This window comes from Tursiops truncatus, chromosome 6 (assembly GCF_011762595.2).
Source record: "Tursiops truncatus isolate mTurTru1 chromosome 6, mTurTru1.mat.Y, whole genome shotgun sequence".
In the NCBI taxonomy this organism is placed as follows: Eukaryota; Metazoa; Chordata; class Mammalia; order Artiodactyla; family Delphinidae; genus Tursiops; species Tursiops truncatus.
In genome coordinates, this window is record NC_047039.1 from 66950046 (window position 1) to 67094224 (window position 144179).

At 41.5% G+C, this 144179-nt stretch overlaps 1 protein-coding gene across 1 annotated transcript; it reads right to left on the minus strand.

The window, feature by feature from the left end:
* Nucleotides 1-7110: 7110 nt before the first annotated feature.
* TRPM3 (transient receptor potential cation channel subfamily M member 3) lies at nucleotides 7111-98778 on the minus strand. Its single transcript, XM_073806934.1, has 15 exons — nucleotides 98716-98778; nucleotides 96614-96754; nucleotides 95216-95245; nucleotides 94131-94420; nucleotides 93249-93477; nucleotides 92723-92745; nucleotides 90910-91039; nucleotides 86050-86190; nucleotides 79280-79408; nucleotides 74552-74803; nucleotides 68319-68493; nucleotides 28150-28300; nucleotides 27830-28029; nucleotides 25740-25872; nucleotides 7111-15700 (listed from the first exon to the last, which is right to left on the minus strand). Exons 1-15 carry the CDS (start codon nucleotides 98776-98778, stop codon nucleotides 14248-14250), a joined length of 3540 nt encoding a protein of 1179 aa, XP_073663035.1. The 3' UTR covers nucleotides 7111-14247.
* Between the last annotated feature and the right edge of the window lie 45401 nt (nucleotides 98779-144179).

Genomic DNA, 144179 nt, shown 5'->3' on the forward strand with positions numbered 1-144179 from the left:
CAATGAGATGTTGTGGTCATTCTTTCGTGATGTGGAAGTGGGAAACATTTAAGCATTTCACCTTAGCTTCACAGCAAGCTCAGGAAATAGATATTCATGACTCCAGGCCTCTCTCCCATTTTACTTATTGACTTTAACACAAAAAGTGCCTTATTCAGGTGTTTTAAAAGAACGACTTGCTTGGCACAAAAGTATTTGGAGAAGATAAACACTGACTAAAACTAAACATCATTTTACAGTACTTTATTTAAATAAATATGGTAGGCAGCGATCTGAGAAGTGGTCTGATCTGGGCCAGACATTTGAGGCTGTGCAGGGCCAGTGTTCAACAGTGACACCCTGTGACAACAAGAAGTCATGGCAGCGGCAGACTGATCAGACCTAATTCTCACCTCACTTGAATGTGAAAGTAGGACTGATCCTTTGGATTGAGTAATTCTGGAGGGAGGGAGGGTGCATTTTGCAATCCGCTATGTAATAATTGATTCAGTCAAGGGCTGTATCAATGGTTACTAAAACCATTAGGTGAAAGGTCGGTGGGGGAACAGCACATTCACGTGTTAGCTAAGTATCACCCCACAGGTTGCTCACGAATTGTGGAGGTAAAATATATCTTTACATTGGAGAGATCTGGTGGTCAAACTTAGCACTACTATTCCTAGCAGAAACACCTGGCATTATGCGTTTCCTGGTGTGGTGTGAAAGTATGTAAGATACTTGTGAAGTATTCCTGCCATAAATGTTTAACCTGAATCTGATAAAGTCTTTAGACCAAGTTTTCAGTTTCCAGGAAATAAAGGGGACAGAGGAGCGTGAACAGGACAAAAGGAAATAATCATACAAATTTAGAGTGTGGGGCGTTCTGTAAGACAATTGGCCGGGACTCTTTGAAAAGTCATTGTTGTGAAAAAGTAGTGTTTGCTGGGGCCTTGCTCTAGGCTAAAAGGCTAAAGAGATATGTCAACCAAATGTTATGATTTGGGGAATAAAAATTAGCCACAGAAGTAATTTGGAAACAATTGGGGAAATTTGAATATGGACCAGATATTAGATGGCATTAAGGATTATTGCTTATTTTCTTAGGCATGATAATGGCATTGTGGTTATGGAGGAGAATATCAGTATTCTTAGGACATAAATTTTGAAGTGTGTGTAAGTAAAGTGTTTCAATTATTGCAACTTACTTTCATACAGTTTTGGAAAATAATATATACAGAGAGAAAGCACATAGAGCAAAAGGTCAATAATCATTGAACATAGGTAGAGGGTATGAAAGTCTTCACTGTCCTGTACTTTCAACGTTTCTGTATGTTTGAAAATTTTCATAGTTAAGAGTTAGAGGGAAAAAAGAGGGAGTGGGAGACTCAAGAGTTGTAACTTGTCTCAGCTAACAAGATCTGAGGGTTCAAAGAGATATGACAATAGTTGTACTGCATGTTTGTGGGACAGCACCTCATACCGCTTTAAAAAAAATAGCAGACGAAGCCTGTTCACTTAGAATACCCGACAGAGAGGAAATCTAGTTACGTGTCAACTCCATAAAGTCACGATGAGAAAGGCTGGGTGCTTAGATAGGGGTGGCTTTCTCATCAGCAGACAGTTCTTCATGAGGTGGAGGCAGGAAGCCTGATCTCAAGACATACTGAGGTAATTGAGGAGACCATTGGTGAACCCTCATTTGCAGGCAGAGCTTCCAGTTGGAGGGCTGGGGAATCTGTGGTTTGCCGGAGACTTGAAAGTGCACAGATGGCTCGCACTGCCTTCATCGGGAATAGATTGACTGACTTAATTCGGGATCTTTCTGTATCGACTTCAGTGCATTTGTTCAGCAGCTGTGGGGGAGGACGGGTGAGCGCCTGACGCTTGCATGATGGCTCACCCAGCTGTCAGCCTGATTTCTTCTGCAGACAGATGTTTCAAAATGACCCTGTGCTCTCTGCTTTGCCAGGCTCCATGGAGTCTCAGAACTCTAGAGCTGGAGAGACATTTGGTTCTTAACCTGGGTTTCAGAGAGTCTTCCCTTGGTGACTCTGGGTGGCTTTCAGGGCTTCCAGGAGCCCCTTTAAACAGTATCCCAAATCTAAGCTTTTTTCCCTAAGAAGGGTTCCTAGCTTTCAATAGATCCCATAAGTGGTTATAATTCAAGAAATTTAAGAGCCACTGATCTGGTCCAACTTCTAAGCTCCACATAACAGACAGAGAAACCGAGAGAACAAATTAGGAAAAGAAGCAGTTATTAAAATTTTTGGAATGTCTGTATACTTTAGGACTGACCTGGTTTTCTCCCACTGCAGACTGAGCTAATGGCCCGGTAAAATTGGTTGAATGAAACAGAGCCACTAGGGAGCTTTTGCTGTCAGCATAGAAACCCCAAATAGCAGAGACAAGTCTGGTCGAAAACCTTAAGAAGGCAACATAATTTAGGAGCAGCTCCTGCAGTCTCTGGAAGTCAGAGTCATGGGGGGAGACCAGTTAGGTTCTTTTGTGTGGATTACATTTGATCTCTGAGAGAAACTATCATTAAGAAAGATCTCTGTCAACAAATTCCATCCCTCCACCCACCTCCTTTCCCACATGACCCCTCCACCCACTGTCTTAAAAAAATGTGGGTCCCTTGGCAGGATTGACACAAAAGAGGCAAAAGAAGGCTTGATTTTCCTTTTCTTTTTTTGGCTGCACTGCCACGTGGCATGTGGGATCTTAGTTCCCTGACCAGGGATTGAACCTGTGCCCCTTGCAGTGGAAGGGCAGAGCCCTAACCACTGGACCGCCAGGGAAGTCCCTCAGTTTTCTTTCTGAAACAGAGACAGCACTCTATTTGATGAAGCACTGCTGTGCTTACCAAATAAGACAGAAAGTTTCTTAATTGAACACTGAGAAGGATAGGGGTGTGTGTGTTGGGGGGGAATTATTGGAGAATAATTATAACTAAGAGCAATGTCATTTAAGTAATTTTTGAAAGGCTTCAAGCATCTGGGTCCTGGATAGAAGGGCCTGGTGGGTCCTGAGGCTGCCTCATCTCCCCATCTCAAGATCCTTAACTTAATCACATCTGCAAAGCCTCTTTTGCCATATTAGGTAATATGCATAGGTTCTGGGGATTAGGACGTGAGCATCTTGGAGAGACCACTATTTAGCCTACCACACGAGGAATTTAAAGACACTGATGTTTCTAGACCCCAAAGGTGAACTACAGTCATGTCCCAGGAAGAGTCTAGAATTTTTCTGTTTTCCATAATTGCTTCTGTCTCTGTATTCCTTGTTTCTGTCTTTCTCCTCAGACTGACTTCCTCTGCAGCTCAGCCATATGTTGGAACATGATGGTAGACAATTCCTGAGTCTGTAAGTTATGGTTTCACTAGCCAGAGACTGTCCCCACCCCTACCTCTATTCCAAGTTCCCAAGGAAAAAGCTCTGATTGGCACTCTTGGGTCAATGTCACCTTTCGCCAAAGATGTAGCCAAAACTGTGGCTGAGGGAAAGGGTACAGCTCTTCCACATTGTATAAAACAACTGCCAGCAGGGAGGCATCTCAAAGGATGCTCAGCTGGGCACACAGTGAAAAAGAATCCTCTGGAAAGGATGACTGGTTACTCACCGGGGAATTAAGTTAGAGGTTGACATTTCAAACAGAATGTGCCAGCACTTGGTCAAGTGTTTTTCAAACAGTGAGTATCCATGAAATGTTTCTGGAATTAGGAAGAGTTGTGAAATTTCTTCAAAGTGTCTTTTTATCCAGGGGGTTTTATCTCCTTTTGCCTGGAATCCTGCAGTTCTTCTGACTGTACCTCTCCTTCCTCGGCCATGCCATATCTTTACATGTCACATTTTCGCCCAGAATTCTTCAGTCACTTTCTTTTTTATCTCAGAATAAAGTCCAAACTCTAACCTGGCATTTATGTATAAAGTGCCGAGTCACCTTTTCCCCATTCGGGACAGGAGAATAATAATGCCAGATTCACTGATGTACTGAGAAGATTAAGTGAATATTAGGGATTGTTATCCTTTCCCACAAGTCTCCAGCGTGAACCCTCTGCCCTTTCAGGTTGGCTGCCCAGGGCTCTCCCAGTGAGTCTTATGTGTTCTCATGGCTATGCATTTGTTTTGCCTGGGACTCCAGCCCTGGAAATATCTGACCCTCACCTCCTATCTTTTCAGTCCTGCATATTACTTTGGGCCCTGCTAGGCTACAAATACTCATTCTTACCTCTTACTTCTAAGGGCATCTCTCCTCTATTCTGTGCAGAGTGTCAGAGTACATTACGTAGCCCAATAGCCCAATTTCCTGCCCTAATGTGAAAAACATCCACACGTTGCCTTCCTGGTGGCCACGGTGCTTCTACATGAACACTTTTAGTGTTGATGAGCTAAACTTGGGCTGCTCATCCCGTTTTTTCAGCAGCTCTAATTAAATAACTGCAATGTGTAATTATCTTTTTAGTCACGACAGTCTTGCCTTTTTAATAAAATTTTCAGTTCTTCCAGAGGAACAAAGTACCAGCTGGAAAGGCATTGATTGTACTTGTGCCTACAATTTCATGACATTAGTAGTTAAACCATTGCTACCACTTTTTCTTTTCTTTCACCTTCACCATTTCTTGGGGGGAGAGGACTTGCCATTACAGGGCTTGTGATTATTGTGACCATGCCTAGAGCAGAAATAAGGCAAAGAAAACCCTCTTGATTGATGTCTTTTTTTTTTGGCCACAGTGCACGGCATGTGGAATCTTACTTCCCTGACCAGGGATCGATCCCACTCCCCCTGCATTGGAAGCGTGGAGTCTTAACCACTGGACCACCAGGGAAGTCCCTGGTTGATGTCTATTGATACTTAAACCAACTTCACTTAGGCCACTTTAGATTAAACAGTATTTGAATTTTTGAAAAGAAAAATTCTACTGCAAAACTTTTACTCCTTTCTCTCCCTTTTGGTGTATTCTTCCAGTCTTTTTACTATTTATATACAAATATATCCATACCTATACACTTGGTTTAGTTTTTATAAAAATTGGGATTACACTCTATATGCTGCTTTGTATTTCCTTTTAAAAAGACTTAACAATATACCAATGACACTTTTTCATGTCAATGTACGAAGATTTAATTATTTTTAATGGCTCCATGCGGTGGCACAATTGATCTATATTTTTCTCCTATTGATCAACATATTTCCAATTGATTCTTGAATTCTGATCTCTTTACCTTAAAAGATATTTAAAAAGATAGGTGTGTGTGATAGTATGACCATCACACTCCTATTCACAAATTCGGGTTAAATTTTGCCACCCCCAAATTTATACGTTGAAATCTTAGCCTCTAGCACCTCAGAATTTGACCTTATTAGGGAATAGGGTCATTGTGGACACAATTAGTTGAGATAAGGCCATACTGGGGCGGGATGGGCCCCATACTGGTGTCCTTCTAGAAAGGGAATATTTGAATACAGACCACAGGGAGAACATTCTGTGAGGATGAAGGTAAAGGTCAGGGTGATGCTTCTATCAGCCGAGGAATATGCCAAAGATTGCCAGAAACTCACCAGAAGCAGGAGAGAGGCCTGGAACAGATTCTCCCTCACAGCCCTCAGAAGGAACCTATTCTGCCAATACCAGATCTTGGACTTCCAGCCTCCAGGTCTAGAGTCAATACATTTCGGTTGTTTAAGCCACCCAGTTTGTGCTGTTCTGTTAGGGCAGTCCTAGCAGATTAATACAGTCTGTAAAAAAAAAAATTGTTTAGTGCCTGAGGTAAAGAATATTGGGGCAACAGTTCATGAATTTGAGTGAAGGCCTTTCTAGGGTGTCTGCATTGTGTCATCATGTCTATCCGATGATATATTGTAAGATAATGACTGTGACACAGCCCAAGGCTTCTGGGAAACGGCATACTATAAAAAAGTAATGTGCTGTACGTTAGGGCAGAGGCCAAGTTAACGACCAGGGATCAGCCATGGTGAAAAGGAAATAATTACTGAGAACTTTCCACAGACAAGGGTGTGGTAATCCAGGCCTTTCTATGGTAAGCTGTCTTCCGGCTTTTAATCAAATTGGGTAATGTAAAAAAGGAAATGATGATATATTATCTCTAGAGAATTTAGTCTTTCTCTACCTCCATTAACACATCCTTCAAGGAAGCCCCATGTTGGTCTAAATTTGAGATTTTGGCAGCAAATGATGGTTGACCTGATTTTACAGGAAATCTGAGGGCACATGATTGAATATTGTATGTGTTACATAAATGTGCAGAAAGCTATGCCAGCCATTCCATTTTCAAAAAATTGACCAGACAGAGCCAGTGGGAAATGTAAAGATAAAGGTGCTCACTGGAACAAAGCCTCATTCTCAACATCAGGGTCCACGCTGGAGATGCAGCCCGTGAAGCTGGGGCTGCTTAGAGGTTCTAACCAGGGTGAAGCACTGTAACATTTGGGTGCTTATCAAATTAACGTTCCCCTCACCTTTAAAAATTGTGAATCACTATATTGTACACCTGTACAATATTGTACAGTAACTATGCTTCAATTAAAAAAAAATAATGTCCCCCTTACGTGGAATGTCCTCCTCCTATCGACTAGTTAAACTCCCCTTGTTTTTCAGGGCACATTCTGGTGTAGCCTACCCCATAGGGCCTTCCTTGCCCTGAGCCACAGAGCACTGTCACTACTCTGAACCTATAGATTCTTACTTTTCATGCTCTATTTCTTAGGCGGCGAAATGGTAATTACAAAACAATATATGATTACACTTTATTACAGTTAGATGTAAAACTCCACAGGGGCAGGGCCTTTGCCTGCTTTATTCACCTTGGCACACTACTGGGCACAGAGTAGGTGCTCAGCAAATATTTTTTAAAATAAAAGACGGTACATATATGTGTTCTGCAATTTCTTTTCCCACTATTATTTGAAGTGAAAATATTTGTGCTGGACAACAACACCCCTTCTCTGCTGGCTAGATATGACCCACAGACCACCAGTTGCAGCCTCTGCTCTACAAGTAAAAAGTAAAAAGCCCAAGGCAATTGTCTCTCTGTACCCCAACAATTCTTGGCATGAGAACGGTAGAGATCACATGGTGGCAAATAAATGCACAAGGAAGTCCAAGTCATGTTTTGAACTACTGAGTTTTTTTTTTTTATTGCAAAACATTTGTTACAGAAATTTCAGAAAGTTTCTCCCATAGTATCTGCCAACCTTTGCTTTGAATTATATATCTAAATGAACAAGCTCAAAGTGCACTGTGAATCCAATAAGAGACCTTTAAAAAAGAACAATTCCTCTAAGGATTTATATATATTTATAATGTCGATAGATATGCAAACCACTGTCTATCTATACACAAAGAACGAAAAGATGTATATGTCTTTAAGAAACCCAACTGCAAAATTGTTTATAGGAGTTCATTTAAAAATGATATTTGAATAATTTTCCCCATTATAAACTATGGTTAGAACGTTTACAAATGAGAGTCTAACCTCTGTGTTATGAAACGGCTGTGAGTACAGTACACTGCATGGACTGTTCTGCACAGGAGGAGCAGCAATAAAAACTCAGGTCAGACACTGTAGTGACAGGAAGCGGACAGGCCTCGATACAATGCTACGGTACTCTTCTTCTGAATCTCCCTCACAAAGATCCTGAGTTTAGGTACAGAATGATGCAGCTAGGAAATATACATGCACATATCATTTGGGAGAACAGAAAGAACCCTGAGTAGGGTGAGTTTCTTTCCCTCCCGCCTCCATTCTCAGTGTATTTTGTGTATATACTCACTAAGTTGGAATCAAGAATATGATCCTGGTTGGCTCTGATTCAGAGGTCCCAAACTATTGCCTCTGGGACTGAAAGCTGCTGGCAGACACGTTTGTTTGGCTACCACAGTGTTTGCACATCTGAAAGTGAATGTCTTTGCAGCAGGACACATGTTCTCTCGTGCCCTACAAACCCAACTCCTTCCTGTTGTCTTTCGCCAGCCCAGTTGACACATTTGTGTTCTGGATCCAGTCCCTCCACATATTTGAGTTTGCAACCCCACAATCTAGATGCAGATGGCCGGTGCTGATGACATGTGAGAAGCTGGGGTGAAGATGTGAGGGTTGGGATTCAGACAGGCAAAGAACTGATGAGGCTGATGCAAACACCAGCCAAGTTAGGAGCATGTGGGGTAGAGTTGCGCGGTGGATGAAAAGTCAGTGGGACGGTGAGGGCTGGACAAAGTCTGAATGTTTGTAACCACTGTTTCAGTTTACTGTGCCGGTGTCCAGAGGGTATTGAGGTAATAGAAGCAAGAGTCAACTGGTCTGGCAAAAAACACCTTGTGCTGGGCCAAGAGAAAGGAAGAAAGTTAAGGGGGTGAAGAAGGCTATGCATCCAGGCACAAGGCTGAACACCCCTCTGTGTCCCACAGCTCTCAGCAGCCTGCCTGCTCCAGAGGAAGGCCTGGGTCAAGGTTGGCATTGATGCTCATCAGAAAGCCTATGGCCTTCTGGCCACACATGTCCTTTTCACTTCCCAGCACACAACACTGTGTAAATAGGCAATGGCCTGAAGGTTTAATGGGGCCAGCAGACTAGGTAAGTTAGGGGAGGGAAAATTCACCTCACTCTTACCGCCGTCGGGATTACTTGGCCACCGAATTCCTCTCTTAGATGACATGTAGAAACGGTCATGTGTTGATTTCATTATCAGCGATCAGTGCAAGGAATTCATCAGAGAAAAGGTAACACAACTACATTCTCAAACGAATTACAAAAGAAAAGGAAAAAAAATCTTGTTTTCCTTAAATCAGAACCAACCCCTCCTTTGGTTGACTCTAATCTGAGAAAGAGACTGTTTGACAGGTAAAAAGAAGCGAAAGCTTAGGCCAGTGCAGGCTGAGAGAAAAGTTCTCTCTACTCGTTGAGAAGCCATCATTTATAAGATGTGTAAATTGTGCAAATTGGTCCCTCTCTTGTCCAGATGTTGAATGGCTTCTAACAATGAAATGGTGATTTCCTTACAAGGCAAACTCTTCAGAGTCACCCAGTGCTCAACCACACACCCAGTCACCCATCTCTCACCCTCCCCTGGGCCAGGCTCACATAGAAGGTGAAAAAAGCCCCAAGGTAGGAGCGTGGTCATATGTTGTCCACTGGATTCATTCATACTGATATGTGGATTTCTACACTGTCGCGAATGGACTTCTCCCTCTCATCTCTGTTTTAGCAATTTGCACCTAATGGCCCTAAAGAATCAGAAACATGCCTTTCATATATCACAGATGCACCAACACCTAGACCTTGGTAAACCCAAGTGGTATTGGCTAGCTATATCCAGGTCTCGCATAGCTATAGGCCCTGTGGTTAATACTTAAGTCCATATTATTTGTTCAGAGCTTAAAAAAATAATAAAAAATCCTTGGTTGCTTTTTTGTTTTTAATTAAAAAAACTGGACATAATCCCCAAACAGTGTAAGAAGCCCGACATTTTGAGTGAGTTCCTAAGTGGTTTAAGTGTCACAGCAGGCAACAGTAAAATGTTAAGTGCCTTTAAAAAGTCAAAAGAAATGCATAAAGCAGTGCATGCATTTTGTTGCCACAAAATTAAGACTGGATTTGGAGCGGGATTATTTCATTTAAGTCACATTACTATTATTAAAGAATAGTGAGCTATAATGCAATATCTAGAACAAGGATATAACCACCTACACACTAGCATCACTTTATCTAGAAACAAACATATCAGTGTGACTACATGAACATATTTATAAAATACTGTACACTGCTTCCACGTTGGGTTAGCAGATGTAAACAAACACCTAATTCAACTGGAGCTTAAAATACTATTTTCAGTTCATTTGTCATATAGTCTTTTGTATAACATGCCAGTTTGTCTTTCACAGAATCACAACTTGCCTACCACAGCTCACAGGGCTGGTTAGAAGATGCACATCAGCTTATACAAATATTTTACAGTGGTCTACGGGAATGTGGAAAACATAAAGCAGATCAGGAACAAAAGTGCCCATTTCACGAGGATGCTAAATAACATGGAATTGGGAACATCATTAATCCTTGCAACATGTGCTTCTTTATTGAATGTTACAGATTTGTAAATGATTATAAAGCTGTCCTGTAACGTTCATTAATACAACCACATGCTACAACTATGCTGAGTTAAACACGGGTTACATATATGTTTACATGTGTTTTATAATACAGCATTGCCCCACACACACTGAATGGTATAGCCTATAGATATAGCATGATCGATGACTGGATAATATTTATTATCATTACAGAAGTTAAACAGCCTAAACATTCAGAAAGATTAGACTGTACAGCCTCAGAAACTAGAATAAATGTGCTATCCAGTTATCTACCATAATATTATCTATAGAAACCATCTTTTAGAATACATTTGAAACATTCAGAAGAAACACATTTTGTGTTCTTGCAAGTACATTTTTCTCATTCGATTATTCTGATATATATTTTTTAAAGGGGGAACTTTCAAAGTGCTATATAATATCCTAGACCTGGAAGCTTAGACTTAAAAAAAAAATCCAGTTCTGTAAAGTGCTGCATTCTGACCCCTAATACACCTTCTGGCTGGAGAAATACTCAAACTAGTCACGGCAATTACACTCAAGCTTTCCAGCTTCACTGAAATCCATTAAGCAGGAGGTTTCTAAGTATAAGTATAAAGTATGTTGGTTAATCAGGAATTTCCACGGTCATTTTCATTAAACATCCTTACTTCTTTTCTTTTTCAAAAGGACTGAGTAATTTAGAACAAATCATGACATATAGTAGTATACAAAAATTGGCACCTTAGAAGCACATGATTAAACCAAAGCTATTTACTTCCTTGAGCGCTCTATGACTTTATTTACATTCCTCAAAACTTGCTGCTCACGGGCTGCTTAATTCACAGAGACAGGTAATTAACGTCCCCTCGATCAGGGACATGGTGAAATAAATGAGCTGGACACAAGCTGACTGTACAAGGCCACAGAATCAATGCCACATCGGTGTGCAGAACACCCAGAAATGGAAAGAAATGGATGGAAACATAATACACATGTAAGTGCACAGGAAAGAAATGGCTCATGAAAGTTACACAGGTTGTGTTTAAAGTCACTTAAATTTGGCTTATATATTTCACACACTTCACAAAAGATGTAAGAACTTCATTTTCATGCACAACAAAAGGACCAGGTAGTCACAAGGTCAGGGCTGTTAAATACTTTGTTTCCCAGGTTCTGCTCGGTTCTCTCCAGAAATCACGATGAATGGAAACACTCATGCTCATAATTTCTTTCCCCTACTTTCAATCTGGTCCAGAATGAGGCCCTGGAGGTGCTGTGATATCCTGCTCTGTGGTCAAAGAATAACGATTTCACCTCCTTCTTAGATTCCTCTACAGATTTAGAGAGGCTTCTGGCTTTGTAAATGTGCTCCATACGTAAAACCATCAAAGTGTTAGGATGTAAGTACATCAAACTAGCAAAAGCTAATCTAAGGAACAAAAATAACAAAATCTTGGTTCAAACTCTGGTGCTGAGACTTGGCCTTCCCGAGAGTCACCGAGGAATGGTCTTGAAAGGTCAAGTGCCTATTACAACTGCGTTGATTATGAACAAACATGGTTCCTCCTCCTCATTATCAATCAATATGGAACCAGGGGTGCATGAACCCTTTAAGGTATATTGCAACTTTGCATGTATGTACATTTTTTTCTGGGAAGCGGGCCCAGAGGTTTCATTAGATCCTCATAGAGATTCGTGACTCAAGGAAGTTTAAGGGCAACTGATCTATTCTCAAATGTGTGTTCGCTGAGGGGGAAATAGCCAATATGGAGTTCAATAAAAATTTAAGTGTTTCTAGAGCAATTATATATGAGGGACTCTGGTGACTTATTTCTTATTCACTTAAATCCAAGGAGTGAAGAAGGAATTCTTTAATTCTTTATATGTGGCCACATCATTATCTCTACAACTGAAAAGCTTGTTCAGAAGGTTTTGGGTTTTGTTTAAATATTTAAAGGCTAGAGATTTTGTCCATGTACTTACTTGATTTCACATAATGAGACAATTTGGAGTTCATAACTACAGAGAAACAAAAGAGCCAGGTAGTATTTGGGGTCAGAGACATTAAGTCCTTTTCCTTAAAGATCTTTTTTTTTTTTTTTGCGGTACGTGGGCCTCCCACTGCTGCGGCCTCTCCCGTTGCGGAGCACAGGCTCCAGACGCGCAGGCTCAGCGGCCATGGCTCACGGGCCCAGCCGCTCCGCGGCATGCGGGATCCTCCCGGACCGGGGCACGAGCCCGCGTCCCCTGCATCGGCAGGCAGACTCCCAACCACTGCGCCACCAGGGGAGCCCCTCCTTAAAGATCTTTGTTCGCTTTGAAATCAGTGATCCAAATAGGAATCCGAAGATTTCTTTATCCCACTTTAAATCCAGATTCGGATCTAGAAACGTATGCCTATATTCTCGAGTCCATAATACTATCTGGCTTAGACTGGCTTGTCTATTCTGATTGTACTTGGCATAATCGCTTTGTGTAGGAGAAACCAGACTAAATGAGACGTCATGACAGCAAGTGCTTCCGCACAAAAAGGGGCAGAGGGAAGGTAGTGAGTCATGTTCTAGTTTGGTACAAGGAAAAGCTGAGGTCATAGGGATTTAAAAAATTCATAATTTCAACATCTGTCAAAATTTAACATAATGAACTCTTTCAATGGAACTCCTTGGATATTAAAAAATCCTGGTTATATCTCAAGGTGATAGAAAAGTCCAAGCCTTTTAAGAAAGCTCTATATGTCTGTTTATATACTATATATTAACATGTCTCCCTGGGTAAATGCATATATATGTATATAAGCAGCATATACTACAGAACTCTTTACATGTTTATTTGTTTTCTATTTTAGTCTACTGTATCTTTTTTATAACTCTGTGTATAAGAAAAATATTCATGGTATGCGTGCAACTGATGGCTTGGGTTGATACCAAACTCCCAGTCAATTCTAAGGTTATTTATGGTTTTGAAACTTCCTTAAAAAGTGCTTTGGAACATCCCATAAAAAAGATACCAGCCCTTGAAAAACTCCAATTAAATTTACGCTGAGCTCAGATTAAATGGCAAAACTCTAGGTATGAAAATATCTACATGTAACCAGATATTCATATACAAAATGCTCGCGTGATGAGTGGTGCGGAAAATTGGCAGTTACATCCTGGAGACGTTCAGAAGACATGGTAGACTCATACAAATGATGAAGGTCACACAGCAGCATCACACATGACATGGATGGTGAGAAGATAACAGTATCCCATATGGCAGTTTTAGGTGAGTTCTGCCTACTATTTTTTTAAGTTCACTATTACATATTCAGTGAGTGGCTTCACTGATGACAGGTGAGATACAAAATAAATTAAAAAATATAAAATTATTTAATTACATTCATCCTGAGCTTGCTTGACTATACTTGAATGCCCACTGTTTATAATAAACCACTTGACATCTGTTTTTAACATCAATTCTTCTTTCATTTTGATTGCAATACAAAAAGGCATTTCTTTTCCCTTTATTTTCTTCAAAAAAGATAAAAGTTGTGGCACCAGAAACGAATATATAAGAGACAGGTGAACTATGACTGTTACCTTGTTTTTTCTTTATAATGATCAATTACAGAAGTGTTGGCATGAGAAGGATGTGGGACGTTAGGTAGAACTGCTTGCTGCCGGCTTATACTGAATAAAAAGGATGCTCTTCATCAGTCACCAGTGATGGAGCCAATGTGAAAAGAAAACAGAATTGAAAGTTTAGAATATCTCATTTGTATGCTGGCTGTTCTATTTTATTTTTGCAATTTAGCCCTGCATCCTAAAACTCTCGATAACGGTCAGAAATGGCAAGATGACTCCTGGCACGGACAGTGCTTGAAGCCCCATTCATTCCCAGAACTCATGGCTTTCTGAAGTGACTAGTGATACACATTCATCTCAACCCTTCTTCTCCCTCTTTCCCCTCCCTGCCCATCAAGTGTGAACATGACTTAAATCCCATGTTTGGCACTGGGCCAGAACAAATGCTTTCTTGATCTCTGCCCAGAAGTCACCTTTGAATTAACACCTCCCAAAGCAACATTTGTTTTGCTCAGCTAAGAATAAAGCAGATAAGTTTCAAGAAACGGGAACAGGTGAATTTGGGGGAGACTTTTAGGGCTGGATTCTTGAGCCTCCTGCAAAGCTTACTGGGAGGTTTAGTTGTGTTTGCTTTCAAAGCTGTGGAAAGCGGAGGTTCTGGAGAGTCTCCTCATGGACAGACTGTCCCCTCGGCCCTCTGGCTTGGAGGACTTACTCCTCTGGAAGGGATTTCTCAGGCTTGCTGCGTTCCGCTGCCTGTCGAGCTTGTCACTGATGGAGAAGCTCTTCCTGGTGTGTGCATATGGCACACTTGGCTCCTCTGCTGAGTAGCTGCTGGCACGCTCTAGCTTGGGAACTGTGATGTTGTTGGACAGGGTTCTGTCTGAATTATCACCCTCCTGGGGGCGTATTGCAATGGCGGCTCTCCGGCCCTTGGCCTCATTCTCCTCACTGTCAGAGCTGGGGTGACTCAGTTCTGCTTCTCGTTCGGGATGGCAGCATGATGAGTCCTCCACTTTTCCTCCGAGATCTCCTGGGAAGGTGGCTCTGTCAGCAATCACTTGAGGGGCATTGACACACCTTGTGTCAATACAGTCTGTAATACTTGTGTATTCTGCTGTTTTCACAGGCACCCCAATGTTGGCATAATAGCTCCTCAAAGGAGAAAACATAAAGCTGTGAGATTTCACGATGGGGGCCTCTTCTAGAAAGAAGGGGGTGGTGGCTAGGTAGCGGCTACTTTTGGAACGCTCGATGGTGTGGTACATTGGAGGGTCAGTGTCCCACAGGTTTTGGCATTCCGGGTGGTGGGTATAGTCTGAAGAAAAAGATTTAGTGTCCATGGAGGTGATGTCCTCGAAATCAGTGTTCCGGCTTGGAGGTCCGTCTGTGGGTGCAAGAGTTGCATAGGCACTACTTGAAGGAGCTGTGGAAGATACTGGAGCTGAAAAGCTTGGCTCTCCCAGCCCAAGGATGTTCATGGAATTGTCCAGAGGGTCTATATCACAGTGGAGCTCATCCATGGCAGAGACATAGATGTCTATACATGAAGACGGTCTCCTGGAATCAGGAACAATGGCCAAGGTGTTTGCAGGGGCTGCAGGAACTTTGGATTCTTTTGCTACAGAGTGGGAACTAGTGGCCCGGTGTAGGCTCAGGGACCTTTCTTTAAAAAGACTCTCCAACTTTTCTATCCCACCTTTGTCTTTCATACTGACTGAATAGAAAGAATGGCTTCGCACACGGGGCATTAGGGTTGGAGAAGTTGGGGACAAGGTCTCCTCACCTGCAGGATCTATACTCTCTTGGAGCTTGAAGGTGTTCCCCTCCTGGCTGTTGAAGCTGCTCTGGCGGACAATGTAGGCTGCGTCTGTGCAGTCTGAGGAGGTCCGCGAGCGGATTTTGTTGGACTCGGCCCGCTCCAGACCCGTCAGGCGCTCCAGGGCTGTAGCCATGCGCCCGATGAGGTCCTCGAGCTGCGCCAGCCGGATGTCCACGGTCTGGAGCGAGGCCCTCATGCAGTGTTCCCTCTCGTTGACTTCCTCCAGCCGCATGGACATGTTCTCCACCCTGGGAGGGAAAAGAGAGCCAGAGTCAGTTGGGGCTGGTTTCTCTGCAGGAGGCTGGAGAGCACAGAGGGGATCAGAGTTACACCCAGACTCGGTGCCCTCGCTGTCTCACTGGAGGGAAACTAAGGGGGTGGGGACGAGAGGATGGCAGTGACCCTGTCACTGAGAATCACAGAATCTCCACCTTCTAGAGCTGGAAGAGGCTTTAGAGATTATTGAATCCAGCTGTTTTTAGCTACTAAACCCCTTTTCCCTCAGTGAAAATTAATGCTCAATCCTGATAAATAAACACCAAAGTTGAGTAGTTCTTCTTCAAGTAAAGTGGGCCGAAGCCCCACCTTTTCCCACCCTCCTGGCTTCGCTGTGGCTTGGGGCAGGGTTCAATGACCTAAATAAGTATTAGGGTGTTGGCTTATCAGTCACCAACAAAATGAGAATGTTACATTTGGATAACTTTACCCAGACTTTTGTAGTAGAATTGCAGAATGTAGCTATTCTTACTGCAGTGTACATTTAAATTTGTATTCTATGGACTGGGATTATGTTTATTTTGCGTTTATATAATAATCTTTTGTTGTTGTTGTTATTCAAAACAATCCTTTTAGAATGTAGTGCCTCCAAAGGAACTGATATAGTACTGTCACTGGGTCACCTGGAGCTGATCTAATTTAACCGAATCCTTTCATTAATAAAGGAAAATCAAATATCAAGAAATTCAGCCAAGATTACATAGAGTAATTTATGGTAAATTACTCTGGAGTGGCTATCAATAAATAAATAGTCCTACTCCTCTGTCTCTGTATCTCTGGGTAGCTGATCACAGATGCTTTATATTACAGTTATTTCTCCAGGTCTTGACCCTCCCCACTGGAAATTCTTAGGTGTGTGACCTGTCTCATATTCCTGTTCCCATTTCTGTGTTGCCAGCCCAATACATGCCAGGTGTCAATAAAGGTTCACTGAGTCAATCACCGTGATGAACTTGATTTCAACTGTCCAATAGGTTGCCTGGCCATTTATTTATAAAGACAGAGACCACACATTTAAAATAAAATTGTACCATATTTTCACCTGCTCAGATTAACTTGGAAGGGACAAACCAAAGCCAAGTTTTGGTTTGAGCTCAAACTTTCACTTTTAGATGCCCAAAGGCAAATCTTTTAGAGAATCTAAATAAGATCCATTCACAACTTTTTTGGGGAGCATAAAGATACTTTTCCAATACTTCCAATATGCACAGCTAATCACTGACTGCTGACCCTTAAAAGGAACATGGCTGCATGCTTTACGAAGAGCGGTGGGCATCAGAGCTGGGTCCCTCCAGCTGGTGTAGTGGTGGTAGTGATGGCGATGGTGGGTTGACAGTAGCAGTGCCTCTATCAGAGAAGACTGTACATTTCAGTGCCAGAATGAAATGTGAGGCATGTGGTCCCCCTCGCTGAGGAACCTGAGGCCTTTTAAAAGCCTCCTCCTCTGCTGCTGCAGCCTTGGGGCCCATTTCTGCCTCTCTTAGCAACAACCTCCCAACTCACTCTACCTACTCTGCTCTTTTACCTCTCAGCTTCCCTTCACTGGTCCAAGGTTCTGGACTGCTCTCGAGAGCCCTGCTTTGGGAACATTTTTTTCTTTTGCTCCTTCCTGCTGCTCCACAGCCAATCCAGAGCCTCCCGGGGTCCAGGCACACTCTGCCATCATGTCCAGGTGTATTTCCAGCAGACTTATAAATCGAGCAATTCTGTGTCTGGCAAACACAATGCTATTCATCCAGCTGACACAGATGATTCAGAAGGAAAATTCAACTTTCCTCTGTTTCACTTTGTTTTGTGGTATAAACATAGCCTGAGAAACAAATTACTTACAATAATAAGTTTGTGTGTCTTACAGACTTACAATTCACTTCTTCACCATCTAGCCTATGGAGTTTTCAAGTATTACAATTTCATTTTTTTTGGTAATTCAATAAGCTTTGCGTAAGTGGACAAAAATACTTCTTCATTAAAGTCAGGAGAAGGACAGATGGTACATTTCTATAGAATGAGGAGTTTTGTTTGGCATACCCTAGGTACTGGGTCCACCTAGCTTTTTAGTGTTGGCAGAGTAACAAAAGGCAGTATAGTTTTCTTCCTCCCTCTCCTGCCCTTTCCTGGAGCCTGGTGTATACAAGATCGGTATGGAAAGAGATAAAGATGCTCTCTGAGCATAAATGCATGCGATCACTAGTCTGAGCATGGTGAGCTATCTCCCTGCACTGTGGGGACCCTCCCCTCCCTGCATCCCACCTCGCTTTAGCCCCAAAATCCAATACTGCAGAGAAAACTAGCAGGTGAGAGGCCAAGCTAAGGCACCAAGAGGCAATTGAAGACTAAGGCCTTGGTTGTGGGGAATAAACGGAACCCAGAAACTAAGGAGCCCAAGAGGATGGGAGGAAGAGAGGGGAGGTACAAGGAGGAAGAGGGTCGTCCAGGAAAGCAAGGAGGTGCCCAGTGGAGCCTCAAGAGCAAAGATAAAGAAGCATGGCTCCAGGGGATGGAAGTAGGGGAGGAAAGCCTGCTAGAACAGGGCCAAGGAGCTATTCTTCACCAAATCTTAATTCTCCTGTGGGCTCTGAGGTGCTTTGGAATGTAAGATTTGAATTTAAAAAAAGAAAAAAAAAAAAGGACTGTTTGATCCATTTCCTTTCAGAATTCTAGATGTGTTTAACCACCTAATTATATCATCAATTAGAGCACGGATATAACTGATAGGGGTTTAATGTAGGAGTTATAAAAGAATAAACGTTCCCAGAGTCAAGTTTACATATGCTTGTTCCATAAATAGAGTACTTCTCTTAATCTTTAAAAAAGAATTCTTGAAAAGTTATTTGCAAATGGGCACGCATCACAGATAAAAATAGGTCTGAGGAACAAACCAAGAGTTTCGAGTCATGATTGCAGTTTCTAGGAGCTGACTCTGGTCAAATAAATCAGGAGATAAAATGGAGATAAGAATTATAAGAACTTAAGGATCAATAAGAATTCTTAAGGAGATAGATATGGGAAGTGACTAAGTAAGAAAAGAAAAAGGAACTGTGGAAAGGAAAATGTTGTATGAAGGAACACTTTATTTTTCTTTCTTTCTTTCAAATCTCCAGACCTTGCATGGCTTATTTCAGAATAACTCACAAGGCAATCACAATAGGGACCCAGCAGAACCCTGGAAAGATGTGAGGTGGCTCCTGTTCCCGGGAGGCCAAGAAAGTGACAGCCAGAAGCCCATTAGAGAGGACACAATAGGCTGGTGAAACAAACAAACAAACAAAAACCAGGTAGTAAAACAACCAGCCTCTAACAGCCAATGTGATAAGGAAAAGGGCATTCAAAAGAAGATTCTGGTGGCACAGAAAATATCAACTTCAATATGTAATTTCTTAAGGATTATTGTATTACCTTCCAGAAATTCATCTTCTTTTCTGATAACCTCAAAATGTAGTTAAAGGAAATATGGTAAAAGGAAAAAGAGAACTGGCAGACCATGCCTGCTCTAAATTTCAAATATTCCCTGGAGTGCCAGCAGTAGAATGGGTGTAGGATGAAGAGCAAAAACAATCCCAGAACGCATGAGCCCAATTGTGGGGACTCTTGCGGGGGGGGGGGGGGGGTGGGGGGGTGGGGGGGGTGGGCAGGGAGGGTATACTGACACAGGTTTTCAGATCAAAGGCAACGATGCAGAGCAGCTAAAGCGAACTCTTGCTTATCCACAGGCTTATCCACCTAATTTGTGAATTATTTAAGTGCTTTAGGCTTATCCACCTAATTTGTGAATTATTTAAGTCCTTTAGGGTCACCTACCCTTCCCTTTGGGCCAGTTATCCTTCTCACTAACTCTGGAACCAAAAAAAGGGAGAAAAGTTTAAACTTGGTTCTATCAATGGAGATATCAAAGATGAGTTTTAGAAAAGGTCATGGTGGCAAGTAGGTGAAGTTCATTTTTTTTGGTTTACATTATTTTTTGGATTATTTATAAATTTCATATATCCTAAGTTATTCCTCTCTCTTTGTTATGAAAAATTATAAGTTGTATATGCTATTAATAGTCATTGTCTAATACGTTTTAGATCCAGGTGAAGTGAAAAAAGGGCATAGAGCCCATTGGTTTGGGAAAGATAATGTTAGATTAAAAGATGACAGCAAGGAATAATGTATATCCCAGTTGCTCCAATTGTTACTGTCAAGGAGAAAATTCAAACTGAAACTTCTGACAGGTGCGGCCCTGCGGGTGGGTGATGGTGAGGATAAACTGGAAGCTCTAAGTTAGGGGTCTGAGAATCAAATGCCTATAGAAGGGTAGATCAACTGAGTAGGTGAAGCAGGCAAGGCGTAAGAGAACAGAGGCAAGGAGTCTGTGTCAGCAGAGAGCACACACAGTCCAAAGGCATTTGGAGTGAATTTTAACAATCATTGCAAGCTCAACACAACAGCCCTCTGTGGGCAGATGCTGCCCATGAGCAACCAGTTTGCAAATTCTGCTTTAAATGAGTTAAAGGAACCAGAAAAGAACTTCCATCTCTGATCAACAGAAAATGTACGTGACCCTTAAAAACCAAAGGGAAGTAAAAAGAAATGCCAGGGACTTCCCTGGTGGTGCAGTGGTTAAGAATCCACCTGCCAATTCAGGGGACATGGGTTCGAGCCCTGGTCTGGGAAGATCCCACATGCCGTGGAGCAACTAAGCCCGTGGGCCACAACTACTGAGCCTGCACTCTAGAGCCCACAAGCCACAACTACTGAGACCGTGTGCTACAACTACTGAAGCCTGTGCGCCTAGAGCCCATGCTCCATAACAAGAGAAGCCACTGCAATGAGAAACCTGCAAACTGCAACGAAGAGTAGACCCCTGCTCATAGCAACTAGAGAAAGCCCGCGTGCAGCAACGAAGACCCAACGTAGCCAAAATAAACAAATTAATTAAAAAAAAGAAAAGAAATTCCAGGAGACTGCAGATAGGAAATGTTTTTTCCTGACATTCAACATTCCTGGATTCTAGGAATTATGGGAGTTTGACATCAATTGTAGGCAGCATTACTGAATGGCTTAGTCGTAGGTAATTAAGCAGATGGTATCTTTTGAGTACTTTAAAGAGACAGGATTAGTTAACACGCAACTACATGGGCTCAATGTTAATCTTGTCTCTCTTTTGATAGTCTAGACTAATAGAGAGACACAGATGTATAATACTTTTGACGAAGTACATTGTGATTTTGGCAGGGAGGTTGACACACTGGAGTGACTAGAGAAATATGGACACCTGGCTGGCTGATTAACCGATGGGCCGATGTCATGAAGAGAGGTAGTTTTTGGAGTCATGCAATATCTTAGTTCTGTCTTGGTTCACCTGATCTGTGCTGGTGACATTTTGGTGGATTATGTTGAAGGCATAGTAGGTATGCTTATCAAGCAAACAATGATATAAAAAGAATAGGATGAAAAATTAATAGACTGATGATAAAATCAGGATCCAAAATTGTCCTTAAAATGCGAGAATAATCAGCCAAAGGGGGAACAACTTAAAGAAAAATTTCACAGCGATGAATGTTAAGTCTTGATTTTAGGTTAAAAACAAACATTTCACAAGAAGAGGTTTGAGGATATTTGAATTAGCTCACGTGAAAAAGCCCTGGTTTTAATTAACTGTAGTCTCACTCTGAACCAAAGACGTGACTTGGCTGCTATGATTGTAATGCAATCTCACAGCAAATAAAATGTATGGATCAAACAATAACTACCAGTTACTGAAAGCATAATATCTCATATATGTTATCTCAATAACTTTTAAGATTCTACAGTTAGGTATTAATACTTCATTTTACAGATGGGGACATAGGTTCAGAGGAGTTAAGTAACTTGTTCAAGGTCACACAGCTAGTTACTGCAGAATTAGTATTAAAATCTTTCCATTATACTGTGTTCTTTCTCTTGTAACATGAAAAGAACTGCTTGTTCTATTGTACTCTATGATTATTAGCCTAGCATATAGTAGATGACAAAAACAGTAAATGAATGAATAAAGGAATTGAATCTAGGCTCTAACTAAAACACAGAATTAAGTTCCATTTAGAGACCACATTTAAAGGGTGACGTTGACAATTTAAAGTGCATACTGAGAAAGTGAGCAGGGTAGTGGGAGACCTGCTGTATGCATGGTAAGTGGTTAAAAGATCTTGGGATATTTAGTTTAGAAAAGACAAAGCAAAGTGGGGAGATGATAGTGATCTTCACCTATGTAAAATACTTTCTCAGAGAGAAATGAATTTAATTTTTTTCTGTATTTATTCATAAGGCTGGTATCTAAGGCAATTTCTCCTCTTTCTAGGAGGTGCTCAAATAGAGGCTGAGTGTAACGACTATGCATTCTTTCAAAGCAAAGTCCTTATATCCCCACCCCAACCCAGGCTCTGCTCAGTACCTGCTTGTCAAAGTGCTGTTGGTCAGGTGTGGGGGAGAAACACTGCTTTGGGTACAAGTAATCTGTATTCACTGACCTCCCGAACTTATTCTGAATGTAAGGTGCCGAATTTTGTATGTTCCACAGTGAATAATTTTGCACCGTCCTCTCCTACTTTAACCTTTATCTTGTCCATCGTATTCTATTCGTGGTCCCCAAAGTGTGGTCCAGAACCAGCATCAGCATCACCTGGGAACTTGTTAGAAATGCAAATTCTCAGGCCCCACCTTAGACATAGTGAATCAGAAACCCGGAGTGGGGACGGATGCCCAGCAACCTATGTAGTAACAAGCCTTCCAGATGATTTTCAGGCCTTCTAAAGTTTGACAACACTGAGTTAGATGTTTCTGGTTGTTCCTGCCTTGGGTGTACACTGGAACTCAATGAGACTGTGGTTTTTGAGGACAGGGCCCTGCCTTATTGTCTGGTATACAGTAAAGATCCAGTATGCATGTACTGAAACAGAACTGAACTAGTTAAAGGATGATGAGCACAGAATTTGATGGAACAAACTCCAAGGATTGGTTATCTTCAGCCAATAGTCAAAAAATCCTCAGAAAAGAAGCCAGTCACCAATGTTGCTTAATAGTTTAGAAATTTGGTTATTTTAATATAATTATCACCAGATAGATATTGTCCCAAATAAGTGAGGGCACTGGTTACAATCAATTAGCTCATTACATTCTGGAACTGTATTGCTTTAGATACATCATGGTCATTGCTATATAAAAATGGGAAAGTCGGGCTTCCTTGGTGGCACAGTGGTTGAGAGTCCACCTGCCGATGCAGGGGACACAGGTTTGTGTCCCAGTCCTGGAAGATCCCACACGCTGTGGAGCAGCTGGGCCCGTGAGCCATGGCCGCTGAGCCTGCGTGTCCAGAGCCTGTGCTCCGCAACAGGAGAGGCCATAACAGTGAGAGGCCCGCGTACCACCAAAAAAAAAAAAAAAAAAAAAAGGGAAAGTCAAGGATTTTTCAGGATCAAGTTCCTCCAAGGTGTTAATGATCTCCTAAATATTGTATTGAGCCCTATACATACCATTTGGTGACAAAAATATGATTTAATAATGATCCATTTAAATAGACAATTATGGAAGTATATTTGTATTTCTAAAAAGATTCATGCAAATAGAACATGTATAAATAAATTGTATTTTAAAGGTAGTAGCAGGGGGAGAAGCATGGGGCTCACTATGTGAAAAAACCCTTTTCCCAAGTTTTTAGTAGAGCAAAGAACCAGCTCTTAATTTTTCTGATTTCAAATCTCTGTATTGAGGTTATCTAATATGAAGAGAAAATTATAAAATATTTTATATACCATATAGAATGTGCACAGTTAACTTATGTAAATTTAACATATGTATTCAAATGTGTGTTTATACATACTTATCTATTTATCACTCTCTATGCATCTATCTATCCATCTAGCTAGCTAGCTAATGTACAACAGGACAGGTGATTTCACATGCCACTCCACTTAAGGACATGGCCTAGAGAATGTGTGAGATTGGTAACATGGACCCACTCTTCCCTTGGTTGATTCCCTTATGCACCTCGTGGTGCTTCTATTGTGCTGAGTATAATCCTAGTGTTTAAAGATGTTATTTTCGGGTACAATTACAAATGCAAAACAAACCAAAACTACCACCACCAACAACAAAAGCAAAACCTCAAATAAACACAGACAGAAGCAACAGAAGCAGAATGAGGCCCGGGTTTAAGTTCACTTCTCTGGCACCTGGGCTTGGCCGAGAACTCGTCCTGGTCCTCTAGGCCAGTGTTACTCCAGGAGGTCAGCTAACGCCTGGGACACAGGGAGGGTGCGCCTGCACGCTGTCCTGATTTCTGGGAATTGTTCCTCTTGGTCATGCTCTGAAGGGTGGGGCTCTGTAACCACCCACAGAAGAATAGGGCCTTGGGGAAGAAGTCTCCTGGAAGCGTTTGTAGGTGTGGGGTGAGAGCCTCAGTTGGAGGTGCTATAGTTCCTTTATGTTTCCATCCAAAAGGAATTGGTGACAAGGTCACAGTTTACATGCCCTGGTGTCTGTAACTCTCATTCTAGTTCCCCAGAAAGAAAGACAAAGACTTCCTTGCATCTTAACACTCCTTCCCCTACTTTTCTTTCCTCCCAGGTCTGTGGTTTTCTGAATCCAAAAAGCATTTCAAACATATGCTTTGGAAATATGTCTGAGCAATGGACAATGTGTCCACAGGGCACAATTTTCTGGGAACCACATGGCTATATGTCCATTAATAAATAGCTTTTTCAAGGCCTCAGCATGAGAGAGATCTTTAGATTTGCAGCTCCTTCCTCTGTTTGCTGGAAAATTGCTTCACACCATATCATCATAAAATGCTCTATTTTGCAATGACAGATGTGTATAAAATCTGTGCATGGCTTTAAACTTTATTAATATTGGCTGAGTACCTATGGATACAATCACTCAATAGCATATGTGTATATACTCACTTATCTAGACTGCATTCTTTCAAGAAATAAAGGGCCAGGGACAGAAAAATGCCATTTGTGTAATTTCTACAGAGCCACTAGAGAAAATGTATGACATGGGTAAGCAGACAAAATGTCATTTCATGAAAACTAGAGGCAACTGACTCAAATCTTAGAAGTCTGAGTCATATATCATCTGAAGTCATCAGTATATCATCCTTTTCCCATTATTTATAATTTGCTTCTGCCACCTTTATATTGAAAGTGCTTAAAATTTAAAGTTACACTGCTTTGTAACACTTGGGGTGTTCTTTAGAAGAGTAGTTCCTAAATGCTGGGTTTTGAGCGCCAGCCTGGAATGAAGTTTGTATTAGTCTACAGCAAAATGGGGAAAATAAGAAAATGTAAGTTCATTTACATAAACTTAGATTTATTAACCTTAAAGGATTCTCTTCTCTTCATTTTGAGATTTTTTTCTTACAGCCCTACTGGTCTACAAAACTATTTGGCCAATGAGATCTAAAATTATATAGTAAGTAAGTAAAAAATCTGCCCTTATTTCTTTGCTTTTATCTTGTTCTATAAGAAGAAAAAACAAAACAATTGAAAAAAAAAACCCTCAACCATTATTCTATCTAATTCACAAGTCTCTTGCTATTGTTTATTCAGAAGGTGTTGGGCACCCACATAAGCCAGGCACTAGGACCATCCTCACCTTTGGAGAAGATGCTCAGTGATCTACATGAAACACAAACTTGATGGAGAGCCTTGAGTTGGGCTGGGTCTCTCTTGGTTTATGTCTGGGTCAGAACTTTCCAATTTCTGGTCTGAGCCAGCAACTCTTGCCCTGTCCTGGACTCAACAATCTCTAGTGTCCAGGAAGGCGGCTGCTACTGCCTGCTGGAGAAGTCTAGGGTGTATAAGTCTGGGACTTTGATCTATAGACATTTCAGACAACATTCTGTTCTCTCATAAGCTCGATGATTTCTTGGACAATAAAAATAAGCACAACGGGGTCTCTGTTTTTTTGTGGCCCTGCAAACAAAATCAATTGATAAGGCATGCCATGGTATAAAACAACCCCAGGAGGCATGTACCCATGGGAACACACCTTTCTGAAGTCACTCGTATCCTCTCATCATTGGACGAGTTGAATCGGTCATCCTTTTCTCTGAAATATTCCTCTATGCACTGCTCTTCAAAATCATGTACTTTCTTGAGCTCATCATCAGTTATGAAGAGCTCTGTGGAAAAGAAATGAGAGATATGAGGCAGAGAAGTAAAAGCGATGGCACCTGACTTGTGGGTCGAATGACATTCCTAATCTAACTCAAGGTTAGGGAATGGGGCCCAGATTCTTCACTGAGTCTCAAACTAAATCCAAATCTGGTCAGGCAACTTGTGTCACTGTCCTCTTTCTCTGTGTTAGATTCATTATGGGTCTCTGAAGCTCACCTGAGTACACCTGGTTTACTGCAGAGACCGGTTAGAACTATATATATCATAAGGACAAAAATGTAGCTAAATAAAGGAAAGGGAAGCTATGCAGAGAACGGAGGTTTCTTAAAAACTCAACTTCTGGGCTGAGGAGTGTGGCAGACAGACATTGTTCATTCACCTTACTAAAAGCCCTTTGCAACCCAAGTTCCCTCTTCCCTCTTCCCACTACTGAGACTGGAAAGCCAAATACACATTTCCAGTGTCCGTTCAAGCTAGCAACAACCATGAGACCCAGTTTGGCTCAAGGAACAAAAAAAATCTGCTGCAGGAAAGGGTTGTGTATTGAGAAGAGATTTTGCTTTCCTGATAAACTGTACGTATGTGGCTGCTTCTTTCTACCTTTTTTCCCCTTCATGCTTCTTTCTGCCCTGAACATGAATGTGATGACTGGAAGTGCAGCAGCTATTTCGCTACCATGAGACAAGACAGTGTGACAAGGAATAGCTGACTTGGGGTCTTTGACTTCAGTGAGTCATTGTTGAGCTCTGGGCTATTTATTTACCTTTTCACTTTTTGTTGTGTGAGAAAAGTAAAACCTTACATATTTGTGTTACTGTTAGTCTGGTTTTCTATTTATAGCTGGTAAACAAATTCATAACTGATTCAGTGGTAGAAAGAGCCCAGTGGAAATCTGAACCTTTTCTCCCCCTGAGCTTTCTACTTGCCTAAATGGGTGTTTCAAATGGAAATAGTGGATTTTGGAATTCTTAACCCCTCTCCAACTTTCCAATTTTAATGTCTCGAAAGAAGTCAGGCATTGCTGTGTCAGAGAAGTTGTTAAAAGCTTCAGACTTAGAGAAGCAGTTGATTATTAAGTGGCTTTGGTTTCAAACTTTAGTTGCACTAGTGATCACCCGGAGGTCATTCTTGGGCCACAATCCTAGAGGCTCTGGTTCAGTAGATTTAGTGTAGGTGGTCTATCTGACACACTTTGAGAAACCACGGTAGGTTGCTTGTATGGGGGCTGGATTCCCAATGGTTCTTAACTGTGGGTGGTACCCAGGGGATATTTAGGAATCTGCAGGAGCTATTAGTATTCAATGTGTGGAGGCCTGATGTGCTAAATCTCCTGCAATATGTGGAACAATCCTATATAATGAAGAATTATTCCACCCCAATGTCAATCTAATTTCCTTCCAGAAACACTGGGCTAGAAGGTGGTTGGTGGAGGGTCTTTTTTTTTTTTGTCCTTGGAATCATGGAAAGCAGGACTGGTTTCCTCATGAAGCCATATAGGCACAACCCTTAAGGCTTGGGAAATGTTTAAGACCTAAAAACATGATAGATCCAAAAATGACCATGGAACATCAAACTTAGTCACCTACAACTCAACTCATGTCAGGATGCTTAAATTATATATACTGCAGCATTGGGAGCATATTAACATGGTTGATATATCTTGTGGTGGGATGTCTGTAAAGTAAGAAGCTTAGAACCTATGAAGGTGTTAAAACAGCCCTGCTGGAGCCTGGTTTTATCTCACTAAGAAAGGTGTGAGGCTAAGAGTGCTCGCTTTAAGCCTCTCCTGTCTCCCTTCCAGCACCATTTCTCATCATGCATACCCTCCCATCCCTCCCAAGTCTTCGGAGCTGTGGGCAGGAAGCAGGAGGACCCAGGTGCCCAGTGGTCCTGCACGACCGCGTATAGACGTGGTGGGGATTTCTGCTCTGTAGTTGCGGGGGGTTGTCACTCAAAGCTTACTCAGGCCATAGTCCCTTTCATCTGGGTCACTCTCGTGTTTTCTCCATCGGCAACACAGGTGCTGGAATATCATGGTCATGTGGCTGAATATGATCAGAGGTGGGGGCAGAACGGGCCTTTCATGGAAAGTCATGATGAGCTGATACCTCTGAAACTTCCACACTTGGTTGGATATTGATTTTACCTCAAAAAATGTATTGCTGAAATAGAGACCAGAGAGAATCAAGTGAGGAAAACCCCTGCTTTCTGGAGCGTCATGCCCCGCTCCTGCCTCAGTCTCCCTACTCCATTTCAAGGGCTCTGAAGAAGGACCCTCTTACTTAAAGACAGCGATGAGGAGGTTGACCAGCAGGATGTTTGCCACTAGGAGGTAGCAGGCCATGATGGCCGGCACGATCCAGGCTCCTGTCTTGCAGGGAGGCAGTTGGATTATTTTACCATCCTCTCGAGTCTCATTCTGTCCACAGGGAGCTGGAGGAAGCAGCACAGGCAAGATGTCAGAAATCGTGTGGCTCTGTGATAGAAACCACAGACTGAGTTGAAGGAGGGGTTTTTACATGAAGGAAAAATACAGCCATCTCAAAACAAACAGAAAAAGGAATTCCAGAAAAGCCAAAACAAACAAACGAAAGCTTCATGAATATCTCTAGGGGCTGTCTCTGCAGAGGGGAGTTGGTTCTGCCAGTCTCCCAAGTTGTCATCTGACACGAAAGAGGTGGGTGGAGCCCCCTGCTGGCTTGCCGAGTCCCTGGGGGCACTTGGTGTCCCCCCCAGGAAGCCTGGTGAAGGCTTTCCCAGGGAGCGCAGAAGGGGCAGAGTCTCACTGCCCCGTCAAGTTACTTTCAAAATGTGCTGTGGAGGCCAGAAGCCGACAGCTGTAAGAGCAGCAGCCTCGAGGGGCTATTGACTCGGAATTAACACCGGGGCAGCTGTTAATTGCTTCAAGAAACAACCCAGGGACTCTGAGTTAACGATTTGCTGTCTCAGTGTGGAAGGAACGAAACAGGGCAGCACCTTGGGAAGTATTTAGGGGGACTGTTGCTCAGTGCTCCTGATGGATGGCATTTCATGGGGAGGGGCAGTGAGGGGAGATGGGCCAGGACCCTGGAGCCTGTAGCCACCTGTTTTTCCTGCAGCATTTCCATTCCAAAAATGTGCTTCCAGTGCACAGGGAACAAAACCCAACTGCATTGAATAAATGGGCAAATAGAGAAAAATAAAACATCTGACTGCACAGGGGACCATGTGGGGATCTTTAAAAACTGCCAATGCCCAGCTCCACCCCAGTCAATTGAACCAGAATCTTTGAGGGTGGCCCCGGCATCAACATTTCTTTCAAAATTTCCCAGGTAATTCTCAGGTGCCACTAACATGAGTCTACTGAACTAGAATTAGTCTAGAAACATTATATGATGTTTGACATGCTCTGAAGTCCAAAATACATCTCAATTTATGAGGGTTTTAGTAATATCAGGACACCAAGACTCTGTTTTTATAGCCAGAAAAAGATGGCCAAAGTGCTTCCTTTGGACCAGCCTGTAAGATGATCAGGTGTTGATGGACTCAGATGTTCTCAAGGAGCCAGCATCTTTTTTGTTGTTGGCAGCTGTGGCACTATGCACCCAAGACAGCCCTGTGAGAGGTTCTGATCATTTCCTCCTTTGGAAGGAAAACCCAATGATAGAGCCCGCATTGGCTCCAGGATGAAGTCCAAGCTCTGAGGGTAGCTAGCCTGGTGCCACCTCTTGCTACTTCCCACCTCTCCCTCTGAGCACAAACTGGACCAAGTTTCTTGCAGTTCCTAGAACTGTCACGCCCTCTCTTACTTCCTGATTTTTTTTTTTTTTTTTTTTTTTTTTTTTTTTTTTGCGGTACACGGGCCTCTCACTGCTGTGGCCTCTCCCGTTGCGGAGCACGGGCTCCGGACGCGCAGGCTCAGTGGTCATGGCTCACGGGCCCAGCCGCTCCGCGGCATGTGGGATCTTCCCGGACCGGGGCACAACTCGTGTCCCCTGCATCGGCAGGCGGACTCTCAACCACTGCGCCACCAGGGAAGCCCTGAGGGGCTATTTCTTGACCTGGGTTGTCGTTACATGGGTTTTCATTTTACACTGGGCATATATGTTTTATGGACTCTTCTGTATATATGATATATCTCACAATGTAATATAAAAAGGAATAAAACAGACAGGCTGCTATCACATTTTCTAGATTCTAGTTAGAATGGATTCATTCATTCAGTGACATTTACTGAGCCCTATAGGGAAGCCCTATTTCCTGATTTTGAGCCATGCTTCTTCTTTCCCTTCCCAAAGGCCCCCTGACACCTTGCTCCCCCCACTCCCATGCTTCACCTGGATGAATCCTATTCACTTTTCAGTGCTTACTTAGCTTTCAGCTAAATTTCTGCTCCTTTCCAGCTGGGACTGGGATAGGTATTAACAAAGATCCTCTGCTTGACCAAACTCCACTCAGGCAGGCTCTTCTGAGCTCTTTTGTGGCCTCAACTTGTGGACTTCCATGCTTGTCTCTGCATTTGTCCAATTTTAGCAAGAATCCTGCTAAGTACGTTTAGCCAGAATCCCCATCCTCAATTTCTAATCACCATCGATATCTAATCAGTTTCCTCATTCTCCACCATCCTCCATCTGAAGTCTGATCACACTGGTCTGTCTTCAGTAAGAATCCATTACGTCAGGTAAGCCAGAACCCCCCTTACTCCTGATGTTTCCTCTTAGTGAACTTCCATCCACTGACCCACACCCAGCTCATGGCTGTAAGTTTCCTTTTTTTTTTTATTTCTTCACTCAGAGTCGAGCCCAATCTCTCTCTCCTATTACAGAACACCACTGCAGTAGCCCCCCTTGAACAAAGTCTTCCTTACCATTTTTACCAAATGTCATGAATAATTTTTTCTTTAACAAATAATCTTTTCTTTAGTAATTTTGTCTTCCATATAATCCCAGAACTCCGTTTGCTTGCCCCTTTGGGGGGTTTCTCAGCACTGTATCACTGCTGCCAATTTACTGGGCTCTGTGTCCTACGTAAGATTTCCAGTGGTAACATATCTCTTCATGGTTTCCAATTACCTGGCTCAGTGCATACACACAGCACATCCACACATATCCACACATGAAAACTGTTGAGTGAATAAAGGTCACTAAACACAGTTTGGTTGTTGAGCACTAACATTCCCCACAGCTCTGCAAGCCTACTCATGATGGACAGTTCTAGCTCTAAGCAGTTGCTGGCTCCTTCCTTAGGTTCTTCCCAGAAATCCTGCCCTTGGTCTGGCAAGAAGGCTTCTCAACCAGATACCTGGGTCTCTGACACCCACTTGGCTGCAGGCCTCATGGAATGGCTCACTTTGCTTTTCTCTCCTCATGAAGCTTGCCCGGCCACCCTACTCACTTCCTCCTGACTTGACCTCCCTTGGGGTTGTCACTCCTGTGCTGCCCTTTTCTTTGGTTCCTGCTCAGATCTCTATGGGGAAGCCGACAAAGAGCAGGAGAAAGAACTGCTTGGGGTAGGGTACAAAGCACACACAGTTCTTACAGGTGTGATCCCTGATTTCCATTTAATGATGTCCTTCTGAGATTTCTCTTTACATTCTGGGAGAACGTAAAATAAACTTGTGTGGCGCACAGCTCATCCAGCTTTTGACCCCGTATTTAGTGAAGATGCAGACACTTCCTCCACTAGAGAAGAAACCTTCTTCTAGCCTAGAGAAAAACCCAGGGAGAATAGTAGGTGCTCGCTAGTTTCAAGTGGCCGGTGCGCATTTCCATGGGTCTTCAGATAGTGTCATTAACATGTCTCTAGATCTCTGCTTTATTCCCCTACTAGTTGGAAAATTGGACCAACTCATTACCTTTATACAAGATTTAATGTCATCATGATTGGCTCTGGGAACTCTCTGCCAATTCTTTGGGTATTAATTTATTCCACCTTCCCCCACCTTTTTTTCATCCTGCCTTTATAGAAGTAGTATTACTTTAGTGGTTAGGAACATGCATTATAATCCAGCAGACCTGGGTTCAAATCCCAATGCCACCATTTTCAAATGATGCGACATTAGCTTACTCCATGAATTTCAGCCTCCTCATCTGTAAAATGGGGTAGTAATAGTATATATGGGGGGGAGAATGTCAAAATCATTAAATGAGAATGCATGGAAAGCACTTGGCTCAGTATCTAGCATACAGCACTTAATTAACATTAGTTGATGTCATGACTGGTATTGTTATTTTGTAATTAATAGACTTGAAGCGTCTCAAGGTTAGGGACTATGTCTTATTCCTCTTTACTTTACAATCACTAAGCAGAGCACTTATTCTACAAACATTCATTGAGTGGTTATAATATGCTGGGTACGGGAGATGCTGGGGATTAAAGAGACAGTCCCTGTTGCTAAGGAACTCACAGTTTAGTAGGGGGCACAGAAAGGGAATAGAACATTGCATTTAACGGGTGACGTGAGCTCTGCTGGGGGCTCTGAAGAAGCACAGCAGAACTGCTGCAGTCCTTCTAGCCTCGGTCACACTGAGCAGGCTGGTACTCAGGATTAGCCTTGAGGACTACCATCTAGACTCTACAGCAACACGTGCAGTATAAGTGAATTAGATGACCCTTGTGATAATGAAAATAAAAATGAACCAGTAAGAAACAGCCTTCATTTGGTAATATCAGCAAAGAGGCAGTGAACATTATATGCAGCAGTTAGTGCAAAACATTGCTTTGTAATGGCTCCTAGTCGTGTCCTTGCTCAGAGCATTTATCTGCACTAGAAAGTGCGATGACTCAAACTTACAGATGTCTACCCCTGATGAAGATGAACTGGGTGCCTTAAAGCCCTGACAAGCAGATTTGGGGATAAGTTATCTGTTATAACTTATATAAGTTATAGTACCAACCAGTATCTGGGGGTTCATATTCCCAGGGAAATACTCCAGGGCACACAAACCCAAGATGGCCCACGGGTGGATGTTTAGGAACGTGTGGGCTGGTGGCTGCCATTGCGCCTCCTCCTTCCCTGCTTTGGAACCTGACACGAGTGGTTTTTCTCCCAACCCTCTTGCAAGAAGTAAATGCACAGTCACTACCACCCTCATACCAAGTGACATGTTGTCACCTCCCTCTTTGTTGATGACAGTCAGTGCAGGGCGCCTCTGGTGGATGTTTGGTGGTTCCACCTGCCTAGTATATACATTTCCCCTTCCTCTGCTAAGAGCATCCTGGTTTCCCTTTGTGGAGCTATTCCTCCCTACTCTCAGTCCATGAAGTGTGGGTGAAATGAGCTGCATGCAGTTCCATATTGAGGAAATTAATCAGTGTATTTTATCTCCTGATTGCAGTGATTAGTTCAGGGATGGACATGTGATCCTAGCCTGACCAATCAGAGCCAATGAGCATAAACCTTGGGACTTTTGCTAGAACTTGTATTAAAGAGAAGCTCTTTTTACAATGCGATATAAGTCTACCAAGCAAAGAGAGCCTGCCCAGGAGTGACTACATCACAGAGAAGAGAAACAGATTCCTGATTCAGCCATGCCTAAAACCAGAATTCTTCAGTTATATGAACCATAAAATTCCTTTTTTCCTTAAGTCAATTTGAATTGGGTTTCTATCACTTGCAGTGAGTCCTGGCTAATACAGTCACCCTTGCCTCCCTGTCCCCTGTCCACGGTCATTAAGGATGTTGATATTTTGTTTATACCACTCCTGGGAGGCAACATCTGGAGCCTTGGAGTAGCATGAAGAGATTGGAAGAGGCAACTGGCAATGTCAAATCTGACCTGACATCAAGGTTGAATCACAGTTTCAGGCTTTCAGGAGCCAGAGGCTCTGTTGCTCTTTTTCTTCCCCAAACATAGAAGAACTTAAGGGGTCTACACTGCTCAAAGCTCAATTGTCCTCTGACTCAGAAACTAATGATACAGATTTCACTTATTATCAAGTCAGTAGGGTAAACACACTTGAGAAACTGGCCAAAGTTTCCAGCTACTCCCAAAGTGAAGAAAACCTTGCTCTAGAAGCTGATCATAGATAGATTAGGCCAAAGAAGCCCCAGTGTGTGGGGGGGGTGCGGGTACAGAGTGTAAAGCCTACATCTATGCAATTATGGCCAAATGAGAAGGGATCAAACATTTGGAAATGCAGATTCTCTACAGTTTATCTACGTGGGTCACAATGACACATCACAAGGCAGAAAGTTGGAAGTGCATTAACGAGTAGAAGTGAAATGGATGACTGGGCTCTAGAACAATGATAGGTTGTGCAGTTATAATCCAGCCAGGTTACGCAGGTCAGAGTAAGAACATCCTCCCCTTTCTGTACATGTTCTGGAGAGCAGCCTTCCAATGGCTAAAATTTTTTTTATCATAAATTTTTATAATAACTAAAATAAGGGTCAACAGAGTCCCTCACTAGAATGTAAGCTTCATGTGGAAAAGCATTTTTGTGTGTTTTGTTCACTAAAGAAACAACAGCTATAACACTGCCTGGCACATAGCAGATGCTCAATAAATATTTGCCAAATGAATGCAGGCAGGAATATCACATACTGTACATTTGACCTGCAATGTCAGGCATTTCTGTAAGGGTTACATTCGATCAATTTCACTGGGTCAGTGGTTGTTTTCCTATTTACTTCAAGATCTTAAGTGCCACCATGACCTGCTAACATGAGATGGTTCCTGTAAGAGCAAAAATCTCAAAGAGGGGAAAAAATAGATTCTTGATTATTTGTTTTTGCAATTAACTTGCAAAGGAACATGCCTGACTTCGGTAAAGGCTATAGAAAATCTCCCTTCTGAATGCTGTGGCATAAATCTCCACGGCACACCAGACATAACACCCCATCTTAAACTCACGGCAGACATTTGGTAATCAATCATTACACTCTTCTGTCAGGTTGTAGCCTTGGAATCCTTTTTACAACAAAACTCCCCAAAGCACGACTAATCAACTGAAGTTGACACAAGAGATGGAAACTTTCTCTTAGTTCTTTCAAAAATGAGAACATGAGGTCTCGGTGAAAGATAATTTCTATACCTCTTTTCAGGATCCTCCTTATGCCCGCATGGCCTGGCCTTTGCCCAACCTATACTACCTTGAAGTTGCCCAGGAACAAAAATGGGTCAAATTAGACATCCTGCTTTTCTTAGACCCTGACACTTTTGATGAAGGGCCACCTACATAAGTCCTGGGCTCCTGGACACTGCCCACTGCCCATTTTAAAAGTTACCTTTTAAAATGGATACTTCTGGGACTTCCCTGGTGGTGCAGTGGTTAAGAATCCTCCTGCCAGGGATTCCCTGGTGGCGCAGTGGTTGGGAGTCTGCCTGCCGATGCGGGGGACGCGGGTTTGTGCCCCACTCCAGGAAGATCCCACATGCCGCGGAGCGGCTGAGCCCGTGAGCCGTGGCCGCTGGGCCTGCGCGTCCAGAGCCTGTGCTCCGTAGCGGGAGGGGCCACAGCGGTGAGAGGCCCGCGTACCGCAAAAAAAAAAAAAAAAAGGCTCGAGAAGAATCCTCCTGCCAATGCAGGGGACATGGATTCAATCCCTGGTCTGGGAAGATCCCACATGCTGTGGGGCAACTAAGCCCATGCACCACAACCACTGAGCCTGCACTCTAGAGCCCACGAGACACAACAATTGAGCCTGTGGGCCACAACTACTGAAGCCCGTGTGCCTAGAGCCAACGCACCGCAATGAAGAGTAGCCCCCGCTTGCTGCAACTAGAGAAAGCCCACGTGCAGCAACAGAGACCCAACACAGCCAAAAAAACAAAAAAACAAAACTAAATTAAAATGGATACTTCTAGTGGAACTGCTAATCCTAGTTTGTTATTTGGGATCCACTAAAGTGAAGGACAATAGAGATTTGAAATAAATAACTGTGGAAAGCATAGCGTGCGGCAGTCTCTGTGCTGTGTACTTCACATCAGCCATTGCACTTAAGCTTCCTTGCAACTCCATAACAAATGTATTATCCTTGCTACATAGTTGTAGAAACATGCACTGAGGGGTGCAATGCCTTATCTAAGATCACACAACTAATAAGGGAATATGCCAGAACCATTCATTCATCCATCCAAAAAATAATGAGTTCCTGCTACATGCCAGTGGGAATTGGCTCTGGAGATGCACTTATGAATGAAGCAGAAATGGGTCCTCCTCCCCTCTGACCCCAAAGCCTGTATGTATGCCTCTCTATCTCATACAGCCTTTCCAATGTAATATTGCTACTGACTACCTATGCAAGCTTCAGTGTAAGGCCCTGTGCTATGAGCCTTACCTATATCACCTTATTTTAATCTTTATAATACTTTGACATGGTGGATTTTATTGCCCCATTTAAAGGTGAAGAAGTGAGGCTCAGAAAATTTTAGTATCTCTGTCGGTTATTTCAGAGACAGTAAGAACAGAATCAGGATGTCCACGCAAACCTGTTCAACTGTAAAGTATCTTTTCTCTCTGTGCCTCTGAAGGAAGAGCCAACATGGGGTTGAGAGGAATCTCAACTATGAACAAATGTAAAGACAGATTGATAGACATCTGCATTTTTCTTGTTTCCATCAACACGAATAAAGCCTGAGCTGTTCAGATCATGTACAAATGTATAGAACACTAAAATTCGAAGTGTGGAGAAAGAAATTTGATTCATATAATAGGTACCAGCTGTAGGCACCCACATCCCAAAGATTAAGACACTTGCCCTTTTGATTTTATCCTATAAGCCATGGGGAAAAGAAACATTTGTTTACTTAATACACATACCACACTGTTTCCAAAAAGCATGAGAGATTAAAAACGAAACACCAATATGTGATATAACGAGCATCATCTTTAAAAATATGAAGAAGAAGGATATTTCCAGAAGATCATCTCTTCCTCACCTGGCTGAAGAAACGTCTCAATAGCTTATTCCAAATCACAGGCAATGGAATAAAGAGCTTAGTTAAACATATGACTACATTTATCCTATTTTTTTTAAACGAAGGATTTTCAACTAAAAATCCATCCTGAAAAGCTAAGGAGACAAAGAGGATTTCCCCACCTCATTTTGAAAATCCATACAGTTTGCCATGGAGGATTTAGAATGCCATTACACAGCTCCTATGGCTTACTCCAAGGAACCAGATAGCTCTGCCTTTTTGGCCTTTTTCCTGACACACTGCTTTCCTTGGCAAGAGAACTGGAGATGCCTCCTCTTGTATGGCTGTATCTATTTAGAAGCTCCTGATCTAAGAGTCCTGGATAACAGTACATCCAGGCAGAAGTCTTCTTTATGTAAGTAAGGGGCTCTTTCTGTTTCTTTTAATAGGCTATAGTCAATGTCCTCTAGAAATGGAGGTCAGGAAGAACAGAGGTAATTGAATACCAGGTAAGCTCCAACTTTGTAGAGTCAAAAGCACCACCCACCAGCTCTTTTACTTCTTTTGTGGTTCATTTCTTTTCCCTTCCCCTGCCCTAAGTGTTGGGCAAGATGCAAGTTGGTAGTGACATGGTACAAAGGCAACCATGAGAAAGGAGTAAGAGGTCTCAGTTCCTCCATCTGTGAATGGAGGGACTTGGACTATTGATATCCCCTACAGTGCACTGCCCACACAACTCAGGAAGTCCAAGATGATTGTGGGATACAGGAACAGCTCACTAAGTAGCACTGAATTGGATAGTGAGAAAGTGATGACCTTTTCAAGCCTCTTTCCATCTTCCTGACTCCATCAGAGAGAATGCGTCAGTTTGAGGATAATATTTCTTTAACACTTCCTTCACATCTGCTAAACTTCCTTTTTAGTAGAGACTGGGCAGGCTGAAGGCTCAAGCATCTGGACAGAATTTCCTAACAATGCGGTGTTTTCATTCTGTTTATTTTATGCTCATTTTCTATTACATCAAATCACACTGATTTTTCAACTTACGGCCATGATGTAAATATTTTTCTTTTCTTTTTTTTTTTTTTGCGGTACACAGGCCTCTCACTGTTGTGGCCTCTCCCATTGCGGGGCAGAGGCTCCGGACGCGCAGTCTCAGTGGCCATGGCTCACGGGCCCAGCTGCTCGGTGGCATGTGGGATCTTCCCGGACCGGAGCACGAACCCATGTCCCCTGCATCAGCAGGTGGACTCTCAACCACTGAGCCACCAGGGAAGCCCAATGATGTAAATTTTTAAAAATAAATTAATTTAGGTTTTAAAATTGAGCCAATTGAACTAAAAACATTAAAGAGTGGACAGATGTTACAAAACAGTGAATGGTTTATGTGACTAACTAAAGGTTGGGAAACGCTAGATGATCTCTAAGCCCCATCTAGTCCAGACATTTTATTACTCTATGAATCTAAGAAGAGGAGCAGAAGACCAGAATAAGCCCCAGGCTGGATTATCTATCCCAGGAATTTACTGTAGGGCACCTATAAAAGCTGTATTCTTTTTATTCCTGTCAGAAAAGCAAACAAATACCTAGCCCCCACTGCACAACAGAGAACCCAGCCACCACCAAGGGGGAAAAAACTCACCAATGACAGAGCCTTTAACTCTTCACAGGGTTAGGGTTACACATGCTCAGCTTTCAGCTATTTAGGAAACACAATTAAATTAATAAGCTTTGTTTTTTAATCTGGTGAATCAGAAAGCAGGATGTGCAACTACGGAAGCCTGCATGCCTAGAGCCCGTGCTCTGCAACGAGAGAAGCCACCACAAGGAGAAGCCTGGCATCGCAACAAAGAGAAGCCCCTGCTCACCACAACTAGAGAAAGCCCGCACGCGGTAACAAAGACCCAATGCAGCCGCTCCCCACCCCCTAAAAAGAAATACATATATATATATATTATATATATATATATTATATATATATGAAGCAGGATGTTATAAGCCTAGGTATGTTGTGTGTGAATTGTGGGCGGGGGAGGGGGGAAGGGGAGAACATCCAATTCCCTCTGTTATCTTGGTTCTGTATTTTAGTTATTCTTAACTTCTAGCTTTACCTAGAGACAAACATGTCATTTACTTGCTGTTATTTGAGAAGGATTCAAAATTCCAACCTTGGTAGTTCATTATTTGGGATCAGGAGTTAGTATCAGTAAGATCCTATACAAATTTTGCCGGCGAAGGATGTGTATCTATACTAGCCTGTTGTACGTGTCAGTGAATTTGTTGCCATGATGCAGCAGATTGATTGCATTAATAGCTCCAATTTCTCTCTCTGTATCCAACCTCCTTTGCCATGTGAGTTGAGAGTTTCATTTCTTTCAATAAACAGATAGGATCTATTTCCTTGCCCCTTGGTTCTGAGTTTAGCCATGTGAGTTTCTTTGGCAATGGGGATGTTAGCAAATGTGACCCATATAGAAGCCTGGAAAAAACCTTGGGTGTTTTTGTTTCCACTCTTCCACTTCAGCCATCACCACGAGGAACATGCTTGAGCTAGTCTTCTGGAGGATGAAACACGGGAACCTCTGCTCCCAGTCATTTCTGCTGTGGGAGCTAAGGTTGTTTTGGATCAGCTGACAGCCAGCTGACTCCCTGGCATATGCCCAAGCCCAGCCAAGACAGCAGAACCATCCAGGCAACCCACAGGCTCCTGAGCTCAATAAATGCTTACAGCGTTAAGCCACTGCCTTCTGGGGGGTGTGTCAAAGATATCTGATATACATGCTCCACTTCCCTTGACCTGCTCACAGCTAGAAGAGGTAGCCCTAGGTCACACAGGTTAACAAACCCGTTCCTAATTTCTTCATCCTCCCCCCTCAATTCAGATCAAATCCCATCATTACCCAAGGAGCGAGGAGCAAATCCATTGAATGACCAACGGCGAATCAGACTTGGTTTTTAGAAATTAAACTGAGATGCAGAGACTTTAGTTAGGTGATGGCAGGTACTTAATTGAAGATCATATAGAATCAGACCAAGTTAGGTCATTTAAAAGTAAAGCCAGGGACTTCCTTGGTGGCGCAGTGCCTAGGAGTCCGCCTGCCAATGCAGGGGACACGGGTTCAATCCCTGGTCTAGGAAGATCCCACATGCCATGGAACAACTAAGCCCATGCGCCACAACTACTGAGCCTGCACTCTAGAGCCTGCAAACCACAACTACTGAGCCCACGTGCCACAACTACTGAAGCTCGCACGTCCTAGAGCCCATGCGCTGAAACTACTGAGCCCACATGCTGCAACTACTAAAGCCCGCTTGCTCTAGGGCCTGCGTGCCGCAACTATTGAGCCCGCATGCTGCAACTACTGAAGCCTGCACGCCTGGAGCCTGTGCTCCACAACAAGAGAAGCCACCGCAAGGAGAAGCCCACGCACCACAACGAAGAGTAGCCCCCACTTGCTGCAACTAGAGAAAGCCTGCAGGCAGCAACGAAGATCCAACACCGCCAAAAAAAAAAAAAAAAAAAAAAAGGAAAGCAAGCCATCTGAGAGAGGAGAGGGGAAGGAACGGAAGGAAAGCAGACAGAGAGCTAGAGAGCAAGAGAGAATGAGAGAGATGATTGATTGATTGAGCCTGGAAAGAAGTGGAAAGAAGTGGAAAGAAGAGCAGACGAGTGGTCATGTCTTCAGATTCTGGCTTCCCAAAACAACTTCCAGCTTCATTTCCAGTCAGTTTATGTCATGCTTTGTTTCCTGTCTTTGAATGTTTTTGAGGTTTCCTCTTAGACACTTACAGTCAATCTTTCTTTATTTAATCTAGTTTGAGTGGGTTTTGTTTTCTTGCAAGCAATGTTTCTCTAGTTGAGGGCACAGCCATTAACACCTTAGAGAGAATCAGCTTCTCAGGCTGGTAGTTTCATCAGAGCAGGCCAAGATCCAGCAGGCTGGGAACTTATGGCAATTAGGGAGGGGGCCGGGGACGGGGCGGGGGGGCGGGAAAGAGGCCCAGGGAAGGGTCGGAAAGGTGGGAATAAAAAGCATTTAACTTACAATTTTACAGAGGGCTCATCTCATTCCTTTTGATATTTGCCTAAGCAAAAATAGGATTAGATAAGCTTTTTTCTGCTTCAAACCAAAAACAAAAACATTCAGAGAAGAAGTCAAATAAATGATTTACTCTCCCAGATTTTGTGCTATGTCCACTTCCACTGTAACTCCTGACTGTGACGCTCTTGTACCAACTCCTCATGTTGGAAGAATACACTCTCCAGAGCTACAAGGGCAGAAACAGGTGTCCCTTCCATCCCAGGTGCAGGGAGCGTGATTCCCTTCTCATTGCCTTAACCGGGAAAGGCTTCCCCTGTGGGTCCATTCTACCTGAGCCACCACGCCTCACGTTAAGGAACACTCTTCTTGTTTTTGTTTAAAAAGGGACTGCATAATTTTTCAGAAACCCATATATCTGTCCTGCTGGCTGTATGAAGAGGGAGGAGCCAGGGCCTTCTTCGAGAGGGAGTGTCTTATGAAAAGAAACTAGCAAGCTGACCTCAGGCTCTTTGTGCTGAGAAGGATCAGTCTAGCGAGCCAGGCTATGCAGATCTCTGTGCGGATGTACATCAGGGAAACTAGGCTGGACCAGCTCCACGGAAATGATCCACAGCTCCTGCCAGCTCCCATCGGATTGCGCCCCCGGGATTACAGGACATAAAGGGAAACAATCAATGTGGCCCCTAATATTCAGGAATGTGCTTGTAAGCAAACACAAGCTCCTGCTGACATTATTTACAAATCCCCTGGTAAGTGACAGATAATGCAGGAAATCCATGTGTACTCAGAACTCACGCTCCTGGCTCAGCCTCCCGGCACACAGCCCTCTTGGGCTCCCTTTACTGCCCTCTCCAGACCCCAGGCTCTGTTCTCCCCGCCCTCTCTTTTTACTTTAAGGCCCCTCTGCCCACTTGTCTCTGTTTACTGCTAAAATGTGAGCTTTTCACACTTCAACTCCTGCTCTTCAAACAGCAAAGAATCCGGACCATAGTCAGTTTGTGTTCTACTTAAACCTCAACTGCTATGGGCGGGCTCAGATTCCAGGGTCCATCACTTGCTGTCATGCTGTGAATAGGAGTCCAACTGTATGCAGAATATAAACATTATTATTATTATAACAAAAGATTGGGTGACAGTACACCCTCGTACAGTGTGGACTACCAACTTTTTTCTTTCCCAGAGCAACGCTAGCACACATCAGTGAAAATAAAATAAACACTTTTATCTTGAAAGATTTATCTGTTAAAAATAAGAAACTCAGATGCCAATTAAGTGGAGAAGCAGGATGGGAGGAATAGAAAGGAGCAAGATGGGAAAGGCACTTCGCTGTTAATTGTGGTTTGAATATTTTAAATAATCTCCTTGTTGTACATTTCCTGTTTTGGGATCTATCCATAAGTGACCCATCTTATTAAATCACTCTTTGAAGTCACTAGACACAAGCTACTAATCTTAGTGAGCTCAGTTTGAGTCCTAGACCTGACATTTGCCATCTATGCACGTCATAGAGTACGTCAATTAAAATGTCTAAGCCGGATAAAATAACAGTAATGTTAATAGAATATAGTAGTAATAGAAATAATATTAATAATGATGATGATACATGCCCAGACTCCCTCATCATTCATTCAACAAGTATTTATGAACCCCCTACGATGTGCCAGACACTGTTCTAAGTGTTTGGGATACACCAGTGAATGATGCATCAGAGATTCCTGGTCTTCTTCAGCCTGCATTGGGAGAGGTAGGTGGACAGAAAATAAACAGCAGCATCAAAAATAAGTAAACTAAGTGGTGTGTTAGAAGGTGATAAGTGCTGTAGAAGAAAAGAAAAGTAAGGCAGGGCAAAAAGGATCAGGCGGGCGTGTGGGTGCCTGGGAACAGCCATGAGAAGGTGAGACGGGAACAGCCTCCAGTCTTGGATGAGGGAGTTAACCAAGCAGCAATCTGGGGAAAGGGTGTTTGAAGCTGCAGGCAGGGCTAAGGCAAAGGCCCTGGGGCAGAAGTGCTCCTGCTGTGTTCTGTGTCTGCCCTAATGCGGAGGAGAGCAGAGAAGAAAAAAGAGTGCTGAGGGGTGGAGGGAAGTCGAACTTCATGTGGGGCCTATGGAAGGACCTCCCAGGATCCAGTCAGATAATAAGGCATTGCTATTTATTGTAATCCTTATTGGCTGTATTAAAGAAGCTGAGTAATTCCCCTTCATCCATTCCGGCTCCTGCTGGATGGTTTTTTGATTTACTTAGTAAGCCCTCTCTTCGTTATTTCTGTTTTTCCCTATAGACCCCCGATGCCCTTAAATGAAATAGGGACCAACCCTCTGTCCCCAGGTGGTGAACTGAAGGCAGCTGAATCCTGGCCCTCCACAATCTGCAATGAACAGTAGCTCTCAGACTCCCTCTGCGTCCACCTACCATAAAGGGATGGAAGGCTAATGCGAACAGGTGCCTGGGCTCACCCTTTCTCTCAGTCCTACCCACGTCAACAGCTATCCTCCCTTTATCGGCCAAACAAGCAGCCTGCTGAGGGAAAGCTGATTTCTAATCTAATTTGAGCAAAATCAACTTTTATAAATAGGAGAAGTCCTCACAGTATGAGGCTTGGGAGAGGGAACAAGGTTCTCACTAATGACTTCAGAGCACAATCCAGCGTTTCTCATTGCTGCTAAACTCCTCAGTGGTTGCTGCTTAGTGCAAACTATTTGCTGTACCTGGTGTGTCAAAGAACAATAAGCTTAGGGACAGGCAAAGCCCCTTTGTTCCTTAAGTATCCTAACCTTTCCCCGAGGCAGGAAACCTAACCAAAGGCTGTAGTCAACAGTTAGTCTGAAAAACTTGTAGGCAGTTTTATTCAACAGTGTGCCTACCCACCACAAAGTATATGCAGAGAAAGGGTGGATTTAAATTCTCATTTCTTTTCTTCGTGAAGATACGAAGGTTGTTACTTCTTTTTAAAGTGAAATAGATGGTTTATATAAAATCTGTATTTTTCTCCTGTACCTGGACAAAACTCACACATACAAAGATGTTGCTTTTTTCCACAAATGATCAACTGAGTTGACCGTGTTGATTCATGTATTTGAAAATTGGATGGCTTCACTTTGTCACTGCACAAAGTACAAACTAGTGACATGTGAGAGCCGACATACACACACAAACACACACACACACACACATTTTTTAAAAGTCTTTCCCAATTTTCATAAGCTTATGCCTCACGCAGCTCTACTCTAAGCAATGCTGTGCAGTGGCATTTCCTTTGGCCAAGTTGGTCTCAATAGACCTGTGGGAAAATCTGAAAACTAAACCAAAAAGCAGTATAAAATTGGCTAGTTTCTGGGTCCTACACAGAAAGGAAACAAGTTGGGCTTTTTCCACTGTATCCCTTGCCTAATTGTGAAACAAAGGCTGTTCTCTGGGCTCTGGTGGACCAGCTTGTGGGTTGCAAACTTGGGGAGTTTGTAAGTGAATGTTCTGTCTTTCTTTCTCTGTATCTTATACAACTATTTAGTAAAAAGAGGATGGTTAACATGCAGGCTCTGGGCTGCATGCTCAATGTTGACAGCAGGAGAGAGAGTGGAGAGAAAAGGAAGAAAAGCTAAAAGAAAGTTATGGGGTAAAATCCAGCTTGATTGCTAAGTTAGCTAACAAGATGTAAAGGAACAGTCTCCTACATGCATTTAATGTATGACCTGGCTACAATCAAGTCCCAGTGCAAGATGCAATTCTACTTAAGACGACGTAAAACCAATGTCCGGTGGATTGAGTGTGATCATTGTTCCTTGGGGCCACAACAGAACATGTGGACTTGGACAGACATAAGGCAGATGGCCAGGTTTTTCACTACAACTTTGCAAAGAACAGGGTTGATATGGATCTGATGAAACAAGTTTCAAACTCAAGTACAACAAGCATTTATAATTATACAGCAAACAACTGTGGTTACAAACACCCTAGAGATGGGTGTATCAGATTCTATGCCAGATGCCTTCATATATATTAGCTCATTTGTCATGATAACAAACACATTTTTTAAAAGATTATTAAGATTATGGAGGCTGATCATAAGACAAAGTGGTGGAAACCCTGCAAGAAACACATTAGAATTTCCCGCCCATTCATTCATTTTTTAGAAATTTCATTTGACAATCAATGAATAAGACACTTGCTATATTTTAGGCATTATTCTGCATACTTTATAACTTGCAGCTCACAAAAATATGAGACAAAAAATAAGGTGGTGTCTTAGCTCAAACAGCCATAAAACAAAATACCATAAACTGGGTGGTTTATATAACAGACATTTCTCACAATTCTGGAGGCTAGGAAGTCCAAGATCAAACAGCCAGCTGATCTCTCAGTGATCCCCAGTGAGAGTCCTCAGCTTGGCTTCAGATGGCTACCTTCTCACTGTGTCCTCATAAGGCAGAGAGAGAGGAAGAAAGCTCTCTGCTGTCTCTTCTTATAAGGGTCCCACCCTTGTGATTTCATCTTATTACCTTCCAAAGGCCCCATCACAGTCACATTGCAGGTTAGGGATTCAACACAAGAATTTTGGGGGGACACAATTTAGTCCATAACAGGTGGATTCTATTATGTCCATTTTATAGGTGAGTAAACTGAGGCGCAAATAGGCAAGTAACTTGCCCAATGACACACAGCTAGTAAGAGAAAGAGACCTCAGAGCCTGGATTCAAACCTAAGATTCCATCATCTTAACTACCGCATTGTGCTATTTCTCACGGTCAGGGAGTTGAAAGTTACATTAGAGTCATGAAGGTTTGAATGTCCAGACATCTGTATTTAGTCTATCCTTGTGTTTCATTCTTTTGTCTGGGTCAGTGGCTCTCAAGTGGTGATGTCCATAAGTAATACTCTTTCCATGTTATAAAGACTTTTGAGAGTAAGTTGGACCAGAAGTGACTTTTGGCCAACATGCTTACTTTAGAACCACATCTGTGTGGATAATACATTCAGTGTAAATGGAAAATGTATATTTATCACCACAAACATAATGAAAGAAATTTAAAAGCCCAGTTTTTATTTTATTTGTTGTCCAGTGGTGCCTTTGAAAATGAGTAAACTAATATTCTTTGGAAGGGGTATGAATAATTCAAGGCCAGGAAATATCATTTTGAGTGCCCTGGGCAAGGCGCTTCATCCCACAGGCTTGAAGACTCGATTTAAGCCCTTCTTGGGCCTCATTTATCCCAGTTAACTGTGTAAACAGTCTGTTTTTAACCCATGGAAACAGAGATTTCTCCATTTCACTAGAGTGTGTAGATGGGCCCAAGAATAAGCTGTTTGCTTAGGCATAGCTGTTTACACCCACCATGACTGATAGCTTCATTTAACATAGTAGCGTTGGGTTTGCAGTAGGATCTCTGTTGAGAAGAGGCTGAGGACCAAAATAGTGTACAATCAAGGAACAAAACCAAATCTTGTTTTGCTATGTGTTATAAAGAATAGACTATTATTTCATATTACTAGGTGAGTGAAGGAATTGGCTATACTGATGGTTGCCATGGATATACACTGCTCCAGCTGGTCCCACATTACAACAGGAATCAGTGATGTCGAGTCGAGGACTATCAAATGAAGGGATTTGGCTTTACTAACTGGTAGAAGTCTGTGTGTCAGCATCTGAGACCAACAGAGATGTTCACAGTCATGTTTATGTGCTTCAAAATGCAAGAGAATTGCCACTGTTATGGCAGGTACACAGGGCCAAGTGGGCAGAGTGGTGCCAATAATACAGTCCTTGCAGTCTCTTTCATTTAATTAATTAAATGTTCATATGAATTAGTTAATAATTTTTTTATACTTATGCCTTGTTTAGGCCTGGCTCTAGTCTACGTTATATTTCTGCAGAACTGACCCAGAATATTGACCCACAAACAATCGTTCATGGGACTTAATTTACTCTATTTTGAGATTTAAAGAGATAAAGTTAAGGATGTTTCCATATTTTTGTAGATTTGGTGATCTGAATTATTTAATGCTCAAGATTTAAATTACTTTAGATTCTTAGACTCTTTATTCGTGTGGAATCGTCTTGCTAGGCAATCCATAGCTAGCCTAACTTAAGATATTGTACATGTAAAAATAATAAAACTGCATTTTAAAATATTCTGTAATTCAGATTTGTTGTTGTTTTTTTTTTTTTTTGCTAATTTGATTCATCTGATAGTTAAACTTAGTAGAGTTGTAGGTCATATTATTAAACGATACTTTAAAAAGTTAACTTGCTGGGGCTTCCCTGGTGGCGCAGTGGTTGAGAGTCCGCCTGCCGATGCAGGGGACACGGGTTCGTGCCCCGGTCCGGGAAGATCCCACATGCCGCGGAGCGGCTAGGCCCGTGAGCCATGGCCGCTGAGCCTGTGCGTCCGGAGCCTGTGCTCCGCAACGGGAGAGACCACAACAGTGAGAGGCCCGTGTACCACAAAAAAAAAAAAAAAAAAAAAAAAAAGTTAATTTGCTGAAGAGAAACATTTGGGTACTTTTTTCTTCTCTGCCTAAGAGAATCTGGGTGTAAATTAAGTAGACTGAACATCGGGCCATTATGACATGACTACTAACTGTTCGATAGAGTAGATCCAAGCACCAAATGTCCACTGAATGGCCAGCCAATCATTTAAGAGTAGGAAGAAGCTAGCCACTTGCAAATAAAATACTTGATTCCAAATATCTCCAGCATAGAAACATCTGAAATACCTTCTGTAGTCCATCTTCCAGTCCTTCACATTATGTTTCTCTCCTTCTGTTCCATTATCATTCATTCTCTCTTTTACTTCCTTATTTTTGAAGAGATTATGAGGTCAATTTTCTATTCCATCAGAATAACAATGTCATTCATTTTGAGCTGGCCAGAAAATACAATGTCCCCTTCTTGTGTGTCCTTCCAATGCAAAGCCCCTAGCAGCTCTACCAAGGTTTGACAGGAAAAGACTCTCCTATCCAGATTATTGGGTGATTATCATACCTACCCTCAAGAGTATTGATGCAAAGATAAATGAGTTGTTGATACATGTAAGACTTTAGACAGTGCCAGGTACACAGTGTGCGTTCAGTAAGTTCTGGTCATGTCTATAAGAGGCCCTCTAGCTGGTAGTCTTCCAGTCTAGACTCCTGACCCAGCTGCCAGGGTTCAAAGTTCAGCTCTGCCTCTCAAAATAGCCATACACTTTAGGCAAGTTACTTATTAGGTCAGACCATATGAACTTTCTGAGAGTAGATCAGTTTTGACCTACAAAAATGGCAGCTTCACAGGGCTGAACCTAACATGAACATAATATTCTCTGTGCCTCAGTTTCCTTACCCATTAAAAACAGAGGCAATGGGCTTCCCTGGTGGCGCAGTGGTTAAGAATCCACCTGCCAATGCAGGGGACATGGGTTCAATCCCTGGTCTGGAAAGATCCCACATGCCACGGAGCAACTAATCCCGTGTGCCACAACTACTGAGGCTGCACTCTAGAGCCTCCAAGCCACAGCTACTGAAGGCCCACATGTCCCAACTACTGAAGCCCGCATGCCTAGAGCCCATGCTCTGCAACAAGAGAAGCCACCGCAATGAGAAGCCCGTGCACCGCAACGAAGAGTAGCCCCCGCTCGCCGCAACTAGAGAAAGCCCGTGCATAGCAACGAAGACCCAATGCAGCCATAAATTAATTAATTAATTAATTAATTTTAAAAAGAGGCAATAACCCTACTTCATAGGATTGTTATGGGGAATACATGAGTAAGCATTCATAAAACACGTGGGACAATGCCTGATTACAGAAAGTGCTATTTAAGTATTTACTATTATTATTTTTATTACCCTCACATCTCATTACTGCTTGACACAAACTTTTCCCAAGAATAGCCTGCTTCTGTCGATCAGCCTTTCTGTCTTGCCTGCAATGCCCCTCTCCCTCCTTCAAAGCTTGGTCTCAATTCATGTGATCGACCCCCCCACTCTATTCCATTTCTGCCATGTCTCTTCGCATTTGTTTATTCACTAAGGACAAGTTATTTTACATCAGCTGACAGTGGTTCCCATGTTGTCTTTGTCTTCTTCATATATTGACCCTGGAGTGTGAGGGTCCAGGAAGGTTATGACATTTCTGCTGTTTTAATTGTACCTTTTCATGTGATAATTATTTTATATCTTTAGAAAAATTAAGTGACATAATGTCTTCCTATGTTTTTTAAAAAAGACTAAAAAAAAAACCTTGAATAATGGACATCCACATGCCAAAAGAAATAAACATTGACCTAAATCTCACCTTATGAAAAATTAATTCAAAATGGGTCACAGATCTAAATGTAAAATGTAAAACCATAAAACTTTTAGAAGAAAACACAGGAGAAAATCTCTGTGACTTTGGATTGGGCAAAGATTTCTTAGAAATGACACCAAAAGCACAACCCATAAAAGAAAAAAAAACTGTTAAACTAAACTTCATAAAATGTAGAACTCTTCTCTAAGAAAGACATGGGTAGGAGAATGGAAAGACTACCCACAGACTGGGAGAAAATATTTGCAGAGATAGATCTGACAAAGGACCTGTGTCCAGAATATATAAAGAACTCTTACTACTCAACAACAAGAGAGCAAACAAGTCAATTTAAAATGGGCAAAAGATTTGCAGTCACTTCACCAAAGAAGACCTATGGGTGGCAAATAAGCACATGCAAAGATGCTCAACATCACTAGACACTAGAAAAATGCAAATTAAGACTATAACGAGATATCACCACAAGCCTATCAGAATGGCCAAAATAAAAATGAAACAAAGAGGAAGAAGAACAACAAAAGTGACAATACCAAAGAGGATGTAGAACAATCAGAACTCTCATACATTGCTGGTGGGAATGTAAAATGGTACGATCACTGGGAAAACAGTTTGGCAGTTACTCAAAAAGTTAAACATAGAATTACCACATGACCCAGAAATCTCAGTCCTAGGCATTTATCCCAGAGAAATAAAAATTTATGTTCACACAAAAACTTACACATGAATGTTTACAGCAGCGCTATTCATAACTGCCCCAAACTGGAAGCCACCAGAATATCCATCAACAGGTGAATAAGCAAACTGTGATACATCTATACAATGGAATCCTATTCAGCAATAAAAAGGAATGAACTAATAATACAAATTATTGATATGCAACACCATGGTTTTACTTCCAAGGGCATTTTGCTGAGTGAAAACAGCCAGTCTCAAAAGGTTACACACTATACGACTCCATTTATGTGATATTCTGGAATATAGTTGTCAGGGATTGGGGTCAGGGGGAGTCTGATACAAAGGAGTTTTTTGGGGGTAATGGAATGACTCTGTATCCTCATTGTGGTGCTGGTTACAGAAATCTATGCATGTATTAAGACCCACAGACCTGTATACAATCACCACTACCAAAAGCAAATTTTATTTATTATAGGCAGATTAAAAAAATATAGCTCCTTGCTTATTTTGATCCCTAGATCTACCTTGGTCAATAAAGCAGAAACCTGAAAAAAAAAAAAACTTGAATAATCTTAGGTTTATAGAAAAGTTGCAAAGGTAGTACAGAAAATTCCTGTGTACCCTTTACTCAGTCTCCTTTAATGTTAAGGTCTTACACTACTATTGTGCATTTGCTGAAATGAAGAAATTTATATACATTGGTATATTACTGTTAACTAAACTCCAGACTTGAGTCAATACTTTATCAGTTTTCCACTAATGTCCTTTTTCTCTTCCAGGACCCCATCCAGGATGCTACGTTGCATCTGGTCATCAAGTCTCCTTAGTCTCCTGGTTTGTGACAATTTCTCAGTCTTCCTTGTTTTTCATGATCTTGACAAAGTTTTGAGGAGTACTGGTCAGGTGTTTTGAAGAATATCACTCAATTTGTGTTTGTTGTATTTCTTTCCCCTCATGATTAGACTGGGGTTATGAAATTTAGGGAAGAATACCACAAAGGTCAAATGTCTGTCTCATCATATTCTACTGAGGGTAAATGACACCCACATGACTTCTCACTGGTGATGTCAATCTTGATACCTCTCTGGGTTATTTAACAAAGTAAAATTTTTACATAGAACTCTCGACATATTAAAGTTCCCAAGAGACTCTTCAAAGATAGTAAGTAGCAAAATTCCTAAAATCATAGTATTTTGAATTACCAAACATGCTTGTTCAGTTGTTATCAATCTTATCAGACCCAACACCTCTTTTTTATAATAAGTATTTTCTACTGCCTCCTTTACTGCTCTGAAATGAAATTTATTGATGGCATAATTTACCTGTATGCAAAATCAGAAAAACCAGAAAAATCAATATAATGTCCTAATTTTAAAATAAAGGGAAACTAAAAAGGCAAGTGAGTTATAATATAATAATAAATATTTCAATATATAAATGCTCAGGTCTGACTATTCCACAAGCCACAGTGAAGTGGTCAGGTGCTTACACCTACATGAAGAATCTCCACGTATGAGACAGACACAAATGTAGACTGACAGATGACTCAAGTATAATGGGCAGGATTGTCACTGGTGAGTTGATTTTCTAAAAGGGTGAACAACCCTTGGGAAAGTTCCAAAGCAAACAAAATACCACTGCCATCAATCTTCATGGTAGTTTCATTCCTGGAAAAATTTACTGCTTATTAAAAACATGCAAAAATATTGTATCTTTAAATGTAAAACAGAGCTAGGCTCAGATAATCATAACCAGGTTTTTCACCTACATGAATGCCTGCAGGAACTCTGGAAAACTGTGTGGGACAGAGAACAATGCTTGATTGTGGGAGTGTCCTGTATATTGCAGGACAGGGGCCCTCCCTGGACTCCACCTACTGAATGCCAGTGGTCCCTCCCAATCAGGGAGGGCAAACAAAAACGCTCCTCAAGGGCTTCCCTGGTGGCACAGTGATTGAGAGTCCGCCTGCCAATGCAGAGGACACAGGTTCGTGCCCCAGTCCGGGAAGATCCCACATGCCGCGGAGCGGCTGGGCCCGTGAGCCATGGCCGCTGAGCCTGCGTGTCCAGAGCCTGTGGTCCACAATGGGAGAGGCCACAACAGTGAGAGGCCCGCGTACCCCGCCAAAAAAAACAACAACAACAAAAGGAAAATATGGAGGCCATGCTGCCCTGTCAAGACCACCACTCAACTAGTTTAAGTCCAATCAATTCAGTCCACAGCAAGGGGCTGGGTTTAGGTCCACGTAGCCAGCATACGAGGGCAAAACTTAGCCTGAAATTCAGGTCTGTGCTCCTGTTCTGCATGATCTGGTGCTTGCTGAGCCCTCAACAGTACCCATGGTAACCGCTGGATTGATGCTGATTGATCAAATCATGCAATTCACATCACATACACAAATACACACTTACATAAGCATGCACACATATATACACCACCACAACCACCACTATCATTACACTATAGCTAAATTCCTGTACCAAACCCTTCAAAGATTTTCCATTAAATGCAAGAGAAAACTCATATCCTTACACTGGCCTAGAAGGCCCTGGACAACTTGACCTTCATTTGCTCTTCAGTTTTTTTTCAAACTATATTTTCCCTTGAATGTTATGCTTCTACCATGCTGGTCTTCTCCCAGTTACTGACAAGAATGACCTCCTTCCTACCTCAGGGCCTTGGCACAGACTATTCCCCCTCCCTGGGTTCTTCTCCTACTCGTTGCTTGGCAAACTCCTACTTATTCTGCATAGCTTAGCTCAAAAAGTCACTTCCTCAGAAAGCCTTTCCCTGAGTCTCCGTGTCTGATGTTCTCATATTACCTCTATTTCTTGAAAACACACTTAACAGAGCTTATGATTAAGTATCTGTGTGATTCTATGTTTGTTATCTGATGGCCCCACTCAGATTTTACTCATTACTGTGCCCCCAGCACCCATCATAACGCCTGGAACAGAGTAGGTTCTAAACATTTGCTGAATCCACGAATGGATGAGAAATTGTATTAGCTGTCCAAAATGACTTTTGGGTTGGCTAGAAGGCAGACACAATAGGGCAAACAAGATCGTGGTTTTTCATTATGATCAGTAACAACAGAACCTTGGTTCTATTTTGCTGTTAAGAGAGAGAGGCATACTATTATTTGAGACAGATTGTTTTGGCTTAACTGTTTCAATGGGCTTTGTTTGAAAAGCACACAGTGGAATAGAGGATGCTGGAAAGCACCCTGTTGTTTGGATGACTCAAGGCTCCTGCACCTATTTAGAGCTGGCTTCCCTGCTGGAAGGGAACAGATTTGCAAACTTTGGCTTTATAGGACTCAACCCTACAAGCAACCACACTTCATCCTTTCCCTGTTTACTACCAATAACACCTTATCTCTGATTAGTCCTTGGTATTGTGCCTTTTAAAGTACAAATTTTGGGACTTCCCTGGTGGCACAGTGGTTAAGAATCCACCTGCCAATGCAGGGGACATGGGTTCGAGCCCTGGTCCAGGAAGATCCCACATGCCGCGGAGCAATTAAGCCCATGCGCCACAACTACTGAGCCTGCACTCTAGAGCCCGCAGGCCACAACTACTGAAGCCCGTGCACCTAGAGCTCATGCTCTGCAACAAAGAGAAGCCACCGCAATGAGAAGCCCACGCACCGCAACGAAGAGTAGCCCCCGCTCGCTTCAACTAGAGAAAGCCGTGAGCAGCAACAAAGACCCAACGCAGCCAAAAATAAATAAGTAAATAAATAAATAAAGTGCAAATTTTGTTTCATTCTTTCCCAAACTTTCAGTCCTTTGGGTATCACTTTCATTAATTTGGCACATCTGCACATCACCAGGGTTATTATTCATTAATGTTTTCTTTGAACACACCACACCTTGACATTGATGCAGATTTCAGCTTCATCATAAACATTAATATGCATGAACTCCTGTATTTCTTGGGCTTATTATACTCATTGGGGAAAGACTGCTCTTTTTCTTAACAGTGTTCCTGGAGGGAGGTTTACCAAGCCAGACCTCCTTACTGTCCTTAGTTTGTTAGGAATACTGAAGCATAGAGAGGTTCACTAACTTGCTCAAGGTCACAGAGTTATCAGAGGTGACAGAACTGGGATTCAGAGTGCCTGGTTCTTGGTTCCATCATGGGCTGTCCCTGCTACAGTAACTCACACCATTCTTAACTGAGTGCTACACGCATACCAGGCACTCATGTGTAAATGTGAACTGCTATGGGACTAATGATCACTCCCCAAAGCAAACTTTTCTGTAAGATTTTTTTCACTGAGTATGTTATACCCAGTGCACAGTGCTGGTATCTCAGGGCTAACACTTTTAGCTGCCTCTTCCCAGTCTGTAATCTTCTGACCCATCTGTGAACACGTCTCATTTACAAGTGCTGTATTCTTGTTTACATTACTAAGATGTTCACAGTTCTGATGATGGATGCTGAGGTGCTCATAGTGACAGGTCAATATCCTCTGTGGAGGTACAATGTGTTATTCATGTGGGTGTCTAATTCATCCATGATGGGTGCTTCTGAGAGCGTCCAAAGTATCACCATCCCAGTGTCGAAGCAACCCTTCAGTGAGGCCAAAGGATGGCTCCAACAGTGGAGGCAGCTCCCTTCCTGATCCTGGAAGCCACCAGCTTCTGGAAGATTCCCTACCCTCCTATCAGCACATGGTGGAGTGCTGTTTCCTGAATGACTGCAGAGTTGCTGATCTGTTCTTAAATCCAGTCCCTAACTTAGAATTAAGCCACACATTTGAACCCAGGATTTCCAGTATGGCATGTTATACCAAACTGAGCTGCTTTAGACCTTAAACTCCAGTCACGCTGGCATTCTTTCTGATCCTAGTTAAGCACAACTAATAGATCATTTTTACCACATGGCTTTTGTCCTTGCTGTTCCCTCTGTCTGGAATGTTCTTTCTCCAGTTCTTGCCACACTTGTTTTCATCATTCATATTTCAATACAACCTTATCACTTCAAGGTCTTCCCCTGACCATTCTATGTAAAATTGTACCCTAATTCCTCGCCCCGATGACTCCCTAGCCTACTACTTGGCTTTATTCTCTTTATGGAACCTATTACTATCCCAAAGTATCTTATTTGTTTACTAATTGTCTACCACCCTCCTGCCCCCAATAGACTGTAACTCCCACTAAGGGAAAGATGAGGTCTCTCCTGTGTACCACTTTCTCTCCAGGGCCAAGTAGAGCACCTGATAAGTGGTTGCTAAGTAAATGAATGCATAACTGTGGTCCAGTCACTGGAGCAAGGTGCAGGGGAGAAAGGAGGCCTGTGGAATCAGATGGAAGCAGCCTTCTGTTACAATGTAGAAATGAGGGCACTGACTTAGCAGTTAGACAGGTCTGGGTTCCAATTCCGCCTCTGCAACCCTGGCTGTGTGCCGTAAGGAAGTTATTTAATCTCTGCTCTTTCTGTACATCAACAGTAAATCAGGATTAAGTGGGTTGCAGTATATCCTGTGCCTGGTCTGGTGCCAGCCACTGTAATAGGATCTCAACAAATGTTAATTGACTTCCCTTCACCTAGAAATGCCAGAAGAAACCCATGAAACTCATGACACAGCCTTTGTAACACACCTGACAGCTAATAAAGCACTCAGGCATCCTTACATTTAGTACAATCTGCTTAAGTGCAACTGCCGTACATTTTTCAAAAAGCAGTGACATTTTCGACATTTGGTTATCTTATGTAGACTCCTGACAGGTTGTATAATCTTAAATCCACTGAAAAGAATCTAGTCTTTTAGTGCGTGACCTGTTTGATGGAGACGTCCCCCACCCTGTATATTCAATTACTCGCTGTATAATAGAACCCATGCGCCATACACAGTTCCTCTGGTCATTGAACACTATGTTCCTCAGGTGGCATCCGTGACTTTGAAGTACTTGTCAGCAACTGGCTTTCCTGCAACTGTACTGCAACCACTTAGTTCCCAGTGGCGTTTTACTTCTAAAGCCCTTGTTCAGAATATTAAAAAGGGCATGCCACACACTATTCCTTTGCTTCAAGGACTGTGATTTTGTAAAGCTGGATCCTGTGGTCTACTCAGGAGAGAGTCACTGGCTCCAGCACAATGTTTAAAAATGGTTTTGGGTTTGGTCCAGTGGCGTTAAGTTGGTCAGTAACTGTAACTATTGAGTCTGCTTATGGGGAGTGTGGTTCTCCTTCCTGCTTCATCTCAGATGATGAGCTAGACTGATTGAACTGGACAATTTCACAGGACTTCTGAGGTCACTGAAGCCACTTTCTCTGGTCATGCAGGATGATCCTTTCCTATTAAAAAATCACTGACATCTCTCAGATAAAAACTTGGGAAGTGTTGAAGTTTGCTAGATTTTACCTGGATCAGCAAAACACGTGGTGAATTCTGAATGATAAGAACTCTGGGTTCTCCTCATTCTTCACTGCAATGGTAGCTGGATTTATTCCATCCAAAACTGGTCCCCAAGAACAGGTGATGGGACCTACTGGTGTTTGCTAAAAGTGGCTTGTCATGTTGACCATTCTGACACCATAATTGCATGATGTCCTAACTTGGTCTTTGGTCTGAAGATCAAATGAGTGAGCAGAGTGGAGAGAGATGTGAAACTCTGTAAGCAATGGCAGATGGGGGCCTAGAACACTGTTCCTGGCATCAGGTTGTGAGAACTTGGGATCTTTTCAGATCTGTCCTTTAGGACTTTGCAGATGTTGACGGCAACTACCTTGTGCCATTTTTTTTTGAGAAGCAACAATAAGTTGAATTTTGGATTCTAATAGACCAGGTTTTCTCAACCTCAGCACTACTGACATTTGGGTTGGAAGATTTTTTTGCTTGGGAAGTTGTCCTGTGTAGTAGCATCCCTGGCCTCTACCACTAGATGCCAGTAGCATCTTTCGAGTTGTGGCAAACAAAAATACTTCTAAGCAGTGCTAAATGTCCCCTGGGGGTGGGGCTGGGGGGCAAAATTGCCCCCGGTTGAGAACCAGTGAGGCAGACCTAACTGTGGGAGATCCTGCGGTCACAAGAAAACTTCTTTGAAGGTATTCCAGCTTCTGTTGGCATTCCCGGGGCTTTTTTAGACATTTGAGTTTCCTGGGAAATAGATTTTTAATGGACCTGAAGATAAATAAAGGATGAACTAAAGGAAAAGGTGAGAGAGGGTGGTACCTGAATGCATGTGACTCCTCTCCTCTGTCTTCCTCTCTCTCTTGACTCCTCTCCTCTGTCTTCCTCTCTCTCTTTTGCATCTGTTAGTCTCCTAGCAGGGAGAGGTGGGGTGTAGGTGAGGAGAAACCTGGCTGAACTGGAGAAGCAGGAGTTGGGAACTCCAGCACCTGCAGCCTGAACTGGGGGGAGCCTGAGGCTTTTAGAACTTCAAGTAGTCCTGATATTTAAATTCAGGTATCAGCAATTTATTGCAGACAGCAGAGAAGATGGTTTTTGGAGGTAAGCGGGGCATCTGCCAGGGCCCTTGGCAAAACTGCAAGGTAGGCATAGTTGTTTCTGCCACCAGCTCTCTTTCCGAGCCTTCCACACACCCCGCCTCACTTTCCCTGCCCTCCAGGCACACAGTCGCCTCATGGTGCCCTCTGGGTGCTCAAAGTCTGCCTCGCCCTCCGTTGGAGCCATCTGCTTCCTTCCTTACCTGCCCCCATTTTAACTTTCCTTCCCTGAATGCTGATTTCAGCTTTTTTGGGGGGTTAAGATGAAAGATTCAAATACTTCACACTAAGGGGAGAAGAGTCAGTACGTTTAACCCATTCAGGGGATGTTCTGACTCTTCGAAACTTGCTATTTCTCTTTTAAAAGACATTTTGGAACAAAGGGCTTTTCTACGGCTCACCGAGCTTCCCTGAAATGAGCATCATGGTTGTATACTTTCCAGCCACAATATCCCCACTGGCATTCACAACCTGTGAATTCCATAAACTACAGCCTTAACTTAGAAATGAGCTCCATACAAGGTAAGCTGTGCATTTCCCATAAGAAAAGATTCAAATTCCTTAGCCTGTCATACAAAGGCTTTACAATCTACCTTTCTAACCTCTTCTCCATTCATTCACTCAAATATGGTGAAAAAGATGGACACGAACCCCGGCCTTCACCCTCCCAAAATGCATATAGTCCAGTGGGGGATACACATAAGAAACCAGAAAAAAAACAATATGGTGCCATGTGTTAACCCAGGGTAGGTAAAGGAGGCTTGGGAGCACCTTGTAACGGGGACTAACCCTAACTGACCGGTCCAGGGAGGGAGTCTCACTTCTCTGCTGTCTCCACATGCCTACACCTGGCATACCTTGTCACCTCTCTCTAGCTTTGTGCATGATGGTCCCTCTGTCTAGAATGCCCTCTTATGATCTGTCTGGGAAACTCTTAATACCCTTTATGATCCAGCTTAACTGTTACCTCCAGGAGAATTTTTCTGGCTGTACTTTGCCTTCTCTTGTTTTTCTGCTTCAACACGTCCCCCTCACCCCACCCCCCCTCAAATAAAAGTATGTTCTTTACTTTGAGTTAAGTCCTTATACATCACATCTATGGAAATATATATCATACTGATTTGTTTACTTGTCAATCATCCCTATTAAACATTTTTCGAAGCCAAGGCAATAATGTATGTTTCTTTTTAATCCCCAGCTCCTCGCACAGTGCCTGGCACACAGAAGCGCTCAGTAAATGTCACTGAATGAATGAATCCATTCTAACTAGAATCTAGAAAATGTGATAGCAGCCTGTCTGTTTTATTCCTTTTTATATTACATTGTGAGATATATCATATATACAGAAGAGTCCATAAAATATATATGCCCAGTGTAAAATGAAAACCCATGTAACGACAACCCAGGTCAAGAAATAGCCCCTCAGGGCTTCCCTGGTGGCGCAGTGGTTGAGAGTCCGCCTGCCGATGCAGGGAACACGGGTTCGTGCCCCAGTCCGGGAAGATCGCACATACCGCGGAGCGGCTGGGCCCGTGAGCCATGGCCGCTGAGCCTGCGCATCGGGAGCCTGTGCTCTGCAACGGGAGAGGCCACAACAGTGAGAGGCCCGCGTACCGCAAAAAAAAAAAAAAAACAAAAAAAACCAACAACAGAAAGAAATAGCCCCTCAGGTTTTAACCCATCAGTGGATGTCATCTACTTGAACTGGGTGTGTCACCATGGCAAGGACTCAAAATTCTATACCCAAGCTGAAGTTATTGGGGTCTTCTGCCAAGCATGCCCTCATCTTGAACCTCAGGCCTGATACTCTAGACACCAAATATCTGGCTGAAGGCCAAGCGATTCAGTCAAATGTCACTTGCCAGACAGAGTCTGAAATCTAGCAGCAGGAAGCTCTTCACTCCACTGGACAGTATCTTGTAAAAGATCCTGAGCACCTAACTTCCCCTCCTCACTGAGGCTGCAGGCTTATTTGGATTCTCGTCACATTTGAGAAAAAACAATTAACATGTAATCTTGCTGGCCCTGTCTGTTAATAGTTAACCTGTGTGGAGGTCAGTCTATTTTTTGGTTGTTGTTGATACAGATCAGTTAAAATCTTGCCACGTTATCAGAAGGGATGTACTCTGCTCTGCTTTGAGTGGAAATCAGCCATCTGCCTCGTTGCATTTGGTCAGGACACTGTGCCTGTGGAAAGGCCCGTAGTTACAGGATGCATGGCAACCACCTCCAGTGTGGCACAATGTGGAGCTGGCAGGGCTCTCTGGGTCTCATCCAGCCCCACTGCTGGGCTCACACAGCTCTCTCTTCCTTCCTCAGCTGCCCTCAACAACCAAATGCCTACCCTCCCTCCTTCCCTTCTTTCCTTCCTCCCTCCCTCCCTCCATCCCTCCTCCCTTCTCTCCCTCTCTTCCTTCCTCTCTTCTAGCTACCCAACAATCAATCTCTGCACAGTCTAGAATGATGACTTGTTCAATAAATATTTCTTGAATGTGGCTGTAATTCTCTTCTTGAATACAAATTCAGCTAAACTGCAGGAAGTTATCAACTCTAGGATCCCATTTGAGTTCACTTTTCTCTGTGTGTGTGTGTTTGAAGTATGAATCCATGATCACTACATTTAACTTAACCCAAATTTTAAATTCCTTTATAATAAACTTTTCATCCTCTCAATTGAAAATTTTCAAATTCCTTTATATGTATCATTGAAATCTTTTTTTATATTATGTAAAGCAGGTAACAACCTTACTTTCTTTCTATTCCTTATGTCAAGGGGTTTATTTCATGCACCAACTATTTTCTGAGCATCTACTTTGTGCCAGACAGTTTGAGATGCTGAGGCTACAGTAGGGAACAAGGCAGATGTGTTTCCAGCTCTCACAGAGCTGCTGTTCTGAAGGATTTTTATATACTAGAACTGAGCTGTCCCATAGGGTAGCAATTAGCAATGTGCAGCCCTTTAAATTAAAACTTCAATTAATTAAAATTAAACAAAAATTCAGTTTCTCATTCACACCGGCCACATTTCAAGGGCCCGCTAGCCACATGTGACTAAAAGTGCAGGACTAGATCAGTTCCACCATCACAGAAGATTCTACTGGACAGGGCTATTCTAGAAGAACTTGCAAGACCTACTACCATTCTGAGACTTTAGGAAATCCCTGCAGCAACACCATGAGACGATTTATTATGATTCCTACACATTTCCTTTGAAACACTGAGATTACATCTAGCATGCCTGGCGCCAATAAGTTTATTTTTATTTGGGGCATCCTGTTTTTACTTACAAGATGGTTAAATCAGTGTGGTGGGATAGCATTATGAAATACTCATTCACATTTCCCGCTTGTTTTGCAAGCAGGTAATGGCTCTGTATCAGGGAAGGAGGGGTTGCAAGGCACAACCCAGAGACAGCCTTTGAGTCTCTGGCTGCTTCTGTGGTCCGGATGTACCAGCTCTCAGGACTTTCAAGCATTTGTAGAAGGGGTAACAGAGAGAGGAATTTGGGGAATAGATGAAATTACGCTGGCGGGAGCAAGACTGGAGGGGAGAGGAAAGAAATGTGTGTCTGTGTGTATGTGTGAGGGTGTCTGGGAGTGAACGCCAGCTTGCATGTGCTTTGTGGGCGCAGGCTGCGTGGTTTTCCTGGCAGTTCTTTTGTGGGTAGCAGGACCCCAGAGGGAGCAACTGTCTAGGATTTGGGACTGTGGGGAGACCTCATAAGTCAGCTACACTTGGAGGGTCACACTGACAGGCATAATGGACATTTTAGCAGCAAACTGTGTGGACAGATTACTCAAAACTATAACGTGCTCCCACCCCCAACATTAACCCACCTCAGGGAAGGTAGAGAGGGCTGAGCCTGAGGTCATGATTCTCCCCCAGCATAAGGGGTAGGTGTTCAAAAGAGAAATAAGCAGAATTATAATAAAAAATAAAGTTGATTTTCTGGCAGCCTCTCCATCTGTGATCTGGGAGCCACACCCATTCCTCAGGCACCAGAGCAATCTGTCCCCAACACAATCTTGGAAGCCTGAGCAATGGCCACTCTAGTCTGCCTCTGAGACCTAGATCTCATCAGCCTCATCTGGCCTCTTATGCTACTAGGGCTCCAGTCTCCAGCTGCCTCAAAACTAAGGAAAAGTTATTCCCACCATACCTTTCTTACCTATGATCCTCTATATCTGCAATGCAAACTCCCCTGGTTAACTATCCTGCCTTATGCTACTGTCCTCATGTGATGTTGTGCTTTCTGCCCACTGAATTTTCCCATTTCTCCCTTTCCTCCCTTTCCCCAGAGCCTTCTGGAAAACGCTTACCACTGAACACAAACTCCTCTGCTTTCTTACACTTATCGTAAGAGCAATACCCCATATTCTTGGCTTAGCTAAACCCATTTTGTAGGAAGACACCACCTCCCTGTAACCTTCTCAAATGGAAATCCCACATTTCCGCTCATCTGCCAGTGTGGTTCCCATAAGTAACGTGTGCATTCTCGCTGACACTCTTTGCCTCTTCTAGACCACTGTTGTTCACTGCTGTGCAAAAAGCCCTTCTCCTTTGGGTTTCAGATCATCCCGCTCAGTCTTCCCGTCCACCCCCTCTCTTGTCATTACCATGGACACTTCAATATCTGTAAGTGACAAACACAGAAGAACCTAGCTTCACGATGTGGGACCCTGATTCCAGCATATCCTAGAACCCATTCTTATAGCCACTCCTGGACCTTATCATTATCCTAAATTGTTCCACCTCTCCATTTTGAATGCCCGTCTACCATTCTCTGACCACAGCATGTTATCATCACTACTCTCAGGATCCTTAGTCCCCAGTGCCCTTGGTGTTCAGGTTAGAATTCTAGTCCTTTGATTATTCTTTTTTCCTCCTAGGTACTTACCAACATTGTACCTTTATTTTCTTCATCCTCCATCCTAGACCTTATAATGCATAACTTTAAGAACCCTTGCAAGCCTCTTCAAAATCCCTAGGCCCCTTTCTTTCTGCCGTAATGGCACAACAAATCTTCAATCTTGACTTAATCCAACTATTTGTCTTTCCTGATCTGGGCTGCTGAGTCTTGACTGAGAAAACAGACAACCTAACTATGCAAAGAGGCAGCCCTAAGCAATTCTTTGATATGTTTGGGTCAGTGACTTTCCTGAGGGGTGATTACAAAACAATACTCTTCTTTTCCAAGCCTCACTGCATGGACACCCCCAGGCCATACATATACAACACTTCTCTCCCTCCCTTTTCCCTGGTAAATGCTTTGCCTTGCTACTCAGTTACTCTTAAATCACTGTAATTGATTTTTGCACTCCCCACTGAAATGCAAATTCTCTGGCCAAAGTCACCAGTGACTTTCTAAAGGTCAAACTGAATGGACTCTTTCAAATATTCACCTAGTTGCACTCTTCTCTTGCATTTGATACTGCTGACTCCTCCATTCTCAGTATTCTGCTCTGGCCTTCTCTTCTCTCTCTACTTGTGCTCTCTGGGAAGCTCACCCACTCCCATGGCTTTGACTGGTGGTAATATTCTTGAACCCCAAATCTGTATCTCCAGTCCAGCTTTTTCTACTTAGCTCCAGAGTTCTATATACAAAATAGTCTTCTTCATAATTTTTTTGGAATTCCAATGGAACCTTCAAGCTCCATCCAAGCCCAAGTGAACAAGTCCCCTTCCCCCCACAGTTCATCCTTCCTGCTCCTCTATCTCAGTAGATGACAGCACTGTTTAGACTGAGCCAGAAACCTTGGAGTGAACTTCATCTCCTCCATCTTAAATCCTCTTCCACTTCCCGCACTCCCACCTTCTGCACCATATGACTTCCATCCAGGTCCTTCTGACTTTACCTTCCTGAAGTTTTATGCTGCCTATCTTCTCCATCCCAACTGCTACCGCATTAGCTAATGTCCTCCCACCTTCCACCTCCATCCCTTTTATGGACCCTTTACATTTTGCTTGATAGCTCCAACTAAAACATATATCATATCATGGTACTACCCTGAGCAGGGAGTATAACTCCGCTAAGATCTATACTCCTGTCTCTCTTCAGACCCATCTGTCCTGCTTCCTGCCTCCTGCCTCTCACCCTGCAGTCAGCCATATTAAACTACCTGCTGTGCCTGGAACTTTCCATGCTAAGTCTCGGTTTGGAATGTCATTCTTCTCCTTCACACCCCCCCTGCTCCCATCTGTCTAGCAAATATCTACTTAAATTTCAGGGCTCAGCTCAACCTTCCCACTCTTTGCAAGGCTTCATCTACTGTGCTCCTCCTTTCACCCCAGGAAGAACTGACTACTTTCTTTCTGGGGCTCCATCTCCACATGTATGGACCACGTCAGTCTGTCTCTCCTGGACTGTAAATTCCTTGAAGACAATGTCTCTGTCACATGCATCTCTGTACCTCGATGTTCAGCTCATAGTAGGAACAAAATAAATATTCATTGACTGAGAAATGAACAAATTAAAAATGGAGCCTAACCTGTGAGCAAAGACTAAAATCAGCATGATGACAGTGGAACAAATGTTGGTTACAACAGTGAAATGAATCATCACAATGGCCTGTCTGCAGATAGTTCTGCTGTTTGTAAGCCCGCTAACCCTCAGGTTGCATTAGTAAACAAGTTGGGTGGGGATTCTCTAGAGCGTAAGCTGACTTTCAGGGACAGTAAATGGGGGTGGTGCCTCATATTGGCTTACTTCCTTAGCAATTTGCAAAAACAAAACCCAGCAAAACAATTCCCCCTTTCCCAAAAGTTGGCACAGGCTCGAGTTTGTCTTTTCCAAAATACTTTCCTTCGTCAGGGAACACTCCCCACGCCACAGCTGTCAGGCATAGTGTGCTCTGAATCCATTAGAGAAGGTCAGTCCTGAATACCAAACAGATGCAGAGCCCTGAGTTTCCAGAACTGGAGTCTATGGCTTGAAATGCATAACAACAGTCATCTTCTGTGTTCTTGCTGTTCTAAGCTTCACCATAAGTAGGCATATTTTAGAGACCGGCCTTGAGCTATCCTAATTTCCACACCTGAAGTGAGCAACAAATGATTTGAGACAGAAAAGTAATACAGGAGAATGTCTGAGCTTTACATGCCCATGCATGCTCCTTGTTTCCTGACAAAAACAACACTTTAAATCCAGTCAACATCACAGAGACAACAAGCCTACAGAGTTTTTGAACCGCAAAACTTCAGTACTAAATAAACAAATGAGCAAAACCAAATCAAACCAAACAACAACACAAATATCCCTCTTACTCCAGATAACCTATTAATTTCAGACGGAAAGGCCCTAGGCAATAAGGGAAATAAAATGTGATCCATGCATTAGGTAGGTTGGATAGTTAATTTAGGGAGAATAGAAACGGCTAAATAATAAGTTGTCATGGTAGAAAGTAAGTTTTGGACATTCTGCTTCCACATTACTAACCAAACTTGTGAAAATACTCAAGAGAGACAGAAAAAAGGACTAAATTTAGATGCTGATTTAATGTATTCAAGAGCATGATTCATTTTCCCCCTGCCCTGGTACAGCCTGGGGCATCTGTGTGTATGGCAGGCAACGCAAAGATGCCCTGTAAATAAAGGGATGTCTCATTCATTCAGAGGCTCGAGGAAGCTAGAGACCCCGTTTTCTCTGCCAACAGAGGTGAACTTCCAAGCACCTCACACACAAAAACGTAGAACCAGATTTCTCAGCTGGCGAAAATCCATCTAATTTTAGCTTTGCCCCCGCCTTGGCATGAATGTGCTGGAAATTTATTCTGCTGTTCCTCTACTCTGAAGTGGCTTTTTTCCCCTCAGGCTCCAGTGGGATCCTGACCAGCTCTCAGAAGCCATGCAACATGGGTCATTTAATGAGATGCCCAGAAGGATATCATCATTCGGTAGCAATGCTTTTAGCAACCTGGAGCCCAAGTCCCCTCACGGTAGCCCAGAGATTGGGTCTTAGAGAGCTAGTATATATAACATAAATACCTGAGATTATTTTGGGCTATGTGAAAAAAACAAAAACCAGAAACCCACCAATCAGACAATGACAGCAGGTTCAATTCCCATCCATTAATCAGGGTGTTAGGCAAAGTGTCTAGAAGAGCAGATCATCACTGTTCCTTCCTGAGTTTCATTATCTGCTGTTTCCAAACACATTCTTGCACTCACTTCTGCTCCCAACACCAACGCAAATGTTTTAGCCTCTACAGATAATTAAGATTAAGGCTGGACTATCGTTTGTGTTAACCCAACTTGGCTTAGAGGTCAAAGTATATGTCATTTTGTAAATTTACATTCTTTTTTTTTTTCTTTTTTCCTTTTGCTTTTAGTCTTTAAGCACATTTGGAAAGTAACCTTAGAAGTCTCATTCTAGCTTTTTTGGCCTTATTGATAGTCTCTGGGTTTAGGACTAACTACAAGAAAAAAATGGAATGTATATTAAAAATCTGTAGTTGGGCATTAAAGCTGTCCTCCCTTCTGAGGTGTGAGACAGATGTTAATAACCCACCCCGAGGGCCCCATTATACAGCCATATACACTCATCTTAATTAAGAAACATTATTTCTGCAAACATGAAATGGGTTTGACAATTTTGCAGCTAAAAACAAGAAGAGTTAGACATGGAGCGCGTGCGTTACGTTAGCAATGAGCTGCTCTGAGAAGGTGTGCGAGGATGGGCAGCACTTGGAGAAGTCCCCACTGGGCACATCCACACGATGGGGCTGGTGGACCCTGGGCAGGGCTGTGCGTCCAGGGGGATATGAGATCCAATCAGCCTGAACACATGCTTCACAAACCAACCTGCACACGGCACAGAAAGGAGGCAAGACACCGCAGGGCAGCATAAACGATTTGTACCTTTCTCAAATAGCTCGGTACTTGGGTCTCCGGGGCAGTTCTGAACGTCTGGGCAGGGCCATCACCCAATCCCCCTTTGGCCCACTCAGTGCCATGACATGAAGACCAAATCATTTAGAGGACAGGGATGTTCAATGACTTTGGCCAAGTGTAATGACAGGTTTGGGGGCAGCGCCCTATACCCATTTGAGAAAGGACAAATACTCTTTAACACTCTAGACAGAAAACTGGCTGATTTAGCTTAGAACAGTGGCCACCATTGCAGCCAATTTCAGAATATCAAAAAGGAACGTAAGTGGTCGGGGGGAAGGGTGTCATGAAGGTTACATCCATCCAAGGCTGAGTTGGCTACATACTGGGATATGTGAGATATGGGGTAGAAATTTATTCTCACACACAAAGAGCACCACAGATCTAATTAACAATGTGGGAAATCTCTATTCATACTTCACTCACACAGAACACTGCACTTCCATCTCCAGGGTTTTTTCAAGTTCTAAACTACAATCAGCCCTTCTTTTAAAATAACAATAATAGAACCTCTGATTCAGCCAGATGGTGGTGTTTGTTGCACTAGGCTGGGTTCACAGTACAACATCAATAAATGGCCACTTGTAGACGGACGGACAGAATCCCACTCATAAAGTACACCTACACCTCCCTCCTTCTCCCATCCCAAAATGTTGCACTGTCAAAAGACCCATAGGGGCTTAATTTCATTTGGGGAAAGAAAGGAAAGATAGAAAGAGTAAAATAATGTAAGTGGAAAAGCAATTTCTTGGGGAAAAATAGTACATTTAATCTCTGAGGAGAATGATCATAGGTGGGCTTTTTAAGTGTTGCTTTGCCTTTAGGGACCATTTGAAAAAAGGAATTCAAAAGAGTTTTCCCCAGTCCCTGGAAAGCTGTCTTGGTGAAGGCTGCACATTGTCAAAGATATTCCAACTGGGAGATGGAGTTAAAATTCTTGCTCAGTGAGATGGCTAAGTCTCATGAAATGAGTATTTGTTCCAATTAGGTGTTCCAAAAAACCTTCTTGCCTCAGATAACTCACTGTGAGAAGGAAAGAGTATTTGTTCAAAACCCGTCATGGAAGGGAAAATGAGAGACTGGTGTGTTCTGTGGCCAGTGTACACATGCTCTTCACAGGCCTGTAGGACTCACACTTTTTGGTGCTTTGTCCTTACTTTCCTGGTCTCAGTCCTACCTGGGACTGGCGGGGAGGGGGTGGGGCGGGGGAGATGCTGACTAGTTTCTGTTCCTGTTTTTAATAAGCTATACTACCTAGTTATATAATCCTAATCCATGTCCATAGTCCAGAGCTCAGATGGCTGGCCTGTCAGCAAAAAATGTTAGAAAAATGTTAATTCAACAATGTTGGAAGGATGTTATTTCTAGAGCTAAACTCCTCAGGGAAAATGAGAAATGGTTGCTCCTGGGATTCAACTCCTCCACACTGAAAGATATTTCTTTCCTGATGCTTTCTTCCCAAATAATTTCCCAGTGCCTGGTGTGCCCTGACATTTGATCCAAATAAAATGCTGGAACAGACTCCTAGGACACAACTATCTTCAAACTCTATACAAGAAGGGTGTTTATTACAGAGAATCAGCATCTATTAGGGCATGAAACATCGGGGGCCTGCTGGCACTCGCTCCTCACAATGAATCACTTCATGATATAGATACTATTTTTTTTTCTGGCATTTACAAGCAAGCAACTCATTTTATAACCTAAGGCATTTTCCATACTTTCAGGCAATGAATACTAGCTTCTTTTGAGTCTCAATAGCACATAATTTAAGACAGTGGGAAAAGGAGCTGGAGAATAGTTTCCAGTGCAAGGAAAACACCATGCAGATGTTTGCCCTCTTGAATTCTGATGGCGAAATTGAGAATTGTTTATTTGTTCTGAAGTCAAACCCAAGGAATTTATTTTTTAAAGGCTGGGGTAGGGTGGGGAGTAGTGACATAATATACTCCTAATATTGAAATATTCAACACATGGCCCTAGGATTTTGAATCCCCAAAGAATTTAGACCTTTTTAAATGGTTCATTCTTGATCAAATTTGGCACAACAGATGTCACAGAAAGGACATACCTGAAAAAAACACCCGAGGACTACTTTGCTAAAATTGTATATTCACCTTCTGTAATTGTTTTTTTTCCTCCAAGATAGCAAGCTAGGAATCAGTCCTCTATCTTGAGCCATTTATTGAAAACAAATAAACTTGGAAAAGATATGACCCAAATGAAGTTAAATACCTGACTTTGGTGTATGAGAATCATAAACTTGCTTACGGTCTATCTGGTCTGCAAACACTTCCCCATAAATCATCCAATAGGGCATGTAGAAGATGTTCTTGGCCAATTTCCATGATGGCTCCTCGTTGGGAAACAGGATGGCTTGCCTGGCGACCCCAAAACTCATCAGCACCACCAGCATAATGATGACAAAGTACATCATGTCTATCATCTGGAAGGGTGGGAAAGCAGAGGGAGAAACAAAAGAAAACCAGAATGACCGAGTATTCCTGTGGTGCTGACATTGAAGGAAACCTTTGAAGGAGGTACACTTTTGAGACTGCTGATAAGGGATGTTGACATAGGGAGCTGTGTTCAGGTAAGAGAACACTTGGTCTATTGAAGCCAATGTCTATACAAGCTTGTCAGTAACTTAAAAATCATTTTTAAAAAAAAGAAAGCACATGCACAGTGGAACCCCTCCATCTTCCATTGTTTTCTGTGGGACCTAGTCAAGACTAGGCATGAGAGTCATGTAACACAGAGGCTTGAGTCTTTATATTAATGCAGTACTAACTTTTTTTCTGCTCCTGGGAAAGGCAAATGCCCTTGCTGGGTCTCTTTCTTCTTAGCAAAACTGGAATTGAGATAGTTGAACTATTTCAACAACTATTGCAATGCTGTAAATTCCCTAAATTCTGAAAGGCTTATGGAGAGCTGAAAAGCTCAAGAAAATAATCATTTGTTAACAAGGCTAGGACAACCCAGATATCTACCTTATACCATCTTATTCTTGTGGCCCCTCCCTCACTGCATGCTATTCTATCACAAACCAGTCTCTCAGAGAACCACTTCTTCTGTGCTTTCTTCTGCAGTGCATCCTATCAGTTATGGAGGGTGTTTTTGTAGGCATTAGAATCAGGTAGCCTAATGGCCCATTCCTGTGTTTGCTGCTGAAATGTTGGATTTTCATCTCGACATGTTTATAAAATTCTCCACTCCATTCAAGTACAATGTTATCTCTTGTTCCTCTTTATTCCTTTCTTTTTTGCTTGTTTTCATGATACATGTTATCTGGGATCTGTTTCTCACATGCCAAATTACTTTCCTTTTATCACCGAAAGTAGATGAGGATGTACTATTATTTTGCCTGGCCAGAACCCACTGCCTCCTTCTTTCAGAAACAGTTCCCACCCACTTTGGCCCTAAAGGCAGGTGTCTTTTCCAGGCTGGGTTAATCATGGTACCTTGCCCTCTGGCAACAGTGACAGGAGGTAGGCATGTGACACAGACATGCCAACCAGAATTCCTTCTTCAGATTTTTTTTTTTTTTAACTGAAGCAGGAGAGAGAAGCTCCCTTACTCTCTCTGTAATGACGTGAATTCAGAGTGTCTGAGGCTGAGTCTCCCACTAGAGAAACTGACCAGAGTGAATGAAGCAGCTATTCCAGAGAGAAAGAGTGTGCTGTGATGGTAGTTGGGGGCCTGGCTGCAGTAGCTTTTAAGCCCAGTTCCATCATGCCCTGCTGTAAATCAACCTACCCCTCCTGGGCTTAAGCTAGTTGGAGATTGGTTTCTATCCCTTACATAAAACCACCTAATACAAAACACTATCTTCCCTTGGATACCAAATTTCCTGAAGGAATGTCCATCCACAAAGAAAGACTGATGATAATTTTATCAATAGTAATGAAGGCTTTAAATTAGTTTTAAAATTTTATTTTGCAAGAATACGTGTCATGGTGCCAGTTATTGGAATTAAAACATTACAGCCTTCCTGTATGCCTTAGGACACTGGGGGCTCAATACATTTTAGGCCAATTAATCAACTTCCAAGGCAACTTAAAAATCTCTCAAGTATTGTCTGACTTTGAAACTAAATAAGAATCTCTCAAAATTTGATGTTCATTTGTATTTGTTCACTGTCCTTAAAAATATATGCTGGTTAATTATTCTTTTCACAACTTAGTGGCCTCAGAACTCTCTTAAAAGTAAACAAGCCAGCTGTGCTGAAACAGTTTTATAGGGAATGTGGGTCTATTTCTCAACCTCTCTCTCTCTTATAAAATTCTTTCATCATTTATTTACAAAAAGTTCTATTAGTGAGAAAACACAAATGGGTCCTTCATGTTATATTTATTTAGACTGATGAAAAGGTGGGTGGGGAGAGGAAGGTGTATACTTATGAGACTTAGGAACTAGCCTGACCCAAGAAAACTCAGCCAGTAAATACAGCAACTGTTCTAATTTCTCAGGACTGTTTTCATTCAGCTTGATTGTAATATCTATTCAAAGGGTCAAAACAACCAAAGAAACATTGTTCCCAAACACTCAACTTTATACATTTCAAAAGAGTCTTAGCTTCCATACAAAAACTGGTATCTGTTGGAGTGAACTGCAGAAACAGGACATTATTATTAGCGAGAACTGGGTCTGGCTACCTCTATTTTTATTTTTTACTTATTTTTTTAATTTACTTATTTAATTTATTTATTTTTGGCTGTGTTGGGTCTTCATTGCTGTGTGCAGGCTTTTTCTAGTTGCAGTGAGCGGGGGCTACTCTTCGTTGCAATGCGTGGGCTTCTCATTGCGGTGGCTTCTCTTGTCGTGGAGCACAGGCTCTAGGTGTGCGAGCTTCAGTAGTTGCAGCACACGGGCTCAGTAGTTGTTGTGCACAGGCTTAGTTGCTCCGCGGCATGTGGGATCTTCCTGGACCAGGGATCAAACCCGTGTCCCCTGCATTGGCAGGCGGATTCTCAACCACTGCGCCACCAGGGAAGCCCTGGCTACCTCTGTTTTTAAAGCTAAATTGTCCAATTGGTTCAATATGAAGAGAGCTGATTGTGTCTCATTCTTTCAAATATCCTTTGGTTGGTTTCTATAGAGGAGAGTATATACTGTAGCGGTTAAGTATGTGTCCTCAGGTGTCAGAATACCTGAGTTTTCACCTTGACTCTGGTAGTAAAAACAACTAGGTGATCTTGGGCACGTTGCTTGGTCTTGTTTATTTATAAAGTGGGGAAAATAATAATAATGCATATTATTTTTGTAAGAATTAAATGAGATAATGTGTGAAACACTTAATGTGGGTAGTTCTCAGTAAAAGTTTATTATTAGAATTGAAAGGAGGTCAGGCTGTGGAGTCAGATAGATAGGAGTCTGAATCCTTCCTTTGTTCCTTGCCTAGTTTGTTTGTTCAATTATGAAATGAAGATACTAAAACCTATTTCATGGGGTTGTAATGATGACTGACAAGTCTGACATGGTATTTGGCACATAGTAAATGAAACCTATTATTGTTGTTTTTATTCCACATTATATAAGTGAGCTTAGTGCTAGGCTTAGAGACCCATTGAGAAGTGGGATATGAAGAAAAGGGGTTGGAATTCCATTAAGTGATTCTGCATCTGAAGATTAATTGGAATCATACTTGATCAGTATGAGTCGAGGTACTTTAGCAGCCTGCAGTCCCTAGACCACAGGGCACAGTGAGTTACTTGGCTGTTTAGTACTTAACAGGGGCTCTCTAATGTTGGGGGCTTTCGGTATAACCACATCTGGGCATATTTTGTTAAGCCTCCATCCTGGCAGTCCATCCAGCTCACTGATAATTTCCATAGGCATAGTTTACCTACCTTCTGGATCGGTGACTCTATTACTGAACTAATTATCTTAAAAGCCCCATGAAAGCAAACAAAGCCCCCAAATATACTCATTTTCTACTTATGAATGACTTCACTAATCAGTCAAGAATAAGTTAGAATGTAGAAAAACTGCAGTACAATCTCTTTTGCTCACTCCACGGTAAGGTTTCATTCTCATCAAAACTGGGGATAATTATGCCATTATTAAAAAGATAGATATGAATTTGAAAATAATCTTACTGCATTAGTGTGACTAGTTATTTCAAGGATTTAAATGTGACTCAACCTCTTAAAACTAATATATCTGGCTTGTTTGGGTCTTTCCCAATTTTATTTATTGAAATAAGATAAGGTAATGATCAATTAAGAAAAACAACCAATCAGATAATGTATTCACCTAATGTACTGGTTCTCTACAGAGGGCAATTTGCTCCACAGGGGACATACAGCAATAGCTGGAGATGTTTTTGTTGTTGTGAGTGTTTGTGTGTGTGTGTGTGTGTGTGTGTGTGTGTGTGCACGCGCGCTCATGCACACACGTTACTGGCACCCAGTGGGTAGAGGCCAGGGATGCTGCTAAACATCCTATGATGCACAGGACAGTCCCCCGCCCCCCAACGAAGAATTATCTAGTCCAAGATAGCAATAGTGTCAAGAATGAGAAAACTTGGCTTAATTTTGCAGCTGTTATAGTTCTTCACTTTCATTGGGTCCATTTGAGAATATATTTGAGAATTTCACATTTGAGAATCTCATAGATGTCTGTCCCCTCTGTCCAGAAAATTCATACACCTACACATTTTTATACATAAATTGTGTGGAAAGCCAACAGATCCTCTCTCCTAAACCTCTTCTATAGACTAAGTGGAGACTCTGCTTTTAGATGTGGAAATTTTCACCACCATCTCAAATTCATTACTAAAGTACAAAGATGATGTAAGAGTGTTATACAGTAAGATACACATTTGTTTCCTACTCAAAAACCCCCCAAATGAACTGGGATTCAGCTTTGGGTAAGTAACTCAAGCTTATTGAATTCAAGTTTTTCCACTCTAGAGTGGGCTTTGTAATATTTTCCCTAAACAGTGCTGGTTTTATAAACACCAAGCTTTTGTACAAAAGGATTAGGAATAGAGCAAGTAAGTATGCTCACCGATTTTTCCTTTTTCCATTGTACTTTAACAACGGTAACAGATATAATTTATCAACTACCTACTGTGAGCCAGACACTGTTGACCACTTAACCTGTGTTATTTCTAACTATCACCACAACCTGAAGAGATATGCATTTATTATTACTACTTGGAAATGAGTAAACTGCATCTCAAAGAGGTTAATAAATTGCTCAAGGTATTATAACCCTTTCCTTTTAGATTCAAAGTCTCCCTCTCTTCGTATGAGTTTGCCAGTGCTTTTGTAGGAACAGTTTTTGTTATTTAAGACTCATTTTAGTAGAGTTACATATATACACACACAAAAAATAATAATAAATATTGATTTGCTGACTGAAAGGTAAGCAGTAATGATGTAAATAGTAAAACCTGAGTGAGAATGATGAAGGATATCTGTGGACCAACTGTTCAACTGTTTCAAGAGCTGATACAATGGGAGTGGAGTGGAGGACATTAGGAATGAGATTTTTCAGTAAGAGCTGTTTGCCATAGTAAAATGGATGTACTTGGCTTTTCCATATATGCCCTGTAAAGGTTAAGTAAGGGGACACACTTAGAAAAGTGGGGTAACTGATAAAAAGCACTGAGCATCAGACTCTGATTCTTCCTCTAGTAAGTTTGGAGAGGGGGCTGATTTACTTGTGCATTTCCCAGGGTTACACCGATGCTGTCCCGTGAGGGCTCAGTCTTTATGGAGAAAGTCTGGAAACTAGTGTATGGTCCAGGAATACCGGAACAAGTCCACAGCCATATGTGTGAAGCGTATTAACTTGGCACTTGGGATTCTTTTTTTAAAAGAATAAGATAAGTAGGAGCATCATTCTGGAACCTAGTTTTCAACAGATATCTTTCTCCAGTAATGTAACAAAACACAAAATATTGACAGAACTTAATGTTCAACTCAAACTCAACCTAACTCAACTCAAATAAACTATGTTTTTTTCCCCTCTGTGTAGGGAAAGATGTTTTTCCAGAACTTCATTAAGAAAAAAGGAATCTGTTAAAAATTTACAGTGGAGATCCATACCTTCTCCGATATAAAATGCAACTTCTGTGTGAAGGCTTCCCTGACCAACCGTCTCTTTTCCATGCTCCTGAGGTATTTTATACACAACTGTGTTACAGCATTCTCACACTGTATGGTAATCACTTCTCTCTTTCTCTCATCATCTACCTTATTAAATGAGTGTCCTTATATACCCAACTCCTACCCAGGTGCCTGGCGCAAAATAGATGATGTTTATAAATATTTGTCAGTAAGTGAATGAGTAAGTGATAGTTAATCCTCCAGTTATGTATTAATAATATATAGATGTAATCAAACTTCTCAACACTCAAAAGGAATTAAAATATAAAACACCCCCAGGGCCATCTCAGACATTGACAGCAGACCCAAATGAATTATTTCTCTCTTCCTATGATAACCACTCCTTCTCTGAGAACTTATAACATGGAATCAGAGGACCCTGCTTACCATTTTTCCAATCATCATTACATATGGGCCCAAATACTTGTTCACGCCGAAGATGTCTAATAGACGAATGTACCAATAAATGATGTTCACACAATAGATGACCCTCCCGTCACTCCTGAAGGGCTGGTCTTGGAGACGAAGGATCATTCCAACAGAGAACAGAAGGATGGCTATGAGGTCTGTGACATTCCAGTACTCTTGCAGCCACACCTTTACTTTTTGTAGCAATTTCCCTGGCTCTGACATCAAAATCTAAAAGTCAGGAAAGAGAGTGGGGTTAGGTTTGATTTCTGTCTATATTTTCAGCCCAGTTGCAAAGTGCTTGGTCTGTTAGCTGATATCAGTAGCTTGTTTTGTCTACCTGTATCTACTCATCTGGATGGCCTAAGCTTAGCTCAGTTGTATATAAGCAATTAAGTTTGTTCCTTTGGGATGCTTACAATTCTAAGACACGCATTAGGGTTTTGCTATAAAATTATTGATTCCTAATACCCTGCAAATCTCCAAAATCCTCCTTCATCTCAGTAAATGGTACCACCATATTGAGCTACTCAGGCCACTAACTTAGGAGGACTCCTTCATTCCTCTTTCATACCCATATCCTCTGCATCAACATGTCCTATTACCTATATTTCCAAATACGACCTAGTCCAACCACTTCTCACCACCTTCACTGTTGCCACTCTATCCTAAGCCCCATTATATTGCCCAGATGATTGCAACAGCCTTCTAACTGGTATCCCTGCCACCACTGTTGCCTGACCAGCCTCAATGTATTCTCTGAGCAGCACACAGAAAGACCTTTAAAAGCCTAAGCCGTGAGCTGGGTGGTGATTACACAGTTGTATGGGTAGGTAAAAACTCATCAAGCTGTACCCTTATGAGTTGTTCGTTTTCTTACTGGTGAATTATACCTCAATTTAAAAAAGAGAGAGACTTGAGAGACATATGAACAACAGCAAAACTAAAGCAAATTGTGATAACTGAATATTTAAGCCTTCTGATGGCTTCCATTACGAATACAGAAAGATCCAAACTCCTTACAGTGGCCTCATTTCATGTCCCACCATATCCTCCCCGTTCACTACCCTGAGGCCATAGTGGTTTGCTCTTAAGCATAACAAATCCATTCCATACTCAGGACATTTGCACTTGTTCCTTTTGTTGGGCATTTTCTTCTCCCAGATTTTTACATGTCTGGGTTCTCCTTATACTCAAGGTCTCCACTCAAATTTCCCCTTCTTAGGAAGAACTTCTTTGACCACCTCCCTGCAGTGGTCTCCACACGCCCAAGCCACTAATACATTATCCTACTCTATTTTTTGAAGATTTTTATCACTATACGGAATCTCCTGCATGCATGTATACGTGTGCGTACACGTACGCATGCCAGTCTAGCTAGCTAGCTATCTTCTATCCATGCATCCCTCTCAACATCCATCCCTCTCTCCTCTCATCTATAACTGTAAACTTTGAGGACAGACCCTTTGTTTCCCAGGCCCTGCTACATAACAGACACTCAAGAAAATGTGTTGACTGATTGTTGCAGAGACACCTCATAGCAATTCCCCACTCCCTTGTATATCTTAACTGCTGGGTGGTACCCTGAATTATCTTAAATCTAGAGGGGCTTTTTGCTGCTCCACACTCTGTGAAATGAACAGTTGGATAGCAGGAGTTGACACCCATTCTGCACCACAGGATGTGAGGAACCTGGTGAGGCTATACAGTAGGGCTACCTTCACGAATCACTTGTGTTTGCCTCTGAGACTTCCACCTCTTCAAGCCATGACACACCCCTTTCCCGACTCAGGACCTCTCAAAGGAGAGGAGTGCAAAGACTGGGGCCAGGTCTAATCTACAGCTATTTATTTGAATCCTCACGGTGCCTTTAATAGCTTGCCTTGGCCTGAAACATTAAGGAAGGGAGGTTTTAGTGAGTCAGGACTGGGGCTTGGAAGGCTGAGCAAGATACCAGGAGCCACGTGGCAGCCTCATTCTTCATCCTCTAGTGCCTCATTCCTAAACCCTAGCCCTTAGCATGCATCGGAATCACCTGGAGGGCTGGTGAAAACACAGTTGCCTGGGCCCCACCCCTGGAGTTTCTGCTTCAGTATGCCTGTGTGGGGCTTGAGGATTTACATTTCTAAAAGCTCCCAGGTCATGCTGGTGACCACAGGTTGGGAGCCACTGTCCTACCCATGAAGAATTCCTGCAGCAGCTATTGTCCTGATGGCTTCCCACCCAGGCTCCACCTTAACTAGAGGAAAAAACCTGTCTGTGCACAAGCGTATGTGCTGAGGTGGGGAATGCCTTAGAGTTTCTCTAACCCTTTGCCCACACTCGCCTAAGGTTTATAGTATATATGTATATGTATTTTAAATAGTTAAAGTATTTTTCTGAAATCTCAACGTAAAAAGAGATAAAAGCAGAGTGGCTGGGGTGAGGTCTCTCTTAGGATCCCAAGGATCCGGGGAGCGTCTCAGTTTGCAACCTCGCGGGGAGTGGAAAGAGCCGTGGGCCTAGGGCCGGGTCAGTCGGGTTTAAGACCCAGCTCTCCTCTCTAGCTGTGGGACGCAGAAAAATTGCTCAATCCCTCCTGGGTCTTGGTTCCCATACCTGTGCAGTGGAGATGTCTTCACAGCGCGCCACCTCCCTCACGAGTCGCGGGGAGGAGGCCCCACGTGAGAAGCTGCCTACCCGCAGCCGGGGGCAGTTACGCGCTATCACGTGATGACCGGGCTTGTTTGGCTGACTGCGCGCAGAAGTACGTATGCCGGAAGGGGCGGGCCCCGGGAGAAACCACAGCGCCCGCCTATGTCCCCGGAGGCGCGGAAGCCTACAGACTTTCCCCTGTTTTCAGGCTCCTGCGTCTGAGGTCTGGAGGGCCCGCGTGCTGTGAGGAGGCACCAGGCGGGACGCTCGGCGCCTGAGCATGTCCTTACTGGGTTCAGGGACGTGGGGTGAGGGGCCAGGGCGCAACCTCATTGGGCCGAAGGGAAGGTCAGATACTTAGGTGGTCAGTGCCTCCCGCCCCACTACTTCCTCGGAAACAAGGACTCTTGGTTGACCCCCCGCTGACCCCAGGCTCCAAAGCCTGCTCTCCCCGCTGTTATATGCCGCCTCAGGAGAAATGGATAGCCAGCCTGGAGATTCCTGGCAGCCCGCCGGCTTGGCAGCCTCTTCCAGAACAGTCCGTGGAGTACAGACTGCTCCCTGTCTTCTTCCAGTCTAGTCCCTGGAGAGATTCCAGTCTCCCTGCTCAAGTCTCTCCCTTTTCTGCTTGTCCTGGGGAAGGAATAGGCATCTGGGCTTTAAATCACAAAGCCAGTGAGCTAGCGCTGCACAGCAACAGAGCCCTCAGCAGTTGCGGCCTCAGTTCTCAGAGAGCTACACAAAGACCAAAGCGAATTTATTACTGTTTTCAGTTTACAAATGGGAAATGCACAACAGTGGTCAGGAAGTGGAAGACATTATGAATGGGAAAGCCTAAGAGTAGACAACTAGTTGGAATGAGGCAAAGGCAGCCACTTAAAAAAAAAAAAAAAAATCCAGTCCCTTATAAAATGGTACTCTCAGGATAGGGGCATGCTGGTTAGAATTTAAATATCCCCAAAGCAGTTAAAAAACCCAAGGAAGGGCTCTAAATATTTATACATGTTTGCTTTTTTTAAAAAAATGATCCCACTTTTTCTCTGGAGGAGAACATTCTAGAGCTAAGCCCTAAGAGAGTAAGGCCCTTTTAACCTTAGTAATGAAGGCAAGGGTGAATTTGTGGGTTTGTAGGAATCCTTTTTTCTATGGAGCTCAATATATTTTCCTACTCACTGTAGCACAGCAAGTAGGGTTGTTCCAGAGCTCTCGAGAATGCAGTGGACTTGACAGGGAGTAAGAAATGCAGAGGAATCATTGTAACTTACAAGCCTGCCTCCCCTGTGGGCTTGGGAATGGGCTTTGGGAGCTTGTTGGGCAGGGTTGCAGAGCCCTCTGGTGGATTATTGCTTGACTACATTTATTCTAATGGCTCTGAATCTGATGACCCGAGGCTAGCTTTGACTTCAAGTCACAGGAGGGTGGCATTTTGATGGCTCCTTTTATGCGATGGCGTTGGGGGGAGAAGAGAGGGACCCACATCCTCAACCTGAAGGACAAGAAATATGCTCAATTCACTTAGGGCTGGTAGAGAGGCTGGTGCCCAGCAGGGACATAATAAATGTTGAGAAGGAATAAACCAGGGAATAAATTAATGAATGAAAGCATAGTTCCTCCTAGAGCTGCTGAAATGCATTTGCAGAATCATAGGTATTGGTGGACTGTGTCCAAAGAGACACAGAGTAAGGGGTTGCAATGGGAGTTAAAAGTGGAAAATTTAAAGATTAAAAAAAACTTTCTTAAAGTAGAAAAAATTTTAAAGTCATGTTTATCAGGACGAGGAAAGAGAGGTGTAAACAGTGTTGAAGACAACTGGAGGGTTTCTTGGGGTAAGAGATAACTCTAGCAGAAAACAGACTAGATCCCAAACATGCATGGACTGACAACCTATAAACACACACTGAAGCCTCCCAGGTCTGTCAGCAGCTGTGGAAGCCAAGTCCTTTATTTCTGTGGCAGTGTTAGAGAAATAGTTTCTGGCTTAACTTGGATCCCGAGTGTTCCATGATCCCCTCTATCCACAGATGTAACTAACCACTGTCTTTCTCCTCTGTTCTCTTTTATGAAAGCAGTTACCTCTCTCATCTTTTCTATTCCCAGGGTGAAAATATAGGAAATGACGATCCATTCCTGGGTGGAAGGCCAGCGCTCCATCTTCACTAACACGATATAGTTGAAGAGCATCAAGTATCCGATGTACGCCAGCTGTAAGGAAACACAATACAGTGCTCTGGCTGCGAAGACCTGGGAGCCCTGCCCTTGCGCCAGGCCACTGTGAGTCAGGACACAACAAGGTCAGCAAGCAGGACTAGGAATTCACGACGAAATGAACTTCTAGGCTCTAAACGATCAAAAGAAGTTTAAAAGACTGTGATTTTGAAATAATTTGATATACAATCTTCCTTTTGATCCTTGCGTGTCTCTGCGTCCCAGTACTTTGCTCGTACCTATGTGTCATGATGCACCATTTTGTTTTGCAATTCCCTGTTTCTCGTATTTTCTTGGCTAAAAATGGAACCTCTTTTCTCAGGGGCTGCTCTTGCTCATGCATGAGCCTTGGGTCCTTGAACTAGGACAGCACAGTGAATTTTTGCCTAATGAATGCTAGATAGATTAAATGTCTGTAAGAAGGAAAGGCAGACACATGCTATACGTGTAAATTGGTCAAACCGACATAAATAATAGCCCGGAATTTCTTGGAGCCCCACTTTAATTCTCTTCTATGTTAATGTCTTCCTTTTTCTCCTATCTTAATGTGCTTGGTTTGGCGGTACCCTGGGAAGGTTTTACCTCTTATCCCAGGCACTACTTTCCTGCCCTATCCAAGCTGGGATATTCCTTCCTGGTTTCTGCTTCTTTGAACAAAACAAGAGAAGACAAGCAATTTATAGGAAAGAATGAGTCTGTAAGGCCGACTGTGGCTTGGAGTAAGGTTTAATCCTCAGGAGGCACTAGCACTGCAGGTTGAGCCCTGATGGAACTAGCTGAGTTGCTGGATGTCCCAGGAAAACGCCTCAGGGTTCAGGTTTGGTGAATGCCACTGGACAACTCAGGTACGTCTAGATGAGTGGAGTATAGGAGGGCTAGTGAGGTTCTTACATAAGGGGCTGAGGAGCCTCTGGAGAAAAAAACTCATCCTAGGGGCAATGGCATAGAAGTTAAGCCTTTTCTAGGCAAGGCTTCAGGCCGAGTAAGGTACTTGCTGCCTTTAGGGGCCTCAGGGGCTGTGAGTAGGAGCTAAGAGTGAATTTATTGAAATCGGCACTCTTTGGAGCTTAGGTAGCAAAGAACAGGATATGGTGTGGGCAAAAGGATTGAGACCTTGAGAATTTTGGAGATACAGCATGATTCTGGAGCCCTGGAGGCAGCTTAGAAGGTGGAGAAAGATGCAGCCTGGCTGGGAGACAGGGGAACGGGTGGCCCTGCAGAGCTAGAGAAACACTGCTTTCTCTACTAACGGACCTCTTTCCTTCCCTTTTTCTTTTTTCTTCTGCTTTTTTTCCTTTTTCCCCTTCTTTTCTTTTTCTCTCCCCTTTTCTTTTTCTTCCTGTTTTTTAAATCCCTTTTTCTTTTCTTCTCTTTTTCTTCCTGTTTTATTCCCTTTTCCTTTTTTTATCCTCCCCCTTTCTTTTTACCCTCCCCTTTTCCTTTTTTCCTCCCTTTCCTTTTTTCTTCCTTTTCTCCCCCCTTTTCTTTTTTCCTCCCTTTCCTTCTTTTTTATCCCCCTTTTCTTTTTTCTCCCCCCTTTTCCTTTTTATCCTCCCCCCTTTTCTTTTTTTCTTCTTTTTCTTATTTCTTCCCTTTTCCTTTTTTCCCCTTCTCATTTAAAAAATAAATGAATACATAGGTCCTTAATATGAGTCAAAGGTACTTTCTGAAACACTATTACACTGATGGATTTATAGACACAGAGATATAACTTTTCATCTCTTGAAGGGTGGGCATATATCAGAGTTGACTTGAGATCACGTATGAAAGTGAGACGGCAGCTGCATAGATGCCGGAGGATCAGCAGACCTCCTCCCCATCCTGGGAGATTCACTTTGGTATACGCCCCGCCCAAGGACCACCATTTATAACCATGCCTCAGTTCCTACCCCACCCTCTTCGGGATCATTAGCATGTTGTGTAAAACCTCACCTGAAAAGAGTCTACTCAATGTGAAAGCGTGTAGGATGGTGTTTAGAGTGTAAATCGTTTCATATGGTTCCTGTTTACCATTATACACTGGCATCCACTCTCTAGTCCCTGTGAGTTCTGTATTTTACAAAACACAAGGAAAGGACTTCAGTGGATAAACGGTGAAATATGCTCTTAGCCTCCTTCTGACCTGAAATCCTTCTCTCTTTCTAGTTGCTTCCTTCTCTTTGTTGGACCAAATTCCACTGCTTCCAGTGGGCCTTGTTAACTGCCCAGGTTTTGTCATTTTACTCAGTTCATTACAAAACATTCCAAAGCGTTATCTTCTCTTGTCACAGGTAGGCCCAGTGACACACACACAACTCTTCCAGAACCTCTTCATTTCAGTACTTAAATAACCCCTTCAATCTGCCTCTCTCCTCTGAACACAGGTCTAATGTACTTGTTTGGCAGAAGGACTAGTGTTGGTGGAAGGAATGTAGACGCAAAGTCAGTGAAACTTGGATTTAAATCCTGGCTCAAGTACATCCCAGCTGTATCTTTTTGTGTAAAATCACTTCGCCTGCCTGGGCCTCCCTTCTGTGAAATGGAGATGTTTGCTACCGACCCTGTAGAGCTTTCAGAAGGATGGGGGAGGGGAATATGCATCTACCTCCTGATACAGTATAGAGGCCCAATGAATGGTGACTGATATTATTATACACCTCTTTTTTCAAGAAACTTCTATGCCTCTCGCCTCCTCTTACCTCAGTCCTTCCTTCCTTTTTTACCCCCCTTAACTACTCATACCTCTCTTCTTCTTTTTTCTTTTTTAAATTGACCTCATTGCTTATGCCTCCTCCACGAACATCCTTTTTAGCTCCTGCCTATTTTTTAAATCAGTTACTCTACAATGCTTTTCTTTCCATAAACAAGCTACAATATAATATTTTGGGACAACTCTCAAAATACGGACTTCCAAAAATAGGGCTTTAAACATGTTTCAGTGGTACAACAGAGGACTGGATGCTGCCTTGGAAGAAACCTATCTTAGAACTCGCTAACATTCATGGGGCCTTGCTGCAGATAACCCTAACATGACATGCTTTAATGTGTGTGTGTGTGTGTGTGAATATATATTCACACACACACACACATATATATTCTGTAAGCTTTAACAAGCTGTGTGTAGAATGCCATAGCTTCGAAAAGAAACAGAACCTTGTGATTCTTAAGTTAGTGGGAATCCTATAAGAATTTGTATTTTATTTGCTTATATATTTTTATAAATTTACCATTAACCAAGGTGCCTGACTCCTAAAGTATGAAATGCGAGCACCAAAGCCTGCTGAAGCTGCCTGGGGATCCCTGGTGGGGCCTGGCCATCCCCGCTTCTTCCCAGGCCTTTTCCTACTGCCACTAGAGCGTGGAGGGGCCCATCGTGTTAGCAGAGGAAGGAGTCTGTTCCTGCTGGAGAAGCCCAGAGCACACCCGGTGCCCTCTGACCTGGCACCACTTTGCACCTTGAACTGGCATCCTCTCCAGCTGGGCACTTGAAACAGGCCCTCACCACAAACTGGTCTGGGAGCCAGTTGGATCCCTGCCTCCTTTATTCTTGGAACAGAAGAGGACTCAACCTGCTCCTCTGGAAACTTGCTAAGACATGGAAGTGAGGTTATGTGGAAGTGAGGTGTGTCCTACCTTTCAGAACCTTGGGAGTGTAGAAGGGGACACTTTGGGAAATCAAGTTGGGAACTACTCTTACAGAAAAAAACACAACCAAAAGCAAATGGGCCCTTTGATCTAAAGCTGCATTTTACTGTTAAGCATCTCTGGGGACTTTAAAGATTGACACTCCACATCTCCATTTACTTCTTTGAGGCTTTGTCAATACATATGGATTTCTGAAAATCATTGTGGAAACACAATCAGACATGACTGGAGCATCCAGTCTGATGGGTTTGTGGAGGGTAACCAGTCAGCCATACAGAAGGGAGCTGGACACGTGGGCCCCACTTCTCAAAGGGACAGCCTTACAACCTGCAGTATATGGTACAAGAAAAGCAGTATGCCCCAAGCTTCCCAGACCACAGGACTCACCTGGGAAGCTTGTTAAACACAACCGCTCGGGCTCCTCCCTGGAGATTTCATTTAGTGGGTCTGTGATAGGGCCAGGAATTTGCATTTCTAACACAATCCCTTATCATCATGGAAGTTTTGGAAATACCAGGCTGAAAACTCAGCCCTTTGTCTAGGGCAGTGGTTCTCGTCCCTGGCTACTCATTACAACCACTTGGGAGCTTTGAAATATCCTGATGTCCTGGCTGTGCCCCAGAACAATGTCAACAGAATCTCCAGGAAAAGAACCCAGGCATCTTTTTAAGTAGATAAACGTATCGATTAAATAGAACTCAGGTTTGTTTTTTTTTAAGCACTCCAGGTGATTCTAATGCGTAGCCAAGGCTCAGAACCACTGGCAAGGCATCTGTGATTTAAAAACATTCTGGGCTAACAAATTGCCTCAGCTGAGTAAATGGGGACTAGAGGAATCAAGGAAGTAAAATTAATACTGAACTCAGACAAAGAAAAAAAGAGATGCCTTGGAAGGGTAAGAGATGCTAGTATTCTATTTGTAAAGGTGATAGATAATTCTTGATACTACTACTGGTTTCTTTCATGCTCTAGATCAGGAGTCTGTAAACATTTTCTGTAAAGGACCAGATAATTTTTAAGGCTTTGTGGGCCAGATGGTCTCTATCGCAAGTAATCAACTCAACAGTTGTAGCACAAAAGCACCCACACTATAGGTAAATGAATGAGTTTGGCTGTATTCCAGGAAAACTTTTTTATGGACACATGAATTACATGTGAATTTCATGTAATTTTCATGTGTCACAAATTAGTCTTCAGTAGATTTTATTTCAACTCTTTAAAAATGTAAAAAACATTCTTGGCTCACGGGCCACAATAATGGGCAGTGGGCTGGGTCTGGCCTGTTAGCTGTAGTTTGCCACGCTCTGTCCTAGACAATTAAAGCAGTCTAATATAAGAGAAAGGTAGGTATTCAATAAATGATAGTTTATCATTGTTGCCTGGGTGGATGAATAAAACACTGACCTTTGCTCTGCAATGGGACCAGCCTAGGAATAACAAGTTACATTTATATTGTGCTTACGTGTTCCAGGCCCTGTTCTAAGTGCTTTACATATTTTAACACAGTTAATCTTTACCAAACCTTATAAAGTAGGTACTATTACTATCCCCATCTTAAGAAAACTGGGAACGTAGTGCTAAAGTAACTTGCTTAAGATGACACAATAATAAAGAGGCCCAGACAGGATTTCTACTTAGGCTGTCTGACTGCAAAGTCCATGCTTGCCACCACTCTGTTGTTTTCTGCAAGGTAAAAATAGTGTATATCTGCATGCAATAGATAAATAGAAATGATTTCTGCATGCCTTAGTTATTTTTTTGGGGAGGGGGGAAGGATTTTTTTTAATGCTAATAAATTTAAACTTTAAATTTTTACTTCACTAAAAAGATCATATTTGTATTTTAATAATTTCCCATCCTCTTTGAAGACCAAACTTTAAAGTATTGGTTTTCAACTTGTGGCAGTTTTACCCCACAAGGAGACATTTGGCAATGTCTGGAGACATTTTGGTTTCCTACTTGGGGGCTGGAGACTGCTACTGGCATCTAGTGGACAGAGGCCGGGGATGCTGCTGCGCATGGACAGCCCTCCTCAACAAAGAATTATTCCGCCCCACATGTCAATCGTGCAGAGGCTGGGAAAGCCTGGCTTAAAGCCAGCGTTGAGTGTTAGCATACAGGACCACACAAAAAGGACCTCATCTGGTCATTTGCGTCATCTCGGCCTCAGACTCAGATTATCCTGTTGCTGACTCAAGTGACTGGTGTGGAGCTGGTTGTGAAAAAGGCCAAAAATACAGATGCACTATCTTTCATCTGGCACAGCTCCACCGTTGGCTGGAGAGCAGCAGAGACGACCTGGGTCAAAGCTCACCTTAAGCTTAAAACATCATGAAAAACAGGGGCAGACGGGCCATTTCTCCCATATGAGGAGGCTATTTCAGGGATAATCTTTTATCTTGTGGGCAGAAAATATTTGCAGGGTGTGCTTACTGGACAGTATTTGCTGTGATTGTAGGTTGCTTTGCATGTTTTTTGCTGCTTTGGTTTGCATGTTGTTTAACGGTGTCAGAGCAAGAAAGGTTGTTTGATGACATACCGGATTGGGAGTAATTACACACTTCTGATCCCCATCTTTAGTGGTTTTCCTTTTAACACTCTGCTCAGCCCTTACCCACCAAATGTCCCCCCAAACCCAGGGCTGGTGTCTAAAATGGGCAACTCTGATCCATTGCTCATCCATCCAGAAAAGGGAAGCGTTTTGTAGAAGGACCTCTACTTCCCTTCTAGACTAGACTCATATTCATCTCACCTCTATTCTGCTAGTTCTCACGTTTACCATTTCCTTTCTTTTCTGCAAGGAGGAGAAATGTAGAAGCTGTGGAAGCTGCCTCACAGACTCCACAAATCTTGCAAAGCTACAGGAAAAAGCAAGGTCACAGAGCCATTATTCCTGCCTGTATGGTCTTTATATAATGACTTGTAGAAGAAACCACCCAGGTGTGTGAGAAACTGACATTGACTCTTTGTGGCCTTTTCTCCTTTAATAAAAGGAGAAAAGGAAAGATGCTTACAGTGTAGAACCAGAACTTCACAATGGGTGCATTGTAGAATTCATAGATTTTTCTGCCCAGGGGGATTAACCGGTGTCTGCTCTGAACTTCCTCTTCATCCTTCTTCCTGGAGGACTCCCCGTTGTTTCGTCCCAACATTGCCTACAGTGGAAGAGAACCAATACCATCACAGCAGGGTTCTGCAGAACATGTTTCAACATGTATCTCATTTTATAGATGGGGAAAGTGTGTTCATAGAACCTAACAGCTTTGTTCAGGGCCCCCAGAGATTTAGAGATTGTGCCTTCCCTAAGTGTGCATTTGCATTATACATAGAATCTATGTATCCTTTCCCTGGGATGGAAGGCCTTAGGGATACTTCTTGACCATTCTCTTCTCTTCCAGCCTGGAACGTCTGGAAGATGAGCTGTTGGAAGATACCCAGAGTTCTGAGAGACAGAAAGAGCGTAACCTGGAAAGGCCAGGAATCTATCATTCCTCCCAACCCCTCTCTCCCTTTATGTATCATGAAACAGGCAGGTCTGGGTTCTCTACTCATGCTAACGACTCCTAAGTCAAGGGTAAATTGGACTAGTAATACCTTATTTATCCGAAGGTGTTGAATATTCAAGAGGTTAAGTTATCTGTAGTGCCTGAACTTAGGAATGTCTACCCAACTCCTAGGCATATGCCTCGGTTCCCTGATTTCAAACCCTGTAAAGCCTGAATTACTGCTGGTGCTAGTTTGGTGATTCCTGGGCACACTGCCTTCCTCTGCGTGGCAGAGTCAACCAGATGGGACTGGAAGTCAGGGCTGACCAGAAAAGGCCCTAATCTCCCAAGTTATTACAGGTCTCCTTAAGAATTCACTATTTCCTCCTCATTTCTGACAGGAGAAGCGGCAACAACAATTAAACATCACTAAAAAAGCAGAACTTGAGAAAAAGCGGACACAGAAAGGGACTGGGTCCTACCCTGGACACTTAGAATCTGTGGCACCTTGGGCAACTCTTTTAACCTCTCTGAGACTTAGTTTCTTTAACTGTAAAATAAGGGTAGTAATAGCACCTGATAGAGGGTAGGTTTACAAATCAATCGGCATCTGGAACGTAATAAGTGCTCGGTAAAGATTAGCTGGTCTTTAAAGTGAACTAAGACCTTCTCGGGTACTCGTGACTGAAATGATCTAGTTGGGATCTCTCACAAGAAAAAAAAAGTATGATATTAGGCACCTATTACAGCACAATTTCTTGGCTTTAATTCTTTCCATATTGTTCTAAGCAAGGTTCGTTCTACAATGTTTGGGAAATGAAATTTTTATTAAGTGTGAGAACAGGGTAAAACCTTATAACTACTGAAGACAGATAAGAATTTGGGAGAAGAAAAAGTATAGGAATATGGGTTTAAAGTTGCAGATCTAATTACCAAAATAATTTACCTTGAAGTTGATAACAGAGACAACAACTAGATAATTCTGGTTTCAAACTACCTTACCCACAATATAGATATATTAGTTTCAACTATTTTTGTCATTGCCTCAAATATCCACTTTACTCAAATATGTAACAATCAACAAATGATTTACCTGTAACCATAGGATTTCGGGAAAGGGTAACTTCCATTCCTTTATGGACTCTCTGGCTGGAAAAGTACCTTGAACTAATGAATAGGTAAGATTCCATACTATGGCCCATCTAAGAATTTATTTTGATCAGTGAGCTGAGTCAATCTTTGTGATGGATATAGCACACTAGACAGCAATAGGGTTCTATAAATATCGATCATCGACCTCAGGAAACTCTGAAGTTACATGATATTTCTCTTCTATAATTTATAATATATGTAACATAATTATCCTACTTCTATTCTGCTTATTTATATGCTCAATAATACAAGACCATTTGGGTACACAATTAGATGAGAGTAAAGGCAGCTTGGAGGGTTTTAGGCATCTTGGAGAATGGCATCTTGGGGTAACCTCTAGGGACGGTGGCTTTCCCAACAGAGTTGTAACAATGCCCTGGGTCCGTGGATGTGTTGAGGCTTTATTAGGAAAAATTCAAGACACTTACCTAGCAAGGCAGGTAAAACAAAGTGAAAAACAGAACAATCTATTTTGCCTTTATTGTTCAAAAATATTTCAAAGTGAGTGCATTTTTAAGAGGCTTGTCTTTCATGGTTTAAGTAAAGCATTTTCGACATTTCATTAATTCCAGCTTAAGCAGCGTAACTTGCTGATTTTGTTGATTTCTTTTCCCAGTAGTCAAACATTTCCTTAGCCTACATTTCTTAAAGCAGATTGTAACAGGGTCAAATACAGACATGACTGCACGATATGGATTTCAGAATCTTTGCTGGCTAGACACAGATGTCAAGTCTGGGAAAGATCCTTTGAGGTGAACTAAGCTATTAAAGGCTACTAAAGTGAAGCAAACTGAAGCTGATATTCCATGTATAATTTTGGAAGGGCCAAGGGAAAATGTTCCATTCCAAGAGAGGATATATTGGTTTAACACAGAAGCTCAAATATCAATGCTATGAAGGGAGTGGAGTTGTCAACAAGCTGTATTCTCCAATCCTGTCTGGGGTGAGCTGAGACCAGTGGTCCAGCAGTAACAGAATTTGTCATTAGGGTGAAAGAAAGTGCCACCTTAAAAACAAGTGCTGTCCAACCCTGACTTTGCCAGCCCATAAGTCCTTTCCTTCCTTTCCTTCTCCCTGCTGTTTCAGCCTGTGGAGAATCAGCTCAGGCAGTAACGCTGTTGTGGTGTCTTCTACTTGGGTTCTCAGTAGACAACGGCGGGGGCTATTTGGGAAGCAGACTGCTCTTAGTCCAGAGATGCATCTTTTATTGTGGCTTCTTGAAAGATCAGATCCTCAAAACTCTGGACTGAGCAGGAGAGGCAGCTGCCTCTTTTGTTATCTTCCTTCAGACCCACCAGAAAGATACTGCTTTAGCTTCTGGCTACCTTCCTAGGTTCCTTCTTTGAGCCTTCCTAGGATGTACACCAATGTCAAGGCCATGTCATACTTGACACAGGAGGCCCATGCGTCCCTACTGGATTCTTTCTACTACGTGGTGGACCAAACCAGCTGAGCTCCTACATTTGAGACTAGGAAGAAATTCTTTGCATCCCTTAGCTTTATCAGGTAAAAGCATGGCCAGTGGAGTCTGCATGCCTGGGTTCTAATCCTGGCTTTGCAACTAATTAGGTGGGTAACCTTGGACCATTTAACCTCTCTTGAGCCTCAGCTTCCTCATCTATAAAGTGGTATAACAATAGTACCTACCTTGTGGGCTTGTTGTGAGGATTCCATGCGTACGTGTATGGTTAAGCATTTAGCACCATTATAGCAACATTAGCAAACATCTACCATGTGCTAGGCACCAGTCTACGTTAGTTACATGCACACTTGTTACATAGTTTACATGTACCTGTGAGCTAGTAATAATAATAATGTCATTATTCCCATGTTAGAGGTTAAGAAACTGTGCCCAAGGTCCCACAGTGAGTAGGTGACAGGGCAGGATTCTGGCTCCAGAGTGCACACTCTTTACCCCTCTGCTGAAGCATTCAATGAAGATTTGGTATTACTACTACCAATGTTTCTGCTAATGATCAAAATATCATTTCCTATCCTTGAAGGGGTTCAGAGGCCAAAATTATGGTAAGTTCTTTAGGCAAGACAGTCATTTGATCCTGTCATAGAGGAAAGCAGACTCCTCCACTAATTTATATAAGGATCCTGAAACTGAAAGCAAACATAGGACTTGAACTCAGTGAGTCAAAAGCAGTGAATGATTAATCAATCCAAAGAGTGGCCCGATGCATAGCCCCTGTTGTACTTGGGTCTGGGAATGTGCCTGCAAATAGATCTTTAGGAAGGACCTACTGAAGGAAATAGTGTTTATCTGGAGGAAAATCAATTCGCAGGGTGGTCCCACTTAGGATAATAATGCCAAGGCCTTTTGTCACCTGAGCAAAACCAATTTTTGTTTTTTCCCCAAACAGCTTCTTCTGGCTCGTCACAGTAATTGGTCAGGGTGGTGGGGAGGGTGGGGGGTATCCAGGAAGTCCTGTGGAGCTGTTGCCTTATGTCTCCAAAGCTCTGAAGCCTTGTTTGTCCCTTTAATAGCATGTGATGTTTTTAGACTTTGGATACAATCCAGTGGTAGTCATGCTGCTCCAGCAGGGGTTGCAGGAAGCTGTCCCATGCCCAGCTGCCCCATTCCCCCTACAGAACAAACCATCCATGCTCTATAATTATACCAGGAAGAGCTAATAAAAGCCTTCCATACAAACCCCAAAATTCAATTAGTGCTGTATTTGTGAGCCTGACCTCGAAGACAGATAAAGGCTTAGCTTCTGATCAGCACAACGGCTCCAGCTCAGTGGAGCCAGCTGCTCCCAAATCAGATTCCCTTTCCTTCTTCGTGTGCTAAGACTGCCACATCACCTGTTGTTTATAAAGTGTCGCCTGTTTGGAAAATTCAGGGTGTCTTGCTTCTGAATTTCATTGGGTTGTTGAGTGCCGCTTACCTGGCTGAAGGATTCGAATCAGTCCCTTTAGTTATGTTATTTGTGCACAGAGAGGACACTTATTTTTTCTTGGCTGCACCATGAGGCATGTGGGACCTTATTAGTTCCCCGACCAGGGATCAAACCTGTGCCCCCTGCATTGGAAGCACAGAGTCTTAACCACTGGACCGCCAGGGAAGTCCCCGAGAGGACACTTTTGTAATAACCTGGTCTCAATACTTAAATGAAAGTACCTGGTGGGAAGCTGACCTCAAGAGTTATTAAATCTTAAGCCATATCCATGGGAGAGGTGGATTAGGGGTTCTCCCCTCTGACAATAACTGAATAGTTTTTTTCTTACTGTCAGTTCCATGTCCTCTTCGTCTTTTTCCTTCGTGGGCTTCTCCGGTTCTTCTTGCTCCTTCTCTTGGAGGTGAATTTCCTGGGCCTGAGTCATATAGGGCATGTCATCTTTGTTCTTGAACTCCAAGCTGAGAATTGAAGGAGGAAGTAGAATTCCCAGAATTACCTAAAGTAATAATAATGATAATAATAATAATCACATTTAAAGGATTCAGATAAGGGTGGTTGCTTAGAATCAGAGAGCCTGGGGGGTGGGGTCTGTGTGTGTGTGATGTGAGGGTGTATGAGTGTTGGGTGTGCCCACAGTGGGGACCTGCATATCTGAATAACTAAGAACATCCATGCTAAGAGGGTCACTTCTGCCCACATGACTGGGAACTGTTAACTGTTAACTCACAGTAGCTCAGTCTGATCTTGGAGAAACAAAGCATCTTATCCAAATACATCTTATCCAATTAACACCTACTTTGCATGAGGGAAACAGAGGAAAAAGATTCTACCCAAGGCAAAAATGGGAAAAAATCCAGATTCCCATTGAGTCACTTGATGGCACTTTGTGAAGTCAGTTCATACTTACGTCCACTGGCATTTATTTATTAATATGCCAAGTGGAACTGATTATGTGTCACCTGGTTATCTCTGTAAAAAATACTGTCCTAAGTTGACCTTGAGAAAGTCCATGTAGGAAAACTGTATTCATTTTAGAGCATCCCCCAGCATTTGCTACTATCCGACAGAAACCCCCCACACACACGTGGGCTCTGTATCACTATGAGAGTCCCTCTGCACAAATGCCCCAGGAGGCTCAGCACTGTATTTCTCTCATTATAAACCACATGCTTAAATCTCCACGTGATGACACTAAATTCATTGGCTTTTCTCATGAGAGGGCAATAATTTCATTCTCTATTTCCAGGGACCACGTTTCTGAATGATAATACTGACATCTGATTTGTGTTTCCTAAATCTTCTCTCACCTCTTCCCTCAGTCCTAAAATGGTTCTGTGTACAAGGCTTCTGAATACAACCCTCCCTGAAGAAAGTATACCAAGGTGAGGGGCTAAGAGAGGCCATGAAGGGTAAGTAAAAATGATTCTCAAGTAATGAGGCAGGGACAGTCTGTGCTCGAGTGCCCAGGGACTTGAGAGCAGCTAAGGGAAAGGGGAGAGTGGTGACCCTGACTAAGGGTGCCTGGCAGGCCTGGGAACGCTCAGGTGGCATGCCTGGCAGTCTTCAGGGGACATGACACCCTGTCCTCAGAGCTGAGAGCCAGGCTTGGCATTGTTTGCAGTGTAGTGATGGAATGCCCATGACCCACTTCATGGAACCCTTCTGTGACTCTGGGCCAAGAGCCCACAGAAAGGGTGGAGTTGGGGAGGGTTGCTGGTTCAATCAGGGTGGCCTCAGCAGACTGCTCTGGTCTGGTGGCCCTTTTATTTTGGGCTGACCTCAGAGTTACCTAGAGCAGGTAGTTCTAGGTAAGTATAAGCCTGGCTGGCTTCAGTTGTAACAGCCACAGACTCTAAACAGATAAAGCATTTTAAAACATTCTTTCCATCTTCCCTTCCCATTTTTTTGGTCTTTTAAAAAATTCTCTCAGTTTAATGTTTTGCTTGTAAAACACTGAAGAAAACAAAAAATCAAAAGCCACTTATTATCCTATTTCTTATACTTTCAACCCCAGGGGTAACCACTACAAACAATTTACTGTGTATCCTTTCTATTTTTTTTAATAAAAAAATGAAGTTGTACAAATAGAACTATACATGTACATGCTTTAAAAAAACCAAAGAAATGGACTCAGGCTCTACCTGTTGGTCTGCAACTTGTTTTCCTTCAATGAAAAATAGATCAGGATTATTTAGCAACATCTTTACATATAAATCTATCTCATTTTTATTTCATTTAAAAAATTTCTAAAGTACAGCTGATAAGAGCCAATGTCTCTTTATGGTGCCAAGGAGGGGCCAAGGCGTTCAGGCTCACATGGAGGTGAAAGGTTGCCTAAGTAAGTGTCTCCTGGTGCAGCATGGCTTGTGACAGAGCAAATGATACCTCCTATGGTACCCCTGTGTGACCACCACCTTGGATCTTCTGAGAATATTACTGTCTAGGCATGCCATCTCTAAAGGTTCTGATTTAGCAGAACTTGGGGTAGGCCCTCGTCTCTGTATTCAAAAAAACAACCCATTATACAGAAGATTCTGATGCACAGTTGGGGCTCAGAACCACCCTCCCGAGTTAAGAGAATGCCCACTACCACTGCAGATTTGGCTTGGAAAGCTCCCACCAGCCCTCTGGCCCTCATAGCCAACAGGGCCTTCTGGACTCACTGACCTTGAGGCCTGAGTTCTTGCGCATCCGGAGCCGACCCATCCACATGTCCGTGAGCAACATCTGGCTGCATGTGTGTGCGATGAAGTCACGGTGCTTGGCAGCTACTGCGAGCTGCAGGCATGTGGCGTTGCTCCAGTTCTTCAGCTCATACGTCAGCAGTTTCATGGCCAGCTGCTCATCCTGCTTGTAGGACTGGTCCAGGAGCTCCACGGCCAGTTGGCCAAAGTCCCTGAATGAGAGAATGTGAGGAACTGTCTTTTGGCCATCTTGGAGACTTAGATGATGAAAGTGGGGACCCACTGGCCAAGCCACAAAGGGTGGTTGCTGAGTGGTCTAGTTGTTCCTTATGGGGTCTAGTCTGTTCATTCATTCATTCAGCCAACACCCATTAAGCATCTACTGTGTGCCAGATACTATGTTTAGAACTGGGGGTGTAAGTCAAATGAAGCACAATCCCTGCACTCAAGGCCCCCAGTTCAAGGCATATGGATGTGGAAGGCAGACCCAAAACTCAGAGTGCAGTATGTCTTCTTAAATGTGACAGACCTCAGTTCAGAGCTGGGCCTTGTCAACCACAAATGTGTGATCTTGGACAGGTTACTTAAATTCTCTGAGTCTCATTTTCTTCAGGTGTAAAGTATGCATCATAAGGGACCTACCTCTTGAGGCAGTTGAGAGGATGAAATGAAATCTATGTATCTGTATGCACCTCTGTATCTAGCACTGTGCACTGTAAATGTTAACTGTTTGTGTCCGCCCTCTGTGTGCACCATTGGGTTGATTCTGTCTCCCCTTGAAGTATTGGATAGCTCAAAAAACCTGTATCTGGGGACCACCTTCCCTTCTTCTCCCCTGACCACGCCATTTGCTAGGCCGTCCAACCTGGAGTTGTGGTTCAGCTCCTGGGAGATGTCATCAACCATGTCGTTCTCGGAAGCCTCGTGGGCCATGGCTTTGCAGAGCTTACAGGCCACCAAGGCCTTGGCCATGGCCTCCTCGCCGTGCTGCCAGAAGAACAGGGCCATCTTCTGCCGCTTCATCAGGACGGCCCACACCATCAGCTCATGAAAAGGGAAAGGGAAGTGGTTGATCTCAGGGTCATCCAAGTCAATGTCCACCTCTTCTTCACGCTTCTTGGTTGTCTTTCTTCCTCGCCTCAAGGGAACATCATCCTGTAATTTTAGGGAAAAAACACAGAGATGGAGTTAGAAATGAATCCACTCAATTCAGTAAATAGTTCTTGTATGTCTACTACTGGCCCAGCTCTGGAATAGATACAGAAAAAATGAACTGTCTTTTCCTAGCTTCTATTCTAAAAGAACTCACAAGCCCCTGAATGCCTAACTTTAAAACAAGTTATAATAAATGAATAAGCACAGTCCTATGGGAACATGTCAGTGTTATACTTTAATTTTAGAACAGTATTTTTTAATGAGCTTTTTTTTTTTAACTTTTGTCCATTCTTTTCCTCTACAAGTAGGGTTATTTGTACCTCATGATGGACAGCACTACCCTTTCCACTGAAAAGACAAGGACATCCTATACTTGCAATTGGATATACGATAATAACCACATGAACAGAAGATGGGAGACAGATAATCTTTCTTGAGTTTCTGAATACTTCATTAGATGCATTTGTGAAGAATTTCTGGTCTTTGGATCTGTTGCCATTTGTAAACTTCCATGAATAGATTTCACTTACTGGAATTTATATGCTTTCTTGGTTTTCAAGTCAGTATTTCAAATAGGATTTTTTTTGTTTGTTTGCAATGCTAATATAACCCCATGATAGAATTTTCAAAGCTACTGTGACCTGCCCCCTCGACACTGGAAAAAATTTCACCTCCTTATTTTAGAATCATGTACTAAGCTCTACCACTGGAATGACCTTATATATATATATATATTTTGAAATGTGTAATAAAGAGAATAAACAATTGACACTAATAATTTGAGCAAACACTTACCTCCATTCCCAGCAGTTTCAAGGCTTTGGGCTGTTAAAAAAAATGTTATGCACAAAGTTAGATTTCTTTATAGAGGTAAGAAAAGGATCCTAATGTATCTTAAACAGGTAATGGAACAAATCTATTGTACCACACAGCATGTATTCATTTCACTAAATAAAACACCACAGGGGAAACTCTTTATAGAAATTCTAAGAGAATTAGGGATTTAGTGATTTTGGTAAATTACAGAAAATTAGGAAACTGGAGAGGCATAATGAGATTGCCCGAGGGTAGAGCCTGCAGGTTTATAATCTCTTTTGTGGACCAAGATTTCTTCCATCATCCTAAAACCATCCCGCTAGGCCGACCTCTCCATGACATCAAGCACTTGAGTGAACAATGAGACAGTCAGTCAAACTATGAGATGTTTCCCAAACCTCTGAAAGACCTCTATTATCTGGAGACTTGGGATATTATTCAGAAATATTATATGTTGAGATGCTTCACGCTGGTTATCTCTCTTTGCTGCTGTCCAGTAGAGCAAGGGTGAGTGGGACCAGAGGGGCATGTGCTGACGGCAAAAGGCACTCATGGCATGGAAAGTGTAAGCACACACAGTAGCACCACCGGTGATGCTGGGGATGTGCAAAACAGGCACAGACCAAGACGGAAGAGAAGGCAACTCAGCAAATTATAGAACAAGATGGAACTCATACAGATAAAAATCTTTGGGGGGGTCCTCAATAATTTTTTATAAATAGATCCCAAGAGCAAAAACCTTGAAAAGTGATGTGGTAGATAATAAGATTATTTGAATATAATTACTATTCTCTGATCATTAAGGTTCACCTTTTTTTTTTTTTTTTTTTTTGCGGTACGCGGGCCTCTCTCTGTTGTGGCCTCTCCCGTTGCAGAGCACAGGCTTTGGACGCACAGGCTCAGCGGCCATGGCTCATGGGCGCAGCCGCTCCGTGGCATGTGGGATCTTCCCGGACCGGGGCACGAACTCGTGTCCCCTGCATCGGCAGGCAGACTCTCAACCACTGCACCACCAGGGAAGCCCAAGGTTCACTTTTTTTAAATGAGAAAAATTACTTTTTTAATATACAAAATGACTTATTTAGAAGTTGAGCATGTCATCTCAATTCATAGCATGTAGAAAAGCTAAAAAAGGTTCACTTTCAATGCCAGTTTCTGGTTTGAATTGGATCTAGTGAGGAAAAGAAAGAAGTGTAACACCCAGCATATTCCTTTTTTTCTTTTTTCAACAGATTTGACGGCAGAGGGAAGAAGAGGCAGGGCAATTGCCTTGTCATCTGATCTCCCCGTTGGAGATGACAAAGCAGCCGCACTCCAAATCTACTGCACACTAGTCCTCCCCAGAGTCCAGGAAATGGGATTTGCTGCCAGCCTCACCCTCTTGGGGCCAAAGAGATTGTGGTAGAGCGTCCGGAAGCGCTTTCGCGTGTAGTTGCAGCGATAAGCCCCTCCCATCAGGTACTCGATCACCAGGCCGATGTCTATCAGGCTGATTCTGTAGTCTGGGGGCAGGTTCCCCTATCACGGAAGAATGGAACAAACAGACACATCCAAAAGACAGCATGGTTTACTAGGGATTCTATTCCATGTGTTCTGTAACTATTTTAGAGTAAAATAATAATAATAATTAAAAAAGAAACATATGAATGTATTATTATTCTGGTTAATCAATTCACCTTAAAATAGATCCAACCGAAACCTGGATATTCTCGCTTGGAAAGAAGACATAAGTTAAATAAGAAGATGCAGTAATCGTCGGCAATAACAGAAAATCAAAATATTTATTCAAGTCTTCAGCTGGGGAGAAAAAAACACCAGTGTAGTAGAAAGAAACACAAGGCTAGATATGGCAAATTCTACCACTCCCAGCCACTAGGAACTATGTCCCCCAGATATTCTCCCTGGACCCCCTCGCTGCTCTGCCTCTGACCCAGGCCTGTTACTGTCCTCTTGCTGATCATTTATTTCTTCACACTCACTGAATGAAGACTCCTTCCAGAAGACAATTGTGATTACCAGGGACTGCATCAGGTGAAATATGCTGAGAGCTCAAATATCTTTTATACAAAACTTCTATTAAACTTTTTAAAAAATTGGCACCCTTTTAATAAAAGGACAGCAAGATGGATGTCATGACAAAGTCCTTTATGAACATCCCCTGTGTTTAAAGAGAAAGAGGGGTGAAATAAGAGAAGTTTTATCAACAGAATATTTATTTTCTCAGAATTAAAGAGGTTTTTCATATTTTCTTTTAGAGAACAGTGCTTCTTAAGGACCTAGAGCTATGGTATAAGTTTAATGTTGTACATATAGATGCAAAAACAAGCGTTTTTATTATTATCTGCTCATTACTGGTTTCTACTTCAAAAGGGAACTCTATAGGGTCTGAGAAAATCCTTATTTTGTTAGGTCAAGGAAGAATTAGTTCTGTTTGTGGGAAATTCTGAGCTCACAGTGAGTTCCAAGGGGTACAAATGATCAAGTCTCACTGTCTGGTTTAGTTCCCTGATGCAGAAGTGTGCTCTATACCATGAATGGCAGGGGTACCACACCGTGTTGGAAGCCTGGCACACTGCATTCTTAGATACATTTTGGATGGGCCTGAGGGCTTTGTCCACTTTGGGGTTTGTCTTTAATGGAGGATCCATCCAGGATGCTGTGTGAGATTCCTGCCACTTCACAGAAGTGGCTCATAATAGTGGTGGTTTTCCAACTTTGTGGCATCTGAACCATCTGAGGAACTTGGTGACAATGCAAAGGTCTGGACCCTATCCTGCTTCGAGTATGAGACTCTATGCACTTTATGAGCTGTCCAGGTGATTCTGAGGTCTACTAAGTAAAGTTCAGGTGGGATTACACAGCAGAATTGGGAAATTCATAGTATATGAAGATATCATTATCTCTAGGAAATTAGCTTATGTAGTTTTATTAACTGAAGGTAGGTTTTCAGTTATCCTTATCAGCTTTCCTATGGTCAACAGCAATCACTTGAAAGGGATTCAGGATTACAGGTGGCCCACTGTATCCTGCCATCAAACCTATAACTTCATATTTTTAATTGTTTTATTTATCTTTGTATTCCCAATGCCTGGTGTATGGTAGGTATTCAATTTTTTTTTTTTTTTTTGGTCAAAAATGTGAATAAGTAAAACACTGAAATTAATCAATGTATTTGGGATCAAGCCTCAGTTTGGGGTTCTTCAGTATTATGTTCTCAGTAACAACTAACTAGTTACAGTTTATGAGTCACTCCTGGGTGGGAAAGCCCCAGCTATCCTCTGGTTATCAAGAAAGACCAATTGTCTGACTTCTTTAAAAGGGAACTTAGAGAAAGATTTATTTTAAGGTAGTAACTTTTTATGTATTGTCCTTTCCATAAACATTAAACTGAATCTAAAAATATTACCTGTGCAACACTTTTTCTCCATTATTTTGGGCAGGTTAACAAGACTGCGCTTTCTGTATTGTCTGGCTCTTACTGGACGGTTAGGCGAGGCTATTATTTCACGAGTAGAAGAGCCCCAGAGCTTCTCTGGGCACATCTCGGTCAGCCTCATCTCCTGTGCATTTGGCTCCTACACGGATGACCTCCAGAGGAGGCTCACCCGATCGGTGCTATTTTCCTTGGCACTGTGAAGCTGGCAGGGGGAAGAGTACTGGCTGCGAGTCAGTTGCTCTGGACTCTGTCCATCCTTCACAAATCATCCACTTTCCCTCAAGGCCTCAGTTTTCTTCCCAGTAAAAGGGGCTAAACTCCATGCCCTTTACGGTTTGTATTGCTCAAGTACCAGGTTTCAGAAAAATCCCCAAAAGGTTTATTGTGATGCTACTGAACAACAATCATAGTGGGTCTATGAATTTCTGCCTATTTTTAGTCTTGTAACAATTTTCCAAATTTAAAACGTGGGTAATAGTGAGCCTAACACCTGTATATTTCCTTTTGAGAAACGTATGTGTGAACATCAGTTTGAATTCTAAGAACAAGAACCAATATTGCCTGAAGACCAATAGTGAATGGCAATATTTATGCTTTTGAGGTCTCTGTAAGCGTGGGTTGTCAGGAAAGTGGTAATAGTAAAATCCAAAATAAACAAAAATTTTAGAGGGGCAACACTTTTTACAAATGTTCTGCAAACACTGGCAACATTGTTTTGCAAAATTTTATGCAAATTCATAAAGGGCTGATAGGCTTACATACTACCAAAGAAGGTGTTAGAATCTTCTTTTCCTAGAAATTTCTTATATAAAGCTTGATTATTTTGGAGTGATTTTTGTATTATCTGGTCTGAAGTAGGAGAAAAGATTCTGTGACCATTCTGGGTTACTGAGCTTTGAGTGATGGCCTGAAAGGAACTGGCCTGATTTCTGTTTGACTACAAGGGGGCAATGGTCACCTAATACAAGGCAATGAGGGTTCTCTCTCTGTACTTCAATTCATGCTCTGAAAACAGGCAATGTGGACATAGTTACTTCTAAGGTCCTGTCTGTTTCTAAAGGTCCAGTTGTTTGATCACTACATGGAAGGCTGCTCTTATTTCTATGCTGCCAGGTCACTGGCCAAAGACCCCTGTCCAGAGCTTCCAGAGTTGATGCAGTTTCTAATAATCTGCTGGAATTTGGTTAGTAGAGATGGAGGCTTAGAGAAAAGAGAGGGTAAAGGGTTAGACAGGGATGGGCTTGTGCTCGTAACATCCACCTCCTTTAAAAAAAAGCAGAGAAAAATGCCTCCTCATATTCCACAAGTAATGTCCAAAAGCCTCTGGAGGAGTCTTCCTTTGCTTGTCTCCTTTTCGAATAGGAAGTCAATATACTGCAGTAATATTCATTCTGCCTGCTGTTTCTGTTATTCCCTGCTCCCCGTTTTTGGTAATTACTTTGGTAACTGGTAAAATCTGGACACTTATTTCCCATTTCATGCCTTAACAACACATAGCAAGCCACAGGATTCAAATAATTTGATCCACAGAGTAAAATAGAGAGGCTTGGATCTATGGGTAAGTAAATTTTACAACTTGAAAACATTGTCTCCTTTTTTTTCATGCCATGAGATACTACTCTGAGGCTAAATTTTAATCCATGCCATGCCTAAGGATGTCTTTTAATTAAAAGAATAACTTAAATTCACTTATTAGATCTGCTCTTCTAAATGCACTCTGTTTTTCAGATGTCAGCTCATGATATCACTATCAGATTTCAGCTGTTTAGGAAACTTTTTTTTTCTTTGAAACTCATAACAAGCCTTCAAAGAATACTGTTTCCTTCTGATGTATGCAAGGTATAAAATGATAGCTGGTTGTAAGATTTACCAAGGGAGAGTGGGGAAAAGACCAACCTGGTGAAAATTCATGGGAAAAGAGGACATTCCCTCAGTGTTTGGCATGGCAGTAGACTGGGCAAAATCTTTTAAAAATTAAGAATTTTGAAAATTTGCATGAATTCAGCAGATGGAGTTATGAAAATGTCCTTTTTTTCCCCAAAGTGTGTCCGACATGCTTTTTCTTTAAAATTCGGCAAAGCTCTGGGTCTTGATTCCCATATAACTGAATTTTAAGTTATCATAATTTCACCACTACTCTTACATAATACTCAAATATCACCCTTCTTTGGTGGGGAGGGATAATTGAGGCAATCTGAAGTATTAGTACATTTAAGAAAGAAAAACTACTACTTTAAAACATACAGAGGCACAAATTGAGCAGACAGTTAGCTACTAAAATGGCAAGTTAGATTTCATGGAAAAGCGGACAGACTCAGGCCACTCTGGTTTAATATGAGAGCATTGGTACATCCAATGGATTTATGCACAAGAAAGGTTCAGGGAACTGGGTTGGCTGATATTTTAAATTTCTGATTGATACTAACTCTACCTCATTGCTCCTAGATTGCTCCCTTCATATAAGTTATTTAAGGTTTTGAAACTAGCTTGGGAGTAATTCTCCACGTTCAGTTCTGTTGGTTTCAAAGGATAGTTGGACTTGGAGATACGCTGGTTAACTTAATGATGGTCTGATAACTCCTAAATGCATTCTCTGGGTTCATTAGTTATTTACATTTTATTTTACAGACATATTATCAAACACTACGTTTAAGGTCCCGAACTGTGTTTCTAATTTTTGAACAGCATTCATTTCATACTAGGGCTTATCACTTACTGATTAATTTTTGTCATAGATTAAATCAATTAACATGTACATAAAGTCCTATAACCATAAAGCACAAAGCACATGCTAATTATTATGTTCCTTAATTTTGAAAACTGTTTAAACTGCCCAAGATTTTCTTAGCATTTTAAACCTAGATTTGTAGATTTTGCATATCTTATTGGCATAAACTGTGAGGAAGATGTTTACCAATATTAATTTCTCTCTCATTCACTTCTTAAAAAAAACACAAACAAAAAAACCTCATTTTTAGCTACTTTCATCCATAAAACATAGACACTTACAGCTCCTTTGGCTACCATTGTTATTCTTTCTTGCTCTCCAATAGTCAGACACTCACCTTTATCATAGAAATAAATGGAGTCTGCATTTCCTGCCCCTATTTCTTCCCAAGGGAAGAAACTAAACATAGGCTTTTGTTTCTCCCAACCATATTGGCAGTCTCTTTTCTCAAGAAAAAGGATAAATTTTTCCTAAGCCATTTCAGTACTATCCTGAATGATTTGTTATTTTTTCCCCGCTACTAAGTTAGTAAGTAGATGAATCCTCATATAACTATATTCTTGCTCTAGTATTTGGATCACACTTGAAAGAAAAATAAAACTGCTCCTAACTGATAGTCCTCCCAAATTCTTACCATCCTGTCCTGTCTTGTTAGTCTATATTATTTTTGAGGTATACCTTTAGCTAAGAAGTTAAAGAAAACCCTACCTTAAAAATACTCTACATGCCTTCCACTAAATGTAAGCAAATGTAAGAGGCAGCTAATGGAACTTCAGAAAAAAGAAAATGATATGCAAAGCAAAGTCCTACGAGGAAGAGAACCTATTAGGAGGGATTTCAATCATTTATATTCATTAAAATCTAACTGCAAAAATCTCTTTGAAAATCAGGCAAGACATTGAGAAGCTTGGTGATGGAGGTAGATGAGTGACTTTATATGAAGGCTTGGCCTGCCCAGTGGCTGGGACTAAGGGACAAAGGCACACAGCTGTCTCTTCAGAAAGCCTCATAATTCCTTCAGTGACACAGACTAGATTAAGGTGAGGGGGATATTTTACTTATTATTTTAGAAAACCTCAAAACATTTTGAGTTTTGAACATGAGCAACAAGTACCTTGGCAAAGAATACATGCTTGGTGTGTACATCTAATCTTCTGAGATACTTCTGTTTAGTTACCAGGAAATTTTACGCCAAGATAAATTAAACAAAATAGGAAGACTTGAGGAAAAGAGAAGTGGGTTTGTTGAGGGCAGGTATGTTTATGGCTTGAAATGAGGCAGACCATGCAAAGGTGTGATCTTGGTAAAATATACAGATGGCATAGCATCTATTTCCCTTGCTTTGAAAGAACTACAGGCTTCACTCACTCACACGGATGAGAAATTTTTCAGTAAGGTTGTGCAGAGGTGGGAGTAAAGTTCCCAAGGCCCTACAGAAGGAGGTTTCTTAGTACTCTTTACTCATTATTAGCAAAGGTCCAGCTGGTTAATAGGTACATTATAATCAGCCCCAGGGCCTTTCGAAGGAAAAATTAGTAAGCGGCTACAGGACACCTAAAGGGTAGTTCTAGCCTATGACTTCCTATGAGATGAAGGAATGGCACTCTACTTTTTACCTCACTTTGTAGCTTTCTCCGAGTATGTCCTATGGAATTTGGCAAAGAATTGCTAACAACTGGTAGGTGGATATACCTGTGTATGTGTGTGCGTGTGTACATGTGTATGTGGTAGGGGAAGCGTCACCATTTATTTTATCCTTTGGTGTTAAAACATCACTTTCTGGGAACCCTGCCAAGCGTTCAGAACTGAAGCTACCTCGGAAAGAGATTTTATGGGGCAGAACAAGCACTTGGTTAAGATGAGATGTAACCTCCCTTTGCCTCATTTTTCTCATCTATAAATGGGAGTAACACTATATAGTAAAAAAAAATAAAATAATAACTCTACTTCATATATTTGTTGTGAAGATGAAATGAGCTAAGACATAGAAGGATTAGTGTCACATACCTAGTCATCACTAAATCCTAGGTACCATTACTTATGATTATGATTATTAAAGGATTTGAGTTCTAATTCTAGCTCCTTACCAACCACTCAGTACAGATCTCACCTCCTTGTGTTTCAACCTCCTCATTTTTAAATTGGGCATAAATCTACTAGATCCAAACCAACTGGCTTTTTCCCCCATCAAATTTGATGATGAATGTGAAAAAATATATTGGAGAAAATAAAGTGTTAGCAGAATGGAATGTATATATATGTTGTAGTCTCTGTTTCTCTGAGACTTTTTGAGCTACGCTTACTATATGCTCTGTGTCATGCTAGATGTGGCGGTGATACACTGTATCAGGAGCTAGTAAATAAATATACCTTTCATGGTCAGTTGGATAGCATGGAAACGAGTTCCCCAAATAGTGAGGAGCACATGAAAAAATACAGGTAATGGCATAAATCCACAAGGCATGGGGGGAAAGCCTAGGGTTCCACTACCCGAAAGCATTATGTCCAATGAAAGCATCTAAAACCATGGAGACTGGCGATAATACTGCAGCTGCATCATAAGCAGAGATGTCAAAGTTAAAAGACATACACGCACACTGTGTCCTGAAATGAGGGGGTCTGGCAGGGACAGGAATACTCTGGCAGCTCATGCAAAACAGGCACTTTCTAATCACAGGAAGCAGTCAAGACAGGGCCTCCGACCTGCAGTCGCGAGGGTTCTTACCTTTTTGACATCCCTGACCAAGTGGTACAATGTGTTTGAGGGCCCATGTCTCTGAAAACAATAAAGAAGAATCAAATGGTTTTGCTAGTCAGGGGCTCTCATTGGCAAGGCAACAAGGATCTGGAAGGAAGGGTTCTGGCTGGCGGAGGGGAAGTTCATTAAGATGAACCTTGTTCTAGTTGCTCAGTTGTACCTGTCTTTTCTAAACAAACACAGTGGCAGGTTTTTGGATTGTGGCTCCTCAAGAAAAAGCATTTGAGGTTCTAGATTCAAACTTTGCAAAGGAGGCCATCAACTCTGTTGACAGCTGGGCCAAAACATCATTCAAGAGGCTAGCTGTGCAGCAGGGGGAGACAAAAGGGCCAGTTTACTGCATCAGAAGTATAATTTGGCACACTGCCAATCACAACTTGTTTATTACCCATAATGAATGAGAAACTGGCTAAAGCAGGGTTTGGCAGACTTTTTCTGTAAATGGTTAGTATCTTAGACTTCATGGGCCATACAGTCTTCATCGCAACTGTTCAACTCTGCCATTGTGCAAAAGATCCTTACCGTTGCTTAAGGTAAGAATAAAGTGAAGTGGTTTGCCATTCTCTTGTCTTTCAGGAACAGGAATATCAGATGAAACACAGGATGCCTAGTTAAATCTGAATTCCAGACAGCCAATGAATAACTTCTTTTTTTGTTTTAATTTTCATTCATTTTATTAATTCTTAATGTTGAACTTTTATTTGTCATATTGATGGCCTTTTTTTTTTTTTTAATCTGTTTTTATTTTTGGCTGTGTTGGGTCTTTGTTGCTGTGTGCAGGCTTTCTCTAGTTGCAGCAAGTGGTGGCTACTCTTTGTTGCGGTGCATGGGCTTCTCACTGTCATGGCTTCTTTTGCTGCAGAGCATGGGCTCTAGGCACACTGGCTTCAGTACTTGTGGCACGCGGGCTCTAGAGCGCAGGCTCAGTAGTTGTGGTGCACGGGCTTAGTTGCTCCGCAGCATATGGGATCTTCCTGGGCCAGGGATCGAACCCCTGTCCCCTGCATTGGAAGGTGGATTCTTAACCACTGCGCCACCAGGGAAGCCCTGATGGCCTATTTTGTATTTCTTTTTAGTATTCATGCATTTTTTATGTATCAAATTAAAAGTTTTAAATGTAACTATCTCTCTTAATCTTTTGATTTACAGCTTCTTTTGCTTTTATGTTTCCTCATCTTTTTTAAATTGAGGTATAATTGACATATATTAGTTCCAGGTGTACAACATAGTGATTCGATATTTGTATATGAGGCAAAATGATCATTACAATAAGTCTATTTAATATCTCTCACCATACATAGTTCTTAGATTTTTTTCTTGTGATAAGGACCTTAAAGATCTACTCTCTCAGCAACTTTCAAATATGCAATACAATATTATTAACTATAGTCACTGTGCTGTATATTACATCCTCATGACATTTATTTTATAAATAAATTTGGAATTTTGTACATTTTGACCAATAACAATGAATAATTTTGAGTATGTCTTGTGCAATATGTGAGACATACTAAAACTTATTTGTTCTTTATCTGAAATTCAAACCTAACTGGGAATTCTGTATTTTTGTTTGCTGAATCTGGTGACCGTATTGGAAGATCTTGAACAGTGATGGCAAATCCTTAAGCACTGTTGGAACACATTCAAGTATTCAAGACAATCCCTGTGTACCGCCTCAACTACTGGTCCCTTCAGGCGGACATACTCATCAGAACTCTTTTTCCACTGAGGGATGCAGTATTGTGTAGGGATTAAACATGCAAACTCTGGAGTCAGAATGCCTGGCTCCAAACCTGACCCTGCTGCTTACCAGCTGTGACCATGGGCAAGCTGCTTAACTGTGACTCAGTCTTACTATCTATAAAATGAGGATAATACTACCACTTATCTGGTAGGGCTGTTGTGAGGATTAAATGATGAAATGTTTATAAAACTATTAAAATAGTGCTTAGAAAATGCTAGCTATTCTTATCACTGAGGCCATTCACTGTTCCATAATCCTTTTCAACAGAGTACTCTAGGGAATGCTGATTAGACTTGACTGGAGTGATGAAATCTATTGGCCTTTCTTGATCTATAACTTTCCTACTTACTTCTTTCCAATCATTGGAATAAATCACTCTACTCCCTTGATTCTCTAATTTATATGAAGGTCATTCAACTCTGTGTTTTCATTTATTTATTTTACTGAAAACCCCATTATTATTTTTCCCCAGTTTTATTGAGATAAAATTGACATGTAACATTGTGTAAGTTTAAGGTGTACAATGTGATGATTTGATGCTCGTCTATATTGTGAAATGTCTACCACAATAAGGTTAGTTAACATATCCTTCACCTCACTTAATAATCATTTTGCTGTTGTTATGGTGAGAACATTAAAGCTCTGATCTCATATTAACTTGCAAGTATACAATATAGTACTGTTAACTACAGTCACAATGCTGTATATTAGATCCCTGAAACATATTCATCTTATAACTGAAAGTTTGTACCCTTTGGCCAACATCTCCCCATTTCCCCCGCCCCTCGGCCCCAATTTTTTTGAGGAACCTCCATATTGTTTCCTATATTTTGTTCCCTTGTCTAATATTAGTTAACTGTATATGCATGAGTTTATTGCTGGGCTCTTGATTCTGTTCCATTGGTCTATGTGTCTGTTTTTATGCTGATACCATACTATTTCGATTACTGTATCTTTGTGATATAGTTTGAAATCAAGAAGTGTGATGTCTCCACCTTTGTTCTTCTTTCTCATGATTTCTTTGGCTATTCAGGGTCTTTGGTGTTTCAGTGCAAATTTTAGGAATTTTTTTTCTATTTCTGTGAAAAATGCCACCAGAATTGCATTGAATCTATAGATGGTTTTGGGTAGCATGAACATTTTAACAATATTAACACTTCCAGTTCATGAACATGAGATATCTTTCCATTTATTTGTGCCTTCTTCAATTTCTTTTATCAATGTCATAGTTTTTGATATATAGATCTTTCACTTCTTTGGTTAAGTTTATTCCTAAGTATTTTATTGTTTTTGGTGCTGTTGTAAATGGAATTGTTTTATTTCTTTTTCAGATAGTTCATTGTTAGCATACATAAATGCAATTGATTTTTGTATGCTGCTTCTGTATACTGAAACTTACTGAATTTATTAGTTCTAATAGATTTTTTGGTGGAGTCTTTAGGATTTTCTGTATACAAGATGCTGTTATCAGCAAACAGAGACAATCTTCTTTCTTCCTTTTCAATTTGGATAAAAATTTTTTATTGCTTTTTCTCCTTTTATTTTGGCCTAATTTCTCTGGCTACGACTTCCAGTACCATGTTGAATAGGAGTGGTAAGAGTGGGCACAATTTTCTTGTTCCTGATCTCAGAAGGAAAGCTTTCAATCTGTCACCATTGAGTATGATGTTAGCTATGGGTTTGTCATATATGGCCTTTATTACATTGAGGTGTGTTACTTTTATACTCAATTTGTTGAGAGTTTTTACCATGAAAGGATGTTGAATTTTGTCAAATATATTTTCTGCATCCACTGAGATGATCATGATTTTTGTCTTTCATTCTACTAATGTGATGTATCACATTTATTAATTTGTATATGTTGAACCATCCTTGCATCTAGGAAGACTCCCACTTGATCATGGTATACCATCTTTTTAATGTGCTTCAATTTGGTTTGCTAGTATGTTGTTGAGAATTTTTGCATCTATATTCATCAGGAATATTGACCTGTAGTTTTCTTTTCTTGCAGTGTCCTTATCTGGCTTTGCTATTATGGTAATTCTGGCCTCCTAAAATAAGTTTGGGAACATTCCCTCCTCTTCAATTTTTTTTGAAGAATTGGAAAAGAATTGGAGTTAATTCTTTAAATGTTTGGTAGAATTCACCTGTGAAGCCATCTGGTCCTGGGCTTTTCTTTGTTGGGAGGTTTTTGATTCCTGATTCAATCTCCTTACTTGCTATTGGTCCACATGCAGCCTTGGCTGATGGAGTGTACTCATGTAGCTGCAGGGTCTTGCAGTTCTAGGGTCTTGCATTTCCACAGCCGTGGCGGTGTGTGTCAGGCCAGCAGTGTACAGGTGCACAGCCAGAGGTGCTAGCTTTCAGAGTGTGCACAGCAGTGGAGGTCAGCCATGGGGGTCTAGGCTGGGTTCTTGCAATCGTGTAGCCACAGAGGCCTGGGCTGGCTGCTGGTGTGGACCCCAGGCGCCAGCAGGGGTGAGGGGAGAGGGAGTGGTGAGGGGCTTGTGTGACTGGTGTCTATGAGCGCAAGTATCTGTAGAGCAAAAGCCAGTGAAATCTGCAGGGCTCTGTGGCAGCTGTGCTGGCTATTGGTTTCTTCACTGGTGAAAAATGCCGGGGTCCTCTGCAGAGCAGGTCCCTGGGAACCGTGGTTACTCAGCCTTCAGCCTGGCTCATACTGTGTTGCTAGCTATCACAGTACGTCTCAGCTTTGCAGGTCTCTGGGCGGGGTGAAACCGAAGTGTGTCCTTTGTGCAGTGCCCTGAAAGGCTCACTGGCTCTCTTTTCCAGTGAGGGGAACTATTTCTAGCTGAGGAGCTTCCTCTTGGCACAGAGCTGTGCTGGCCTCAGGGGACAGGGTGATACAGACACAATGAAGCTGTTCTTCCTCTCCTTTTTGTGTGGTTATTTTCAGATATTTTTTGTTCCACTGTTTTGCTGAAGTTTCTTAATTGAACTCCTGAGCTCTCCTAGAGCTGTCTTTGTCTGTGGATAGCTGTCTAATTGTGGATCTTTGTCGGGGGTGGGGGGGGCGGGGATAGAGGCTGGGTCTACCACTCTGCCATTCTGGCCTATTATTACTGAAAGTCTTAGTATCCGGAACTGAGAAAAATCTGCAGAGAAAACAGAAACGTGGGGTCATTCCACTAACTTGTTTTCTACTTCCAGCAGTGGGAATGTTACAGAGCCAGGGTGGCACCAGCTAATACCTATCACTGGCTGGGGACAGGCCAACAAGCTCCATCTCATTAGTGCTGTGGGTGGTGGGACAAAGAGGCACTGTGACAAATGAGGGGAAAACAGTTTCTGAGAAAGAAGCTTTGGTTCAGTACTGGCTTCTTTCTTTACTTAGAAATTCTGTTATCTTGAATAAGCCAATTCTCTTCTTGGCCTCAGTTTCCTCATCTGTAAAATGGGGGAAAACAATATCTACTCTTTAAACTTCATTGTATGTTAGTGAGTATCAGCTCAGAGCTGATGTACTTAACTCACTGGATACTCTCAACAACTTCATAAAGAGTAGGTTTTCTTTTGATTACTTCTTGGTATCCCTAGTGAATGAATTAACAAATCATTATAAAACAAAACAAAAAAAATCTTTCTGGGTAACTCCAAACAAGAGGTTTTTACATTTTATCCTATTATAGTGGAATGAATGAACTTCATAGCTCTGAGGATAACAAGATGGTGCAGGATAGTTAATCAGCCTCCTTTGATGCTTGGAGTTAAATCAATCCTCCTCTGCTGATTGCCTCAAACACCCTCTGGGCTTACAGAATAAAGTGTGTTCTAATTTCCAGAGCCGTATGCTTTTGTGTAAGAACCTGAGAACATTACCTTTTGGTGATCACGTAACTTTCTGCTTCTTAGATGCTGACAACTGAGCAGTTAAAACAAGTGGATTCTTGGTGACTTGGTGTTTGTTGTCTATACAGGTCTAAGGGAGCATTTGTGGAAAATGATCCATGCATTTGGAGGGGAGGGCAGGGACTCACAGACATGTGGGGGGCAGGAGAAGGTAAAACAAACACACACAAAAAGTAGAGAAAATAAAATGTGCCTTAGCTTGGTCCTACCGTATTGTACAATTCCTCTAGTCTGGAGATGGTGAGAAAACGGTGCATGCTTACTCCATTCTCTATGAGTAATTTCACAAAATCCACTCTGTCCAGAACTAGGGCATCCAACATGGCTTGCTCCAGAGACCCCACCTGCAAATCAAGTCAGAGTTAGTCTGACCCAGGGTCTAAGGATGTAGTTCTCTGGCATTCTCCTGAATAGTTTAGAAATGGATGCCTTTGACATCTGGTAAACCTTCAGCACCCCCAAGAACATGCTAGCAAGTTTCCCAAACCCACTTCTGGGACAGTCACACTCTCTCCTATGTTTTGGGGCTTGTCTTTGCAAACAGAACACAAGGATCTCTAGTTCCAAAAGCTAATTCTTCCTTGAATCTCTTTTTTTGTTCTAGATTCTGAGAAGGTGCAAGGGTTTACAAGGCTTTCCCTCTTCCAACTCTCTGACCAAACTTCTACAAAACCAGTGAAGTGCCAAAGTGAGTACTTTACTGTCTTCACTGTCATCTTCCTTAGGTTCTAAATTGGACTCCTGGCTGACCTGAGAGGAGGGATCCTAGTAAACAGACCAGAAAGAAGGCTGCTCTTTTTTTTTTTTTAGTTAAGTGATACTACCTTGTCTCCACCTCGCCCATTTCTACACAGAGGCCCAGTAACTATTTAGGTCATTTGGTCTGTTTACTAGGGTTTTATTTAACTTCTTTCACAAAAACTTCCCAGTGTCCAGATTCCTTGACAAATCTTTCCACACTAGCAATTCATTTGCACTAAATGAAGCCAGGGTTTCAATCCTAGGCAGAAGCTCTCTGGGGCAGAGGAAGGGTTAAAAAAGATCTGTACATGAAGGTGTTGCCCTGCAGTGATTCCAGGCACAGAAATCAAATCCCAGACTGTTGGCTGCCTCCTGGGCATACAAGCATACACCACCCAATGGCCAATTTTCCAAGTTTTTATTTTTGGTAGAGCCAGTTGACGGAAACAAACCAAGAACAGTTATATAAAGCTTTCGTTGACTCTGTATTGTTCTTGGGTTCAGGGAGGACCTGTGCTCAGCCTCCAGGACCAGATGGCACCGGCACGTGGAAGCCTGCTAATTCTGTATCCTAAGGTGCGACCCAGCCCCACACCAGCATGGGGTGCCGCCACATGGCAGCAGAAACCTCCGGGACAACCAGAAACAAACTGCTAACTCTGCTCCTTACTTAGTTTTAATGAACACAATTTTGTCTTATATATATATTTTCAGGCATATAAAAGAAATGGCATTAGTTGCAGCTAAACATAGCTATCAAAGGCCACTCAGAGAGATGGAAATGTTTGGAACATTTGGAGCTGTGCTTTGTCGTATCTTCCACCAGATGACAGTGTTTTCCTAAATATAAGAAAGGAAGCTGAGAATGAGGACAGCTACAAAGGAACATTTCCACCCTAAAGAAAAAGCAGCGGTTTCCTGAGCCGCTCTCAGAGATTCCTTAAACAAATACCCTTGCCCAAGCAAGTGGGCTTTTCAGGGGTGACAACATATACTCTACCGGCCACTGTTGCCCATAAATAAAGATCTGGCTGCGGGCGATGTCGACTCTGTTCCAGGCTAAAGCTAAGCTCAGTTGGTCTGGGGCCGAGGCATTGGCTCCTGTGTGTAGATAAGTAGGAGAGAAGAATGAGAGAGAGAAAACAGCACTCAGTTATTATACCAAGAAGACCCACTCCATCGCTCTCCCATCCACCCCCTCTTCCTGGAGAGCAGACTTGGCTGTACAGCAGGGGTTCTCATACTTGGCCCTACTGCCATTTTGAGCAGGATAATTATCATGTCCTATATATTGTAGAGTATTTAGCAGCATCTCAGGACCCAGTAGATGCCAACAGCACTCTCCCACCAAGCCATGACAACCAAAAATATCTCCAGACATTGCCAAACGCCCCCAGGAGTGAAGGGAGACAATATTAACCCAACTGCTGCTCTACAGCTTTGCTAGTCAAGGTGTGGTTCACAGGGCAGCAGCGGCAGCATCACCTGGGCACTTAATAGAAAGGCAGAATCCCAGGCCCCACCCCAGACCTACTAAATCAGAATCTGTATTTCAACAAGATCCCAGGTGATTCCTATACATGTTGAAGTTTGAGAAGCCTGCTCTACAACACATTTTGTTTCTGCTGGCCAATCACTGGTTTCAAGGCATCATTTGAATTATATATTGCATGGTGATGGTGCCCTTGTCAAGAAAGTGAGCCAGCTTTAACACTCTATTGAAAAAGAGTTAAGAAGATCTTTTAAGACAAAGGCAAACAAGTGGCTGAGGTTTACTTTGATTTGTGAGTAGAAACCACTGAACAATTTTTCAGTTTCCCATTATTCTCCAGACTCTGTCACTAGATCTGCACTGTCTACGTGTGGCTATTTAAATCTAAACTAATTAAAATTAAATTAAAACTTTAATTCCTCACTCATAGTAGCCACATTTCAAGTGCTCAATAGTCGCATGTGGCTGGTGGCCTTTGAATTGGACAGTGCAAGTACAGAACAGTTCCATCATCACAGAGATGGTTTACTAGGACAGAGCTGGTCTAAATCAACGTATCCTGTCCATAAATGCAACCTGCCAAGCAGCGGGATGTGAGATTGAGAATGAAGAGAAAAACGGGCTACAGTCAGAGGATCTGAGTCTGCCATTTCACTGCTGTGTGGCACTGGACCTCTCTAAGCCACTGTTTTATCATCTGTAAAATGGGGACAATAAAAGTTATCCTGTTGGGCTTCCCTGGTGGCGCAGTGGTTGAGAGTCCACCTGCCGATGCAGGGGACGCGGGTTTGTGCCCCGGTCCGGGAAGATCCCACACGCCGCGGAGCGGCTGGGCCCGTGAGCCATGGCCGCTGAGCCTGCGCATCCGGAGCCTGTGCTCTGCAACGGGAGAGGCCACAACAGTGAGAGGCCCGCGTACCGCAAAAAATAATAATAATAATAAAGTTATCCTGTTTACCCAGCTGAGATGTGAGACTGAAATGGGATTATATAAATGAACTCACACGTGAACAGGGTTATTTCAATTCATCAATATCCTTGGTGCACTGAGCAAGACACATCCCTAAATATTTGCCAGACTTCATGCTGCTGGATGTCCCACCTCCAGGGGAGCAGGATAAAGAGATGACACTCTGTCCTGCATCAGATGTTTTCAAATGGCAAAGTATTAGGCACATCCACATGTTATCATATGTAATGTCCCAAATAATCCTGGGAATTTGGTCTTACTGTCTCCATTTGACAGATGATACTGAGGTCCAGAGAGGTTAAAGATCAAACAGCTACTAACAGAGGGTAAACAGAATAAGCATTCATTATGCCAGAGGTGAGATTCAGACTCAGTGCGTTTTCCCTTCATTTTGTCCCTGCTGATTCCGATGTTTGTGAAGGAAGGAGGGATGGAAAATGCTGATGCTGCCCATTCCTCTGGGTTCTTCATCAGTGGAAGCCCAAAGCAAGGAGCTGGGGATATGGCTGTTGTATCAGTGATTCCCAATCTCTGCTGTACATTAGAATCACCTGGGAAGGTTTTACAATATCCCTGTGCCCTGGTTGCACCTCAAACCAATGGTATCAAGGTGCCTTGGGTGGCAAGCCAGGCGCAGATAGTGTGTAAGATCTCCAGGTGTTTTCAATGTGCAGCAGAGTTTGGGGACCACTGTGCCACATGTTTCTTTCCTCTGCTTACCCTTACCTCTTCTCTCTGGGCTTTGAGATAATGATGTGAAGAATTAGGTAAGTGAAGTGTTCTCTAGATGACCCCTTCTCAAATTTGAGCATGCATAAGAATAATCTGGAGAGCTTTTTAAAACACAGATTCTTGGGCCCCACCTCCAAAGATTCTGATTAAGTACGTCTGGGGTGGGACCTGAGTCTCTGTATTTCTAACAAGCTCCCAGGCGATGCTGAGGCTGATGATCTAGGGCCACCCTTTGAATAACAAGGCCTTAGAGAGCTGCAGTGCTATGTTCCCTTCATAGGTCAAAGGGTCAAAGAGCATTTCTATTCTGGTGTCCAGATATTGATGGGTTCAGTATAAATCACTTACTTGTAGTAAATTAATTAGGAATTAAATTAATTGGAATGATAAATATTAATTCGGTTTACATAGGGATTTTTCCATTAAGAAAAGTATTTCTTGTCTCCTCAGATAACAGCAGGGACTGCAAGCTCATACCAGGGTAACTGACATGCATAAGTGATAAATAGGAATGTGTCAGAACGTACTGTCAACATGTTGAAGGAGAATGAAAAGTGAAGGCTCAATGGAGTTGCATTTGGAAAGGTAGCACTTTATGCTAACTTCCAGCTAAGGAAGCTTAGCTGCCCTATTGGTCCTTGCTGACCTGCTGTAATGGTTTAATCGTTCGCTTGCCATTTGTATGCCACAAATTAGTATGTCACCCAAGTCAACAGTAGCCACACAAATCTGAACAAGAACACAGCAGAAAGCAGTCATTGAGGTCAACGTGAGCTGCCTGAATGTAATCAGGTACGTGTCAAATGAAAGCATGAAACTGATGAGTCTTAACTTTTCAAAAATTGAAAATATATCACTCAAGATTGGTGCTGGGTGACAGTTTGAATCAGTGGTTCTCAGTTAGGGTAACCAACCATTCTAGTTTGCCTGGTATAGTCACAATGTTAGCACTGAAATTTCTGAATCCTGGGAGACCCCTCAGTCCTGCACAAACCTGGATGGCTGGTCACCGTATTCTCAACTGTGGTTGAACACTGAAATTTCCTGGAGAGTTTAAAATATACTCATGCCTGGGATGTATCCTCAGAGATTCTGATTTAACTGGTCCTGAGCACTGCAGTTTTAAAAGTTTCTTAACAGCTTTTAAGAACTAGAGGTTCTTAACGTCATTTACACGTTAGAATTGTGAAGACAAGGTTAAGAACCTCGAGTCTAGATATTATATGGTCATTCATTCACTCATTTATTTATTTATGTATCAATTCAAAGATATTGACCTCATGCCTTCTCATATGGCAGGCACTATGCCAGTATGAAGACCAAGGTGAATAAGACAAAATCCTTTGTCTTTTGAGAGCTTACATTCTAGAGAAGGAGAGAGGTCTGTAATTAAATACACTATTTCATGCAATCATTCATTTATCTGCTCAATAGGTATTTACTGAATACCTTCGGTGCCAGGAACCGTTTTAGCACTGAATGTCTGGTGGTGAACAAGATATCTAAGGTCACTCTTTTCACATAGCTTACTACTTACTTCTAGTGGAGGAGTGGCACTCAGAAAATAAATGAATAAATGAATTAATAAACAGTGTGTGTAAATGCTATGAAGAAGCAGAACGTTCAGAACGTGTAAGTGCTATGAAGGAGCAGTGTCATTCCCAGGATATATGGGACCTGTGTCTATATAAAAAATTTGAGTCACTCCAAATCAAAGTGGCAGCAACATTCTGGCAACCCATTTCATATGATCCCAGGACAAAAGTATTGTGCCAGTCAGCTGGAGTGATCTGCTGGCCAGGCTGCCCTCCGAAACCAAGGCTGGACATGGAGCCATTGGATAACCTCATAGCACAAGTCTGGGAGTACTTTGGGGCATCTGGTTGATCCTGTATGGGAAACAGAAGTTTCAAAAATGCCCTGAAGTATTGAAATGGGTCTGGGGTCTATGCAGGTCCTGGTGTCAGCTCAGTCCCTGCCCTCCCCACCGTATGGTACTACAGCCCTAGCTGGTGCGGGATCCCTGGTGGCCATGGAGAAGGCCCTTGAAAGCACAGGTCTAAGGATGGTACTGATAATGATCAGGGTGGTGGAGCTGCTCTGTTAAAATGAGTGAACAGGAGACCCGCCTGAGAGTAACACTTGAACCGAGACCTAAATGATTAGAAAAAGCCATCATGTGAAGAATTGGGGGGAAAACATTTTGGGAAGAGGAAACATCAAGTGCAAAGGTCCTGACATAGAAATGAAAACAAGTAGGTATAAGACATTAAAATATGGTTTTATTATTTCCTCTTTCTGCAGGTAATCTTCCCTGCATAAGTAATGGCCACACCTGGTTTTAAGGGATTAGTTCACTAGACAAATGAGAGGAAGAAAAGTGTTCTAGCAAAGGGAATCATGTATGCGAAGATTGGGGAGTTAAATAACTCAGTGAATTTGGAAAATTCATGGGAAGACATTGAAGATTCAATGCTTGGGGTATAGTGTGAGTTAGAAGCAGAGGGAGATGAAGCTAGAATAGAAAGACATAAATAATGTGGAGGAGTTTTGTTTTATCCTGAAGTCATGGAGAAACCACTGGAGGACTCTGTCTCAGAAACAACGCAGTCAGATTTATGACTTAGGAAAATCACTAGAGCAGTGTGAAGGATGGATGGGAAGAGCAGTGGACTGGAGAAGCAGTTAGGAAAGTTTTGCAGCATTCTAGGAAAGGGATAATGAGAACCTGAAGAAGCAGCTTTGATGGAGGGATATTTAGAAAGCAAAATTGATAGGCTTGGGTAAGATTTAAAGTGGGGAGCAAGAGAGAAAGAGAAGTCAAATGTGATCCCCTGTCTCCAGCTTGGGAACCCAACTGAGATTGGCAATGCAAGATATAACAAGCATTTGGGGGCAGAAAAATTTCATTCTTTAAGATGTTGAGCTTAAATGCCTGTGGTATGTCCAGGTGGGAATGACCAGAGGCCACTAGATATTGAGGTCTGCGGCAGGGGAGGGGTCAGGCCTGGAGATACAGATTTGGGAAACATTAGCATGAAGGTGACAAGAAGAAGACAGCAGAAGATGGGTAACTGAAAAACCAATACTTAAAAAGCATGAAAATAAAGCAAATGTTTAGAAAGAAAGCACACACACACACAAACAGAGAGATAGGAAGAGAACTGGAGATCATGGTTTCCTAAACTATGGAAAGAGAGGTTCTCAAGAAAGAGGGGATAGGCATTAGGGCAAATTCTGCAAAGAGAGCAAGTGAAAAGACTGGTCTTCCTTCTTCACAACTCTTCTCATTACTGAGCACTAGCTTATGCATCTATTAGTTTATTACTTATTTCCTTCACCAGAATGTAAACTGCAAGAGGTCAGGGACTGAGTCTTCTTTATTCACTGTTGTATTCTTAGAGTCCAAAACAGTGCTTGGCACATAATAGGTGTTTAATAACTATTTTTTGAATGAATAAATGAACCCAAAAGTGTGCACTGGATTTGGCAATTAAGAAGTCCTTGATGAAATCAGTGTGTGCACTGTCAGCAGAGTACGGGAATGGAAGCATGTCTCCTAACTCTTCCCTCAAGGAAATTATGATCTAATAAGAATGGAGGTGGAATGGAATAAAAGGAGAGATATGACAAGTATACAAATCTCTGCATCAAAGAACAAAGTGGTAAGTTCTGTAAAAGCTATACAAATAAGTCTAGAGCACTTCTTGTCAGTTAAGTCAGAGCAACTTTAAGGAGGAAGTAGAATTTTCTGAGAGATGGGGAAGGATGAGGGAGACTTGAACAAATGGAGTTTGTGGTAGGCTGAGTGATGCCCCCATCTCTCAAAGATGTCAACGTCCTGATCCTGGGAACCAGTGAAGCTGTTACTTTATATGGCAGAAAAATTTTGTTGCTGTAATTAAGATTTTGAAATGGGGAGATTGTCCTGGATTATCTGATGGGCCTTATGCAATGTAATCACAAGAGTCCTTAGAAGAGGAACATAGGGGGATCATAGTAGTAGGACATGTGAAAATGAAAGCAACAGGGTGGATTGATGCAAGGTAAGAGCCACAGTCACGGAATGTAGGCAGCCTCTGGAAGCTGAAAATGGCAAGGACATGATTCTCCTCTGAAGCCTCTAGAAGGAATATAACCCTGCTAACACCTTAATTTTAGACTTCTGGCCTCCAGAATTACGAGTACATTTTTGTTATTTTAAGCCACTAAGTTTGTGGTAATTTGTTATGGTACCAATTCTCAAACTTTAATGTGCATATGATTTACCTGGGGATCTTGTTTAAATGGTGATTCTGATTCAGTTGGTCTGGGGTGGGCTCCTAATTATGTTTCTCTAGACAGCAAGCATTAATTAGTTTTCTATTGCAATCATGATAAAATTAGTGCATGGACCCTTTCTCCCTTTCCTTTCCTCCACCATTCAGTTTTAGAATATAAGATTGTATTTTTAGTGTTTTACTCTGCGCTGTCAAATACGCTTATATTTCTTTTACTAATACTTGAATTGTGTCTTAAATTATGTTGCTTAGGCAAAAGGCATAGATATAATACTGGGCAAAAAGCCTACCAACTTTACCTTCACCCTTTTTCCTCCTGTTAATTTTTTTTGTTGTTATGTAAATGGAAAGTAACATTTACATTCTGTTCTGTTACTCAAATTCCCATTTTTAGTTTTAATCTTAGTTCTATTAGATTCTAGTAGCAATGCTCACAATTAGTGATTTTACCAACCTAGCATCTCTTGGTTGGTAGCTTGAATTCTCCAATAGTTTTTTTTAAGAGGAACTTAAGGGAACAATACTGCCAGGGTTCTAAACTGTTTTAAACTGTTTTGTTTTGCTTTTTCAGTAGTCATTGTAGTTGAATGACATTGGTTCAATATAAAATCTACTCCTCTATGGACTCCTGGCATTGAATGTTACTGTAAGAAGGTCTGAGGCCAGCTTGATTTTCACCTCATAAAAGACTTGATTACTTTTCCTGGTAGCCCAAAGTATCTTTTATTTTTCTTTGATGTTCAGTAACTTTACTAGGATTTTAAGTGTGGGTGTTGAGGATTCTGAATCCATTTTTTTCCTAGCATAACGCAGCCCTTTCAATATCCAGGTCAAAGTTTTAAAAATTTTGAATAAAAAAATTCTTAAATTATATTTTTAAATTAAGTAATTATATTTCAAAATATTTGTTCTGATCCGTTATTTTGGTTGTCTTCTTTGGAGTCACCAAGTATGTTTATGTTGGATCTCTTTTCTATCTTCTATAAATATTTTCCTCATTTCTATTCTTTGTGTCCTGCGCTGGGGTTTTCACAATGTGTATTTGATCTTGTACCATTTTCTATTTCTTCTGCAATTCTGTGATAATTTTATTTTTCCCCCTTTACTTTATTCCTGAGTGCTATTCACATTTTATCTCCTCTTGCTGCCTCACCTACTCTTACCTGAATTTTGGTATTCCAACTCTGAAGTATTTCTTCATAGATAAGTGCTTCATTGAGATTTAATTTTTTTTAAAGTTCATGGTAAAGTATTTACTCATAATGTTCATCTGTTCCCTGGAAACATTTTTATAGAGTATTAGTCTTCTGTGAATACATTTTGCTCTTTTGTTATTTTTTTCTTAGAATAAATCTTATGCTAATTCCTTTTTTATTATTTATCATTCAGTGAGTTGGGTTATAATGGGCCCAGGGTAGCATTCCAGGCCAGTTATTACTCACAGCTGGAAGGCTTTCTTCCCAGCTACCATGAAGGAAAACTCTCTCCTGCAAACATGGCTTATCTGAATAATTCCATATGTGGCTCACCTCCTCTACTTACATGTACTAAGTCAGGAACAGGAGGGTCTCCTGCCACCATCCAACTCCCTCTTGTTCTTGCACATGCTGTTCCTGACAAAGGAGAGAACTTTGTACCTTAGGGTGTTCCTCACATCTAGGAATTACATTTTTGTTGGTGCTTTCTGAGGACTGTCACTGCTGGTTTCTCTCTCCTCAGCTTTCACCCTTTCCTCCTACAAATGTCCCACATATACAAATATTTTGGAATTTTTCCTAGTTTACCAAAAATGGAGTTTGTTTGCTGTTGTCTTCCTTTTTCATTATTGATTTTTGAAGCTTTCTAGGAAGATAATGATAAATTTATGTTGGCAGGTCTATACTGGAAGTCCTGAAGGATTTTGTAGGTAGAAGAGTGTTTTGATCAGATCTTTGCACTAGTAGTATTCCTCTAACTGAAGCATAGAAGATGGATAGGAATATGTTCAACAAGAAGCAGGAAGATCCCTTAAGAGGCCATTGCAATAATTCAGATCAAAAGTCCTGAAGGCCTAACGATGCTGACTGAGCAAGGAGGGAAAAGAAGGGATAGACATAAAGGAAATTATGGTGGTAAAAATGTCCAGAATTAACAAGGATTTGCTCAAACAAAGGGAGGAAGAACTTGATGAAGGCTCTGAACCTCGATAGCCAAAAGAATGGCTGTTATATGAACATAAATGGTAGAAATTAGCTTTTTGGGCAAAGAATTTATTTTCATTTATTTATATTTATTTTTATGATAATTAATTTGATTGAATTTGACTACCTAGGGAGCAGGGAGGGAAGCTAGGGTTGGAGGTGAGTCTGGAGGTTATTCATGCAGATGTGCTGTTTAAAGTTATGGTACTTTTAAAGTTTGACAGAGGCAGAGTGAGGAAGTAAGAGGGTTTAATGAAAGAAAACAAAGGAGTAGTCAGAAAGGCAGAATATTCAGTATCTCTGACACCAATGAAAAATAAAAATAACTACCATCATATACACAATTACATGCCAGGCATTTTATATGTATTATCTCATTTAATGCTCACAAAGATCTGTACAGTGAATACCTTTATACCCAGTTTGCAGATCAGAAAACGGAGGCTCAAAAATTTTGTGAATAGAATATGTAGCTAAGCTTTTTGAGATTTTCAGAACTATAGTACTTACTTTTTAAGGAATTAAGAGGGCTCCGGAAGTTGTAAAAAAAAACGAGAAAGCAGAAAATGGCTGTCTTCCCCATATAAGGAACTTTAGAAAACATCTTGTCAACATGTAGCTTTATGTCATGAAATGAACATATTTCCAACAAAATTGGAGAAGGTAGGGGCAGAACTGTGTTGAGTATTTGTCCACTCTTTCTTACCTTGATTTTGAAGGATCTCTACTCACTAAATGTTATTCATAGTACTTACTACTAAAATCATTTTTAATTTATTTTTTAAAATAGATTTTCTTACTTTGGGGGATCAGAAACAAGATGACCTTGTTATATTTATGATATGACAGTGAAAAAAGCTTTTTAAAGTATACTCAAATAGATTCTATTTTATTCAAATTTTTATCCCCAGTCCAAAACACTTTGTGAGCCCCTCTTATGGGTCAAGAACTGTTGGTTGAACTAAACTGAACACAATGTATTAACCCTCAAAAATTCCATCCCTCTTTCTTTAGGACATATCATATAAACCACCCAAGAAAATGAAGACATGATGCTGTTCAGCCTTTGGAATAATTTTGAATCTGTCAATGTCAGTATGAGCAGAAAACAAAACATTGTGTAACATGTTTTAAGATTTATTATAAATCCTGTGTTAACAGTTTGTGTGTCTGCTGCTCTGATTTTGAAACACATATGTATATAGATAGAGAAGTTGGCATAAATTTTGTTAAATAAAGCAACTATAAAATTAAAAAAAAAGAAAAGAAAATAGAGGCTCAGAGAGGTGGATTAACCTGTAGAACTAGGCTTTAAATTGAGGCCTTCCCTCAAAATAGAAAAGAGTTGCAGTAAGAAGAGGATAAAGATGACATCAAGTCACTGAAAGCTGTGTGAATAAATTGGCTGGGATAGAATATGGAATGTAAGAATTTGCAGAGTGAGTAAGTCAGTCAAGAATTTAGAGTGAGTGAAGGGTGAGGAATGCTGGTAGAAAGGCAGGCTACCTTTCAGAGTTTGATGGTTAAATGAGAAAAGTAGGATGCTTCCTTGAGGGTCCTGGTGGAGAGGAGCCAGGTCTTCTTAGGTGACAAGTACCTGAAGCGTGTTTATAGCAGAAGGGAAAAAGCCACTGGTGAGGGAGGCATTGAAAATGTAAGAGGAAAGAAGAGCAAGTGTGTGATGGTTGAGTTCCTGGAGAATGGACGCCAGGGAGTAGTTGGTTTTAGCAAAGAGAGGTCTTCAGGGAGAGGAGGAAAAGCAATGAGGCTGAGTGAAGAAACATATTCATGAGAGGAAAAGAAGGGAGCTTAGATGAACCTAAAAACTGTAAGTTAAGTAAGAGGGGATACCATCTGCTGTGAGTGAGAGGAAGTGGGGACTTGAAGAGAAGGAAGGAACATGGAGAATGTGTCTGAGGCTGAGGCTTAAAGAATGAAGCAGTTTTGGAGCAGAGTTAGAGCCCACCTGAGGTAAGGCATCCCAAATATGTCATGGCACCAATGGGTACATGTTGCAGGCAATATTTATTTAGGGACTTGAGCTTCACTATTAGGGAAAGTTATGTTTTGTTTTGTTTTTTATTACCCTGAGGGTCACTAAACACTTCAGTGGGTTGTAAATAGAGCTGTGGACTCTCTTTGGGAGAGTTTCCAAATAAAAATGTTGGGTGAGTCATTTGACCTGGATAGTTAAGCATGGATAGCTGATGGACTGGGTGGTAGTGGGAGAGGGCAGGAGGTACTGACCTTGCAAGGTCTTAGTAGTGCATTGATTCTGTGATATATAGGATGATGCCGCCCATCCCTATATTAATTGAGGAACATTTCTTCTTGCTGGGATCTTTGGGCCTTTCCTTGTCTTATCTAAAGAATCTTGTCTGGATTAAATATTCTTCCCAGGAATTCTATTCATTTCTATCAATTTACTTTACTGGTAAGTTTTGCAACTAAATGCAGTAAGTCAGTGAAAACCCATCCATCCATTCATTTAAAGACTTCAGATTCTCTACCTACATGAAAACCACAAAGGTGGAAGGAAAGTAGTTGAAAGGCCCTGCCATGTGACTTGGTTGCTAGGATACACCTTCAGTTATCTCTCAGAGTAGAGACATGACCTAGCCTTGTGAGCCTCTCTTAGGAATGCAGCTGCTATGTTGAGAAAAAACAAATTAAAGGCTTGAAACACACACATATAAAGTATGTGAGGTCTGTGGATAATTATTCTTTGCTCTATTTTCTTGCCTTCAATGAAAACTATCTCCTCTTGGTAAAAAAAACTTCAGGTAGACTCCCAGGAGAAAGTTAAAAGGAATCAGGAAAAATTGGATTAACTTTAGCTGAAGAAATTCGGATTTGGCTTGTAAGAGAAAACCCAGACAGCTGAGTGAAAGAGCCCTTTGTGGGGAGATGGAGTTTTTCTTTCTTGGTTTATCTTTAGTAAATAAGAAAGATAATAATAACTAATATTCCTTTCATGCTTAGCTTGTGCCAGGCACTGTTTCTAAGTGTTAATGTATTGAATTCTCACAACAAGCTCTGAGGTGCCATTATCCTCATTTTACAGATGAGGAAGCTGAGGCACAGAAACTTGTCCAAGGTGAGATGGCTAAGAGGTTCAGAGATGAGATTCAAACTCAGGCAATCTGGTTTTAAGAGCTGAACTTTTCTTTTTTCTGATTCATAGAAATTTAGAACATCATACCTACAACAAAAAGGAAAGTAGGCAAACAGGTTTTTGCTTCCTTTATCACAAAATAACCCACATTGCATTAATGAAGTAAGCCAGAATATTCTCTAATGCCCTATGATTAGGTCCAAAATTGACAGTAAAATGTTACTTAAAATTCACATATCAGCTTCTTTAATTATTATTATTATTAGTCAAGCCATTTGGGCTTGAGGTTTTATTTATTTATTAAAAACATCTTCCCCCAGTGTTACTGAGATATAATTGACATAAAATGTTGTACTAGTCTTAGGTGTACAATATAAATTTTGTTAACATCTATCACCTCACATAGTTACAAATTTTTTTCTTGTGATGAGAACTTTTAAGATCTATTCTATTAGCAACTTTCAGATATAAAATACAGCATTGTTAACTAAAGTCACCATGCTATACATTACCTCCCAAGAACTTACTTATAACTGGAAGTTTGTACCTTTTGACCACATTCACCCATTTCACCTACCCCCACCTCCCACTCCTTGCTGAAATTCTTGATGTCTTCATTTCCCTGCCCCTAAGGGCTGACTTTAGAGAAGAGAGCTGGATCCCCAGCTGTTTTCATTTACTCAACAGATTTTTATTGAATTCCAATTTCTCCATCAGCCTTTCTTTTAGGGCCTGGGGAAAACAAGGTTGAACCAAAGTTTCTACTCGCAAAGGGAAAAAAATATATATATATATATATATATAAAATAAATATAAATATAAGTAAAATAAATATATATGTAATCTCCTGAGTCCTCCTTTGGATTCTATTATTGAGTCTCTTATTTTGGATAGAGTCCTTAGAAGACTACCTAAGAGTCATGCCAGTTTTTGAAGTGACCCAAAATGAATTCAGTGTTCTTCATTTCCTTTGGAACAGAAAAGATTGGTCCGAAATTGGGCTCCATCCACTCTACCCTACCAGCTCCATTCATTTCAATTATCCCACCTCTACTGCCACCCCTTCCTGATAGTCATAAATAGGAGTTCTCCATTTGAAAGTCTCATGCTGAAACGGAGCAGGACCCTATGGTCCTTTCCCCACCATGTCCACTGCCTGCCTTTCATCTGTAGAAAAACTTTAGTCAAAGAATAAATTTAATCAGAGAAGTGAGAAAATGCAGAAGCAAAGGAAAACAGTCAAACAGGACAAAATAATAAAAGTTTAGTCATTAAGGGACTTCCCTGGTGGCGCAGTGGTTAAGAATCCGCCTGCCAATGCAGGGGACACGGGTTCGAGCCCTGGTCTGGGAAGATCCCACATGCCGCGGAGCAACTAAGCCCATGTGCCACAACTACTAAGCCTGCACTCTAGAGCCCGTGAGCCACAAATACTGAGCCCGCATGCCACAACTACTGAAGCCCACGCGCCTAGAGCCCATGTTCTGCAACAGAGAAGCCACCGCAATGAGAAGCCTGCACACCGCCACAAAGAGTAGACACCGCTCGCCGCAACTAGAGAAAGCCCACGCACAGCAACAAAGACCCAAAGTAAATAAATAAATTTATTAAAAAAAAAAAAGTTTAGTCATTAAGCAAACTCAAGGACCTTTATTTTAGTTCCTCCTCAAGGGCTATAAATAATATTCTGAGCCATATCCTGTGAGCTGTTTTGTAGATACTGAAACCCCCACCAGGTGGAAGAAGTGAACTACATGATGACCAGACTGTAGCCATGACATAAGCTGCCACAATTCTGAGAACTGGGCTCAAAGAAATGGAAACAAACTGACTGGGAACTGAAGACTAACTTTACTGAAAACATCAAGATGACACTGATCAGACCACAGCATGACCAACTTCAAGAGGACTGGCAGAACTGACTGTGCTGTTTCTGCATGTGGCCCCCTCCCTCCGCCCATAAAAGCTCTTGCCCCCTGATTGTCAGTTGCAGGGAGTCGGCCTTTGGGCAGGACTCCACCCTCCCCCACAGTTGCTGGCCTCTGAAATAAAGCAAACTTTCCTTTCCACCAGCCTTGCCTCTTTATCGGCTTCAGAGGGACAAGCAGCCTGACCCCACTTTTGGTAACAATATTGTAAAAATGAATACTTACAGAACAGTGACTTAGATGATATTTTTGTAAAAGGATTCTCTTTTGCAAAAGGGCTTATTCTTTCCTTAATTAGGAATGTACAAGTGTGTCTAAAGTATGATACAGTTCAAAAGATACAATTTACAAATACATTGTAAGGAAGGTACTGATTGGATAAAATGTTGCACACCTGTACAGGCAAAAGAAACCCTGTTTGGACATTCTTATATCCTGTTTATTTGGAGGCTCTGATTTTCAGTCTTAATAAGATTTTTAAAAAGTATCTTCTTCTTACAGACTCACAGACTTGGAGAGCAAACTTGTGGTTGCCACAGGGGAAGGGCGGGGGGTACGGATGATAGTTTGGCATTGACACGTACACACTGCTATATTTAAAATAGATAGCCAACAGGGACCTACTGTATAGCACACGGAACGCTGCTCAATGTTCTGTGATAACCTAAATGGGAAAATAATTTGAAAAAGAAAAAAATATATATCTTCTTCTTGATTTTAAATTCCTCTGAAAAAACAATTGGCATACTATTTATTTTGGATTTCTCTAGGCTGTTTATTCAATATAATAGGCTTAGTATTCTGAACTGCAGAGGTGCATTTCAAATGCTGCCTCTATAATAAAACTTCCCCTGAACCCGCGGTCTCTTTCATTTGCACTTTTTTAGCATTTTGTTTACATTTTACATTGGGGTGTGTACTCTACCATATTTTAAGACTTTGAAGACTTCGCAGCACTTAAGATAATGCCTTATGGTAGGTGCCCCAGTGATTAGGTTGTTTATCCCTGATATTACCTGGGGGGCTTGGAAATGTTACTTATCCTCCCAAGACCGAGTTTCTTCATGTTAAACAAGGTCAACAATATCTCCCTCAAGGGATTGAGGATTAAATAGAATAACAGATGAAAAAATTGTTTTGTTAAAGCACTGTGCAAATATTTTGAGTGTCTTACATGTTCCTGACAATAAATTTACCAGGTTAATAATAATATTTTAATAATTTTATCAGGTTAATAATGCCATTGCCATGTAGACACTCCTGGATGGAGAACAATTACCACACAGAACACCAACTGTATAGTGAAACAGTAATTCTCAGTAATTACTGAGAACAGTAATTCTCAGAATTAAGTACTGAGGTCCCTAAATTATCAAGGGCTTATATATATGTCAGAGTTGCCAATGGGTGTTAGGAGTGGTTTTACAAAAAAGGATCTTCCAGTCTCCTCACTGGAGGATGAAGACCCCAGCCACCAGCATGCTGGGAACCAAGTGGAGGGCGAAGGGCTGGGGTCTCAGCATCCAATATCTATTAATTTATTTAGCAACCCCATTGTCAGTTCTATAGCCTAGCCCTCACCTAGCACCTGGTGTCTCCTGGTGCAGAGAATATGTTTTACCCTCTTCAGAGAATAAATCTTTGCTTTTTGATTGGAGAGGGTTTTGGAGTGTACAGGAGTCTAGGGGAGTGGATATGGCATTCTGGCTACTTCTTTAAAAAGGCTCTGTGTGCCCCACTTTTCTGGGCCTTTTGAGCATTTTGAAGTGTAAGTCAGCTTGGTATTAGCTTAGTATTCAGTTTTCTTTGGTGTGTTATTTTCCATTCTTACATTGACTTTTCATCTTCCAGGTCTAGAAATGGCTTACACCACTTCTGATCACATCCCTTTGGTTGAAGCACAGTCACATGGTCCCGACCTCTCTCGAAGGAAGGCTAGGATATTTAATCTTCAGTGTGCAAGAAGAGAAATCAGTGTGGTGAACACAAAATATTGTTCTGCTCCAATGCTTTTAATAAATAACCAGGGCTTCCCTGGTGGCGCAGTGGTTGAGAGTCCGCCTGCCGATGCAGGGGACATGGGTTCGTGCCCCGGTCCGGGAAGATCCCACATGCCGCGGAGCGGCTGGGCCCGTGAGCCATGGCCGCTGAGCCTGCACGTCCGGAGCCTGTGCTCCGCAACGCGAGAGGCCACAACAGTGAGAGGCCTGCGTACCGCAAAAATAAATAAATAGATAAATAAATACATACCATTTACTCTTGTTTTAGAGGAATTCAGTGGAGACTAATAATAGTAGATCCACGTATTCAGTGGACCATATTTAACTAGGAATCTGTATTTTTTTTTATACATCAAGGAAAGTTTAGCCACCATTTATTGTTCAGAACATGTAAAAAATGGGGGTAGTCCTTAATATCTGATCCTGGCCATAGAGGTTTAGGATGCAGAGCAAGTGTTCTGGACTCCAATAACTTGAGTTCATGTCCAGACTCCATCAATTTCTAGCTGTGTGACCTTGGCTAAGGCAGCCTGCTTGTGCCTCAGTTTCCTCAAGTGTAAAATGGCTAATACTGATAGTACCTGCCCTACTGTAGTAGTGTGAGAACTAAATTAGTTAATGCTTGTACCATAGTAAGTGCCATATTAGTTGTTATTGTTACATGTTTTACTATTGTTATCACTATTACTTTTGTTATTAATGTAAACTATTCATTTTGGAATCATGCTCTTACCAATCTGCATGGTTATGTAATTCAGAATATTCAATAAGTGATTTAACTAATGGCTGATTCATTGCTCTCAGGCAAGTCAAGGAAGAAAAGGTATAATTCTACAGCACTGCTGGGCAGTCGGCAGTGATGATGTCTTCACAAGCTGAGAGCTGCTCAGGAGCTTTGGGTTTGCAATTAGCTTAACGTGCACATGGCTTTGTTCCCGTGCCAATCCTGATGCATGAGGGAGCTGCAGAGTGAAAGGTGTTTACCTTTTGTGTAACAAGAGGCCAAGGATGACAACATGTGCCTCCAGAACTGGCTGCATGATGCAGGGAAGGAGTAACAGACCCGGACATCTGCAGACCTGGATCCCAGTTCCCCTTTGTCTGAACATCAGCAGAGGCCTCTCCCTATTCTAGACCTTTACGGTTCTATCCAGCTTTGTAGTTCTACAATGAGACAATATTACGGACACGGTCATAATCTTGAAAATCTGCTACAAATGGCCTGCCACAGCTGCAGACCTGGGGGCCGATATTCACAGTTCTTGCAAGCATCTGAGCCTACTGCACATTGTAACTTGTACTGCTGGTGATTATGGCCCTGGAGCAAAGAACATCGTACTCTCATCTTCTGATTAGAGACATAAGTCCAAGCCCCACTCTCTCACTTACTACCTACATCAAAGGAGCTGAAGAGATCACTCTCTCCTATGAGTTGGCACCAGAACTCTGCTTAGGAAGGAGACTGTCTTTGTTTGTAAAAATACCCTGCAAAGCCGCTTAGGGTAGATGAGCCCTTCAGGGCCAGGGCCAAAATGTCAGAGAACAGGGATGAAATGCTCTGTTTGAAGGACTTTGTTTTACTCTTAGAAGGGAGCATGAAGAAGAGAACAGTGGGAGAAGAGGGGAAGAAGACTGTGAGACAGTGTGACATTGGGGAAGTCAAGGGTGAAGGATCCACGGAAAGTCCCTGTGTGAAACAGCCAAAGGACGTCAACATTGGAGCTGCCTGCTGTGCATTATTGAGAACTTCTCTTCCATCCCTACCTACTTTTTTAGAAAAGTCTACTATGTCTGTTAAAAGCTTTGTGTAAGTGAATTTTGCTTTTTGTTTTGAAACTGTGGCAAGGCTGAGTTTTACATTTTGCCTTCTGTGATGAGAAACAGAAATAACACATGTGGAATCAGGAACCTGAAGGCAGGGGTGACCAAGAGAACTTACATCTTCCAGGAATTTGCAGAAATCCTGGGGAGGATGTGGAATTTGCATTTCTGTGGATCACTGAGTTGAAAGGTTGGAGTCCACCTCAACGAACTTTCAAGGGGTAAGGAGGCCCAGTTTATGTCTAGGTTGTTTATATGACTTTGGCCAGTGACTGATGGGCTTGGGACTAAACTTCACTTCTTTCAATCAGTGGACATTTATTGAATGCTTAGTGTATGTCAAGCATTCTTCCTGGTATTGGGATATGAAGGCAAAGAAGACATAATACTTTTCTTCCGGAAACTTCCTAATTGGAAGGTGGGTATTGTAATCAGGATGCTCACTCTTCCCAGTTTAACCTGGACATTCTTGGTTCATTCTGCTTGTTCTGTCATAATTATCTATACCTCCCACTTTCATGCCCCAGAAGGCCCAGTTTGGAGATAAATAAACTGGCAACCATTCCACAGAGTTGTTATAAAGATTAGATGATAAGACTTATGCGAAAATGCTTTGTGAATTGTAAAACGTTACACAAATAAAAAGATTAAGAGATTTAAGTTCTTTTATTGCATTCTCCTATTAGAGACAAACAGAAATGTCCAAAATTGCTATCTACCATGGTCTCTATTATTGCTCTGAGATCTACTTGGATATGCAAGAAAATAAACTTGCCAGAAAATTAACTTCATTTTAAGGCAGCTTAGCATGTGCTCAACCATTTTCAAGATTAAATTTCTTTTGTGGTCTGTTCTGGTTATTTACATGTATGCTCAAGGGTGTTGTTTTTTCAAATTTATGTGTCCTTTCAAAATTAACATTTTATGATTCTGTTGGATTTTGGACATGGGGGACATCCTAATCCCCTAGGAATTTTTAAAGCCTGTTTTAGAAGGGGAAGAGTATCAACGCACTAAGTGTTCAGTATTTACCATGAAGAAGGCAGAGTGCCTGCCCTCAAAGAGCTTCCACTGTAACCATCTCATGCATCCCTTTTAAACCAACCCACATGAGAAAGGTACAATTTCCCTTTTCACAGTTAAGGGAACTGAGGCATACAGAGGTTAAATAATGTGGTCAATTCTACAGCCAGCAAAGAACTAGGAGATATATATATATATATATATACATATATATATATATATATATATATGTGAACTTATCCCAAAGCCTGTTGATCATTTATTCATGCATCCAACAAATATAACATACTGAATACTGATGGTGTGCCAGGCACTGTGTATATGTGTATAGCGTCATGAGTAAAACAGATGTGGTCCCTGTCCTCATTTCTAGTTTGGCATCATCATCATCATGATCTGTCCAACCATCATTTATTAAACAGAACTTTCCAGGTACTGTTAAGTGCTTCACTTGCATTATTAATTACAATTGTTACAATGACTATAAGTGAGGTATGATAATTATCTCAATTTTACAGATTGGGAAACTAAGCCTCAATGAAGTAAAGCAATTTGTTCAATCAGGGAGTAGCGATGCTTTGAGTATGGCTGTAATTCTTACCATTATAAGGCCCTTTACTGGTGGTCTCACTGTGGTAAGTACTATTCTGAGGGGTTGGGGTGGTAGTGGAGGATGGGGTGGATGGTGTCTAGTGGGGAAAGCCTGGGACGATTTGGTCTTCCCAGAATCATTTTTTCCTAAGGGATAGACTTCGGTCTTGGGGAAAAAGTGTTAAGATTGTAATCTCCTTTAAAATTTTTGGCAGAAATAATCAAGTACAGACAATTAAAACTGAAAAGGTTATAATGATTATACTAATAAATAACAATATATAGTAAATAATATTCATAAATTGCATATTTAGGTCTACCTGAAGTGAACTGCCTGAGAATGCCTTGGGAGAATGTCTGAACCCTGATTAGTATTCATTTGACCTAGTTTCCATTTTTGTCCACTGAGTGAAGAATTTATTCCACTAAGGTGCATGAGGTGCTTGCATGTGAGGTAAATCTGACACTCTTTGACCCTCAGTACTTCTTTTAATACAACTGCAGAGACGTGTATATTTTTTAGTTGCTTTTGGTCTTCTCAGCACTCTTTCCTCCTCTACTTTCTGGCTACAGAATCTCTTTTTTGTGTTGTTGGGAATCTGTAACTCTGAGACTCAGATGAAGCTGATCCCATCTTGTATTTCATGCTTACAGGGATTCTCCCATCTTATTTGCCACGGTGATGAATTCAGGGATGGGCACTGAACCAAGGCAAGCAAATCCAAATGCTCCCTGGGACTTCTCATTGTAAGTACGAGGAAAGATGGCTCTTTTGAATTGGGGTTTGCTCAGTGGATGGGATGTGAGCTTGGCACTACTGATCGCTGTTTTGCATAACAAGTGTACAGACTAACATCTAAGAAATGGAGTCTAGACCCTGATGACACCATTTGAGTCCTGCATGCTACTCTGCCTGAACTCACTTCACCCTCAGACTTCCTGGCTGTGTGAACTATTTTATTTCTTTTTGTTTGAACTAGGTTGAACTGTGTTTCTATCACATGTAACTAAAAAAATTCCTGGTTAAGTCAATATTTCACCAGAGGTCTAATCTTTAAAAATAAAACAAGTGTCAGACTATACTTCTTCTTCCATTACATTAGGTTAAATTGTGTGCATTCTAGTTTCATCATTAAGATATTGTGCATGCAGCTAAGATCATCTGGCAGCTGAGGGCCGTGGTAAGTGTTCTGAGAGTTTTAAGGAAGTCGATGTCCTGATCTGTTATCACTCGGATACCCGTGGAGTCAAAGGGGCAAATGCCTGAAATCTCTGTGGCAGTGTAGAGCCAAGAAATCCTGGATGCCCCAAAGACTCATACATGTTTGTAAACAAAACAATAGAGGTGAGGAGACCTGAGTTTAAGGCTTGGCTCTGCCACTGATTTGCCTGATGATCTTGAATGTCTCTTAGACTCTTTGGCCTCAATTTCCAAGTTTGTAAAATGCAAGGGAGTAGCAAGGTGAAAGAGGGTATTGTGGCTTCAGGGTGGCTTTGGGATGAAGTAATAATAAGAGGCCAGTAGCAGACATAGGTCTGGGGGGCCCATGCTAAGGTTCTAATGCTCATGGCCAATCTGCTCCGTGATATCTAAGTTAAAGATTTGGCTAAAGAGGTAAAATGAACCATCAGGAAACAAGTGTATTTGGGGGAGCCCGATTTACAGTCAAAGGACACAAGGAAGATTAAAAGTGGTCTCATACAGAGAAGGGCTTAATAATACTTTTGTTTAGAATCTACACCGTAAAAAATACTGGGTGAATTTCATCTCTACCTGAAATATTTCACTGTTCTCCCACAGTTTACCCCCTTACGCCCTTTTAAACCTAAAATAAATATGCCACACATTTTGACTTTGGAGATATCTTTGGGACAAAATTTCATCTATTTCCATTGCATAATATTTAATAACTTTGCATTGCATATAAATGATGAAAGTGTCAACATGAATGTCTTTTTTGGCCTTAATAAAGCTATCTAAACAGTTCTGGGTTAAAAAAAAACAATATTAAAAAGAAAGCAATCATGCATGTGTTGTATTAAGCTGCCTACACACAGAAAAAAGGGTGGGAAAGATGGAACACATAATTAGAAATAATTTTTTAATTTTCAAAGCAGAGCCACAGTAAATTCCCATAAAACCTATTCATTAATGATCCAATTTTAAGCAAAGACAGCTTCTCAGTAAACATTGTAGGGTGTTAGTTACTTACGAAATGTATCTGGTGCAGAGAATTATTGGACAGAAACTACTTTAGAATATATGTCAAAATTTTTGTTTTATCAAGGATTAATTAAGCCATTTAAAAATGAGTTATTTAGCAAGACTAATTGTGTATTTATATCAGTACTAGTTTGTGACAATAATTCTGCATTTTCTAGTTAATAGAGTTGGAGGGGCATGCATTCAGAAGTAGTTTAAAAACATTAGATTTTACCCATTTTTATTTCAAATTTAGAGGTTTTTTTTAAAGATACAGTTTTAAAGGAAAATGACTCTGAAAACAGTGATTTTCATTGTTTTGTATGATCTAATCTAATCAATAGCATTATTACTAGAAATATTTTCTAAAGTTAGAACATATTGACTATTTCTTTTGGCATTTGAATTTTTATTTTAAACTTTCTTCTTTATAGTCTGAACAAATTAACAAATACATACCTTAAAAAGAGTTCTTTCTCTGCTTAAGAATAGGTAAGTAATTAGTTTATTAATTACTGATAGCATTAATTATGTCTGAAGAAGTGAACTGTATAAAATAAAATGGTAATTATCTCTGAAATGATTGTATAAGTCCACAGGACATTTGATTTCCTACAAACTGTTTTCTGTTAGTTCTGTATTCATTACATGTCTTACTTAGATTCCCCAGTGGTATTTTTTTTTTTTTTTTTTTTTGCGGTACGCGGGCCTCTCACCACTGTGGCCCCTCCCGTTGTGGAGCACAGGCTCCGGACACGCAGGCTCAGCGGCCATGGCTCACGGGCCCAGCCGCTCCACAGCATGTGGGATCTTCCCGGACCGGGGCACGAACCCATGTCCCCTGTATCGGCAGGCAGACTCTCAACCACTGTGCCACCAGGGAAGCCCTACATTAGCCTTTTAATTCATATATTTTTATGATTGAATGGACACGGATGAACTGTAGTACACTTAAATTTTATGAAACTGAGTCACACTGTAACAGGTCTATTATAGGGGAATTTAATAGCATTAAAAATGTCTTATAACAGAAGCCCTTATGTTATCAATAATTGGATGTGTTATGGTATCATTTGGAATTATATCCACTCTTAGGAGACATAAGGTTACTGTGTTAATCCATTTAAATTATTTTTGCACTCTCTGAACGTAGAAACTCTTTACCTTTAAGCAAAGCTGTCAGGATGGCTAAATCAATGTCCTGGTGTCCTTCTGATCCCATCCGAAATACTGTAATCTGAAATTTGAGACAAGGTGACCATTAGCAATGCATTTTTTCTCTCAAGAGAAATTAAATCAATGAGACCATATTTGAACACAGACTATCTTAATATCTATAAGGTAGATTCTTAACCACAGGAAAAGCATGCATACCAAGAATTCAATTAGAGGGGTCTGCAACTCATTAAGAGGGAATTGCCTCAGTAGCCTCCAAACAGAAACCAACTTAGATAATTCACTGATTATGGTTACAATCTCTGAAACCAGAGACCAAAGAAAATGTCGCCTTCTACCATTTCAGTTTTAGAATTAAAACTTTCCAGATTTGCAAAAATGTGTAAGCTATAATTTAAACTATGAGTTGAGAAATTAAGTGTTTAAAAATAGCTAGTTAGTATGCCCTTCAGTAAGTGGCCCCACTATGTATGCATGTGTGTGTGCCCGTGTGTTTTTGTGTATATGCACGTGTGCAATATAGCCATCACTACACTCTCTCCTCAGCAATAGTTATTCAAGGGTTTCAATATTGTGATGCCTCTAGATCCTTCAATCCTCTCAATAACCTTAAACCTTCTCGAGAATGACTTAGTATCCAGGTTGTAAGAATGAAAAAGCACACAATAAAATAACATTTTTTCCTCTTAATTCTGGTAAGAAAAGTATTCTCTGGGGATGAATGATGGGGAGGACAGTACAGATGTAGCAGTGAAGGGTTAATACAAGTTGGATTAATATGAAGTCCCCACATCATGCTTAACAATAATGAAGATTTTTTTTCCAAGTCAGATGGAAGCTACTTAAGGAAGCCAAAAGGTTATTTGAATATATACATTGGTTGAATTACTACTGTGCTCAACTGCTTTAGACTTCGTTTCTTTATCTGTAAACTGGGAAAATAATAGGGCTTCCCTGTTTCTAACCACATAGGAAGTAAACTTTGTAGGATTTGCTAATGTATAATTCTAAGTTTTGCCACCATGATGAAGAGAACAGGTACCTAGAATCACGGTTAAACTGTCAGTTGCCTTAGAAATCCTCTAGTCCACTATCCAGAGACAGAGTATCAGCATCAAGTTAGAAGAACAGCTGTGACTGGAACCAAGAACAGAGATGAGAGGTAGTCCTTCTCTGTTCTGAACTCAGAAGTGCCTTAATTGGGAAGAAAACTTCAGGTCCACTGGAGAAAGAACCAAGGAGCAGAAGTGGAATTTTGGCTAAATCTTCAACTCTTTAAGCCAGGGCTGGCTAGGGTTTGAAAGGTATTAACCGTGTGCTGAGCTGGTAGCAAGCTGTGGACTACCAGGATAACATCTCTCATTGTTTTAGAAGAATTCAGAAATTAGGCATCAAACGGAATTCCTTAAACATCTGACCTACTTGTTCTGCAGATGCCTAAATTTCACTGCCCAATTAGAGATCCCATTTCAGATGCAAATTCTTCCAAGGTAGCAAATAGATAAATTTACCCTGAAATATAAGAGTATCAGGTTTTCTTAGGAACAGCTTTGAGGAGGGGAAAGGAAGGTTTACAGTGTGGAGCTGCTAAAGGATTTCAGGGTGGGCGTGGTGGAGATGCAGATATGTGTGCTGTTGTTTGTCCAGGAGCCTGAAATAGCATTGTACTCTGGGGCTTCACAGATTTTCTGGAAAACTGGTGTGGAGGGGATGGCTGTCCACCTGTCTGTGGCACCCCATCCCCATGGTGTGCTTAGACTGAAGTACCTAAGGATCCTAGAAAGAGGGAGAGGAAGCACCAAAGGGAGGCTGGAGGATCCAAAGATGAAATTTATTTCATAATTTTCCCTTGAGTTGACCTGAGATATTATGTCTCCATTACTCTAAACTTTTTTTTTTTGCGGTACGCGGGCCTCTCACTGTTCTGGCCTCTCCCGTTGCAGAGCACAGGCTCCGGACGTGCAGGCTCAGCGGCCATGGCTCACGGGCCCAGCCACTCCGCGGCACGTGGGATCTTCCCGGATTGGGGCACGAACCCATGTCCCCTGCATCGGCAGGCGGACTCTCAACCACTGCACCACCAGGGAAGCCCTACTCTAAACTTTTTAATTTGAAATTAAAAATTTAAAAATATCAATTACTCAATTTATATGTCTTTCTCAGAAAAAAAAGAGAAGTCAAACAAGAAAACCAGAGTCGTCTTCTCCTATCACCCCTGGTGTTGGCAAAGATTCAGAAAACCAGGTGTTCTTATTCTTGGTGGGGATGTGAATCGAAATAGTAGTTTTGGAGTATGATAGATTGATATAAAATTCCTTGGTTTTTATGTATTATTCTTTAACAGCAATTAGCAAAATATTATTTGCTAATATTTTATTTAGCATCATTTCAACTATGTAAGTGAGGTTGGTACATGTCACCATTCTTGCCTAGTTTTGGTATTAGAGTTGCACTAACTTTTCAGTATGAATTGGTAATCTTTTAAAATTTACTTATGCCCTAGAACGGTTAGCGTAACAAAGGAATTCTCCTTCCGGAAGGTTTAGTAGGATGAAGCATTTTTAAGGATAGATCACTGATCATCTTTATAAATTTTTCAACAGTTACTAATCAGTTTAGATTTTCTGCTTCTCCTGGACTCAATTTCATATATTCTCCTATGTAATCAAACATTTCATCTAGATTTTCAAATTTATTGGTATACAGTTGTACACAGAATTCTCTTATTACTTAAAAAATCTCTTTTATGTATAGCATTATATGGCAGCTTTTTTGATTCCTCTTTTTCACTTCATCAAAATCATTGTCATATCAAAGAATCAGGTTTTCATTTATCTTTTTATGATCATAACATACTTTATCTACTGTTCTTTTTTGATTTGTATTTTATTTTTTATACAGCACTTTATTAGTTATCTATTTTATACATATTAGTGTATACATGTCAATCCCAATCTCCCAGTTTATTCCCCCTCTCCCCCCCCACTTTCCCCCCTTGGTGTCCGTACGTTTGCTCTCTACATCTGTGTCTCTATTTCTGCCTTGCAAATCGGTTCATCTGTTCCATTTTTCTAGATTCCACATATATGCGTTAATGTACAATATCTGCTTTTCTCTTTCTGACTTAACTTCACTCTGTATGACAGTCTCCAGGTCCATCCGTGTTTCTACAAATGACCCAATTTCATTCCTTTTTATAGATGAGTAACATTCCATTGTATATATGTACCACAACTTGTTTATTCATTCATCTGTCGAGGGGCATTTAGGTTGCTTCTATGACCTGGCTATTTTAAATAGTGCTGCAATGAACACTGGGGTGCATGTGTCTTTTTCGATTATAGTTTTCTCTGGGTATATGCCCAGTAGTGGAATTGCTGGGTCATATGGTAATTCTATTTTTAGTTTTTTTAAGGAACCTCCATACTGTTCTCCATAGTTGCTGAATCAATTTACATTCCCACCAACAGTGCAAGAGGGTTCCCTTTCCTCCACTCTCTCCAGCATCTGTTTTTTGTAGATTTTCTGATGATGCCCATTCTAACCAGTGTGAGGTGATACCTCATTGTAGTTTTGATTTGCATTTCTCTAATAATTAGTGATGTTGAGCAGCTTTTCAAGTGCCTCTTGGCCATCTGTATGTCTTCTTTGGAGAAATGTCTATTTAGGTCTTCTGCCCATTTTTTGATTGGGTTGTTTTTTTAATATTGAGCTGTATGAGCTGTTTATATATTTTGGAGATTAATTCTTTGTCCATTGCAAATATTTTCTCCCATTCTGAGGGTTGTCTTTTTGTCTTGTTTTCTTCTTCTTTCTTTAAAAATTTATTTTATTATCTTTGGCTGCCTTGGGTCTTCATTGCTTGAGCGGGCTTTCTCTAGTTACAGCAAGGGGGAGTTCCCTGCGCTGCAGTGCGCGGGCTTCTCATTGTGGTGGCTTCTCTTGTTGCAAAGCATGGGCTCTAAGCACTTGGGCTCAGTAGTTGTGGCACACAGGCTTCAGTAGTTGTGGCTCGCAGGCTCTAGAACACAGGCTCGGTAGTTGTGGCACACGGGATTAGTTGCTCCATGGCATTTGGGATTCTCCTGGACCAGGGCTCGAACCCATGTCCCCTGCATTGGCAGGCAGATTCTTAACCACTACGCCACCAGGGAAGCCCCTCGTCTTGTTTATAGTTTCCTTTGGTGTGCAAAAGCTTTTAAGTTTCATTAAGTCCCATTTGTTTATTTTTGTTTTTATTTCCTCTACTCTAGGAGGTGGGTCAAAAGGGTTTTCATTTTATTGACCAATATTATTTAAATTTGAAGTTACTATTCCCTGCTCATTCATTTCTTCTACTTTTGCTTCCTTAACTGCTCTTTTCCTAGAAGTTGACTTCTTGGTCAATTTATTTTCATTCTTTCTTATTTCTAACAAATACATTTAAGATTATGTATCTCACATGTTTTCATATGCATTATGTAGTTTTCATTCACTTTTAAATATATGTAATTTATTTTCTCTTACTTAAAATTGTTTTTAATATTAGAGTCTATATGTACATATATATGTAACATTTTGTAAATGTATTATTTTGTTTGAATAAAGTGTTTATTCTCTATTTGTTGGGTACAGAGTTCAATATTATATATAGATTACATACTAATTTTTGATTCAAATACTCTACATATTTACTTGTTTCTTACTTCTGAGAGGCATGTTAAAATCTCCTATTTTGATTATACATGTCACAATTATTCCTTGAAAGCAAACACTCTTTGCTTTGTATGTTTTGAAGCTTCTTATAAATGTATAAAAGGTTTGTGACAATCTGTTCTTGGTAGACTGAACTTTTAATCAGCATATAATATCTCCTCTTCCTATTTAATGCTGTTGCTTTGTATTATATTTTGTTTTATATTAATATTGTAATTGTCACACATACACTTATGGAGGATTAGGATTTGTCTGGTATATTATTCCATCTGGTTATTTGTCACTTTTCTGTGATCACTTTGTTTTAGGTGTGTATCTTATAAACAGCAAGGCTAGATGTTTTTTCTAAAATTCAAATAAAATCTCTCTCTGAAAGGCAGAAAAGAGTTCAGCTACGTTTAATATGATTATTGATTTTTTTGTCTTATTTCTTCCATCTTACTTTATGTTTTCTAGATTTTCTTATCATTTCCCTTCTACCCCTTTCTTTTCCTTTAAAAATATCATATATTGGGCTTGCCTGGTGGTGCAGTTTAAGCATCCGCCTGTCAATGCAGGGGACATGGGTTCGATCTCTGGTCTGGGAAGATCCTATGTGCTGCAGAGCAACTAAGCCCGTGCGCCACAACTACTGAGCCTACATGCCACAACTACTGAAGCCCACGTGCCTAGAGCCCATGCTCCGCCAACAAGAGAAGCCACTGAAATGAGAAGCCCATGCACCACAATGAAGAGTAGCCCCTGCTGCGGCAACTAGAGAAAGCCCGTGTGCAGCTACGAACACTCAACGTAGCCAAAAATAAAAAAAAAATAAATAAATTTAAAAAATCATATATCTGAATAGATAATACATACACATGGCAAAGAAAAATCCCAAGAGTAGAAAGAGATATATGGTGAAAATTAAGTATATCACTTCTGTCTTCAGTTTTCCAGTACCCCTTGACAAAGGCAACCAGTATTATTAGCTGTAGAGATGCTCTACACATATATGGACAGAAATGCATATGCCTCCCTTTCAAACAAGTGGTGGCAAGCTTTACATAGTAGTTTATACTTTGCTCTTTTACACTTGACAATCTATCCTGGAGACCATTCTATTCAACCATGAAGAGATGTGCACCCTTATCTGCTTAGTGCCTGATGTTTCACTACATACCTGTACTTCTATTAATGAACATGTGGGTTGTTTCCAATCTGCTGTCATTATTAACACCACTGCAGGGGATACCCTTGTGCACACATGGCTGAGTATACCTGTAGGATAAAGTTTGTAGATATAGAATTTCTTGGCCCACTTAATCTGAGAGAAGCTCTTTAATTCATTACCCTGATTCTGCTCCCAGGCCTCTCCTGTTTTCTACCTTTATTTTGATCCTGTATGGTAACTGAAATAACTTTTAACTTCAAAGTATATATTTTTCCTATAATTGGAAACTCTAGTTTCTATACCACCTTCTTTTATTTTTAATTAGACTATAGAGTTTATTTGGATTTCACCAGTTTTTTTTTAAACAAATTTATTGCAGTATAATTGCTTTAAAATGGTGTGTTAGTTTCTGCTTTATAAAAAACTGAATCAGCTATACATATACATATACCCCATATCTCCTCCCTCTTGCGTCTCCCTCCCACCCTCCCTATCCCAACACTCTAAGTGGTCACAAAGCACTGAGCTGATCTCCCTGTGCTATGCGGCTGCTTCCCACTAGCTATCTGTTTTACATTTGGTAGTATAAGTCTCTGCCACTCTCTCACTTCATCCCAGCTTAGCCTTTCCCCTCCCCTTGTCCTCAGGTCCATTCTCTACATCTGCGTCTTTATTCCTGCCCTGCCCCTAGGTTCTTCGTAACCGCTTTTTTTTTTTTTTTACATTCCATATATATGTGTTAGCATATGGTATTTGTTTTTCCCTTTCTGACTTACTTCACTCTGTATGACACACTCTAGGTCCATCCACCTCACTACAAATAACTTAATTTCGTTTCTTTTTATGGCTGAGTAATATTCCATTGTATATATGTGCCACATCTTCTTTATCCATTCATCTGTTCATGGACACTTAGGTTGCTTCCATGTCCTGCCTATTGTAAATAAAGCTGCAATGAACATTGTGGTACATGACTCTTTTTGAATTATGGTTTACTCAGGGTATATGCCCAGGAGTGGGACTGCTGGGTTATATGGTAGTTCTATTTTAAGTTTTTCAAGGAACCTTCATACTGTTCTCCATAGTGGCTGTATCAATTTACATTCCCACCAACAGTGCAAGAGTGTTCTCTTTTCTCCACACCCTCTCCAGCATTTATTGTTTGTAGATTTTTTGATGATGGCCATTCTGACTGGTGTGAGGTGATACCTCATTGTAGTTTTGATTTGCATTTCTCTAATAATAAGTGATGTTGAGCAGCTTTTCATGTGTTTGTTAGCAATCTGTATATCTTCTTTGGAAAAATGACTATTTAGGTGTTCTGACCATTTTTGGACTGGGTTGTTTGTTTTACTGATATTGAGCTGCATGAGCTGCTTGTAAATTTTGGAGATTAATACTTTGTCAGTTGCTTAATTTGCAAATATTTTCTCCCATTCTGAGGGTTGTCTTTTCGTCTTGTTTACGGTTTCCTCTGCTGTGCAAAAGGTTTTCACTTTCATTAGGTCGCAATTGTTTATTTTTATTTCCATTTCTCTAGGAGGTGGGTCAAAAAGGATCTTTCTGTGATGTATGTCATAGAGTGTTCTGCCTATGTTTTCCTCTAAGAGTTTGATAGTGTCTGGCCTTACATTTAGGTCTTTCATCCATTTTGAGTTTATTTTTGTGTATGGTGTTAGCGAGTTAGGGAGTTCATTCTTTTACATGTAGTTGTGCAGTTTTCCCAGCACCACTTATTGAAGAGGCTGTATATTCTTCTCTCCTTTATCAAAAGTAAGGTGACCATATGTGCGTGGGTTTATCTGTGGGCTTTCTATACTGTTCCATTGTTCTGTATTTCTGTTTTGTGCCAGTACCATACTGTCTTGATTACTGTAGCTTTGTAGTATAGTCTGAAGTCAGGGAGCCTGATACATCCAGCTCCGTTTTTCTTTCTCAAGATTGCTTTGGCTATTCAGAGTCTTTTGTGTTTCATCACAAATTGTTAAATTTTTTGTTCTAGCTCTGTGAAAAATGCCATTGGTAGTTTCATAGGGATTGCACTGAATCTGTAGATTGCTTTGGGTAGTACAGTCATTTTCACAATGTTGATTCTTCCAATCCAAGAACACGGTATATCTCTCCATCTGTTTGTATCATCTTTAATTTCTTTCATCAGTGTCTTATCGTTTTCTGCATACAGGTCTTTTTATGTCTTTAGGTAGGTTTATTCCTAGGTATTTTTTTCTTTTTGTTGCAGTGGTAAATGGGAGTGTTTCCTTAATTTCACTTTCAGATTTTTCATCATTAGTGTATAGGAATGCCAGAGATTTCTGTGCATTAATTTTGTACCCTGCTGCTTTACCAAATTCATTGATTACCTCTAGTAGTTTTCTGGTAGCATCTTTAGGATTCTCTATGTATAGTATCATGTCATCTGCAAACAGTGACAGTTTTACTACTTCTTTTCCGATTTGGATTCCTTTTATTTCTTTTTCTTCTCTGATTGCTCTGGCTAAAACTTCCAAAACTATGTTGAATAAGAGTGGGCAACCTAGTCTTGTTTCTGATACTAGAGGAAATGGTTTCAGTTTTTCACCACTGAGAACAATGTTGGCTGTGGGTTTGTCATATATGGCCTTTATTATGTTGCGGTAAGTTCCTCTATGCCTGCTTTCTGGAGGGTTTTTATCATAAACTGGTGTTGAATTTTGTTGAAAGCTTTTTCTGCATCTATTGAGATGATAATATGGTTTTTCTCCTTCAAATTGTTAATATGGTGTATCACATTCCTTGCACTCCTGGGATAAACCCCACTTGATCATGGTGTATGGCCCTTTTAATGCACTCTCGGATTCTGTTTGCTAGTAATTTCTTGAGGATTTTTGCATCTATGTTCATCAGTGATATCAGCCTGTAGTTCTCCTTCTCTGTAACATCTTTGGTTTTGATATCAGGGTGATGGTGGCCTCATAGAATGAGTTTGGGAGTGTTCTTCCCTGTGCTATATTTTGGAAGAGTTAGAGAAGGACAGGTGTTAGCTCTTCCCGAAATGTTTGATAGAATTTGCCTGTGAAGCAATCTGGTCCTGGACTTTTGTTTGCTGGCAGATTTTTAACCACAGTCTTAATTTCAGTGCTTGTGACTGGTCTCTTTATATTTTCTATTTCTTTCTGGCTCAGTCTCGGAAGGTCGTGCTTTTCTAAGAATGTGTCCATTTCTTCCATTTTATTGGCATGTAGCTGTTTGTAGTAATCTCTCATGATCCTTTGTACTACTGCAGTGTCAGTTGTTACTCCTCCTTTTTCATTTCTAATTCTATTGATTTCAGTCTTCTCCCTTTTTTTCTTGATGAGTCTGGCTAATGGTTTATCAATTTTGTTTATCTTCTCAAAGAACCAGCTTATAGTTTTATTGATCTTTGTGACTGTTTCCACTGGTGAAAGTGGGGTGTGAAAGTCCCCTACTATGATTGTGTTGCTGCCGATTTCCCCTTTTATGGCTGTTAGCATCTGCCTTATGTATTGAGGTGCTCCTATGTTGGGTGCATATATATTTACAATTTTATATATTCTTCTTGGATTGATCCCTTGATCATTATGTAGTGGCCTTCTTTGTCTCTTGTAATAGTCTATATTCTAAAGTCTCTTTTGTCTGATATAAGAATTGCTACTCCAGCTTTCTTCTGATTTCCATTTGCATGGAATATCTTTCTCCATCCCCTCACTTTCAGTCTGTATGTGTCCCTAGGTCTGAAGTGGGTCTCTTGCAGACAGCATTTATATGGGTCTTGTTTTTGTATCCACTCAGCCAGTCTATGTCTTTTGTTGGAGCATTTAATCCATTTACATTTAACGTAATTATTGATATGTATGTTCCTATTACAATTTTCTTAATTGTTTCGGGTTTGTTATTGTAAGTCTTTTCCTTCTCTTGTGTTTCCTGCCCAGAGAAGTTCCTTTAGCATTTGCTGTAAAGTTGGTTTGGTGGTGCTGAACTCGCTCAGCTTTTGCTTGTCTGTTAAGGTTTTAATTTCTCTGTCGAATCTGAATGACATCCTTGCTGGGTAGACTAAACTTGGTTGTTGGTTTTTCCCTTTCATCAGTTTAAATATGTCCTGAGTTTCTGCTGAAAGATCAGCTGTTAACCTTATGGGGATTCCCTTGTGTGTTATTTGTTGTTCTTCACTTGCTGCTTTTAATACTTTTTCTTTGTAATTAATTTTTTAAAATTAATTAATTATTTATTTTTGGCTGTGTTGGGTCTTCGTTTCTGTGCGAGGGCTTTCTCTAGTTGTGGCAAGCAGGGGCCACTCTTCATCGTGGTGCGTG

Bases quoted from the DNA above. Each gene is read 5' to 3' on its own strand.
- TRPM3 (XM_073806934.1), bottom strand. From the start codon at position 98,778: ATGTGCCCAGAGAAGCTCTGGGGCTCTTCTACTCGTGAAATAATAGCC. The intron at 28,301-68,318 runs GTAAGCAAGTTT...TGCTTCCTCCAG, and splicing joins GTTTGCAGACCAGATAGACC to CTCCCTGTGGACAGAATGAG. The intron at 28,030-28,149 runs GTAAGAGGGTCC...TCTCTATTTCAG, and splicing joins CTCCTCATCGCTGTCTTTAA to CAATACATTTTTTGAGGTAA.